The sequence below is a fragment of the Taudactylus pleione genome, unplaced genomic scaffold, assembly GCF_031769625.1.
Source record: "Taudactylus pleione unplaced genomic scaffold, aTauple2 ptg000003l, whole genome shotgun sequence".
NCBI lineage: Eukaryota > Metazoa > Chordata > Amphibia > Anura > Myobatrachidae > Taudactylus > Taudactylus pleione.
In genome coordinates this window covers 3,790,459-3,934,637 of record NW_028284406.1, presented here as the reverse complement: position 1 = coordinate 3,934,637, position 144,179 = coordinate 3,790,459, and the positions used below count along the sequence as shown (strand labels likewise).

At 46.3% G+C, this 144,179-nt stretch overlaps 3 protein-coding genes across 3 annotated transcripts in view; 2 read left to right on the top strand and 1 right to left on the bottom strand.

Annotated features, from left to right (window-relative positions):
- LOC148543451 (formin-binding protein 1 homolog) overlaps nt 1-4,399 on the bottom strand; it is a gene marked incomplete at its 3' end in the record, with an annotated part of 106,324 nt that extends 101,925 nt beyond the window's left edge. Inside the window, exon 1 of the mRNA XM_088467443.1 lies at nt 4,066-4,399. Within this exon, the coding sequence (XP_088323569.1) occupies nt 4,066-4,089 (24 nt within the window). The remainder of the gene's footprint in view (nt 1-4,065) is intronic.
- Nucleotides 4,400-29,269: 24,870 nt separating this feature from the next.
- Nucleotides 29,270-88,802, top strand: GPR107 (G protein-coupled receptor 107). The gene is made up of 18 exons (XM_088467043.1): nt 29,270-29,424; nt 31,389-31,514; nt 38,182-38,232; nt 39,887-39,966; nt 42,584-42,732; nt 44,982-45,421; nt 47,629-47,670; nt 48,427-48,528; nt 50,111-50,244; nt 51,421-51,496; nt 52,458-52,531; nt 53,267-53,384; nt 58,205-58,335; nt 59,128-59,171; nt 79,913-79,962; nt 81,527-81,610; nt 82,358-82,485; nt 86,689-88,802. Exons 1-18 carry the CDS (start codon nt 29,326-29,328, stop codon nt 86,771-86,773), a joined length of 2,013 nt encoding a protein of 670 aa, XP_088323169.1. The 5' UTR covers nt 29,270-29,325; the 3' UTR covers nt 86,774-88,802.
- A 49,147-nt stretch (nt 88,803-137,949) lies between these two features.
- NCS1 (neuronal calcium sensor 1) overlaps nt 137,950-144,179 on the top strand; it is a 109,520-nt gene continuing 103,290 nt past the window's right edge. The window contains exon 1 of the mRNA XM_088466937.1: nt 137,950-138,363. Within this exon, the coding sequence (XP_088323063.1) occupies nt 138,300-138,363 (64 nt within the window). The 5' untranslated portion in view covers nt 137,950-138,299. The remainder of the gene's footprint in view (nt 138,364-144,179) is intronic.

The following is a 144,179-nucleotide window of genomic DNA, read 5'->3' as shown; positions in this document are numbered from 1 at the left end:
TTTCAAACGATGTTCGAACGATTATCGAATGATTTTATCGTAATCGTTCAACTTTATCGTCTAGTGCAGGGGTTCCCAACCACGGTCCTCAAGGCACACTAACAGTCCAGGTTTTAAGGATAGCCATAGCTGAGCACAGGTGACTTAATTAGTACCTCAGTAATTTTGATTTAACCATCTGTGCTTAAGCATGGATATCACTAAAACCAGGACTGTTAAGGCCCCCATACATCAGAGATTGATTGCAGCAATCGTGCAATTTGAAATAGATTGTGCATAAAAATCTTTCCCTTTTTCAATCGATTGCAGATTGCAAACTTGCCACAATCGATTGAAAAAGGGAAAGATTTTTATACACAATCGATTGCAAATTGCACGATTGCTGCAATCAATCTCTGATGTATGGGGGCCTTTTGTGTGCCTTGAGGACCGAGGTTGGGAATCACTGGTCTAGTGGATACCCCCCTTTAGAAGGGTGCTTGTCCTTCTATAACCGCTAAACTGTACCAAGTCGTCCACTGAAAACTAAGTTTCAGAGCCGATTTTAATTCAGGTGTTAATGTATGTACAAAAGGAAGCCATAGACTCGCACATCTTCAATTAGTTTTATGTATTTACTGTGATTTTTTTCATTGGAACCTGGTTTTTAATGTATATATTTATTCCTCAGAAAAATTCATGCACATTGCCTAGGGGTGAGCTAGGCACACACACAACTACCAGTGCAAGGAAAGAAAGCCCCTGATTTACATTAATACATGATGGACTGAGCTAAATTATATACAGGAGATAAAAAGGAAGGGTCTTACTGATACAGACAATGAATGACTGACAGGTTTGCAGACTTGTACTGTGAAATGCACAGACAGATGGTCAGAAAGACAATAAAAGGTGTAAACTAATTACCAGGGCAGACATCTATGATTAAAGGTCAATACGGGTACATTGTCCATCCGCATATTCTTAACAGCAATGTCTGCTAAACTCACTAGTGCATTGCAAGAAATAGCATTAACCACACATTCTAAAGAACTACCAGCATATTGCTGAACTCATTACACTGAATGGGAAAATCCCCCAGTTTGAATAGAAGAGTTAGTTAGTTATTTCATTTTTCAGAGTTCATTGGTCATCTGAATAAGGTGTCATTGAAAAAGCAACAGCGAGCTGTAATGGAATACATCACAGAGAGAAGGAGATGGCTGAGGTAACGCGTAGACAGAGGAACAGCGGGGAGAGTGAGGGAGGCAGGTAATATGGGTGGCTTACCAATAAAATGATTGGGTCAGGGAATATGGTAAGCGTCTGGTGTGTGAGCAGGGCAGAGAAGCTTTATTCTGTTACTGCAATACTAGCTACTGAAATACACAGTATTGATCCCCATGAACTGTCGCTAAAATAGTAACGCAAGATACATTAAAGAGGCTGGCATTAAGCAAATCTCATGCACTGACAGGCTGGGAATAAACCCCTCCCAATGCACCGACAGGCTGCACACGCACTGACAGTTAGGGTATAAGCGTCCCAACATACATACAGAGAGGCTGGGAATAAGCGCCATACATACAGAGAGGCTGGGAATAAGCGCCGTACATCCAGAGAGGCTGGGAATAAGTGCCAAACATACAGAGAGGCTGGGAATAAGTGCCAAACATACAGAGAGGCTGGGAATAAGTGCCATACAATACAGAGAGGCTGGGAATAAGTGCCATACAATACAGAGAGGCTGGGAATAAGCGCCATACAATACAGAGAGGCTGGGAATAAGCGCCATACAATACAGAGAGGCTGGGAATAAGCGCCATACATACAGAGAGGCTGGGAATAAGCGCCATACATACAGAGAGGCTGGGAATAAGCGCCATACATACAGAGAGGCTGGGAATAAGCGCCATACATACAGAGAGGCTGGGAATAAGCGCCATACATACAGAGAGGCTGGGAATAAGCGCCATACATACAGAGAGGCTGGGAATAAGCGCCATACATACAGAGAGGCTGGGAATAAGCGCCATACATAGAGAGAGGCTGGGAATAAGCGCCATACATACAGAGATGTTGGGAATAAGCGCCATACATACAGAGATGTTGGGAATAAGCGCCATACATACAGAGATGTTGGGAATAAGCGCCATACATACAGAGATGTTGGGAATAAGCGCCATACATACAGAGATGTTGGGAATAAGCGCCATACATACAGAGATGTTGGGAATAAGCGCCATACATACAGAGATGTTGGGAATAAGCGCCATACATACAGAGATGTTGGGAATAAGCGCCATACATACAGAGATGTTGGGAATAAGCGCCATACATACAGAGATGTTGGGAATAAGCGCCATACATACAGAGATGTTGGGAATAAGCGCCATACATACAGAGAGGCTGGGAATAAGCGCCATACATACAGAGAGGCTGGGAATAAGCGCCGTACATCCAGAGAGGCTGGGAATAAGTGCCAAACATACAGAGAGGCTGGGAATAAGCGCCAAACATACAGAGAGGCTGGGAATAAGTGCCATACAATACAGAGAGGCTGGGAATAAGTGCCATACAATACAGAGAGGCTGGGAATAAGCGCCATACAATACAGAGAGGCTGGGAATAAGTGCCATACAATACAGAGAGGCTGGGAATAAGCGCCATACATACAGAGAGGCTGGGAATAAGCGCCATACATACAGAGAGGCTGGGAATAAGCGCCATACATACAGAGAGGCTGGGAATAAGCGCCATACATACAGAGAGGCTGGGAATAAGCGCCATACATACAGAGAGGCTGGGAATAAGTGCCATACATACAGAGAGGCTGGGAATAAGCGCCATACATAGAGAGGCTGGGAATAAGCGCCGTACATCCAGAGAGGCTGGGAATAAGCGCCAAACATACAGAGAGGCTGGGAATAAGCGCCAAACATACAGAGAGGCTGGGAATAAGTGCCATACAATACAGAGAGGCTGGGAATAAGTGCCATACAATACAGAGAGGCTGGGAATAAGCGCCATACAATACAGAGAGGCTGGGAATAAGTGCCATACAATACAGAGAGGCTGGGAATAAGTGCCATACAATACAGAGAGGCTGGGAATAAGCGCCATACATACAGAGAGGCTGGGAATAAGCGCCATACATACAGAGAGGCTGGGAATAAGTGCCATACATACAGAGAGGCTGGGAATAAGCGCCATACATAGAGAGGCTGGGAATAAGCGCCATACATACAGAGATGTTGGGAATAAGCGCCATACATACAGAGATGTTGGGAATAAGCGCCATACATACAGAGATGTTGGGAATAAGCGCCATACATACAGAGATGTTGGGAATAAGCGCCATACATACAGAGATGTTGGGAATAAGCGCCATACATACAGAGATGTTGGGAATAAGCGCCATACATACAGAGATGTTGGGAATAAGCGCCATACATACAGAGATGTTGGGAATAAGCGCCATACATACAGAGATGTTGGGAATAAGCGCCATACATACAGAGATGTTGGGAATAAGCGCCATACATACAGAGATGTTGGGAATAAGCGCCATACATACAGAGATGTTGGGAATAAGCGCCATACATACAGAGATGTTGGGAATAAGCGCCATACATACAGAGATGTTGGGAATAAGCGCCATACATACAGAGATGTTGGGAATAAGCGCCATACATACAGAGATGTTGGGAATAAGCGCCATACATACAGAGAGGCTGGGAATAAACACAAGGTCTACAGAGAGGCTTAATAAGTATTGTATATACAGAACTACTCAGCACAGATACTGTAGAAGATATAGACCAGGGACTGAATAGAGGAGGTAGGAATAAATGCACCAGTGAGGAGAAAAGGATCAGAATAATCCCTAATATATGTAATAGAGGGATGGGATTATATAGAGAATGATGATGAGAGGGAAAGAGACACAGACAGCTCAATAAGCACAGTATAGATAGATAGATAGATAGATAGATAGATAGATAGATAGATAGATCTGTACAGCCGGTGCTGTGTAAATGAGGAGGGGGTGCTGCTGATATCACCGTAGTGAGGAAGGGGACTCACCCAGAGCTCTATGCCCCAGCTCATGATGTCCCGAGGGGCGGCGGGGACCCTCGCCCGCTCAGCGCTGCAGAATAACGGTAGACTCCCCTCCGCCCGTACGGTAGCGGCTGGATCCCCCTCCGCCGTAGGGATCCTCTGACGCCAGTCGTGGGGCGGGGCGCAGGGCGGCCTCACTGGCGGACGGACACTAGCCGCACCCAGCAGAGATCCCCCGGTGGCTGGCGGCAGCAGCGTGACCGGGATGGACAGAAGCCGCTCCCGGCGTCTCAGTCTCCGGCCGGCGCGGCTGGCTGTAGCGTCCCCTGTGCACACAGTGTGCGCGTCTCTGGTGCGCGTCCGCGGCGGGGGGGGGGCGGGGCCTCGTTTGACAGCTCGGGGACGCGGACCTCAGAATAACGGTTATTAGGAGTTCTCTAAGGGCATCCAATCAGCTGTCGCGGGGGGCGGGGTCCGTGCTGCCTACATCAGGCTTGGAACGCAGTGGGCGTGGCGCAGAGGGAGCTATGTTTTTCGGTAGCGCTGCGCCCTCTGGTGGTTGATAGTTAAGTTTGTTGAAAGCACTTTAATTCTGCTTGATAAACAATGCACAGATATTGGGTCTGATTCATTACGTATAGCAACAGCGATTGCATACGCACACATTGCGATCACTAGCAGAACTGCGACACACCTACCATACGCAATGCTTGCGAGGCCTATGCGCAATTGAGCTTGCAAACGTAATAGAATAGCGATCGCAACCATGATTGATGGCAAGGTTAGGTCTAGACTATACAGCGCTGATGGACCTATGACGTCACACCCACGTGGCCCGGCCTGAAAGGGGGAGGGCCGGGGATGCTAACGGGGGACCAAAAGTGTCCCCTCGCGGGCTCGCTACGCTCGCCACGCTTCGGGCACAGTGGCTCGCTGCACTCGCCACAAATATTTATTCCCCCTTTATGCCCTAGTGGATGGTAACACAGGAGCGGTCCAGACTCCTGCAGCGGTCACGTGGTGGATACATCACAGAGGTCCTTTAGCCACATAGAAAATAGCAGCAACCGTGATGGCAATTGATCATAGGTCCTGTATTCAGGGGCGTATCTATAATGGGTGCAGGGTGTGCACACCCTGCACCCATATTATGTAAAACTTACATCTCCGAGGTCCCACGTCGGGTCTCTCATGGCTGCTCAAACGCCGGAAAATGGCCGCCGCGGCCATTTTTCCTGCGTCTAGAGCATGTGCTGTGAAGTAATCGCTGGGAAAATGGCGCCGCCACGCCATTTCCCTGGCGATCTGCGCTTGCGCAATAGACTCCGGGCACACTCTAGTGCCCAGAGTTTATTGATTCTGCGGTGGCCGGCCAGCCGCGTCAGTCGGCTGCTGGAGTGAGAGGAGGGGGCCCGTGACGGGGATGCACACGGGCCTCCTCCTCTCTAAAGACGCCCCTGCCTGTATTGGTAAGGATCTGAACCAGTCTTTTCACAGCAATCGATGTTAGTAATTATTGCTTCTTGTGCACACACAATTAATGCTAATCGTACCTTTGATCTGGATACTTTACTAATTTATAGTCTATTGCCCTACATGAACAGATCTTAAAGGTTCTTTTATCTCCCTATTAATCTGTTGTGTTTGCAACAACATATATATATATATATATATATATATAATCTCCAAAAAATGAGGGTGCACTCACCAGACTTCATAGAATGTTCATTAAAATATTGTTTTTATTTACGTCATCATAAAAGTACAGCCGTCGACATTTCGGTCCAGTCCAAGGACCTTTGTCAAGACGCATTTGGAGATTGCCTTTGACAGGGTATTTACCTTGTTTGGGTCAGCTACCCCAGCATTGGATTCAGTGAGAGTGGACACTTTGCGGTTTTCATATATATATATATATATATATATATGACCATCGACCCGGAGGGCACCGGAGCTATTGACCTTTTGTGGTGAGTGCCGGTCCGCACAGGAAACTATAGAGACAGAGAGAGAGCAGTGACAGGCTGGGCCGGGGGGCAGGGTGCCATGTGCCCCCCGGGCCGCAGCATCATGCGGGCCGCGGGCAGTCTGTGTCACTGTGACACAGACTGCACCGCGTGTGTAGCGCTGACCGGACGGAGTTCGGTCAGCGCTACACAAGTGACAAACACACAGCCGCCGGCTCTGGCAGCTGTGTTTGTTTTGATCAGCAGCCAATGAGAGTCTGTCAGACTCTCATTAGCTGCTGCTGCGCCCACTGCAGGAGCCGCTCCATCTTCCGGCTCCCGCAGTGGGCAATGGGAGAGGCGTCATGATGTCATATGACGTCTCTCCCATAATGCAGAGCGGCCCAGCCCGGGAGGACAGGCGGAGGAGCAGATGGCAGCGGCGGCGGGAGCGGGGATTCAGGTAAGTGTTTTTTATTATTATTTTTTTTATATTACGTGTGTCTACTTGGGGGGGGGGTCTGGCACTACAATGAGGAGACCACTACTGGGGGCACTACAAAGGGGGGGACTACTACTACTGGGGGCACTACAAGGGGAGTGGCGGACTACTACTCTGGGGGCACTACAAGGGGGGTGGGGGACTACTACTACTGGGGACACTACAAGGGGGGGGACTGCTACTGGGGGCACTACAAGGGGGGGATTACTACTACTGGGGGCACTACAAGGGGGGGACTACTACTACTGGGGGCACTACAAGGGGGGTGGGGGACTACTACTACTGGGGGCACTACAAGGGGGGGCTACTCCTGGGGGCACTACAAGGGGGGGGACTACTACTACTGGGGGCACTACAAGGGGGGGACTACTACTACTGGGGACACTACAAGGGGGGGACTACTACTACTACTGGGGGCACTACAAGGGAGGTACTACTACTACTGGGGCACTACAGGGGGGGTACTACTACTACTGGGGGCACTACAAGGGGAGGGGACTACTACTAGGGGCACTGCATAGGGGGGAGGGGACTACTACTAGGGGCACTGCATGGGGGGAGGGGACTACTACTAGGGGCACTGCATAGGGGGAGGGGACTACGACTGGGGGCACTGCATCGAGGGACCACTGCTGGGGGCTCTATATAAAGGGCAATACTGGGGGTACTGCATAGGGGGGAGACTACAACTGGGGCCACTAGTTAAAGGGCATTGCATAAGGGTTACCCCTATTGGGGGCACTGCATGGGGGGTGGACTGCTACTGGAGGTACTATATAAGGGGCACTGCATAGGGGGTACCACTAATGGGGGCACTATATAAGGGGCTTACTACTGGGGGCACAAGGGGCACTGCACAGGGGGGACCACTACTGGGGGCACTGTATAAAGGGCTTACTACTGGGGTCACAAGGGGCACTGCATAGGGGGGATCACTACTGGGGGCACTACTGGAGGCCTGCATAAGGGTGTTCTCTCCTGTGGCACACGGGGGCACTGCATATGGGCACTACGACAGGGGGCTGCCCCTAATCTTTATTTTTACCTTACATTAATCCCATATGGACCCGCCCCCTCCCTGGAAGACTTATGGGGGGCGGCGCCGTAGCACGCACGTTTTTCGGGCACCCTGGCTACACGCTGCTCCTCTGCCAGGGCCGTCTGCATGCATTTGCCCCCCAGACTAAATGTTGCCAGCCAGCCCCTGAGAGATATTTATATTTATATATATATATATATATATATATATATATATATATATATATATGAAGTCCCCAAGTGGATGAAACGCGTTGGGGTAGCTGCCTTGTCTGACTGAATGAACTTTTACAGATAAGCATCTAATTTTTTTGTAGAAAACTTCCTATATATTTTTAACAAGTTTTGACACTTTTTAAACAATACCTTTTTACTTGATTTTATCCACTGATCCCTTTGTGTAAAATGGCTTTTTTAAATATTTAAATATATAAACTCCATTCGTTTTTAAGATGTATTTAAATGTATGAATTGTATTTTTAATGTCATCTTAAATATTTATTAGCACTATTTGCACACTGTGGGAAATTCAATCTATTTATTTGTATAATTAATTTATTTGCATTATCTGTGCTTGTATGCACAGGATCTAGATATACTTTATAAATATTAAATTGTGATTTTTATTTTTACACTTTGTATGGTACATTTGTTGGTTTATGTTACACATTCCACAAATCATTGTAGAATATATACGTAAGTCGCTGATCACCTAACATATTTGCACTATTTTCACATTGAAGGGCTTATCCAAAAGTCCTCTTACGTTTGGTTCTAGCTGACACCTTTTATATTAAGGGAGTACGTATTATTACATATACTTTGTACCAATCCTCTAGAAAACTTGGCGCCGACACATTTTTGGTGTATATATAGATAGATAGATAGATAGATAGATAGATAGATAGATAGATAGATAGATAGATAGATAGATAGATAGATATACACACAGGCTTTTTTTAATAAAAATTCTATTACGACCAATCATGTTAGATAAATAGGTGATTTTTATTTTTAGCTATTTCATCTCCACCGCAACAGCAAGCACTCAATCAAAGGTTTTTGAGGCGAGCTGCAGTGGTTATCTCCCCCTCCCCTCAACCCTGAGAGAAAAATATCCATTTTTTTACAACTGACACTCTATATTCAAATGTAAAAAAAAAAAAAATGACAAACCCCTCTGAGTATTGGGTCGATTCAGCATTGCACTTGTGTGCAATGATCAATGCAGATTCACAATAATAGTGAAACTGCGCACGTGCAGGACTCATTTTTGCGACAGTGCAGAATGTGTCCTGCGTAAACTGATGCATTCCCATTGATGCCCGTATTCTGCCCGTATTTCCCTATGTGTACAGGGTCTGATTCCGCACTTCACAAGTGCACTGCTGTTCGCAGATTCACGATTACCAAGAATTTGTGAGTGCGCAGGACCCATTCTGCTAGTGTGTACAAGGGGTCCTGCTTAGATGCACGCAGACCCTTGAATGCCTCTGCCTGATTGACAGGCAGAGGCATTTAAGGGGCGGTGCAGGGGCGGGGGGGTGTGCGTTGCTGGAAACGGGGGCGTATCCACCCTGTTTTCCGGGAGTGGACAGCGCAGGATCAACGCAGTGTGCTGGGCTTGCAGGCCAGCTGACTCTTTCTCAGCTTCCCGGAGGCCCGGCACCATCCAACATTGCGACCATCGACCACCGATGGTCGCGATGGTGATCCCAGCCTGCAACCTCCGTTGCAGTGCTGGGATCACAAATGCAGCAGAGGGAGTCATACACCTCCTGCTGCATTTACATAATAGCGCGGATCGCAATTACAAAGCTGCCTGAGTGCATACATCACATATCTATCTATAGCCTGCGTGCATACATCACATATCTATAGCCTGCGTGCATACATCACATATCTATAGCCTGTGTGCATACATCACATATCTATAGCCTGCGTGCAGTTTTGCAATTGCCATCCTTGCTGAATCAGGCCCATAGTCAATAGATACTCACTTATAAACTATACTAAGCTAACTTATAATAATTATACAACACATAGTATATGCAATAAACCCAAATTTTTGTTCTTAATTTATTTATTTTAAATAAAAATAAATATTAAAGTAAACTTAATAAATGATCCACAGACCCCAAAATAGTGATAAGGGTATTTTTCATTATTATAATTTCCGCCCGAATAGCCTCATCCCTCTCACGCCTCCGACGTTCTGCATCTGAAATTATAAAAATAAACCAGTACTTTATGTACCAATGGAAACAATAAAATAAAATACAAACTTGTCAGCAAGGGGTGGTGCAAAGGCGGGGGGGGTGCGTTGCTGGAAACGGGGGCGTATCCGCCCTGTTTTCCGGGAGTGGACAGCGCAGGATCAACGCAGTGTGCTGGGCTTGCAGGCCAGCCAGCATGAGTAAGCTGACTCTTTCTCAGCTTCCCGGAGGCCCGGCACCATCCAACATTGCGACCATCGACCACCGATGGTCGCGATGGTGATTCCAGCCTGCAACCTCCGTTGCAGTGCTGGGATCACAAATGCAGCAGAGGGAGTCATACACCTCCTGCTGCATTTACATAATAGCACGGATCGCAATTACAAAGCTGCCTGAGTGCACACATCACATATCTATCTATAGCCTGCGTGCATACATCACATATCTATAGCCTGCGTGCATACATCACATATCTATAGCCTGCGTGCATACATCACATATCTATAGCCTGCGTGTATACATCACATATCTATAGCCTGCGTGCAGTTTTGCAATTGCCATCCTTGCTGAATCAGGCCCATAGTCAATAGATACTCACTTATAAACTATACTAAGCTAACTTATAATAATTATACAACACATAGTATATGCAATAAACCTGCATGCATGAAACTTGGGGCTCCATTTACAAATGAAGGGAAATACCAGTGGCAATTTTTCGTTTAGTATCACTGTGATGCAAACGAAAATTCCACTGGTATTTAGTAATACTGTCCTTACCCCTCCGGCGAGGTCCGGCGAAGTCCAGCAAAATCCTCATACTCAGCGAGGTCCTTCGCTGGGCTACTGGCAGAATAACGCTGCCAGCGACGGGGCTCCAGTGTTATGCGCATGCGCGACGGTCCGTCTGCACAAGTGCATGACACGGAGACCCACGGCAGTACCTGGAAAGCTTCGCTGAAGCCTGAAAGGCACCGCCGGGTCTCCGTTGCCGGCAATGGGGTCCGCATCGCTCTCGCCATCTGAAAGATGGCGAGAGCTTGGCTGTAAAAACAGCGGCAATCTAAGATTACCGCTGTTTACTAAATACAGAAAGATGGTATAACCCCTTTAGCGAGCGCTAAATGGAGCCCTTGGTGATTTAAATAAATGTTACATAAGCAAACAGATGAGAGCTAGTAGATTATCTGGAGTTACCATTTTCAAACCCCACAAATTTCAAAAATTCTTGTTAAGGTATGAAACTTTGTGATAAATGTGACACTTTGGGGGAGATTTAATAAAGCTTGAAGAGAGATAAAATTGGAGATAAATAGCACCAACCAATCAGCCCCTAACTGTCAATTTACAGGCTGTGTTTGAAAAATGACAGTTAGGAGCTGATTGGTTGGTGCTATTTTTCTCCAATTTTATCTCCCTCCAAGCTTTATTAAATCTCCCCCCTAAAATAAAATGATGGTTTGACTATACTGTAGACTAATGGTGCGTACACACTGGGCGATAAAGTGGACGACTGAATGATAACGATATCGTTATCGTTCAGCCGTCCACTTTATCGTCCATTTTTAACCCCAAAAAGATGAACGATAATGACGACGCGCGTTCCCGCAGGTCGTTCGTCATTATCATTCATCGGGCTGACATGCAGGCCAACCTGACGATCTCGTCAGGTTGCTGCATGTCAAGGAATGGGGGAGAGAGCCCGGCGCTGAACGATATCGACATTGAGCACAGCCTGCCGGGGACAACACTACACGATATCGCTCAGGGAGCATATCGTGTAGTGTGTACCCACCCAGGGCCGCCATCAGGGGGGGACCGCCGGGCCTCAAGTCCCGGGCCCGGAGGAAAGAGATAGAGAGGGGGGCCCAGGTTGCAGCAGTGCTACACACACTGGCAGACAGGGGATGCAAGGCGAGTTCATAGAACTACATACATTCAACGCCTGCGGCCACGAACCAGCCTGCGATCGCGGAACGGCAGCCAAACAGGAGCGGCTGCTCCTGATTGGCTGCTGGTCCGGGAGCTGTGATTGGCTCACGGCCGGCTTTTGAAATGCCGTCAGAGCTGTTTAAAAGCTCTCCTGCACTGATGCTCCTGGCTGCCGTTGCAGCACCTCTGCCACCCGGGTCCCCATCTCTGAAAAGCAGTCAGGGCTAAATGTACCTGGCTGGCTGCACCAGCGCAGCCAGCAGAAAAGTCCATGAAAAACAGGTACTCCCTCACCTTGCCATGTGCTCTCCCCTCAGTTGCAGCCAGCCTTCCCTGTCCACCCGCTGTTTCAAGACAGCCTTCTCTGCCTTGCCCCCCCTCCTCTGTTACAGCCTTTGCTGCCCTGTTCTTTCTCCCTAGACAGCCAGCCTTCCCTATACTTCCCTAGTCAGCAAGTCTTCTACCCACTAGTTAAGCCAGCCTTTCCTGTCCCACCAGTCAGACTTCCCTGTCTGCCCCCTAGTCCAGCCATCCTTCCCTGTCTCCCCCATTATCAGCCAGCCTTCCCTGCCCTGTACCTCCCCCCCCTAGTTCAGTCAGCCTTCCATGCCTCCCTAGTCAGCCAGCCTTCTCTGCCCAGTCCCCCCCAGTCCAGTCAGCCTTCTCTGCCCTGTGCCTCCCACCCTAGTCCAGCCAGCCTTCCCTGTGCCCCCTAGTCAGCCAGCCTTCCATACACTGTGCCTCCCCCCCCCCCCGTCCAGCTAGCCTTCCCTGTCCTGTGTTCTACCCTTCTAGCTTTTTCTGTAGATTCAGTGTTTTCAGTGCAATATATATATATTAGCATGTCAATCTAACACAACCACAGCGCAAAGTTTGTGAATTCTTAAAGGCACCAATTGATCCCCTCAGTGTAGCTCCGCCCACCTCTGCCCCCCTCCACCCCCGGGGGGCCCTGCCTATCTTGTCAGTACCGGGCCCCGCAATTTCTGATGGCAGCCCTGTACCCACCATTAGGTCCAGATTCAGAGATGTATCTTCATTCAAGGATACATTATAAGTAACATACATTATGGAAGACAAATTAACATACGTTATGTGCCTGTGCAGAGTGGGTCCTGCAGTTTTCCCTTGTAGACAGCCTAACCCGCAGCATGATTATCAAGCCATGGTGTAGAGACCTGGTTGGGCCCCATTCTCAAAAATGTAGGTGTGATGCCTCCACTTTCCTGGAGGGAAGCGATCTGCGTCAATGAAGGCAGATTTTTGTATGTCCAGGAATGGCGGCAGCTTGGCCAAAAGATAAACAATTGCAATACATTTTTGTGATTGTTTCAATGTTGATTACAACCTTCAACCTCAGATTAATGTGTACGGCTGCGCAAATCTGTCCATCTCCGAATCCAGGCCTTTATCTTCAAAATACATGTTACAATGTAACATGTATTTTGCATGTGTTTGAAAGTGTGCCTGCATTTTATTTACCTTGTTCAGCGTCTTCCTCCCAAATGCCGCTCTGTGGTGGGGTGGAGGAGGCGGCATAATTAGAGTCGCCAGATGAAGGGGTAGGAGGTGGGGCATGTCAAAGGGTGGCTAGGGAAAGGAGGTTGGGCAGGGGAGAGGGAGTGGCTAGGGGAAGGAGGTTGGGCAGGTGAGAGGGAGTGGCTAGGGGAAGGAGGTTGGGCAGGTGAGAGGGAGTGGCTAGGGGAAGGAGGTTGGGCAGGTAAGAGGGAGTAGCTAGGGGAAGGAGGTTGGGCAGGTGAGAGGGAGTGGCTAGGGGAAGGAGGTTGGGCAGATGAGAGAGAATGGCTAGGAGAAGGAGGTTGGGCAGGTGAGAGGCAGTGGCTAGGGGAAGGAGGTTGGGCAGGGGAGAGAGAGCGGCTAGGGGAAGGAGGTTGGGCAGATGAGAGAGAATGGCTAGGAGAAGGAGGTTGGGCAGGTGAGAGGGAGTGGCTAGGAGAAGGAGGTTGGGCAGGGGAGAGAGAGCGGCTAGGGGAAGGAGGTTGGGCAGATGAGAGAGAATGGCTAGGAGAAGGAGGTTGGGCAGGTGAGAGGGAGTGGCTAGGGGAAGGAGGTTGGGCAGGTGAGAGGGAGTAGCTAGGAGAAGGAGGTTGGGCCGGTGAGAGGGAGTGGCTAGGGGAAGGAGGTTGGGCAGATGAGAGAGAATGGCTAGGAGAAGTAGGTTGGGCAGGGGAGAGAGAGCGGCTAGGGGAAGGAGGTTGGGCAGATGAGAGAGAATGGCTAGGAGAAGGAGGTTGGGCCGGTGAGAGGGAGTGGCTAGGGGAAGGAGGTTGGGCAGGTGAGAGGGAGTAGCTAGGAGAAGGAGGTTGGGCCGGTGAGAGGGAGTGGCTAGGGGAAGGAGGTTGGGGAGATGAGAGAGAGTGGCTAGGGGAAGGAGGTTGGGCAGGTGAGAGGGAGTGGCTAGGGGAAGGAGGTTGGGCAGGTGAGAGGGAGTGGCTAGGGAAAGGAGGTTGGGCAGGGGAGAGGGAGTGGCTAGGGGAAGGAGGTTGGGCAGGTGAGAGGGAGTGGCTAGGGGAAGGAGGTTGGGCAGGTGAGAGGGAGTGGCTAGGGGAAAGAGGTGGGGCAGGTAAGAGGGAGTAGCTAGGGGAAGGAGGTTGGGCAGGTGAGAAGGAGTGGCTAGGGGAAGGAGGTTGGGCAGATGAGAGAGAATGGCTAGGAGGAGGTTGGGCAGATGAGAGAGAATGGCTAGGAGAAGGAGGTTGGGCAGGTGAGAGGGAGTGGCTAGGGGAAGGAGGTTGGGCAGATGAGAGAGAATGGCTAGGAGAAGGAGGTTGGGCAGATGAGAGAGAATGGCTAGGAGAAGGAGGTTGGGCAGGTGAGAGGGAGTGGCTAGGGGAAGGAGGTTGGGCAGATGAGAGAGAATGGCTAGGAGAAGGAGGTTGGGCCGGTGAGAGGGAGTGGCTAGGGGAAGGAGGTTGGGCAGGTTAGAGGGAGTAGCTAGGAGAAGGAGGTTGGGCCGGTGAGAGGGAGTGGCTAGGGGAAGGAGGTTGGGGAGGTGAGAGAGAGTGGCTAGGAGAAGAAGGTTGGGCCGGTGAGAGGGAGTGGCTAGGGGAAGGAGGTTGGGCAGGTGAGAGGGAGTAGCTAGGAGAAGGAGGTTGGGCCGGTGAGAGGGAGTGGCTAGGGGAAGGAGGTTGGGCAGATGAGAGGGAGTGGCTAGGGGAAAGAGGTTGGGCATTGGAGAGGGTGGCTAGGGGAAGGAGGTTGGGCATTGGAGAGGGTGGCTAGGGGAAGGAGGTTGGGCAGGTGAGAGGGAGTGGCTAGGGAAAGGAGGTTGGGCAGGTGAGAGGGAGTGGCTAGGGGAAGGAGGTTGGGCAGGTGAGAGGGAGTGGTTAGGGGAAGGAGGTTGGGCAGGTGAGGAGTGGCTAGGGGAAGGAGGTTGGGCAGGTGAGAGGGAGTGGCTAGGGGAAGGAGGTTGGGCAGGTGAGAGGGAGTGGCTAGGGGAAGGAGGTTGGGCAGGTGAGAGGGAGTGGCTAGGGGAAGGTTGGACAGGTGAGGGAGTGGCTAGGGGAAGGAGGTTGGGCAGGTGAGAGGGAGTGGCTAGGGGAGGGAGGTTGGGCAGGTGAGAGGGAGTGGCTAGGGGAAGGATGTTGGGCAGGGGATGGAGAGGGTGGAGGGAGGGGGATAATTGGACTTGTGCTCTCTGGCGTCTTTGTCTACTTGCTCGCTGTTGTTCTATTATTATTATTATCGTTTATTTATATGGCGCCATAAGTGTTCTGCAGCGCCTTACAAAGTACATAAACAAATAATTTGACAACGAACTTACAGTAAAAAATAGGACAAGGACATGGATAATATACATTGATACATAAGTGACCATAACACCTAGATATGCAACAGAGCGTAAGCAACCAAGTGTTAGGTGCCATGGTGGGGGGTAAGAAGTAGGTGAAAGTAAAGTAAGGAGAAGCACAAGAGGGTAGAGGCCCTGCTCGTAAGAGCTTACATATTAAATAAATTACACAAAATAAAAATCAAAAACAACATTGGACATGATTACAAAGTAAATATAAGTGTTTTAACATATATATGTGTATATAATATTTTATTTTGCTAGTATATATTGTGATGTCTTGGGGTTAATTAGCTCGACAGAGGGCGAATGGGCACAGTGATTAGGTGCTTAATGAGGGTCCACACACACCTTTCAGGTGAAAATAAAGAAGGTGATGCTTTACTGCCAGCATATGAAAACAGGAAACAGAAGATAACAAACAAACCTAGCCCCTGTTTGGGGCGACTAACTCACTTCTTCAACCCTCTCTATAAGGGAGCAGCTAGGTTGCCAACACAGTCTCTGAGATTGTGGTCCTCCCTGCCACATGCAGGACTGGATCGGGCCTCCTGGCCTGCAGCTTCACTGCCTCAATGTCACACAGACTGAGAGCCTCCTGCAAGATTCGGACACAGGCCTTCTGGCCACCCAATGGCTCGCTTAGCTTCACTGGGCTCTCTGGCTGCCACAGTGCCACGTGGACTGTTTCCAACAGCAGCCTGACCGGTCTGCCTTCACATCAGCCCACACCTGAGCTCTATTCACAAGGCAGCCCTTACACAACTTTCCACAATGCTTCTGTAGTCTGTGTGGGCGAATCTCCCCTGCCCCACACAGAATCTGCTGCTCACCAGTGCAACCTCTGGTGACACTGCCACAATATATATATATATATATATATATATATGCACAAATAAATTGTCAAATGTCATTCTGATCATGATTTTTTATAGAAAGACACACACACACATACACAACAAATCTTACTGCCTATTATAGCTGTCACTAATGTGATATAGCCCAAAATGCACTTGGACTACACAGTACAGCACTTCTAACAGGATCAAAATGGCCACAGAATTAAAATGGAAGCACCAAACTGACACACAGTTCCATCAGCAAACTTGGGCATTTAGTAGCATACTGCAGTCCGCACGCGAAGTGCTCACATACATTAGCAGCCACATGCATACACAACTCACACGTACAGGCATACTTATACTTATGCATACTCACTGCGCAGGATGATGGCCCATAATTGGGCTAGCAGTTCTGGCTGGCGGTGCCACAGGTCTGACCAGTGCCTCTCTAGCTGCACTATGGCACGCCTGCAGCCGAACCTGCGGAGGCGTGTCCGCACCTCAGCCTAAGCTGCTAACTTTACATGGTTACCCACATAGGGTGCCGCATGTTCCCACCTGCGATCCATGACCTGGGTCAGAACGCTCAGGGCCTGATTCAGAGCTGAACGCTCTGACCAGAGCGCTCGCTCTGAATCAGTGCCCTCCTCCATAAAAATGGAGCGGCCTCCTTGCCGCTCGCATAGCTGTGGGTGACCACCCACAGCTTATGCGAGCGTCCATGATGATGGTCGCGATGGTCAAGACCATTGCGACCATCGGGCTTGCGACGGAGACCCTGCGGTAGGGTCTCGCTGCCGCAAGCCCTGGAGTGATTTTGGCTCTATCAGAGCCAAAATCACTCCCACTGACATCACTAGTGATGTCAGTGGGGCCGGCTTCAGACAGTAGGCGTTCCCATGGGAACGCCTCTGTCTGGCAGCCACGCCCCCGGCACGCCCACCAAAGGGGGCGTGCTGTCAATCAACATTGACAGCACGCCCCCTTTGGTGAGACACCCGGAGCGACGGAGAGCCCGTCGCTATCCGGGTCTCGCGCATGCGCACGACTGAGCTCCCTCCGTCGTGCGCATGCGCAGTGGGGCAACATCGACCCGCTTGCGAGCGTCCTGCGCTCGCGAGCGGCTCTGAATGACCCCCTCAGTTCACGGCAACTGAAACATGCAGCTCTCATGATAGCAATGGTGACTATTACAGTATGCATACGTTATAAAGGCTCAGGTGCTTTCTGATTGGCTGTTTACATGAATATGGCTGACTACAAAATTCACGGGTGCTCTTTGGAATATCTACTGCGCCCTGTTTCCCATATTTCCCATCACCACTCCTGCCACATTTACAGGTGCCTTACCATCTGCCTGTCCATTCTGACGCAGTGAGTATGGACGCAAATACTTCAGCGTATGCATGTTGCTACAGGGGAGTGGGGGGTTCCTTAATTTTTCCTGCGCACGCACACCGGTTTACTGGTCTGTAATTGTTCCTTTTATGGGGGGGGGATGGAATTTTGTTTCAAAAAAAGAAAAGGCAGATTTTAAAAGTGTTTTAAAAAACAACAAAGGGATGATGCAGCTTTAATTGACCAAATATCAAAAATCATACCTGAAGATTCTATTGTCTACTGTGCTCACCCACATTGTACTGTTGTGCCCTTCCCTCCTCAATCTCAGGCATCTGGTCCTCCCCATCCCATGGCACATGTCTCCTAATAGCAATATTGTGAAACACGCCACACGGGGCAACAATCTGACCAGGGGCGCCGAGAGGGGGGGTGGCAGGTACAAATCGTGCCCCCATGGGCTGTGCGCCGGGCTGAGGGGCTCACAGTGCCCCCCTCCCAGTGAAGCGGCGCTGCTAAAATGTTTTTTTTTTCGGTGTTTTTTTCCTAAGGGGACGTGGCCACGCCTCCCGTGATTAGGCCACGCCCCCTGTCACACGGGCCAGCCACGGCTCTTGGCGGCCCTGAATCTGACTCACCGTTTCCAGCGCATACATGAGTGCGCCACCAGAACGATCCAAACACCTAAATCAGCCTTTCAAAAGGCAAAAGACAACACTCAATTATGCTTCTGGTTGTGGTATGTGCGGTATTATATTCAGATTCTGCACCTGGTGTGAGTGGTGCAAAAGGCGTAAGTATCCATAGGCGACAGGGGTAGGCACTGTCTCCTGTGGAAAAACGAAAACAGAAGAAAAATAAATAATGATTGTTCAAATGTAAGGGGGGAAATCCCAGATCCCTGATTGCCGTAACAAATATGCATCATGGGAGCACCCCGGATAATTGGCATTCAGGGAAAGAATCTGGAGGGATGGACCACAGACCACCATCACATTTAATGAATGGAAATGTTTCCTGTTCCTGTGCCATCCAGGGGCCTATCTATAATGGGTGCAGGGTGTGCGGGGACCACGGGCCCCTGGGTCCAGGGGGGCCCCGCACCGCACACCCTGCACCCATAATATCACTTACCTCTCCGGAGTCCCACGTCGGTGCGGGGGTCCGGCGCCGTAAACCGATTGGAAAATGGCCGCAGCGGCCATTTTCCCGTCGTTTGTGCATGCGCAGTACAGGGAAAATGGCCACCACGGCCATTTTCCCGGTGACCTGTGCATACACTATAGGCTCTGGGCACACTCTAGTGCCCAGAGTCTATAACTCTGTCGCTGCCCGCGCACAGCTCAGTGCGCTGCCGGCTGCCGTGCGGAGAGGAGGGGGCCCGTCAGAGACTGCACACGGGCCCACTCCTCTCTAGAAACGCCCCTGGTGCCATCCACAACCCCTATAACATGTGGGAAGCCAGCAATACTCTGAAATCGTACCTTAACCACAGCTAGGATCTCCTCATCTAAAGGCATGAAAATAATCTGGTTGAAGCGGGCCAGAACTGCTGTACATATGGGCTTCAGGATCCTGCTAAACGACGGCTGAGACATCCCAACCGCCACTCCCACTGAAAGGACCCTGAAGCGTAAAAATGTAACACAGCCGATAACTATGTCAGTGGTGGAATTGCTGTAGGAATGTTTCTTTGACCCTCTAGATCACTCTCAATTGTTTGGAGAGTATCCAGGATGACACGAGGGGGCAGGCGGAAGCGATGTCGCACCTCATCATCAGGCATTCCAAAAAGGGTGACACGGGTGCTGTAAATTCGGACCCTTGGACGCCTACGTTGCCTGAGATTGTGAGGTGGAAAGGGGGGGAGGGGCGTTGCATCATATACATGACTCTTAAGGTATTATGAATGATAAAAAAAAAACACATTACAAATACATGAAGATATGAAAACATCATTACACTAGAAAAATATATGTATTACCAGGGGCATTTGTTCCATTCTGGACTTCCTAAAGGAAAAAATGAAAAAAATAAGATAAAATAAAAAGTGCAGAAACAATGACTAAAAAGTAGTTTTACTAAGTAGGGCTGACGACAATGACTACACTTACCTGCTTGAAAAGGAGAAAGCAAACTACTTGTAAATAAGCTCCCCAAAAAGAAACGAAGACGGTTTTGCAGTCTTGCTAAACATTACGTATGTGTGTAAGGTAAAGTGGGCGTCCTTATGTAGTGTTGCGAGTGCATAGCGATCGCAATGGATTAGCATACTATCGCAGTTTAACTGCGTGCGAAATCGCAGCTTCAATCGCAATAGCGATCCGTAGTGAATCAGGCCCCCGGCTCCGAGTAGCGACACTTTCTGGAGCTTGGGTGCGATCGATATGGCAATCTTTAGATGGTGTTATCTATCCTTTGCAGGGCCGGCTCTAGGGGTGTTCGACCAGTGCGGTCGAGCAGGGGCGCCACCCATAGACGGCGCACCCCTCCCCAACATCCCGATTTCAGTGGGACAGTACTGTCCCACTGTTCCACCCGTGGGCCGAAGTGGCCCGCGGGTGGTGAAATCGGGAGGTTGGGGACCCCCACCGCCGCAGCACGTGCGCACTGGGCCTCCATCGACTCGCTTGCGCAATGCGCTTGCGAGCGGGTCTGAATCAGGCCCACAATCTCTGTGTCTCAATGAAAAATGTATATTAACCACTTACCTGATTATTTTTAAATGACATTCAAAAATTTTATATTTTATTTTAAATTACATTAATTGAAAAAAAATAAAATAAAATATATATATATATATATATTATATAATTAATTCAAAAACATGTTTATAAAAAAGTATTTACATTTTTTTCAATGGAAAAAAAATAAATATATGCCTAGGGGGTGTCTAGCATCCCCCCCCTTCAGTGTCCACGGGCCTGATACAGATCTGTACGTAGTGTACACAGCAGCAGCGTCTTTGGATGCAGCAGCTGTGTGTAAATATGCTTGTGCTGCAGGAGGCGTCCTGTGATCTGCTGCGTCCGAGGATGCAGCATTGGTTCAACTGCGAAAATATCTCCCATCTATGTAAACCTCAGATTACGCAGGATGGTCGGTGTTGTCACTCTTCCAGGGCCAGAAAATCGGCATCAAAAGATGCAGACACTGGCCTCCGCACCCCTTAAAAATGGGGCCGACACCCCCGTTTTAACGCTGGCCATCACTGCCCCTTCCCTGCCCCTAAACGGCTGCAGCATGTCAACAGCTGCAGCACAGATCCTGCACATGTGCCGATTATTAAACATGGGAGTTGTGCGTATATGTCCGCATTGTTGTAACATTGGGGAGGCTGAGGTAAGGGAAACGGCATAGGAGTATTTATAATGGGTGCAGGGAGTGCACACACCCTGCACCCATAGTATACTTACCTCGTGCCGGCAAGCGGGTCCCTCTTCGTCCGCGGCACCACCTAGCCAGTGACGCTGCTCAGTGAAAGCAAAAACTCTGGCACTGCGCCTTTACTCCTTTGTACGCGTGCGCCGTCTACATGAATAACACTGGGAAGATGGAGCCGCGGAGGAGGAGGGACCCGCGTGCCAGCACAAAGTAAGTTGCAAGGCTTATTTTTGGCTAAGGGGCTGCTCAGAGGAGGGAGCCCACTGCACACAGCTCCTCTTTGGCATTAAAACGTCCCTACGGATATCCAGGGACGCTAAGAGCCGCAACAGGCCCGGGTACTGATGGGAGCGTGGCCTAATCGCGGAAGGCGTGGCCACGCACCCTTAGGGAAAAAAAATGAATACTATTTGCAGCCCTGCTACACTGGGGAGGGGGCGCTCAGACCTCAACCCAGCACAAATCCAGGGGAGGGGGAACTCCACACAGGCAGAGGAGTGGCAACTCCCGGTGTCTCCCTGTTCTCACTGCAGCCCAGCACACAGCAGCGTGTGCCGGGCTGCTGACAGATAAGAAGGAGGGGGGGGGGGAGATGGACACAGGCCCCCATCGGGCTGCTCCAACAAGCCCAGGTAATTAGTACCCCCTCTCTGCGCCCCTGCGGATATCAGCCTCAGACCCTAATACATGACACTTCTATGGATAAGCATAAAGAAAAAAGGAAAAAGTATTCCAACAAGGTGCACTCACGGATTAATGTTATATAGAATCATCCGAAAAGAAAATTCTTCTATTACGGTGACCCAAAAAAATATATACTATATAGCCTTTTTTTCATCCTATATAATATTAAGGCCAGAGAAATATAAAGTGCAAAATTGTGTTCAGTGATACAAATGTGAAACAATGAAACTTTATTAAAAAATGCAAATATTGCGACCACTCTCGGGGCGATTCAGACCCGGACGCAAAGCAGCGCACTCTAGCTGCCGTCAGGGGCAGGGCATGCAAATTCCGCAATCGCACTGCCAGGCATAAGGACACCCCCTATGTCTTAGAGAGTGAGGGCAGAGTGAGCGCACGCCGGTGTAAAGACGCCCACTTTTCTGTTTTAGCACACGTCATCTCCAGGAAGTGTGTGATTAATCAGAACCATCGAGAGCCATCGGAGCTGCACGCAGCCCTTGAGGTAGACCCTACCCCGCCGCAAGCACTGCGATCACTGCAGGCTGAAATCTAACCAGGGGAAGTGTACAATGACGCATCCATGCTAATTATGGACGCCTAATAAACGCAGTTTTGATGCCCAAACATGCCTGCTTTCGCAGCACCACTCCCCCATTCATTAGCACCTTCCCGTTACCACCCACAAACGGCGCTGTCACTCAAAGTAGCGTCCAGTCTGTGTACTGCGAGCGCACGATTCCTGAGCACAGTGAGTGACTCGTGCATGCCCATAATGAAGCATATGCATGTGCAGACAGGCGACAATCGCACGTAGCTGCACCAGTGAAGCATGGTGGTGGTAGTGTCATGGCGTGGGCATGTATGGCTGCTAATGGAACTGGTTCCCTTGTATTTATTGATGATGTGACTGCTGACAAAAGCAGCAGAATGAATTCTGAAGTGTTTCGGGCAATATTATATGCTCATATTCAGTCAAATGCTTCAGAACTCATTGGACGGCGCTTCACAGTGCAGATGGACAATGACCCGAAACATACTGCAAAAGCAACCAAAGAGTTTTTTAAGGCTAAAAAGTGGAATGTTATCCAATGGCCAAGTCAATCCCCTGACTGAATCCTATTGAGCATGCATTTCACTTGATGAAGACAAAACTGAAGGGAAAATGCCCCAAGAACAAGCAGGAACTGAAGACATTTGCAGTAGAGGCCTGGCAGAGCATCATCAGGGATGAAACCCAGCGTCTGGTGATGTCTATGCGTTCCAGACTTCAGGCTGTAATTGCCTGCAAAGGATTTGCAACAAAGTATTAAAAAGTGAAAGTTAGATTTAGGATTGTTTAGTTTGTCCCATTACTTTTGGCCCCTTAAAAAGTGAGAGGCACATATAGAAACCGTTGTAATTCCTACACCGTTCACCTGATTTGGATGTAATTACCCTCAAATTAAATCTGAAAGTCTGCAGTTAAATCACATCTTGTTTGTTTCATTTCAAAGCCATTGTGGTGGTGAATAGAGGACAAAATATGAAAATTCTGTCAATGTCCCAATATTTATGGACCTGACTGTATATAAAAAACATGTGTCGACCATTTTTTTCCGTCGACCATTTTCATGTTGACCTCTTGACCCTGTCGACAATTTGTACCTGTCAATTAATCCTTACATGTCGACATTTACTGCGCAACCTTTTGTCCCTGTCGACCTTTTGTCCCAGTCGACCTATTGACTGTCTAACATCTGGTGTCTGTCTAGTCATTGTCTACCTTACTGTATATCTATAGACACCTCCCTAAACCTAACCATCCCGGGGTGGTGCCTTACCCTAACCTCCCCCCGGTGGTGCCTAACCTTAACCCCCCTCCCCGTAACCTAACCCTCACTGGTCGGTGCTTAACTCTAACCCACCCCAGGAGGTCCCTAAACCTAACCCACCACCCCCAGCTTAACCCTAACCGGTCGGGATCCCGGCGTCTGTATATTGATCTCTTCGAGATAGCAGCATGGGCATTCTAAAGACGGGGTCATACGGCGAGGCCACGTACAACTTCTATTCTGCTGCTCACCTGCTGCTCTGCTATGCTATGACCCTGCATATAGAGCTCTGGGACCCATCATATCCAGACGAGAAGAGGATCTCACCCCCACTGAAAAGATTTGTTCCACTAACGGGGTACCCCAGGTAAACCACCCTCCCACAGCCATATTACTGAGCAGCTAACCCCCCCCTCCAGGCAACCAACCCACAGAAAGACCACCCCTCCGCAGCCAAAAAACACCGGGCAAGCAAAGCCACCGCCGGCAGTGGCCAAACCAGAGAGTGGTGGGCCCAAATGCAAGAATAATCTTTGGGCACCCCTATGCAGTGCCCCCAGTAGTGGTCCATCAATGCAATGCCCCCAGTAGTAGTCCTAGTCCCCCCTATGCAGTGGCCCCAGTAGTAATCCCCTATGCAGTGCCCCCAGTAGTAGTCCCCACTATGCATTGCCCTTAGTAGTGCCCCCCTATACAGTGCCCTTGTAACACCCCCCTTATACAGTGCCCCCAGTAACGGTCACCCCCCTATGCAGTGCCCCCAGTAGTGGTCCCCTATGTAGTGCCCCTTTAATCAGTGCCCCCAGAAGTGGCCCTCCCTATGCATTGCCCCAGTAGCTGTCCCCACAGTAGTAGTCCCCCCTATACAGTGCCCCCAGTAGTAGTCCCCCTATGCAGTGACCCCAGTAGTAGTCCCCACTATGCATTTCCCCTAGTAGAGGCCCCACCCTGTACAGTGCCCCAGTAGTGGCCCCCCCATAGTGTCCCCAGTAGCGGCCACCCCCACCTATGCAGTGCCCCCACAGTAGAAGCCACCCAAACTATGCAGTGCCCCCACAGTGTCCCTAGTAATGGCCATCCCCCCCCTCTATGCAGTGCCCCTTAAAAAAAAAAAAACGCAACTTACCTGATCCACGCTCCTGCCGACGACCGCCGCTGTCCGCTCCTCCAGGCCCGCTCTGCACTATGGGAGAGACGTCATGACGTCTCTCCCATCACATGCTGCGGGGTGAGCCGGAAGGCGGAGCTCATGAGTGAGCTCCAGCCGGCTCACTCCGTGAACGAAAAAAAAAACCATTCCTGATTATTTGCCATTATTGGCTAAGCCATTGATAGTTGATGGCCAACCCTTGTTTATGATATCATGGCATGGCCTTCTTGCAAGATATACTTTCTCTTTATATACTACTCATCAGCCATATCCTCCGATGGTTGACTCTTTAGCAGCTGGCAATACTTTCTCTGGTGGATGGCAATGGCCATTTAGTGGCACACACACCTACATCACAGGCCAATTGCATTTCCTCTTGCTGACATAGTATGACACTGCCCAGGGGTGCCGTGCTCCCTCCAACTTAAAACGTCAATCAGTCCACATTTACTGGAAGGTTACATACATGCCAACCTTTAAAAATAATTTCCCTGAACCACTTTGCAGTTGTAGACCTGGGAGCGCAAAAAATGCCCATCTTGTAATGGAGGCAATTCAATTGAATGCATTGTTGAATAGTGTCGGGCAGGGCCAGCTCCAGCAGGTGCCTATGCATCGAGGAACCCAGACGCCAAATCTAATTACCATAGACCACGCCCCCTAAATGTCAATATTTGGGGGCGGGCCCGTATAGCACACCTCCCATTTAACATCAGGCTGGGGGTGAGCCCAGCACTATGTCAGTAGCTGGGCTGCCCCCAGCTCTCTCCCCATTCGTCTTCCGAGGGGCCAGCACCAATGCACACAGCTGTGGCAGTGGAGGTGCCCAATATCCCGACGGGTGGAACAGCGGGGCAGTGCCCGAAAAACGGGACTGTCCCCCTGAAATCGGGAATGGGTGGGAGGGGTGCACCCTCTATGGGGTGGCGCCCGTTTGACCGCACTGGTCGAACATGCCTCTAGCCGGCCCTGGTGCCGGGAATGGGTTCCCGGAGCTATTCAATTGGCCTCGCTGCAAAACCGCTACTAGAGGATTTCTGCTCGCACCCTCCTGGCATTAGGCACGGTAAACTGCATCACCCAACTTAAGTGCCAGGCGCGAAGTGGACAATGGAATAGCTTCGAACACTCATTCCTGGAGCTAAACATCGCGTTAAATTGTATTCCTCCCCTATGTTTGATTCTAATGTACAGTTTTGCATTTAATGTATTCATCTTCAGTAAATATATACCTATAAAACCTACAGAATAAGACTAGATTGTACAAATTACATTTACCCTGCAGATAAAAAAGAGAAATACTATAGTACAGTCAGTTTTATTGTATTGATCAGTAATGGAAAACCGCAGTACATAGCATTAAAGTCGGGGAACTGAGTTACAGTTGTCACCGAAGCTACTGGTCGAGCAAACAAGAGGAGTGGGTGTCAAACGCCTTTTCCCTGATGTCAGTGTCTCACTCCAGTGTCACACAAAATTCTCTTGACCTTGATAGGTCTGGTAGTGTAGTGTTGAAACCGGATAATTGGCTGAGACAGAGTTGGTTTAAAATTAGATCAGGACGACGCCATTTTGCGAATGGCAACGAGACGCCATTTTGAGACTGGCCACCCAGCGCCGTTTTAGTGAATCCACGCCATTGTAAGTACATATGGCGATGCTATTATTTAGCGCGTGTGATTCCCACGCAGTAGAAAGAAGTTAAAAGTCCTCATCATGCAAATACAGACAGTCACTAAAACATATAAAATGATTAACCCTGCAAAACACGTTCCATGGTGTACTCCACAAAACACATAGGCGCACAGCACTAACTAGCATCTTTTCCCAATTCCCCAATACTTACACACTGCACACTTACATGAAAGGTCCCCTAGCATTAAAGTGTAATATTCAAGGTTTACTCAGTAATTATTAATGTTGTGAAATAAAGATTATTTGATATCTAAGGTTTAGTACATGGTAAGCAGACCGTGTTTGGTGTTGTACTGATCCACTGTGTCTCAACAGATTTCCGGTATCATCAGTGAGAAGATCGGAACATGTGTCCGCAAACTATGGACTATAGAGAGTTAAAACATTAAAATGTACTCTGTAATGTTACCAGCTTAGGTTAGCATGCAGCGGGAAAAAGGACACAAAGGGCTGTTGGAGGCTGACTTGTGTCCATTTGAATTGACCTATTAACTATCCTGTAACAGAAGCACCATGAAGGAGAAGCAATGGAATCATGTCAATCTGTTCTATTGTATTGCCTATCCCTGTAAGAGTATATATGTGTGCTCTCTGAACCCAGTCTTGAGTTTTCTTGCTGTGCTGTTGACGGAGGTTTCTAATGCTAATGCTGGTATCTGGGTCCAGAGCACGTGCGTATGTAACAACTGTACCTTGGGTCTGTATGATTTACTTGCGCTAATTGTATTTAGATCACAGCGTGTAACCATCTGTTTTTATATTGAATAATATCTTTTTGTGCTTTGGAACCACACTCAAAGTCTGAAAGCATTTATTTCTTGTGCGAATCATTACGCTCAATAGTGACAATTTTAGAAGGTATAGGAAGGAATATTGTTAGAAGGTATAGGCAGGAATCGATTGTTAGAATGTATAGACAGGCAGGAATCGATAGTAGGGCCATATAAGGCCCCCGGAATTATTTGGTCTGGCCCTCAGAGCTTTTTTTATGCTAGCCTCAGCTGGCTAGCAGGGTGCCTAGAATGGCACCCTGCAGCCAGAATCTATGCAGCAGTGCCGCCTGCAGCATCCTTAAAACGCTTTAGACGGTTACACTGCTGCCCTTACAGCTCTCCGGAGCATCCTCAGGATGCTCCAGACATTACTGTAATCATCGGCAATTGTGGCCCGCCCCCTTGTGACATCACATGGAGGGGGCGTGGCATGCACCAGGCCCGCAAATAATGTTATATATATCAAAATGGCCCTTGGCAGAAAAAAAATTTCCCTGGTCTAGATAGACACCAGAGGTTAGGCAGTCAATAGGTCGACAGGGACAAAAGGTCGATACACTAAATGTCGACAATTTAGAAGGTCGACATATACAAATGGTCGACAGGGCCAAAAGGTCGCCACAAAAATGGTCAACACATGATTTTGTTGATGTTGTTTAGGGTTAAGGTTAGGCACTTACTGGAGGGTTAGGGTTGGGCACAAGGAGGGACGGTTAGGTTTAGGCACCAAGGGGAGGGTTAGGGTGAAGATTAGGGTTAAACAAAAAAATTCAAAAAGTAATGTGCCAACCATTTTTGTGTCTAACTTTCGTCCCTGTCGACCCTATTACATGTCGACATTTAGTGTATCAACCTTTTGTCCCAGTCATCCTATTGACTGTCTAATGGGCAGCACAGACGGTGTAATGGTTAGCGTTACTGCCTCACAGTTCGATTCCCACCACGGCCCTACCTGTGCGGAGTTTGTATATTCTCCCTGTGCTTGTGTGGGTTTCCTCTGGGTACTCCGGTTTCCTCCCACACTCCAAAAATATGGTAGGTTAATTGGCTCCCAACACAAATTAACCCTAGTGTGTGTGCATGTGATAGGGATTATAGATTGTAAACTCCACTGGGGCAGGGACTGATGTGAATGGACAAATATTCTCTGTAAAGCGTTGCGGAATATGTGTGCGCTATATAAGTAACTGGTAATAATAAAATAATGGTGCATATACACGGTTAGATCTGTCTGATGAACGATTTTACCAACGATTTGTACGATTTTACCAACGATTTCAGACAGTATTAAAATGAATGAAATTGTAAAAATATGACTGCAAACACAGACGATGTCAGATATCGTTATCTGACATGCGGGAACGCGCATCGTTCATCGTTGCAGGCCCACGTCAGATTTTCTTTCAGATATGAACGATTTTTTAAATCGTTATCGCTCATATATGACAACAAATCTGACAGTGTGCATGCACTTTAACATCTAGGGGTAAATTTACTAAAGTTAGAGTTTTTAGAAGAGAGTTTTAAAAGTGATGTTGCCCATAGCAACCAATCAGATTCTAGCTATTATCTTCTAGAAGGTGCTAGTTAAATGTTAAGTAGAATCTGGTTGCTATGGGCAACATCACTTTTAAAACTCACTTCTAAAAACTCTCTCCTTAGTAAATTTACCCCCTGGTGTCTATCACATTGTCCACCTTTTTACTGCCCGTTAATCCACACCCCTCCCTGCACTAGACAAATAATAAGTAGCAGATGATTGGTTGCCATAAGCTACTTCTCCACTTGAGGTTTGCTACATCTCTCACTTAGAGCAGCCTGTACTACAGTAACCAGCATGCAGCTTCTATAAACAGAAAAGCTGGAGACCCACAGGTTGGCTAGTGGTCTGCTGACATTGTTCATCACTATCACAAAGCCTGCTGGGTCTTGTAGTTCTACAGCCACTGGGCTAGGGTCATGTCTAATAATTGCCTTCGCGGAGAGGACCCTGACGTCATCAGCTACGTGTTCTTTTAGACAGCTCGGCTCTTGACGTCACTATGCGGGGTCACGTGACTCACGTGACGCCTCAGCGGCGTGTGAGCGCCGGGTCATGTGACAAAGGGGCGGAGCCAACTCCCGGAAGTGAGAGTGATGCTGATGCTGGAAGAATAAACATGGCGCTCCGGTGTGACGGCTGTCTGGCGCTGCTGGTCTGCAGTGTGCTTCTGGCTGTGCAGCTGTGCTCGGCCCGGGTCCACCACCTCACGCTGAAGGTAAGCTGGGGAGGGAGATGGGTGATCGGCCGCTCAGAGGGAGGGTGAGGAGCAGCCGGACATCCGGGACCGCTGGGCAGGTATATGGGACAGTTACACCTGCAGATTGGCTAGTTGGGATACGGACAGAGATGGGCCGTGCTGCAGAGCTACAGTAGCAGCTAGTAGGGAAACGTACTGACTACATGACAGGCAGGGGAGGAATGGGAGAGCTGGGTGACAAGGAGGTGGAGAGTCTGTTGGGAGGGGGAGCTGGGTGAAAGGCAGAGGAAGAACTGGAGGACAGGCTGGTGGGGAAGGGGCGAGATGACTGACAGGCAGACGGGGAAGGAGAGGGGCTGACTGACAGACGAATTTGGAACGAGAGAGATTGACATGCGAACGGGGAAGGTGAGAGGCTGACTGGCGTAGGGGGAAGGAGGGAGGCTGACTGGCGTATGGGGAAGGAGAGAGGCTGGCTGACAGGCGTAAGGGGAAGGAGAGAGGCTGGCTGACAGGCGTAAGGGGAAGGAGAGAGGCTGGCTGACAGGCGTAAGGGGAAGGAGAGAGGCTGAATGACAGGCGTAAGGGGAAGACGAGAGGCTGAATGACAGGCGTAAGGGGAAGGAGAGAGGCTGGCTGACAGGCGTAAGGGGAAGACGAGAGGCTGGCTGACAGGCGTAAGGGGAAGGCGAGAGGCTGGCTGACAGGCGTAAGGGGAAGGCGAGAGGCTGGCTGACAGGGAATAGAAGAGACTGACTGAATGACAGAGATAGAGATCACTGGCGGGCAGTTTGGGATGACAAAAGCTCAATAACACACATTGAATAGGAGAGTTGTATGATAGGCTGGTGGGGATTGGGAGAGCCGAGTGACGGGCTGGTGGGGAATGGGAGAGCCGGGTGACGGGCTGGTGGGGAATGGGAGAGCCGGGTGACGGGCTGGCGGGGAATGGGAGAGCCGGGTGACGGGCTGGCGGGGAATGGGAGAGCCGGGTGACGGGCTGGCGGGGAATGGGAGAGCCGGGTGACGGGCTGGCGGGGAATGGGAGAGCCGGGTGACGGGCTGGCGGGGATTGGGAGAGCCGGGTGACGGGCTGGCGGGGATTGGGAGAGCCGGGGTGACGGGCTGGCGGGGATTGGGAGAGCCGGGTGACGGGCTGGCAGGGATTGGGAGAGCTGGATGAAGGGCATGCAGGGCAGGGAAGAGCTGACTGACTGGCACATGATGAGGAGAGCAGACAGGGAAGGGGGACAGATGGCTGAACATGAAGGTGATGAAGGTATGGCTGCTGACCAGGCAGATGAGGAGAGTATGGGCGCTGGACAAGCAGATGAGAAGAATAGAAGCTGTGTGACAACCTGGGGGAAAAAAAAAAGATTCCTAAGAGCTGGGCGACAGCCAAAGAATAATGTGAATGAAAAGGTGGTTGTCAGACAGGTAACAGGAAATATAACTGTGTGGTGAGAAGTGTTTTCAGGGAGGGAGGATTACAACAAAGACAAAGTTACTACAATAATAGTAACTAAGTACAGTACAACTTTTCTGGATGGCTGCAAACAGCTGAGACATGCAGAGACCCAAGTACACGAATACAAGTTTCCAGTGCTTAGATTATAGCCTAGATCAGATGTGAGACTAAAAAAGTGTTCACGACAATTTTTGATTTGAATCATTGTTTGTTTTTTTTTTCTTTCGGATTAACTATTATAAGTAATATATTAAAGAGAGAAAGCAAATACAAAATGCCCAAATCATACTACTTCTGTCATGTAAGTGACCTGGCTTTCGCGTCAAATTTTCTGCTGTTAAACAGTATATTTCTATTGTCGCTTTAACCTAAGTTGGGGAAAACAACCAATTGACTCAGGAGTAGAAAGTAACTTTTGGTGCATCTAATTATGCGATGTCCATTTGTAAAATGTATATAGACAGAAAATACCCCCCCCCCCCCTTAAAAATACTGTAATTGTTTCCGTTTAAAGGATGACATACGACAGAAGGTGCATCTCAACACGTTTGGGTTCTTCACAAATGGCTCAATGAATGTGACCATTAAAGCTTTATCTGTTAAGGACCATGAAGACCTCTCTCAAGTGGGAAAATTAATGGTAGGAAACCTCTTTTGATGATTATTCCATTTTGCTTCTGCCATGTAACAGATGACAATTGTAAAGGAAATCTGACCATCTGTTTGATATACACTATGTAGACAAAAGTGATTGGACACGTGACACTCGGCAAGACAGAGTTCATGAGAGTTTAATGACGTCAGTACTTGTAGGGGTCCACCACGTGCATGTGAGTTACTGCAGACGACCACTTCTTAGGCGAAACTGTCCACAAGTTTCCCTGGGACGAACAGCTGGCTGGTATGGAATTTGGTACCGATTCCGCCTTAAGTACAGTGACCGAACTGTGACACTGAAGGTCAAGACAGCCTAGAAATCACCCGTCGCTCCAATTCGTCCCAGAGGTTCTCAGACGAATTGGAGCGACGGGTGATTTCTAGGCTGTCTTGACCTTCAGTGTCACAGTTGGTCACTGTACTTAAGGCGGAATGGCAAAACATACCGCCTGCTGTTGTCCAGGGACTTGTGGACAGTTTGCCAAGAAGGGTGTCTGCAGTAATCACTGCACGTGGTGGACCTACAAAGTACTGACGTCAATAAAATCTCATGAATCTGTTTGCTGTCAGTGTCCAATCACTTTTGTCTATATAGTGTATAACGTGTGTGTATATATGTATGTATTATAAAAAATTGTGTTCATTCCTCGTATCCCACTCATACCGACAGACATGCCATTTGAATTCAATTTCCAATCTCACTATCTTTTGCAATGACCATCAATATGGCCCAAGGTCATTCTTTGAATGTAGCAAATATCGGTCTGCAAACTCCTTGCTTTTCCCATGAGTACTATTATGTGGCATGTTCAAGAATGGGGACTTCCAACAGCCTTTTAATTCTGGCTCCTGATGGAAAAGCAAATACCATTGTTTATACCTCAGTGTTGTGATAACAATGTCTAAATACTCTACATAAATGGATAGATAGGTCCTTTTCAGGGCTAAAATCATGTTAGTAAACAGTGGGGTTCTCTTCAGGATCAATGGAATGGGGTTATAGGTGAGGACAATGAAGGTGTGCTTCAAGGTTCATTCTCCAACCCGGGCAACGTTGGGTATCCTAGCTATTGTGTGTGTATATCCAGTAATAATAACAAATACTGTGTATTAGGTCTACGAACGCTTTTTGTAGTTGATGTGGTCCTGAAGATGGTTCTTCGGCCCAGAAACGTTCGTAGACCTAATACAGAGTACTTGTTGATATTATTGGATATCTCCAAATGCCGTTCTTTCTGGATCTATCTTTATCTTTGATTGTGCACCAGAGGAAGTTGTCTGAGGAAGAGTGCTGGCAGATTGTGGAAGATTCTCTTCCCTCCTCCTCCTCCTCCTCCTCCTCCTCCTCCTCCTCCCTCCTCCTCCTCCTCCTCCTCCTCCTCCACCTCCTCCTCCTCCTCCTCCTCCTCCTCCTCCTCCACTCTCCTCCTCCTCCTCCTCCTCCTCCTCCTCCTCCTCCTCCTCCCCTCCTCCTCCTCCTCCGCCTCCTCCTCCTCCTCCTCCTCCTCCTCCTCCTCCTCCTCCTCCTCCTCCTCCTCCTCCTCCTCCTCCTCCTCACTCCTCCTCCTCCTCCCCTCCTCCTCCTCCTCCTCCTCCTCCTCCTCCTCCTCCTCCTCCTCCTCCTCCTCCTCCTCCTCCTCCTCCTCCTCCTCCTCCTCCTCCTCCTCCTCCTCCTCCTCTCCTCCTCCTCCTCTCCTCCTCCTCCTCCTCCTCCTCCTCCTCCTCCTCCTCTCCTCCTCCTCCTCCTCCTCCACCTCCTCCACCTCCTCCTCCTCCTCCTCCTCCTCCTCCTCCTCTCCTCCTCCTCCTCCTCCTCCTCCTCCTCCTCCTCCTCCTCCTTCCTCCTCCTCCTCCTCCTCCTCCTCCTCCTCCTCCTCCTCCTCCTCCTCCTCCTCCTCCTCCTCCTCCTCCTCCTCCTCCTCCTCCTCCTCTCCTCCTCCTCCTCCTCCTCCTCCCTCCTCCTCCTCCTCCCATAATGACAACGTGTAAAAAGTGTTTTTTGAGATTTTTTGCAAATTTATAAAAAAAAAAACTAAGAAATCACATGTACATAAGTATTCATAGCCTTTGCTCTATTAATACTTTGTTGATGCACATTTGGCAGCAATTACAGCCTTCAAGTCTTTTGAATATGATTTCACACGCTTGGCACACCCTATCTTTGGGCAGTTTTGCCCATTCCTCTTTGCAGCACCTCTCAAGCTCCATCAGGTTGGGTGGGAAGCGTCGGTGCACAGCCATTTTCAGATCTCTCCAGAGTTGTTAAATTGGATTCAAGTCTGGGCTCTGGCTGGGTCACTCAAGGACTTTCACAGAGTTGTCCTGAAGCCACTCCTTTCATAGCTTGCCTGTGTGCTTAGGGTCGTTGTTCTGCTGAAAGATGAACTGTCGCCCCCAGTCTGAGGTCAAGAGCGCTCTGGAGCAGGTTTTCATCCACGATGTCCCTGTACATTGCTGCATTCATCTTTCCCTCTATCCTGACTAGTCTCCCAGTTCCTTCCACTGAAAAACATCCCCACAGCATTATGCTGCCCACCACCATGCTTCCACTGTAGGGATGGTATTGGCCTGGTGATGAGCGGTGCCTGGTTTCCTCCAAACTAACGCCTGGCATTCACGCAAAAGAGTTCAATCTTTGTCCCATCAGACCATGGTCTGAGAGCCTTCAGGTGCATTTGGCAAACTCCAGGTGGCTGCTATCTGCTTTTTACTAAGGAGTTGCTTCCATCTGGCCACTCTACCATACAGGCCTGAATGGTGGATTGCTGCCGAGATGGTTGCCCTTCTGGAAGGTTCTCCTCTCTTCACAGACAATGCTCTAGCTCTGAAAGCGTGACCATCTGGGTCTTGGTTACCTCCCTGACTAGAGCCCTTCTCCCACGATCGCTCAGTTTAGACGGCTGGCCAACTCTAGGAAGAGTCCTGGTGGTTCCGACCTTCTTCCATTTACAGATGATGGAGGCACTGTGCTCATTGGGCCCTTCAAAGCAGCAGATATTTTTCTGTACCCTTCCCCAGATTTGTGCCTCGAGACAATCCTGTCTCTGAGGTCTACAGACAATTCCTTGGGACTTCATGCTTGGTTTGTGCTCTGACATGCACTGTCAAGTTTGGGACCTTATATAGACAGGTGTATGCCTTTCTAAATCATGTCCAAACAACTGAATTTACCACAGGCGGACTTCAATTAAGCTGTAGGAACATCTCAAGCATGATCAGTGGAAACCGGATGCACCTGAGCTCAATTTGAGATTCATGGCAAAGGCTGTGAATACTTATGTACATGTAATTCTTAGTTTTTTTTTTATTATTATTATTAAATTTGCAAAAATCTTAATTTTTTTACACATCATTATGGGGTATTGGTGTGTGTGTGTGTAATTTTTGAGGACAAAAATTGATTTATTCCATTTTGGAATATGGCTGTAACATAACAAAATGTGGAAAAAGTGAAGTGCTGTGAATACTTTCCGGATGCACTGTATCTATCTCACATATACACAGAGAGTGAGTGAGTCAGGGGATATTTTTAATTTTCCATTTCAGAAATGATTTTTTTTAAGACTCTTTCATACTAGAGTAGACCCGCATCATTGAGTCTTCAAGCTCCATTTAAGAACAACCCTTTTAGCTCTGGTTTCTGGCACTTAAAGGGGTTATGACATCAGTTTATTTGATGAATAAACCCTTGCGCCATAGATGGCGTAAGCGGTACAATCCAAATTGCTGGCAATGGGGACCCAACAAAGCCTTTTACTACATCGGCTGACCCTTCCAGGCTTTTGCTGAATCCTGGCCAGGTTGACACATTGGGGCATATGTATAACTGGCTGAAGCGGCATCAGCGCACGTTGTGTGCGCTGATACAGCTTCTCCCCCATGTATGATTGGGGGGGCTGGGCGGTAAATGACGGGGGCGATAGCGCCCATAGGCAGTGCTATGTATGAAGGGTCAGTTTGCCTGTGCCCTATCCCCACAGCAGGGACATTGAGGTCCCTGCTGCAGCGCCTGCCGGCAAGCTCCCGCGCATGCTCAGTGGAGCCGGCCGTGAGTGAGACGCAGCGTATCATCACTAGGCTGATGCGCTGTGGGAGTTATCACCCGCTCTGGCCGTTGAGATGATAATACATCTCATCGTTAGTGCTTCCTGCTATAATACATCCCCTCCTATGCGCTGGCGGCCGGCACACATGCGCATCAGGCAGTAACCCGTCCCTGGTTTCTAGCAACACAGCAGAGAACGCCACGGAGGAGGGAGACAACACTGTACCTTACTGGGCAGGCAAGTCATCCTAAATACCTGCGACATATTAGTATCACTGTAGGATGCAGTGATACTAAACTAAATATGCAGCTGGCAAATAGTAATGATGTTAAATGGAGCCCTCTGTATTGCTTAATTTTAATTTTTTTTTTTTCCTTGTTATTTCTTTTTTTTTTTTTATTATTGCCGGGATGTGAGAGCTGGGATGTGCCCGCTTATTCTGTCTCTGCAATGTGCATGACTTTGATGAGGCAGGGAAGGGTTTGTCTTGGGATTGTGTTTTGTGACGCACGTCCTGCAATCCCAGCAGCAGTCGCTCAATGAGGGTGCAGACGGTTATGATTGCGGAGGTGCTCACGATTGCACCCTTCAGTGGTTTCATGTTCACATAGAACTATAAATTGGCAAAATGTGACTTTATGATTTAAATTTTGCCCAGGTGCACTTTTTGTTTTTTCAATTTTGCGAAGGCTGTGGAAAAAAAAATGTCCATTAACTTTAATGGAGTCTTCGAGTAAGTCCTAGATGGCGGTCAGTGTTTTTTCTTTACAAATCACTAGGAAAAAGCATGGGAGACCAAGATTGCCTCTATTTTTCATGCCCCTAGCTGCAGCATCAGAAAATAAAATACCTTTTGGTATATTAAAATTAAGGATAAAAAATGCCCTTTTCATATGTAGCCAGAATATTGTGTAAAACAGGGACTCCCCACTTCAGTCAGTCTTTAAGGGCGACTTGACTATGGGAGTGATTCAAGTTAGACCCATCATCAAGCCAGTATGATGAAGACCAGCTGGCCACAAAGTCGGCCATAAGACATTAGTATTACAATTGTATTTCTTTTTCCCTTGCAAAATTATGCAAATATTTTTTATTTATTGAGAAAGACATTGGGGCTAATTGCTGGCCACACCCACACAGCCCTTGCCACACCCACATAGCCCTGCCCTCTGCTTCTCACAATGGGCCCTTGATCATTCTCTGCTCCAGTTGACGATAACAGTTGCTGCCAACAGCATTCTGCTTGTGATTGAATGTTGTGAACGCTCTGCTGACACTGATTACCTTATGCATTGTTCCCGCTAGGCTGTCTTAGCAGGGTGGTGCGCTCTGCCCGATTTTGAAAGGGCAAAATGCGCCCTGCCCTTTTTAGAGGCGCCCCGCTATAACAGCCTGCCCTGAGCCTTCCCCAAACGCAGGCCGCAGTGCCCTGCGGGTGGGAAAAATTGCAGTGACCGATCACCGCTGAGTGAATAGATGCGGTGTGCATGGCATCTATTCACCATGAGAGGAGAGCTTGGGGGTAAGCCCGGCAACTCCGTAAGTGCTGTGCACGCTCCCAAGGGTGAGGACACACCCCCTCCCCTGCCAGCCACACCCCCTTTTCGGGAGCACGCACGCAGAGGTTCCCTGCTGGCACCCTGTCCTGCCCGCAGTCTAGCGGGAACGCTACTTATGAATCAATGCTCTGCTCAGGGGCAACTCTGTTATAATGTGTCTCTGCATGGCACCCACCGTCTCATTACTTTGTGTAGCAATTCTTTGCCCGGTGCCTGTTTTGATTCATTCTCACTTTCTGACCTTTTGTGGAGATTTGTATAGTACTGTATATGCCTCACCTGTATAACAAATCTGTCTTCTAATACTTTTCCTAGGTCAATCAGGTCATCCATGCATCAATTAAAATAGATAATGGAAATGTTACCAGCTTTTTTCGGTCTTATCAACATACTATTCGGTGGCCTGGGCTATATTTATTTTATAGCGCTTGGCTGCCATAGATCAACTGGGGCGCTAAGCATCACTGCCATCCCTAGTATTCTGTGCTGTGCATGGGAGGTGTGTGGCCAGTACGGCACCTGATTGGACACTAGTTCTGTCAGTCAGGTGCAACATTAGTAACCTTTCTTAAGCTTGGTACACACCTGAACAATGGTGCGACTACAATGGCGCGATTTATGGTTAAATGCCGTATGTAACTGCATCACTTGTCGCATCGTAATTCATTGCTTCGTCCCATCTGCCATGCAGAGCAGCTGATGTGGGGCGATGCACGACCATCCTGAATGACTGATTGGGACCTTACACGATGTGTAAGATTCACGTCGGAACGATATATCTTGCAATACATCATCTGGGCAGGTTCAAATGACCAGCCTATGCCGTCTCCTCTTCTGAGGATCTATGGCTGGAAAATGGTAAATGCAGAGGTCAGGGAAGGTTATGCCGCTCTAAATTACTACCAAATATAGTGAGGTGGAGTGTAGAATGAAAAGCAGTTGTCCGAAAGCGCATAAACCTTTTTAATTATTTGGTGTTTCTAATTTATAAGTCTGTACAAATTTACACTCCTTGATAGTGGTTCTGTTTTTTTTTTTCTTATAGTTTGGCTTCAGCTTGGACAGGACGAAGAACGATGGCTTCTCTACTTACTTGGTAAGCTCTTCAATTTCATCTATGCTGTGATTGATGTTACTTGTAGCATAAATGTACTTTCCACTGGGACACAGAAACACAGAGTTTTATATTTATAACATGTTCTAAATGTATTTATGGATTAAATGTGTAGTTAAAGTAAAATTGTACTTACCCCTTTCCTGGGTCAAGAGAGATCTGGATCTGTAAGCTGCTGTCCCAACCCCCCCAACTAGGGAACTGGAATGTCCCACCTTTTCGTTTCCTGCATCAGAGTGGTATCAGGAGAATCAGGGAGAGCTGGCCAGCACAGCTGGCTAATTGTTTCACTGGAGCTCCAAAGAGCTCCCACTTGGTGGCCATGAGACTGTTGTCTGGGGATTTTGTCTCCCTACCTCTGGAGCCCAAATTCGGCCAGAGAAGGTTATAAGGTCCATCAGCAGATTCCTGGAAGTAAAGTCTTTCAGGGAACCATCCTGCACTCCAGACTTACCAGCACCTGGTGTGTGGTTACCTGTCCAGGTGGTCTCAGGCACTGTGTGCGTTATGGACAGTGTTAAATGTATGCATGTACAGCACATGCACTTAGCTTGATTGGTTAAGGGACCCAGGGCGGGCTTACCCCCTGTGGTATTGTATGTTACAACTGGATAAAAAGAGGGTCTTTAAGCCTTGAATGTGCGTATCCTCTCACCATTCAGAGAGCATTGTACTTCTATGACATCTGTATGCTCTAATTGTCCAAAGCACCTTTAGCCAGCGATGTCTCTTTTTAAAAACCTTTTAATCAAAAAACATCTTTCCTTATGATGCTTGTATCCTGTGACTACCAGAGTAGCTCCAGATGATACTCCGTTCTCCGGCTGTTCTGGATTGAGCCCAGTGTCTCCAAGCGGAAGCCCTTTACCAGCTACTCAGTGCAGACTGGTCCATAGTGAGGGAATTAGCCAACACTACCCAGGAAGTGTTGCAGCAGCAGCATGTCCACACATAACCAGAAGGAGACTGTTCCGGGTGCCTGGGCGTAACCAGCTGTTCCAGGTGCCGGTGTAGGAGCCTGTTGGTAGCAGTGAGTTACCTGCCAACTACACAGTGGGCGTCGGTAACAGACGGTTATAGGGAATCCTTAGGAGTGGTGAAGTAAGCCCACTCAGATTACTCAGGGACAAGTAGCCACCCTCTGTTCTTTCAATGTTTAAAATCTGTGATTGCCTGGCGGATCGAGGTCATCCAGTCCATGCTCTTCAGGAAAAAGACCAATCTGCTTCTAGCTAGCATTTATCAACTACATTCAATAAAGTACTAGCTAGAAGCTGATTGGTATCTTCTCCACTTACCCAGTCTTTACACGGCCTGATACATCTCCCATAGTATGCTTTGTGCTAAGATGTACGTCGGCTGTAGCGTAAGCTTCCAGTCTGGCTGAGCGAGCTGCACTTTCCTCTTGTAGTCTGCGGTTGTGTTGGTGAGAAGTGTTTCTCGGTGACACCAGATGTGCTCTAGATGTATTAAATAAATTTTTGTATTAAAGCCTCTTAATGATATGCAAATCTGTACTATTTTAATCATTTTTAAAGGAATAAACACTGCATATGTAGTTCATTGTTGTTCTGTTTTTTTTTTTTTTTTAATGCTTTTTTATATTTTTTATTTTATTTTTTCCTCTGTGTTTAAGGATCAAGAATTACACGAATGTGTCCTGAAGAATCATCCAAAAGACGTTGACCTGATAGAGCTCAACTTCTCTGGCAGAACGTGAGAGAAGTTTCATTTTAATCTCTTTATTTAAAGTCCTCTATCAACGAGTACGTAAAAGGGGATGTAGTTGGCATCCCGGCGGGGGGGGTGGGGGTGTTATGCTGCGGGAGTAGGGTTAGACAACTTGGACAACTTACCTCCAGTTGTCGGTATTGCAAACCTGTCTCAATTCCGGCGTCTACATTCTGACCGCCGGTCACGTGTGCGCCGGCATCCCGTACGAGAGGTGACAAGTTTGCTCTCTTCTTTAGTCTTGTAGCCATGCTTCATAAGGCTGGCATTTATTGCATTTAGCGTTCCCTGAGGCAGCCATTTTGACGGCGTCAGTATCCAAGGGAACTTGGCTTAGAAATTGACTTCACCAATATTATTTAGACTTAGGAATATTACCCCGAGCTTGCGGAGGTCACTGGTTCTTGGTGGATACGTGAGCTGCATATTCTTGTGGGCGTTAGTTTAGTCCTCCAAAATGGCTGCTTCCATGTTGTATGAGTGCTGTGTAAGCCAGTGAGACGGCTACAATGTCATCTGACGGTGGTTTTAGAGAAACCTGTGACACTGGCTTTTGTGGTCACATTTGAACATGTTATACCACAGTCAATAGTGAGCTGTTACACATCTCTCGCTATGTGAGAACTCTGCAGCCTTCTGCTTAATGGGCTCTAGATTTTGCACTACCGTGCTTATGGTGTTTACACACGTACGATTAAAATGGCCGAAATGAACGTTGATACCGTTCTCGTTCATATCGTGCATTTTTTCGGTGCCCAACGACCTGCGATGCGCGGGCATGTATGGACGATATCGATATCGTCCATCGCCCGTGCATGCTGGCCAATCGACCAGGTTACTATAGTGACCTGTGATCGTTAATCGCCATAGTCGTTGGTGGCGGGCTGGATGTTCGATAACGATCGTCCAGCACACCCGGGAGATCGTACAACGACATCGTTGTCTATCGTCCCCTGTGTACGCACCATTAGTTAGGATTACAGTCCTGCCCAATGGTAATATCAGAGTTTGTGTAATATAGTAATATCAGTCAGTCAATCTAATTATTTTATCTAGGTTGAAAATATTGTACAAGCTCATTTAAAAAGTGAACCTGCATTAGTCAAGCATCAATATATTTATATACAGACAAAAAGATAGCAAGTACAACAGTACAAGTAGACATGCAATAGACAGGCAAGTCATTAAAATATATACCAAACGCAACAACATTTAATGGGGTATTCAATCCAGTGCGGTGTGTCACTAAACGGCACCGTGATTTCCGGCTAAGCCTTCTAATGTCTCTTAAGGTATACAATTTTTCCTCTATGGGTTATGGTAATGAAGTGGGCTATGGAGTCGGTGCGCCAAATCTTTGACTCCTCCTATTTTGCTGCTGTCTTGACTCTGATTGCTCCATAAATGGTAAATGTATATTTTACATGCATTCTGTCTAGACTACAATATGAACCTTGGCGTATTTAAATCTGTGCAATACATGAATTCATTAAAGTTCAAACAGTAGTTTAGGTCATGAGATAGTAGAAGAATACATGCAAACTATGACAGCAGGATGGGCTAATTATATTGCAGTGTGATGTCTGCACGTGGTAACGCCTATTTATCGCAGTGTAGTGGATGACTGCTGCATGGAGTAATTATTGAAGTCTAGCCATTGTCGGCAGAGGCGGCATGGGGTAATTATAATGGCATAATATGTTGCTTTGCAATTCTTTTCTTTGGACAAAAATAGGTCATAAACTGTTGAGAGAAATAATGTAATTCCAGTAAAAAATTTAGCGTGTCTATTTCAGCCAGCAAGTAATTGATTGCTTACTAGTTACTGTAGAGTATATGACAGCAGGGTACTTAATACTAGGGATTTGCAGGCTCGCATAGGTTCGAATTTGCACACCGGAGTTTGGATTTTTCCCTCCAAAAATCGGGTCTCAGAAAGAGGCAAAACGTCATCTTTCATGGACAAACATCATCTTCCATGGACTTTTGTCCAGGAATGATGATGTTTGTCCATGAAAGATGTAAAATTTCTGTGCTTACTGAGTCAATAAAAATGATTGCCAAAAAAAAGTAGAGAGAGATGAATGCGCCTATTGGCAGGAGGACCACCCCCGGTGACTGTCCATGCTGCCCAAGGCAGCCATCGCTCAGGCTATGTATTTGTAAAGGAGACATAAGCGCAGATGAGGTCAAAGTGCTGTTCGGCGCCATCTTTCCGAATACATAACCAGGTAGATGGCGCTTGCTATGTGACGCCATTTTTCTGAATACATAGCAGGAAAGATGGCCGCACGCTGTAAGCTAGGATACGGGAGGGGCAACCGCACGGGCATTGGTAAATCTCTGGGAGCAGGGTGTCCGGTGTGGGCCCCCCCCCCCCCGACCCATGGAATTATGTGTGTGGGATCGGGATGAGGGGGGTCATGTCAGTATACAGGAGGGTATGTACGTGCACGGACAACAGGTTAGGGGACAGTAGGTACTCTACAGCATGTCATTGTGTTTTGTATGGTTTGGTATAGTAACATTACACAAAATGCCGTATCGTTAACCTTTTATTAAGTCGGCGTTCACTGCGATCTTTTCTTATTATCCATTATAGCGTTTGTCTCACAAAGAACACAAATGTCCCGTTACCACACATTGTGTTTTCAATTCCGGAGGAGACGGAAAAAAGTGCTACTGTTGAAAGTTCCACTGGAAAAATGGAGTCCAAGCGGTCGGTAGTAAAGCGAGAACGCAGAGAGAATGGTAAGAGAGCTGGCATTTCTGACTACTCCTGGTTCTGTGTTAGTTTGGTTTTTCCAACCTAGGGCAGTTTTAACTTTGTATTGTTTGCATATTCCATACTATTTTTCTGAGTTATTTTTGCTTCTGTTATGTTCGTTTTTTTTTTTTTTTACAGTGCTTTGTTTTTTGTTTTTTCTTTTTTTTTAAACATAGCGAGATTTCTTTTCTTTTACTTTTTATAATTGACAAAAATGGAGGGATAGCCCGTTTTATCAGTGACAATGGAACCAGATTCACAGCTTCAATATTGGGGGTTGCCGTAGACACTCATTGACGCTGTAGTGACATCACCTGGTCTTCCTCCCCGGGGGGCCATCCGTGTTAAGGCAGGAGGGACGTGATCCATGTCTCTCCTGTTCTGTAGCAATTAATCACATTTAGACGTTATTTAATGCCAGATACAAGCATGTATCACTGTAACAAAATGGTTTCTATCATTGGCGAGATTCAGGGGACATAGATCTTGCGCGGTGTGTGTCTGTCCCACATTTAAATGTGCGCTGATGCGTGAACTTCTCCCAGACCGTATGCCCTAAACCCACAAAAAAAAATTATTCTCCTGCAGATTTTTTTGCCTGTCCAACGCCAAATGAGACTTTATCAGGTTAAGTGAATAATTAAAAGGTTTGTATACTTGGTTTCAGAAATGAATGTGTCATCAGTGGGTACAAATCATCATTCTAGAGGAGCCCCACACCGGACACAGGTCCTGACACTTGACAGTCTGTCATATAGTTGCTGGCACTGGACGTCCAAGGGGATGTAGTTGGCATCCCGGCGTTTGGGATGCCAGTGCCCAAAATACCGGTGCCAGTATCCTGACCGCCGGCATCCCGGAGGTAAGTATTAGGGTTAGACACTAGGGTAGGGGTGGGCAATAAATGACCCCCACGGATGTTGTAGAACTACACATCCCAGCATGCCCTGCAACCATTTTGCTATCTGACCATGCTAAAACTGTTGCAAGGCATGCTGGGATGTGTAGTTCTGCAACAGCTGGAGGGTCACTTATTGCCCACCCCTGCACTAGGGTGAGTGTTAGGGCTAGGCTGCCGGGGGGGAGGGGGGATAGGGTTAGGCTGCCGGGGGCGAGGGATGGGCATAGGGATAGGCTGCCGGGAGGCGGGGGGGGGGATAGGGTTAGGCTGCCGGGGGTAGGGCTAGGGGCTTAGTGTTGGTATACTTACCTAGTTGGGTAGGGATTCTGACTGTCGGGATGCCACTGTCGGTATTGTGGTCGCCAGCATCCCGGCCGCTAGGATCCCCTACCCAACCCCATCCAAGGGTAAGGCTGCTAATGTGAGGCTCTCATTTATACAGCAAAATCATATAAACATTGCACAGTCAAGCAATGTGCAACCGAAACAAGGTTCCTGGCTGTTTTATACAGAACAATCATATAAACATTACACAATAGAACAATCCATGGTTCCCTAAAGCAGAGTAGGGGGTAAGGTGGATATTGTTTTTTTTTTTTTAATTCGTTCTCAACAGTGTTTTTAAGAAACCTTGTAATAGCCCTCTCCTACCTCACTGGTGTATTCAGCTTCTGTATGCAGTCTGCGGCCCTTCCTCGACCAGTCGCTTCCTGAAAACCGATTTGGTCCTTCTGTCTAATCTGCTCTTGAGGTCCTCTGCCATTCACCTATTGGTGCTGCAAAGTCTCTCCAAGGCAGGAGACCTGGGGCCCTATAAAGCTGGATGCCGAGCGCAGGAGGGGCTGATGCAGATTCCTTTTACCTTGGATTTACCCAGAGTTATGTCTGCTAAAGTTCCATATCCTCACAATTGATCCAACAGTGCACACTGGGAAATCAAAGCACTTGATTAGTGATTCACAGTTAGACTGACTGAAAGCCAATTGTTAGGGCAGTATCTTATATCTGTGTAAACTTGAGCTTCCATAGCAAAAGGGTTGAAAACCATCAACATTTTCAGTTGTCATTTTTTTTTTTTGCATACATATCATGAAATAGGAGCCTACTGGTTCACAATACATATACTGTCTGGAACAATCTGTGTAAGTGTACTTTTTAATGCATACAAATCTGTTGACTTTTTAGGGGAGGGGATTGAAGACATTTGCAAGCCATTGTTCCTTTTAAGCTTTATTTAATGTAAGGATTTAATGTACACTGCAATGTAGTTCATATTAGCAGGCAGACTTGTATATTATATTGCACTTGTGTATTTTTTTGCTTATGTCAAAGAGATGAATCGGGAGGTGCAGGCGAAGAATGGGGTGAAATCAGAGGCCGGTGACAAGCGGCAGGGGAAGGCCGGTGACAAGCCGGAGGCTCAGGGGAAGGCCGGTGACAAGCCGGAGGCTCAGGGGAAGGCCGGTGACAAGCCGGAGGCTCAGGGGAAGGCCGGTGACAAGCCGGAGGCTCAGGGGAAGGCCGGTGACAAGCCGGAGGCTCAGGGGAAGGCCGGTGACAAGCCGGAGGCTCAGGGGAAGGCCGGTGACAAGCCGGAGGCTCAGGGGAAGGCCGCTGACAAGCCGGAGGCTCAGGGGAAGGCCGCTGACAAGCCGGAGGCTCAGGGGAAGGCCGCTGACAAGCCGGAGGCTCAGGGGAAGGCCGCTGACAAGCCGGAGGCTCAGGGGAAGGCCGCTGACAAGCCGGATCAAAAGACTTCAAAGAGTGACACGGTAATTGGACTTATGTTTCTGATATTACATGTAAGACCAACGCAAATTATAGTCGTTGATGGACTTTTATTTAGCCTTTTTTGTTCTGTTTCTTCATTTTGTGTCGAATAACTTCACCCGGCAATCTATGTACAAGTTCATTGTGATTTGCTGACATTGGTCATATTTATTTATTTACTTATTTATTTTTGGACTACTACAACACCTTACCTGTCTTACCTATTTATTAGAAAGAAAATGGGGTTTAGTGGTCAAATATTGTTTAAAAGGAATGTTGCACCCACCTCTTTAGTAGGGATGATCAGCAACGTGCTCTTTATATACAGCCAAAACCAGTCTCCATCTTAGACATAAATTCAAATAGGCACTTGAAATACTGCACCAATTCCAGTGGTGGCCGTTTTGGGACAGGGTTACATTGCATCAACAGTTCTCAATGGGATTAAGGTCTGGGGAGTTTCCTGGCCATGGACTCAAAATTTTAAAGCGTCCTGAGACCATTCATGTGTGGGGTTGCTACTCAGCCAAGGGAGTGGGATCACTCACAATTTTCCCTAAGAACACAGCCATGAATAAAGCATGGTACCAAAACGTCCTCCAAGATCATCTTCTCCCAACCATCCAAGAACAGTTTGGTGATGAACAATGCCTTTCCCAGCATGATGGAGCACATTGCCATTAGGAAAAAGTGATAACTAAGTGGCTCTGGGAACAAAACATCGAAATTTTGGGTCCATGGCCAGGAAACTCCCCAGACCTTAATCCCATTGAGAACTTGTGGTCAATCCTCAAGAGGCGGGTGGACAAACAAACACCCACAAATTCTGACAAACTCCAAGCATTGATTAGGCAAGAATGGGCGGCCGTCAGTCAGTATGTGGCCCAGAAGTTGAGTGGCAGCATGCCAGGGCGAATTGCAGAGGTCTTGAAAAAGAAGGGTCAACACTGCAAATATTGACTCTTTGCATAAACTTAAGGCAATTGTCAATAAAAGCCTTTGGCACTTATGAAATGCCTGTAAAGTTACTTCAGTATACCATAGTAACATCTGACAAATAGGTCTAAAAACACTGAAGCAGCAAACTTTGTGAAAACCAATACTTGTGTCATTCTCAAAACTTCTAGCCACGGCTGTATATCCGAGCGGGGGCAGGTGGAGCCAGCCAAAGGCCCGTATTCAATTAGAAGCGAAAAGCCGAGATCCGCAAAAAGTATCGCCGTATTCAATTCCATCTGCTTTTCGTGTACGCGGAAATGCAATGTAATAGGGCGAAAGATTCGCCTCTGAATAGGTGGAAAAAAGAAGTGCAAAATTTTTGTTTGGGGGTGCAAAGGTGGGGAAACTCTTGGGACAGCCCCTCCAGTGGACAACTGAGTAAAAAAAAAATCCTAAAAAAAGCTTAAGTACACCCCAAAAAAGTACTTTGAATTTGGAGGCGAAAAAGTGCAAAGTGGGGGGACAAGTTCGCAAACTAGCGAAATAAGGTTCTGGGGGGGCTATAAGAAGGGGGTCAAGTGTTTTGGGGATGGAATTTCACATTATTTAAAAGTTCACTTTAGAGACATTCAAACACTCTTGCACCCATTTTCAGGTACCCCAAATTTGCCAGGACTACTTATTTTAACCATTCTTTGCCATTCTTCACCACTTGTGCAAAGACCCCAATTAGTGGCAATTGTGCGAACTTAAGTACCCCAAACAGTTTTATTAGGGCTAATCGGGCACTACTACGTTGATCCTCAATGTTTCTGCAGCTTATTGGGGGGTTCAGGCTGATTTCCCCGATTCTGACACCACTTTTCGCCTGTTCTGACTTCGCGTGTCTCCGAAAAGTGGCATCGTTTTGGAATTGAATATGGCGAAAAGTCCGGCATGCAAAATTTTATCACTAATTGAATACGGGCCAAAGTGGTAAATTAGTTCAATCTGTTCTCCTGATCTATTTCGAGGGCAGCACCAAGCTGGGTATGTGATGAAACGTTATTCCTATTACCTGTTTGTAAGGCATAATAAAAAATAAAAAAAACATATGCTCCAAAGAGAAACAAAATGAAATGAATATAATGTGTGATGGAGGAGACAGATAATATTTAATACAACACATCGGATGGTTTCAGCTTCGCTTTGTCTTCCTTTCCCTCCTCCGGCCAGTATCTTTATTCCTAATGAGCGATTTAGTGTTACCTCTGTTCTCCCTTTGTTACAGTGTTATCCAATGCGAGTCGAAAAGGGTGTTGCGTCCTTTCAGGTACGTTTTTTCATTGTCCGCTTTCTTCAAAACTTGCATATTATGCAGCTTAAATGTTACGGCCGATACACACGTAGCTATGGGGACGACCATGCAACCTGATTTTCCATTTTGCTGGATCATTAAAAACCAATCGGACTGTTTACAGCACAGGTTCTCAAACTCTGTCCTCAGAACTCCAAGCAGTGCATGTTTTCCAGTTCTCCTCACAGAATCACAAGTGAAATAATTGGCTACTCCTGCAGATCTTTTAAAATGTGTCACCAGTACGCCTGCTGGCTGACCTGGTAAATGTGACCTGCGTGGGGTCCTGAGGACCGAGTATGAGAACCACTGGTTTAATGCTATTCTTTATTAAGGTTGCCTTCATTTGTAACATTGTTAAAGCCATTTATATTACTGTTGATATTGGCTATTGCCCTAACATTGCATTTGTGGCACAAATAATGAACATGGCTCATTTTTGGACGTGCCAAAAACAACCAAGATCTGCCTGTGTGCACGGTCTTCTGACGCTTCTAGTAAGCTGCTCGGAGTTCCAGGAGTGATCAGACTTCCCACTCTAAACTCTGATTGGCCCATTCTCGCCCACATTGGACAGCCGTCTTGCAGCCTTCTTAAGACTGAATAGCATTTTGAATGGAGCCACCAATTGTGCACAGGCCAGTTAATGTTTGTTTTTTTTTGTTTTTTTTTTAATTCACCTTACTGTGTATGGTTGGCTTTAAATCCATTTCTTTTTGTTTGATTTTCTAGTTTTTATTTAATGTGAGCTCGGCAGATCTGGAGGGACTGTACAGCTTATACTTCCACAGCTGTGTTAAAGACAGCAAAGAGCAGAGTCCATTCAGCCTGGATGTGAGTACACCATATGTGGATGTATTTTATTCTGTTGCATGGTAAATAAAAACATAATGTAATGTACAGCACTGCAGCTTCTATCTCGTCGCTTCTAATGATGGCGAACACTGTGTATTGTATTGATGTAAAAGGGCTCAGAGATATGGGGGGGGAGGTTTAAGAGCTGATGTCGCTGGAGCGCTTAGGGAAGTTGTGAGAGTTGTGACTGCAGAAGAGAGATGAGGGAGGTATGAGAACTGAGACTACAAAGGGAGTGGTGGCTACAGAAGGGGTGAGAGCTGAGACTACAGAATGGGTGAGGGAGGTATGAGAGCGGAGACTACAGAAGGGGGCAAGGGAGAGTATAGAAAGGGTGAGGGTGGTAGGAGAGCTGAGAGGATAGAAGGGGTGAGGGAGGTATGGGAGCTGAGTATAGAAGGGGTGAGGGACGTAGGAGAGCTGAGAGGATAGAAGGGGTGAGGGAGGTAGGAGAGCTGAGAGGATAGAAGGGGTGAGGGAGGTAGGAGAGCTGAGAGGATAGAAGGGGTGAGGGAGGTAGGAGAGCTGAGTGTAAAGGGATGAGGGAGGTATGAGAGCTCAGAGTCCAGAGGGAGCGGGGGCTGTATGAGAGCTGAGAGTCCAGAGGGAGCGGGGGCTGTATGAGAGCTGAGAGTACAGAAGGGGTGAGGGAATTATGAGAGCTGAGAGTACAGAGGGAGCGGGGGCTGTATGAGAGCTGAGAGTACAGAGGGAGCGGGGGCTGTATGAGAGCTGAGAGTACAGAAGGGGTGAGGGAGGTATGCGAGCTGAGAGTGCAGGAGGGGTGAGGGAGGTATGAGAGCTGAGACTACAGAAGGGGGCAAGGGAGAGTATAGAAAAGTTGAGGGAGGTATGAGAGCTGAGAGGATAGAAGGGGTGAGGGTGGTAGGAGAGCTGAGAGGATAGAAGGGGTGAGGGAGGTATGGGAGCTGAGTATAGAAGGGGAGAGGGAGGTAGGAGAGCTGAGAGGATAGAAGGGGTGAGGGAGGTAGGAGAGCTGAGAGGATAGAAGGGGTGAGGGAGGTAGGAGAGCTGAGAGGATAGAAGGGGTGAGGGAGGTAGGAGAGCTGAGTGTAAAGGGATGAGGGAGGTATGAGAGCTGAGAGTCCAGAGGGAGCGGGGGCTGTATGAGAGCTGAGAGTCCAGAGGGAGCGGGGGCTGTATGAGAGCTGAGTACAGAAGGGGTGAGGGAATTATGAGAGCTGAGAGTACAGAGGGAGCGGGGGCTGTATGAGAGCTGAGAGTACAGAGGGAGCGGGGGCTGTATGAGAGCTGAGAGTACAGAAGGGGTGAGGGAGGTATGAGAGCTGAGAGTACAGAGGGAGTGGGGGCTGTATGAGAGCTGAGACTACAGAAGGGGTGAGGGAGTTATGATAACTGAGTCTTGGAGATGAGAGCTGAGTTATTCCTTTTTGAGGGTTTTTTTTTTTGGGGGGGGGTGGGGGAGGGTTCTTCTATGAAAGTGTTCAGTGAGAACTGAAATGTTTAATACGATGCAAGAGACAATCACTACTGTTTTTTCCTAATTTTCTTTCTTTTACTCTATACATATGTCTTGCAGATTCTTATCACAGAGAGGAACCTTGAGAATTACCTCTCAGCAGACGAAATCCCTCTTCCCAAGCTGTACATCTCAATGGCGTTGTTCTTCTTCCTCTCCGGTTTAGTCTGGGTTCATATCCTCAGGAAGCGCAGGTGTAGAATTAGCTACTCATTTACATTGTTAAACTTTATATGTTCAGATTTGGGATTAAAGGGAAAATACCTAAGTAGGAACTAGCTGAAGCTTGCAAGTACCTTTTTGTTGCAATACTGCGCCTAGTTTTAAAGGTTCGACGTGGAATATGTAGTATTCTGCGTTATGCAAAGCTAATGGGCAAACTGTAGGTTTTACCTTTTTTTTTTTTTTATGCACCTAGGGTGAATTAAAAGTCATTGTGTATTTGATTGGGATGAGCTGCACCCATAGAGATCTATGGCAAACCCTCCAAAAAGTTTGGTGCCAAAATAAAAGACCTAAATATAATTCTAATCAGATTCAAATTAAAGTATTCCCCTCTTTAAAGCTGCATTTTCACCCACGAGGAAGAAGGTTATAATAACTGGAGAGACTGTGCTACTCTTCGGCAGGTTGCAGTGTTAGGGGCTTCCCTAACTACGCAGGCGGCACTTGAGTGACAGCTGGACAGACCGGTGTGTGGATTTGGTTGATACATGCACAGGGACGAGTCTCAATGTGTGGGAGGAGTTTCCGATGTCCGTAAAACGTTACTTTTTATAAGTGCTGCAGTGAGGTGTCGGGGTAACGCTGATCAACGTGTTCTGTCTTCATGCTTCTGGTCTAAAAATGTAAACTCAGGTTTAGCGGTCTAATTAAAGTGGACCGATCGCAATGTTTTGTTAATTTTAAAAGGCTTTAAGATCCCCAGTGCCGCAGACCTGCTTTTTCCCCTTTTGCTGGGCTCTATTTCTCTCCCTCATTGGCGCAGATCACATCACTTGTTCTTCTAAGTAAGAGGAAGGTGTATCGGTGTGTTACAGAAGCCGGAGATTGGTTGGTAGTCTAGATGGAGAATCGAATGAATTGTGTACAGATCACTGTTTGATGCAGTATCTGCTTAGTGCTTCAATATGAACTAAACTAGGTAGGAGTGACTGATTTTCCACTTTAGAGAAAATAACACTAGATTGTCCTGCAAAGTACAGTCTCCCAGTCTGATCCCTGTGATTTTCCCTTTGCATTGTGTCTGGGATTGCACCTTGGTGGACAGTGTAAGGTTTCCCCCGACTCCCGGTGCACCACTAGTAAATGTATCGGAATGATCTCTAGTTGCTTGAGAGAGGGAATAATCGCTGTCTTCTCTGCTCTAGGAGCGACATATTTAAGATCCATTGGCTGATGGCCGCACTGCCCTTCACAAAGTCCCTGTCTTTGGTCTTCCATGCGGTAGGTATCGGTTTTTCTAACGCTACAACCTAAGGAGTGAAACATTAAAAGTCTTTTCTGAAACTGCAAAAATGCCGACACTCAGATTATTTCATACTGCGCAAATGTTCCTGTTTATCAGCCTCCCGTGTACATATGCGCGCACTGATTCCACTTTTGGAACTGCCAAAGTAAAGTTACTCAGGTCTGACTGGAAATGGGCACAGACCTATTTGTGGCCTAAATGAATCCATAAGAGGGAGGGGAATATGTGACTATTTATTACAGGTGTCCCTTACACATATCTCACATCAATGTGCATGAAACGCGCCTGAACCCACTTCCGGAGCAGTATTTTTGCAGCAAGAGAGTGGATCGGTGACACAATTGTGATGTACAGATCCATGCACTCTATGTTAAAAGGGGGTGCATTTGCAGAAACATAGGCAACGAATATTACACAGTAACATGGCTGTGTGGTGCATTGTTACATATTTGTGTGTGACCAGTGGTCAGTGTCCCGATTTGTAGGGCTGGAGAGAACAGAACCTATACAGCAGCGTAGCTTGGGAGACAAGTCCAACAACTTTGTAAGTCCTCTACTTGGCAGGTGAGCCGCTGGAGAATACTGTGCAATGTAGCAATAAAAAACATTTGCATTATGTGTCATTTGTGAAAGACGCATTCTTCTAAAATTCTGAGGTTTTGAAGGGACTGGTACGATTAGTCGCCTGTTAAAATGTCAACAATTACTATGGACAGCACAATGCTGATGACATGACATATGCGGTATAATGCAAATTCAAGCATTTTAATAGTGTGACAAAGCATGGTATATACGGTTAGAATTCTTTAATGAGCAATAGTATCTCAGCGGCATTACGCTGTCCACATAATAATTGTAACTGTGGACAATCTAACCTCTTCCCATTTTGGATACTGAAGCTGTGTACACCACTAATTTCATCCCCTCTGCTTTCAGATTGATTATCATTACATCGCGACCCAGGGTTACCCGATCGAGGGGTGGGCTGTGGTCTATTACATCACTCACTTGTAAGTATGACATTGGCATTAGGGCCGCTCCTTTACGGCTTCTAAAGTCTGATCATGCCTACGCTTTGGACATACCTGAACACTTTAGTGAGTCACGTAGATCAAACTACCATCAGAGGAGTACGGCCTATTGGTGTATGGGGCTCGGGCAAGCCACCCGACAAAGAGGCCCGAGCGTTCCAGGGGCGCAGCCACGCCTCCTTGATGACATGGCCACACCCCCTGCAGCATATAAAGAGTTACCTATATTTGCAACAGGTCCCTGACAGATCTCCTGATGCCCCTGGATACCAACGCAAAGTTTGTTTGCGAATGACTTTTTAGCAAAGAGCAGAGTGGTTTTTTGTTTGTTTGTTTTTTTTTTGTTTGTTTTATTATTATTATTTATTATTATTATTGTTGTCCACTATTTATTTTTGAATCCTTTAGGAAATAAACTGAAATAATACCCAGAGAGGCGCTTTGTGCAGATTGTGAAACGAAGTGTAATAATGTACAGTAGCTCCTGCATTACTTCTTACAATACTCCATTCTCCTTAATGAACACTGAAGTTACCGCATTAGAGATCGACCTTTATACATGCATCATTTACAGGAATCTTAGCAGATATACACATCACTTTGTAGAAGGTTTATACTGACATGTTATTGGACCTCTGTAATGTTTGTGGCTTTTTGCTTTCACCACACAGACCATTGGTTTTGCAGCTCTAAGACTTGTGTCTTCTTTGCCAGGCTGAAAGGCGCTCTGCTGTTCATCACCATCGCTCTTATAGGAACAGGCTGGGCTTTCGTGAAACACATCCTCTCCGACAAGGATAAAAAGATCTTCATGATTGTCATCCCCCTGCAGGTGAGGACAGCACTCCGCCAGGCTCTGCACTAGTGCACATTCCATCGGCAGCCTCTAGAAATAAGAATTCTCTGCCTTGGCTGACTCCTATAGAAAAGATGAGCTATGATCAGTCAGCGGCAACAGCTCTGATTTACGTTGGGTAGGAGGACTGGTTACAGTTAGTACACCATGTTTTAATAGTCAGTGCATCATGTCTACAGTGGGTAGTAGGACTGGGTAGAGTCAGTGCAACGTGTTTACAGTGAATAGTAGGACTGGTTAGTGTCAGTACATTGTGTTTACAGTGCATAGTAGGACTGGTTAGTCGGTACTGAGTGTTTACAGTGCATAGTAGGACTGGTTAGTCGGTACTGAGTGTTTACTGTGCGTAGTAGGATTGGTTAGTCAGTACACTATGTTTACAGTGGGTAGTAGGAACGGTTAGTCAGTACACTGTGTTTAGCTTGGGTAGAATGACTGGTTAGAGCCCGTGTACCGTGTTTAGCTTGGGTAGAATGACTGGTTAGAGTCAGTGCATTGTTTACAGTGCGTTGTAGGACTGGTTAGAGTTCATGTTTACAGTGGGTAGTAGGACTGGTGAAAGTAGGTGCACTGTTTACATTTGGAAGTTGGACTGGTTACAGTGCATAGTAGGACTGGTTAGAGTCCATGTGTAAAAGTGGGTAGTAGGACTGGTGAGAGTCGGTACACTCTCTGTTTACAGTGGGTAGTAGGACTAGTTAGTCAGTGCGCACCGTGTTTACCTTGGGTAGAAGGCTTGGTTAGTCATTACACCATGTTTTCCCCTGGGTAGTAGGACTAGTTAGTCAGTATACCGTGTTTGCAGTGGGCAGGGGCTGGATCTAGTCAGTACACCATGTTTTCCCCTGGGTAGTAGGACTAGTTAGTCAGTATACCGTGTTTGCAGTGGGCAGGGGCTGGATCTAGTCAGTACACCATGTTTTCCCCTGGGTAGTAGGACTAGTTAGTCAGTATGCCGTGTTTGCAGTGGGCAGGAGCTGGATCTAGTCAGTACACCATGTTTCCCCTGGGTAGTAGGACTAGTTAGTCAGTATACCGTGTTTGCAGTGGGTAGTAGGAATAGTTAGTCAGTGCGCACCGTGTTTACCTTGGGTTGAAGGCTTGGTTAGTCAGTACACCATGTTTTCCCTTGGGTAGTAGGACTAGTTAGTCAGTATACCGTGTTTGCAGTGGGCAGGGGCTGGATCTAGTCAGTACACCATGTTTTCCCTTGGGTAGTAGGACTAGTTAGTCAGTATACCGTGTTTGCAGTGGGCAGGGGCTGGATCTAGTCAGTACACCATGTTTTCCCTTGGGTAGTAGGACTAGTTAGTCAGTATACCGTGTTTGCAGTGGGCAGGAGCTGGATCTAGTCAGTACACCATGTTTTCCCCTGGGTAGTAGGACTAGTTAGTCAGTATACCGTGTTTGCAGTGGGTAGTAGGACTAGTTAGTCAGTGCGCACCGTGTTTACCTTGGGTTGAAGGCTTGGTTAGTCAGTACACCATGTTTTCCCCTGGGTAGTAGGACTAGTTAGTCAGTATGCCGTGTTTGCAGTGGGCAGGGGCTGGATCTAGTCAGTACACCATGTTTTCCCCTGGGTAGTAGGACTAGTTAGTCAGTATACCGTGTTTGCAGTGGGTAGTAGGAATAGTTAGTCAGTGCGCACCGTGTTTACCTTGGGTTGAAGGCTTGGTTAGTCAGTACACCATGTTTTCCCTTGGGTAGTAGGACTAGTTAGTCAGTATACCGTGTTTGCAGTGGGCAGGGGCTGGATCTAGTCAGTACACCATGTTTTCCCCTGGGTAGTAGGACTAGTTAGTCAGTATGCCGTGTTTGCAGTGGGCAGGAGCTGGATCTAGTCAGTACACCATGTTTTCCCCTGGGTAGTAGGACTAGTTAGTCAGTATACCGTGTTTGCAGTGGGTAGTAGGAATAGTTAGTCAGTGCGCACCGTGTTTACCTTGGGTTGAAGGCTTGGTTAGTCAGTACACCATGTTTTCCCTTGGGTAGTAGGACTAGTTAGTCAGTATACCGTGTTTGCAGTGGGCAGGGGCTGGATCTAGTCAGTACACCATGTTTTCCCTTGGGTAGTAGGACTAGTTAGTCAGTATACCGTGTTTGCAGTGGGCAGGGGCTGAATCTAGTCAGTACACCATGTTTTCCCTTGGGTAGTAGGACTAGTTAGTCAGTATACTGTGTTTGCAGTGGGCAGGAGCTGGATCTAGTCAGTACACCATGTTTTCCCCTGGGTAGTAGGACTAGTTAGTCAGTATACCGTGTTTGCAGTGGGTAGTAGGAATAGTTAGTCAGTGCGCACCGTGTTTACCTTGGGTTGAAGGCTTGGTTAGTCAGTACACCATGTTTTCCCTTGGGTAGTAGGACTAGTTAGTCAGTATACCGTGTTTGCAGTGGGCAGGGGCTGGATCTAGTCAGTACACCATGTTTTCCCTTGGGTAGTAGGACTAGTTAGTCAGTATACCGTGTTTGCAGTGGGCAGGGGCTGGATCTAGTCAGTACACCATGTTTTCCCTTGGGTAGTAGGACTAGTTAGTCAGTATACCGTGTTTGCAGTGGGCAGGAGCTGGATCTAGTCAGTACACCATGTTTTCCCCTGGGTAGTAGGACTAGTTAGTCAGTATACCGTGTTTGCAGTGGGTAGTAGGAATAGTTAGTCAGTGCGCACCGTGTTTACCTTGGGTTGAAGGCTTGGTTAGTCAGTACACCATGTTTTCCCCTGGGTAGTAGGACTAGTTAGTCAGTATACCGTGTTTGCAGTGGGCAGGGGCTGGATCTAGTCAGTACACCATGTTTTCCCCTGGGTAGTAGGACTAGTTAGTCAGTATGCCGTGTTTGCAGTGGGCAGGAGCTGGATCTAGTCAGTACACCATGTTTTCCCCTGGGTAGTAGGACTAGTTAGTCAGTATACCGTGTTTGCAGTGGGTAGTAGGAATAGTTAGTCAGTGCGCACCGTGTTTACCTTGGGTTGAAGGCTTGGTTAGTCAGTACACCATGTTTTCCCTTGGGTAGTAGGACTAGTTAGTCAGTATACCGTGTTTGCAGTGGGCAGGGGCTGGATCTAGTCAGTACACCATGTTTTCCCTTGGGTAGTAGGACTAGTTAGTCAGTATACCGTGTTTGCAGTGGGCAGGGGCTGGATCTAGTCAGTACACCATGTTTTCCCTTGGGTAGTAGGACTAGTTAGTCAGTATACTGTGTTTGCAGTGGGCAGGAGCTGGATCTAGTCAGTACACCATGTTTTCCCCTGGGTAGTAGGACTAGTTAGTCAGTATACCGTGTTTGCAGTGGGTAGTAGGAATAGTTAGTCAGTGCGCACCGTGTTTACCTTGGGTTGAAGGCTTGGTTAGTCAGTACACCATGTTTTCCCTTGGGTAGTAGGACTAGTTAGTCAGTATACCGTGTTTGCAGTGGGCAGGGGCTGGATCTAGTCAGTACACCATGTTTTCCCTTGGGTAGTAGGACTAGTTAGTCAGTATACCGTGTTTGCAGTGGGCAGGAGCTGGATCTAGTCAGTACACCATGTTTTCCCCTGGGTAGTAGGACTAGTTAGTCAGTATACCGTGTTTGCAGTGGGTAGTAGGAATAGTTAGTCAGTGCGCACCGTGTTTACCTTGGGTTGAAGGCTTGGTTAGTCAGTACACCATGTTTTCCCCTGGGTAGTAGGACTAGTTAGTCAGTATACCGTGTTTGCAGTGGGCAGGGGCTGGATCTAGTCAGTACACCATGTTTTCGGTCCATTGGAAAATCGGATTTTTGAGCGACTCAACAATATTAGTTTATTTAGCTACATTCCAGGCTTACTGACCAGTAAGACGGTGTAATGCTTAGCGTTACTGCCTCACAGCACTGAGGTCGTGGGTTCGATTCCCTCCACGTCCCTACCTGTGTGGAGTTTGTATATTCTCCCTGTGCTTGCGTGGGTTTCCTCCGGGTGCTCCGGTTTCCTGCCACATTCCAAAAATATACTGGTAGGTTAATTGGCTCCAAATATAAATTAACCCTAGTGTGTATGTGTGTGAGCATAGAGAATATAGATTGTAAGCTCCACTGGGGCAGGGACTGACGTGAATGGTCAACTCTTCTCTGTAAAGCGCTGCGGAATAGGTGTGCGCTATATAAATAAATAAATAAAAATAAATATGTCTATACATTTCTCCTAATCCCCCTGTCTACCACTCCAGAGACCTCCCATATAAATTTCCATCCCTGATACATCTTTGTATCACTGTACCTTGCAAAGGTCTCATCTCAACCAAATATAACAGATACCAATGATTAATGCATATAAATGATGATATAGATGGAATATGGTCTCCGCTTAGATGCATGCCTTCTCTCGTGTGTTAGCGGCAAGGTGCGCAGTCTCTCTCTCCGCACCTAAACCTAACCCTCCTGGGGGGTGCCTAGCCCTATCCTCCCCCCTTCTCCTAACCTCCCCCTAGTGCCTAACCCCAACCTCCCCCCAGGGGTGCGTAAACCTAACCCCCTCTCTCCGCACACTAAACCTTACCCTCCCGGGGGTGCGCCTAACCCCAAGTCCCCCCGGGAACACCTAAACCTAACCGCCTGGTGCGGCCTCTAATATTACTATTTTATAGTCCTTTTGAACACAGGTGAACTATTCTCCCTCACCTGCTAATATGATACTTGTTCCTGAATGTGCTTTTTTTTTCAAACCTTGAGTAAAGAGCTTTAGTGTAAAAGGAAAGGAAGTGTCTCCTATATTTCAGTGTTCTGTTTCCTGATCCATTTGTGTTACCCAGTGGGGACTATAATGACTTTGCTCCACTTACCAGGTACTGGCCAACGCGGCGTACATCATCATAGAATCCACGGAACAGGGCATGTCACAATACGGGCTGTGGAAGGAGATCCTGTTCTTGGTAGATCTGCTGTGTTGCGGAGCAATCCTGTTACCAGTTATATGGTAAGACATCGTAACCGTCCTGGCGTGCTGCACTCTCTGTAATATTTCTCTGTCTCGGTCAGAATTACTTTTGTATTTTTGGTACACATTTGTAAAACTATAGCACGGGATGAGGTATTCCTATAGACATGCCCTGTTGCCTTTATATCCAATATTGTGGGGAAACCAGAGCCTGAATTATGCACTATTTTGATATAGCTTGTAGAGCAGAGAGGACTGTCCTGTCTTTTTTGTTTATTGGTGTTCATTCTAGCACCCTGCACCTGTCACAACACGTGCAGTTCCTCCTTCCTGCCTGGGGTGTCGCTCTCTGCTCTGGTACTCCTAGCACACTCTGCTGATGCAAGTGCAGAGACACAACCTGTGCAGAGAGCGACACCCCAGGCAGGAAAGAGGAACTGCACATGTTATGACAGGTGCAGGGTGCTAGAATGCGCACTAACTATCAGAACAGCTCTGGTTAATTATAAAATCATAAACCATACAGCACCATTCTCATTCTTGTGGCTTCTCTCTTGTTTTGGTTACGGTATCCATACTGAACAGCTGATCATGGTAGAATCAGATTTATTGCAAAAAAAAACAGCATAAAAAGGAACAACAAAAAAGCAGAGCTAAAATAATTCGGTATAAGCAAAAGGAAAAAAAAAAATGTTACAAAAGCACTCGCATGATTAGTGCATGGCACAATTCTCCAATACGGTACATTATCTGTACAGGGGAAGACACTGTAAAGAGAGTCTTATGTATTTACTATCGCACAAAGGGTTTTTATTCTGTCTGTCTAAACAGGTCCATCCGGCATCTGCAGGAGGCTTCCGCCACGGATGGGAAGGGTAAGTCTCATCAAATGAAGTCTAATTAGTAATGTTGATAAACCATAATATCATGCTGCAAATAAGGAAACTACAACCCTCTGACCATATCTGTAAGAGGCGTTACCTAGCGACAGGATGTAACCTTGATTACAGAGATAACTCTGCGGAACAAGTAATCGTTTATTGCACACAGAAATTTGTTTTTATTGCGATCACAATGATATCTTTAGTCATTGGTTGTAGTTTGTCACTCTTACTGTGCTCCATAACTGCATGTATAATGGTCATCAGGAACTGAGGCCTCTATACCAACACGATCAGCGGCTTCTCCGTTACCGTAAACAACATACTCGCACTTTCACCATAACAAGAGGTGCCTTACAAGGCTGGAGAGGATACAGGCTGGAGCTACATGTGTTTTGAAACTCAAAGCTTCTCAGATGTGTGCGGAATGGACTGCTTACACCTCATGCTAGCTGTGTGAGTCCCCGTACCCCTGCAGTCCTGCTGCCCTCAAACCTGTTATGTTCTCAGCCTTGTAAGTGGCGTGGCTGGCATCACGTTTCAGATGCGACAGAGTAGGGAACCCAGTATAATGGACAGCAAGGATGCACGGCGGTAAGCATTGCTGTCTCATAGTGCTGGGGCCATGAGTTTGCTTACCAACCAGCTGTTGAGTCTTTGGAGTTTCTATGTTCTTGGGTGTTGCGGTTTCGTCCTATGTACCAAAAGTATGTGTGTGTGTGTGTGTGTGTGTTAGGGAGTTTATACTGTAAACCCCATTAGTGCAGAGACTGATGTGAATGACAAATATTCTCTGTACTGCACTGTGTAATTGGTGGCACTGTATAAATAAATCTAGATGATGATGATACTTATAATTGGGGGCCAAGATCTGAAGTAAGTACTTCCAGAGTAAACAGCTGCTTTAAAATTCTATTCCTAAGCTCAGTAACATTAGGTAATAAAAAATACACTTTGTCTTTTTAATATAGGAAACACCGAAAGGGAAGTTATGTTTAAAATTGTACTACAGTATTCTTTTGGCTTGCAATGTAATTGTGTGGCTAAGGAGTGCTTCTCCACCAGGTGGCGATAATGAGTCATGTAAAACCTCTGTGTGCCGTGCATTAAAGGTCCCTCATCATGTGAATGGAATACAATTGCTTATTTGTCTTCCTGTGTTGAACTGTCCTTTTCTGTTTGCATATAAAATTGTATATTCAGTATTCGGGGGCCAAAAATTGCATCAGCGCCACCGGGTCTGTGTCTGGGACATAGGCACCTCTCGCTTGTACTGTTTAGCTTTGTGTGTAAATAATGGAATGAGTTGTGTCTGCATGGCTGTCTCCTGTGCGCTATAGGCTGCTGCTGTCTGCTTGGGTCTGTCCTTGTGTTCCAGAGCTTCTATCATGAGACCTCTACCTGTACGACACAGGGGCAGATGTATCAAGGCGTGGAGAGAGCAAGAAAGTACCAACCAATCAGCTCCTAACTGTCATTTTTCATACACCGCCTGTAAAGTGATAGGAGCTGTTTGGTTGGTACTTTATCTCTCCCCAAGTCTTAGTACATCTCGCTCAAAATGCCAATTGTATAAGGAAAGTATGAGTATGGAACTCATGCTTGCTTCTTTGGTCGTCTTAATTAAACCCTACCTTGGCAGATAATGATTCTATATCCTCCTATGCTCATTTAATGCTTGGGGCCTCCTCTCCCTGATGTATAGGTGTAACTGGTAAACATTGGTCCTTATTCTGAGTTGCAATTTCAGAGTTGAGCGATTGTTTGCTATTGCGTGTGCTAGAAAACTTGTGCCGCGCATGCGTTCCGCTGTGTGTACGAACAGTCGCGGCTGTGATTGAGACGCACGCCGTGTGAAATCTAATAGACGTTCCTGGGCGGTGGCGGTTCAGATGCCCGGAGATGCGCCGCCTCATTCGCGTATTACGGGAGCGTCGCGGGCGTGTCGCTGAACTGGTTGCGATGTCAGGCGCTTAATCCCTCACATTGGCGGCCAATACTGTGATGGTGATTCTGCCACTAGCGTGGGGCTGCTGCAGGTTTCCATGGTGTTCCCCTCCCCCCCCCCCTGATTGTTCAGCCTAAAGACACGCCAAGCAGGATTTCCGCATCTGAAGACACTGAAAGTGGGCGTCCCAGGCCTAGCACACTTGTACACCAGGAGATGGCTGATACTGGCATTAGTGTAATGTTGTAAGCGCAACTACAGGAAGGGACGCTAAAGAGATCGCAGCAGCGAGCGAACCAGAATGGGCTCCATAGTGTCTTGTTTTAAGAGACCCTCATTGCGGATCTAGTTCCCCCACAGTACTCGGATAAGTGTCACACTCTTTGGAGTCAGAGATTTGTCACGTCCTTCGCATTGGGTTAATCATTATACACAGCTCAGAGCAGGTCAGGTTCCTCTGCTAATGGCTAACTCTCCTTTTTTATGTCCACAAGGGCTCATTTATCATACACTGATCTGGTGTCTGACCCGTCTCTGGATAGGGACCCCTCCTCTAATGCACATTGCAATGCTTTGGCTAAACTCCTCCATGATTGATCCTTGCTGAGACCTCCGCTTGATGTATTTGACTCTCTGTTGAGAACTTTATTTTTCTTTCCCATGTTTGTAATATGTATATACACACATTGATTTGTTCTATTAACATTTTATATATCATCACTATTCTCCTGCATCACTTTTATAATGGGAAGTTGTCTCAGTAATAGAACCATACTGGTTATTAACAAGCCATCTGTAGTCCAATAGGAATTTAGTAAAGTGTCAGGGGTATATTTACTAAAGTGCTGGTTTTTAAGAAGAGGGGTTGTTGCCCATAGCAACTAATCGGTTTCTACTTAACATTTATCTAGCACCTAGAAGATAATAGCTATAATCTGATTGGTTGCTATGGGCAACATCTCCACTTCTGTAAACCTGCACTTTAGTAAATATACCCCTTACAGTTTACATAGTACAGTGGGAAACTTCACTTAGTATGCGACTCTCCGCTATGTTGTATTGGTCTGAGAGTCTTTTTGGTGGTGGGTTTCCATAAACTTTTTAACCTTTAGGAGTTAAAAATAACCACTGCCCATTCCAGCCATTTAGGTTTTAATACCTCAAACAGGGTTGGAGGGCAAAATCATCAGCGCTATGCCGCACCTTCAAACCTGACTGAAACACAGGCATTCGATAAATATGCCCCCTAATAAAATGACTGTCTACCTCTCCCTCCATTTTCCCTAGAAATTCTCAAGGCCCAGCTTTTGGGTGGTTCCGGGCTATAGATAGTCAACAGTTTGACATGGACTAAGGGTCGACATGTAAGAAGGTCGACAGGTACAAATGGTCAAAAGGTTCAACACAAAAATGGTCACCACACGAATTATTTATTTATTTTTTTAAAGGGTTAGGCACTTACCGGAGGGTTATGGTTAGGCACTTACCCCGACGGTTAGGTTTATCCACCAGGAGGGAGGGTTAGGGTGAAGATTAGGCCTAGAAATAAAATATTAAGCATGTTGACCTTTTGACCCTGTCAACCATTTTTACATGTCGACCTTTAGTGTGTTGACCTTTTGTCCCAGTCGACCTATTGACTGTCTAACATCTAGTGTCTATCTAGACATTGTCAACCTATTTACTGTCTAACTCTTAATCCACACCTACTTTTGGCATCATAACCTATTTCGGTAAGGGTCCCTCATTGTGTCAGAGCTATAGACCCATCAATCTGCTCACTTCAACATAAAGACATTTGCTAAAACACTACCAGTAGAAAATATTCCTTTCCTTCCACCAACTCAGGAATGTAGAGGTAGATTCTAGTAGCCACAGACAGATGGCTGAGAACCCCAGGGGACCTGCTTATCTGATTGTGTCCCCTTTTACCATTTAGATGCTAAGACCTCGGGCAGGCTCCATATGTCCTGTAGTAAAACTGCTCTACTGGAGTGACAGCTCTTCGGTCACATCTTGGCTTACATTCTATCATTATACTCCATTTCTTCTCTTTTGCCCAAAATAGTGTCTTCGTGGCAATCAGATGCGACAAGCAGCTTCACAAGACTCTGCTAGCGCCGGGCGACTGTCACTTAAAAATGCCACGTACTCGCAATCGGATGCGACAAGCAGCTTCGCGAGACGGCACTGATGCATTTGATATGCGACACTTGCGTCTCTGTGTGCGACTGAGTTTGTATACGAAGTGCTGCGATACAAAGGCCGCGGCAATTTTCCACGCCAAGTTCTGTTTCGTTTACAGACTCAGACGCACTCTGATATACAAGTGTCGCGCATCCGATTAATCCGTGCAGTCTCGTGAAGCTGCTCGTCCCATCCGATCGCAAGTAAGGGGCACTTTTAAGCGAAAGACGTTCGGCGCAAGCAGAGCCGCAGGGACCCGGCGGCACCCTCACACCGGGCAGCTCGCACCACATGGCATGTTGAGGCTAGGGGTATAAGGACCCACCTGTATGTAGGATGTCAATAGTAAGTTATATGGTAGCCTCGTGCCTTGGCCTGTCTGCAGTGCAGTCCTTCTGCAAGTGTTTATATCGGGGAGGTCGCTGACTGGGAAATTGTGACCCTATATAGCCCCTGCCTCCATTCTGTACAAGCCTCTATTCTCCTCTTTTGCACTTGCATCTCTCCATCACAGTGTGGTCTGTTTGTGCTCCATTTGTAATTAATAATCGTCGTTTAGGTAGGAGATCTGTCTGCCCACATACCTCCTTCCCTGGGCTGTCTATATAAGGGCCGGGGGGGAATGCTGCTGGCTGTTTCACTCCATGACGTTGTGACCTCAGGAACACAGCATGTTTACGCATGTAAACAAAATCCTCCATTACTTACATTAGCCCGATTCGTTCGGCAGGTCTGCTGGGCTTTAATTACCAACCTGTCAACTCCAAACCTTTCTGGAACTGGATAATTCCACAGTCTATTCCAAGCTCTGTCAGAGCTGGAAGCACCATTCGATGTACATCGGCATAATGTCATGGAATATCAACCAAGTGGATGAGGTGTTATTGTATACAGTATACAGAATTTTCAAGAATTGTCATAGAACGAATGTATTATTTCACTAAAACACAGTTTTTATTCAGCAAATGGCGATGAGAAAATAAGCCGCATATTTCAGAAAAGGACAAGCAGTGGAAACTTTTCGTCTTAACAGGAAATGTAAAAAAAAAAAAATAAATAAAACTTAATGTGAATTATACAAACGAGCTTTTAATAGAGTTAGGAATTGTGTATAATGTTCTGAACCGATTGCTCCAGTTTCTGAGACCCACCATGTTTAGGCGCAGTTTACTCAATTACTAATTACCCAATAGGCCAGCGGTTCTCAAACTCTGTCCTCAGGACCCCAAACAGGTCATATTTTCCAGGTCACCTAGCAGGAGCCCAGGTGTAGTCATTACTCACTGACACATTAAATAAAAAAAAACACAGGTGGAACTAATTATTTCACTTGCATTTTGTGAGGAGACCTGGAAAACATGCACTGTGTGGGGTCCTGAGAACCGAGTTTGAGAACCTGTGCAATAGGTTGATCTGGCTGCAGCATAAGGCACTGGGACTGGAGCGAGTCAGGCTGTCTGGCCCTGCAGCATGAGGTCCCCCCAAATTCTACCCTATTGGTGCGCAGACCGAGCTTTGCATTGGCGGGCAATCCATCACGGTTTTGTGATGTGCCCAGCTACCCTGCATCATTAACAGTCGTGGTTGACGACTAATGATGCTACAAACTTGTCAGCGTGTAGTAGAGGAACTAACCAGACTACAACTACAAAGAAGCTGTAGAGGGAATAGGATGGAGCTTTAATACTCCTTGATCTTTTTTTTTTTTGCATACACTTATTGTTTGTGGATTGCTCTCTGTATTGTATGTGTTTCCGAAATGCTGTCTGTATTGTATATTGGTGTGTGGAATGCTCTCTAGATTATATATTGATCTGTGGAATGGTCTCTATTTTGAATGTTCTGTGCAATGCGCTCTGTATTGTATATCATTCTCTGGAACACTCTGCATTGCATATCAGTCTCTGGAATGCTGTCTGTATTGTATATCAGTCTCTGGAATGCTCTCTATTATATGGTGGTCTCTGGAAAGCACGCTGTATTGTATTTGGGTCTCTGGAATGCTCTCTGTATTGTATGGCGGTCTGTAGAATGCTCTCTGTTGTATGACAGTCTCTGGATTGCTGACTATTGTGTGGTGGTCTCTAGAGTGCTCTCTGTTGTATTGTGGTCTCTTAGATGCTCTCTATATTGTACATAGACCTTTGAGATGCTCCCTATATTCTATAGTCCCTGAAATTCCTGCTATTGTTGTGACTCTGAAAGTAAATATTGGAAGATGGGGTGCGCTATGAGTTTATTAGCCCAGGGCCAATGGAACCCTTAATCAGGCTCAGAATTGACTGACAAAAACAAACCTGGCTTAAATGTTTTTGCAGTCCAATATTAAGTTGTATCTTCCTATACGCGTCGTCTTGTCTGTAATCCCTAGAAGGGCACTATGCCAAGCATGTTTTGGGGTTTATTTACTAAAACGCCTAACAAATACAGGTGTTGCAACCAATCAGTCTATCATTTATACAGTGCACTATAGAAAATGATAGCTAAATGCTAATTGGTTGCTATTGACAACACAGTCACATTTCCTTTTTTGAAGTTTTAAGATATCTGCGCCTTTGCTTTTTGGTTGCAGAAAGTGGCAACAAATGTAAATATAATGTCAAGACTCTCTAATCTTGAGCATTAAAATATTTGTGTTAGCAGTGCTTATATATAAATATATATGTGTGTGTATATATATATATATATTTGTGTGTATGTATGTGTATGTATATATATGTATGTATATATATATGTATGTATATATATATATATATATATATATGTGTGTATATATATATATATATATGTATATATATATATATATATGTGTGTGTGTATATATATATATATATATATATATATATATATACATATACATATATATATATATATATATATATATATATATATATATATATATATATATATATATATATATATATATATATAGAATAGATTGGTTCGGCACTCAATGTTCCTCTGCATAAAAAAATCCTGGGTGCTCGCACAATAAGTGATGTAGAAATCCAAAGTGTGCTGTCGCAGTGTACGACAGACCACAGCGCATCACTCCAGGGTGTATAAGTTATGCCAATTTATTCAACGTTTCAAGGCCCTTGCGGCCCCGTCGTTCCTCTTTCCTGCCTGGGCTGTTGCTCTCTGGTCTGTATCTTGGCAGATTGTTGTATCAGCTGAGTGTGCTAGAAGCACCAGAGCAGAGCGTGAGACCCCAGACAGGAAAGCGGAACTGCACGGGTTGTGTGACAGGTGCAGGGTGCTAGAACGAACACTATTTATTTATTTTAAACAAAGTTTTATTGAAGCGTCAAGTGTCACATTTACAGACATCACAATGAACAATAATATAAATGTCCATATAATTAGGAAAAAAAGAGAGCAATGGTCACAATAGTTGTACAATAGTGCAAATGGTGTGTGATATTATACGAACAGCAAAGAGAAGGACCAATAGGTTCTATTTACATATGGAATAATTGCCATACATAAGAAAATTAGAATAGTACAACAAATCATTGTAAGGACATAGTAGAAAAATTAAATAAATAATCTAGATAGCTCACCGCCCCCACACATTCCACCGAATGTACCTATAAAGAGTTATTGAAAAGAAAAATCGATGTTGCAATCTTATCGGAGGGTCATGAACACTATTTATAAATACATATTTGTGTTATTAGCAGAACTTTTATATGTACACCTTTATATATACATTTTGTGTTGGCAGTACTGTTTTATATATATTTATATATACATATTTGTGCTATTAGCATTCCTTGTACATATACACATTTATATACATATTTGTGCTATTAGCATTCCTTGTACATATACACATTTATATACATATGTGTTGGCAGTACCTATATATTTATATATACATATCTGTGCTATCAGCAGTGTGTATGTATGTGTGTATGTATGTGTGTGTATATATATATATAGTTATAGTGTGTGTGTATGTGTGTGTATGTGTGTGTATGTATATATATATATATATATATATATATATATATATATGTGTATATATATATATATATATATTATACACAAAATTGTGTGTGTTATTAGCAGTAATTATATATATACATGTGTTATCAGCAGTACTTATATATATATATTATTGTAGGATTATGGGAGAGCACTCACCAGACTTCATAACATTCCATCAGAGTTGTATCAGCAAAAATCAATTTAATCCATAGACATAGTCGACGTTTCGGCTCCCACAGAGCCTTTGTCAAGACTGGACAGACAAAGAATCCACCTTCATACAAGCAGTATAACAGCATGTGCATCCTTGGGTGCCATTTATACCTGAGTAAATTACAATCGGGATCACCAGTGTGACGCTACCGGAAGTGATGTCACTTTAATCAAATAGCTAGCATAATATTATTATTCATACTACAGCCCACAGCGACGAGATCTATTATCCCAATCTCTACATACCCACAATATCCATGTATCGGCTCCATGTGCAGGTCCCCGCTGCTTACAGGGAGCCACCTCCGACTTCCTACTAGAAGTCGCGATACCGGAAGTGCCAGAACGGCATTCCCCAGCGTGCTGGAACGCACGACCAGTGAGCAGCAAGCTCTATCACTAGAGCCCGATCTGCACCTCTAGTGATGGACACACAGTAATCAACCACAGGTCCCATCAGAGTAACTAGATCCACATCACCTAAATTCTACCTAATCACATTTGTCAATATTAGGATATTCATAGCATCTCAGGTACAAAGACCCCCAATAGTGCACATACATATACATTAATAACACATATACAAGACAAAACAGACAGACAGACATTCACTAAATATAAACTGCACCTCAGTGTATTATCCTATTATTAGCATACAGTATATAATAGATTCAGCACTCGCTTTTTAAGTGCCGAGTCATAACACCATGAGAGCCCGAATCCTAGTCTCAACTTCTAAATAAACATAGATAAGGGATTGGTTTTGTTTAGCCCCTTAGGGGCAACCGTTTCAAGGCGATGAATCCATCTGGCCTCACATTTCAACAAAATTAATCCACGATTTCCACCTCTCTCCAAGGGTGGAATCCAGTCAATTATCATACACTTTAAAGTGGGAATAGGGTGTCCATTCTTCAGAAAATGAATCGCCACCGGCTTATCAGAAGCTCCAGTAGAATATGCCAATCGAATAGAAGACCAATGTTGGTTCATCCGTTCACGGAATGTCCTCACCGTCTTGCCAACATAAAATAATCCACATGGGCACGTGAGGAAATATACCAAATGGTCAAGTTGACACGTCAGATGCTTATGGAGGAAGATTTTCTTACCACTATGTGGTTGACTAAAGTATGTTCCAGTTAGCATTGATCTACATGTAGTGCATCCAAGGCACTTGAAACATCCTTTCTTATTTGATAGCCAGTTGTCCATAGGTCTATCACTCTGATGCATATTCGGACGAAGTAACAGATCCTTCAAATTTGGACCTTTTTTTATGCTCAGAAGTGGTGGTGCTCTCCCCAATTTCCTAAAAGCCTGATCAGTGGTCAACATAGGCCAATTTCTCTTGATCGATCTCTGTACCACCGAGAGGTTAGTGTCACACCTACTATTCAAAATAAGTCTTGATTCATTTTGTAAAGTTCTTTTAGGCAAAGCTTGCCCCTCAGCGAATCGTTTTCTTGCCTTTATAAGGCTATTTCTGATTGTCTGTTCCTTATAGTCACTCAAAGACGATGTAAATCTTATAGGACTTGAGAGACTATTAAGGCTCGAGATCATGGCGTTAAAAGACTCCTCATTACCTAACCAAATCAAAAAACGTCATCTATGAATCTCCTATAATAAAAAATTTGCTCTCCAAATAAACGTCGACTATGTCTATGGATTAAATTGATTTTTGCTGATACAACTCTGATGGAATGTTATGAAGTCTGGTGAGTGCTCTCCCATAATCCTACAATATATGTGGGGGTCCTAATGGATGGACTTCCTGAGATTTGGCACCCCAGCAGTTGCTGAAGCTTGAGGCCCGGGGGTGCGGTTTTCTCCGGTCGACTATAACTATATATATATATAATATATATATATATATATATATTTATTTATTTTTTTTATAGTACTTTTATATAAAGTTACATAGTATTTTGGGTGTAGCAGTCTTTTAAGACTTTTTCTTAAGTCACAAAATAGACTATTTCTGCTAAACCTTTATAACCAAAAAGGGTAAACTTGTCTGGAAACTTAAGAGCCAGATGATAATGTTAACAATAAAGATCAGTTAATAAAACACTATACATTTCATTTAGTGGAGGGGATGGGGGGTGTATGACTGACTGACTGAATTTCTAAACATTATTTATATTATTTAATATGTATACTGTGTCCTGATCATGTGCTGTTTCTTTTTCTCGTGAACTTTTCATTTAAGTCTTTGCATATTTATCTCTTCCAGTGGTGGCAGTGAGTCGGCATACAGCAGTATGATATGCCGACACTTCTGAGAGTTCTCAGCGTTGTTTACTCTTAACTCACCACTTGGCGATCAATTACAACTAAATGGGTCTCCATTGCTATAGCCATAGTAGAGGGGGTCACTTAGATGGGTCTCATTTTGGTCTCTGGAAGTATGGCCGCTGCTTATATAGCTCAGTCAGTGATAGAAACGCACAGTAAGGTGGAATTTAGTGGACCTGAAACTATCGGTCAAAACTTTTATTTAGCAACTTCCCCTCAACAGAGTGAACAAGCCTGAAGTTCTACTAATAATCCACAGGCTCATTGCTACTGATAGAGCCATGCTCCTCCTACTGGTTGATATTCTCATGGCCCAATGTTATAGCCCGCCATTTGCGGGAGCCGGTGAGATAGTCACTAGATTTAAAGTGGCAACTAGTTTTGCCTTTAAACCAATTGTCCCTTTTAAATCTAGTGACGATCTCGTTTGACTTGTACCGGCTCCTGCAAATCGCTGATTATGACAATTGGCCCCCAGTCTCTGTTCTGTGTGTCCCATGTGTGGTAATATATGCTTTTTAATACAATTTAGTCAAATACAAAGCCACAAATACTATTTGCATATTTTATTTTCTTAGATCGTGTTACAATGCGTCTAAAATTATGGCTAAAGTCAATTTAAACCTATAAAAATCTCCAAAGCTTTGGGGGCTAGGTGGCGCCTGGGCACTTCTAAATTCCCACTTTGGACCACTGATGAACACAATGGATTTTTGGATGCAAAAGTGTTAGCGTCAGCTGTGCATATTTTAGGAACGGATGATACCTCCTGAAACATGATAATATGGTAAATTAATGAGCGTTTCTAATACTGTAAACGCAGGAAGAGAGGATATCCCGTCCTGAGGATGTTACCAGCTGCACAGATCTGTCTCTGATATTTATTAGAAGCATAGAGCCCCCCCACTCACTTAATTTTGCAGCTAAAAGTCCCATGTACTGTGGAAGTATCTCTCAGAAGAAGTGACAGGTGCTTGTTAGGAATTTGGCATTTGAAACTATTTCTAGCCTTCCCGGGAATTACTCTTCCTTCCTCTCGCCCCGCTAACAACCGCTGTCAGGCTCCTTGCTGCCCATTCTGCCTGCAGTAATTAATTACCCTTGCAGGAGGGTCTATAATTGCTACTGAGTGGAGTTGTCTGTACGTCGTGTATTTTAGTCACTAGAGAGGGGGCTCTGATTGCCTGCTGTACAGTATTGGAGGGATGTAGTTTAACATTATTGTATGAGAAGTATCTGTTGGTACCTGGTCACCGGTCGTATTTGGCGTTGACGCATCCTCTCTGCGGGTAACGTTGTGACATGTACCACACGTGGCGCTTCTGTCCCATGTCAGGAACTCAGATGTATGATTTCATTCTGAAAAAAAAAAGATAGGCTCTTGCTGCGGATGGTTATAGAGATTATAGTAACATGATTGATTAGTACAATACATATGAAATAATTGTATACTGTATATATTTGTATTGCTATCTGCATCGTGTCATAAATACAAAGAGGCTTTTGCTTTCTATTTTTTAAAATTATTCATACTGTCCGCAACAAAAGATTAGTTACTACAAGTATATGCTAAAGAAAAAAAATAAATACTAATTGTATCTCTCTCAGAAGTAATTTACAGAGGCCACATAATATTATTTTAGATAAATAGTACAGCCATAGTATTATAAATTTGTATAAACTACAATACTTAACAGGTTTTATCTGGAGTTTCCAATTGGGCGTAGTTACTCTACTAGGCACCAGCATACAGTATTGGACAGTGTCCACCGACTTCTGTAAAAATTGTTCATTGTGGGGGTGGGGGGAGTTTCCTCTTATGGTGCGTACACACGATCAGATATTTCAGGACGATAAGAACGATATCAATCATATCGTAATCGTTCATATCGTCCTGTTTTTGGGCCCTTCCAACCCCCAAACGATGGTCGACGCGCGGGCCTTGGATGGTTGATATAGACCATCACCCGTGCATGCCTGGTTACTATAGGGACCTGTGATCGTCGATCATGGGTCGTTACAGTTTTTTGGGGTCGGTTCATGTGCGGAATGTTCGATATCAAACTTCCAGCACGTGCAGGACGATTAGACAACGATATCTGATCGTTGTCTGATCGCTCCGTGTGTACGGAGCTTTACAGTGATCAAACATGTTTAATTTGATCAACTAGTTGGAACAGCCGTGTTGTTTTTTTTTTTTTCTCAGCACGCTGGAATAAACTGATTACCATTCGCTTTACACACACACGATTATCGTCCCAACCAGCAAACTAGTTGGGCGGGTGACTACCACCATTGCTTCTCTTACTACAGTTCTTCTTTCATCATTGGTGGCATTAACATTCACCAAGCAGCCATGCCTTCCGCATGTGTGCCTATAATATTATGGATCGTGCCGTTTTATATTGCATAGCTCTCGGAGAACTTGTATACAGGGCAGAGTGGTAGTCCTTTTATGATACAATAGTAATGACATCATTGACCAGATTATATATGTCATAACGCCCCCGACTACCGTACATTTTACAGCACCCACAATAGTCGTCGTCCCGGAGAGTTTTGAGACAGGGCTGCAAGCAGGGCATTTTCCGCAGCCCACAAAAATTGGGTAAAACTTTTTTAAAACCTGTATTCATTTACAGTAGTGTCCATTCATTCTTACAATACACAGGTTTTTCAAATCGGCACAGTGATTCCATTAGTTATGATTCAGAGAATGGGGGAATGTTCCTAATGGGAAGAAATATCTGTTACTTGTGTAATAAGCCTATATGGCATTTTCTACTTCAGGGTCCATAGGGTATCCACAGGATACCTTGGGGTATAGGTGTGACGTCAGTCGCAGGGCACCAAAGAGTTAAGCTTTCAGCCTCCCAGGATGCACTAGGTCCCCCTCTTATACACCGCCCCCGGGCCAAGGCACCTCAGTTTAGTTTGGTGCCCGGCCGGCGTCGGGTGCACCTGTCGGAGTGGGGGCTAGAAGAGCCCCTGAAGCTTTCTTCAGTGCAGCTGTGGCTGCACATCTGGATGTACAGCATGGACAGTCAGTCCTGACGTCCATGCTGTCTTCCCTACACCCCCGCCGGTACCAGAACGCCGGTACCGATCCGGGGATGCTGGTGAGCATCTGGGGTCACAGCTAGCGGTGACCCCAGATGTTCCGGACCATGGCCGGATCCAAGGGGGACAAAGGTAAGCAGCGGGGTCCCGCGGTGGGTCCCCGCTGGTCACATGGTCCTGAGTCCCCAGGCAGGGGGCTCCCTGGGGACTGGCTGCAGCGTGGAGCCAGGTACTGAACCTGCGCTTTCCACTACCCCCTGGGACAGCGGACCGCAGCAGAGCGGTAGCGCTGCGGCGTCCCAGGGGTTAAATGCATGCCAGGGGAGCGCGCCTTCCCTGTCTCACAGCCGGCGCCTCCCCCGCTGCACACAGCCCTCTCTGCACTGTGCTGACTGGTCCTGTGTCAGCGCTCCTCCCCCAGGCCAGCTTCTCTCTGCTCCTCGGCGGCCATCTTCTCTGCAACGCATGGTGAACGCTGCTGGAAGTCTGGAAGGAAGCATCGTGGTCTGGGTCCCCCCGCATACCTCTCCTCCGCTGTGGCTCAGGTCTGTGTATGCAGCGCTGTGTCCTACCAGGCCCTGTGTCTGTGTAGTTGAGTGATCAGCGCTGTTAGTGCAGGAATTGTTATTTCTCTGCATTGTATGTGACTGTGCTAGCGCTGCCTGTAACTTTTCTTCTCTAAACTGTCAGCTTTATTACTGTCCCTGTTCTTTCTGCTAAAGCCCGTGCGGTGCTGCAGGGTGGTCTCTCGCCTATTTAATACTTAATTGGTGAGAGAGGTCACATACGTGGTGCCATCATGTCTGAAAGTGATTTTCCCCTCCGGCTACAGTGTACCACGTGCAAAGTACCATTAGCGGAGGGGGAGGGTAGCGCGGAGGGCCTTTGCCGGCAGTGTTTGTCCATGGTGCGGCCTATTACGGTTACAGCACCGGTACAGGAGCCGCCCTGGGCTTGTTTCGCTCAGGCGTTAACAGCTTTAGTGGGCCAGTTAGCTCCGCAGCCCGCGTTTACTCCGATGGGTTTGTCCCAGCAGTCTGTGGTGTCGTCACCCATGCAGGGGTTCCCACGACAATTGGTGGTACCCCACAGTCTCCCTATTTCCCCGCTCCCGGGTTCTCAGGAGCCAGCGTGGGTTAACTCCCTGACGAGTTCTGTACAGCACTTGTCGGATGTGTTGCAAGGGGAGTCTGTGATGCGGCCTCATAAAAGGCCGGTGGCGTCTCTGTCCGCTCCTTATGAGGATGACGAAGGGACGTCTGATGATGGGGAGATTCTGGATCCTTACGATCAGGAACCTCTCCATACTAAGGACGCTGATGCTAAGTCCAAAGTATATATTCCTGGACTTATTCGGGCGGTCCGCACAGCCTTGGTGATTGAGGACGAAGTTCCCCCAGCGGCTAAATCTAAGCATGCCTTTTTCAAAGATGTGAAGGGCGATGCCACAGTCTTTCCTCTTTCGGGTCAGTTGGTGGACCATTTAGAGGAGGCGTGGAAACAACCTGGCAAAAGATACCAGCCGCAGAGACGCCTGGCGGTGGCTTATCCGTTCGCGGATAATTATTTTGCTAAGTGGGAATCCCCTCCACAGGTGGATTCTCACGTGACCCGTCTTGTCCATAGTGCCACATTGCCGATGCCATCCATGTCCTCCCTTAAGGATGCTACGGACCGCAAGGTAGAAATCTGCCTGAAGTCCGCTTATTCCCTTGCAGGGGGGCCAGCACGGCCGGCTATAGCCATTTGCTGGGTTGCCAGAGCGATGGAGCGCTGGGCGGATTCATTAGAGGCTTCTTTTGAATCCGACTGTCCGGCCGAACAGGCGGAGTTGATTGGCAATCTCCGTGATTCGGCCACCTACATCAACGAGGCGGCTCTAGACATTAGTACTCTGGTGTCTAGAATTTCTTCAGCAGCGGTAGCTGCTCGTCGCACCTTGTGGCTGCGATCCTGGAAGGCGGACGCACATTCCAAGAAAGGTCTGGAAGCGTTACCGTTTACCGGAGAAGTTCTCTTCGGTCCGGATAAGATTGTGGCCACGCTGGCGGCAGCCAAATCTGCTTGTCTCCCGTCGGCCGCTGCTCCTTCTGGTTCTGGACCATCGTCCTTTCGGTCATCTAGGGCCCAGGGCAGGCCCAAACCACAGTCGTTTCCTCGACAGGCTGGCCCTAAGAAATCGGTCAAGCCCCGGAAACAGGCATGGAGTACCAGACGTCCGGCCCCCAAGCCAGATGACAAGCCTGCGGCCTGACGGTCCGGGTCTCCCCTTGGGGGATCCCAGGGTGGGAGGCCGCCTGCTGCAGTTCTCCCGGTGTTGGTCGTTCACTACGACAGACACTTGGGTTCTGGAGGTGGTCTCCCACGGGTACGCCCTCTCCTTCCGGCACAGACCCCCGGCTCGATTCTTCACCACGGGTCTACCATCAGACCGGAACAAGGCTACGGAGCTGCGGAAGGTATTGCACACTATGCTCCAGGCTGGAGTTATAGTGCCTGTTCCATTCTCCCAGAGGGGCCAGGGTTTCTATTCAAATCTATTTTTGGTACAGAAACCCAATGGGTCATATCGTCCGATTCTCAACCTCAAAGCACTCAACAAGTCTTTGCAGGTCCCGAAGTTTCGGATGGAGACCCTACGGTCCATCATTCTGGCGCTGGAACCTGGGGACTACATGGTGTCATTGGACATACAGGACGCTTACCTGCAGGTCCCTATTCTTTTGCGCCATCAACAGTTCCTCAGGTTTGCAATCCGCAGCGACCACTTCCAGTTTCGGGCGTTACCTTTTGGCCTGGCGACAGCACCACGTGTTTTCACCAAGGTGATGGCGGTCATGGCGGCTTCTCTGCGGCTGCAAGGAGTCCGCATGTTGCCGTACTTGGACGACCTGTTATTGGTGGCAGGATCTCCAGAGCTCCTGTTACACCACTTGGACCTGACCATTGCACTGCTGCAACGGCACGGCTGGCTAATCAACTGGCAGAAATCCACTCTAATCCCGTCTCGGAGGATTCTGCATCTTGGAGCCTTATTGGACTCGGGACAGCAAAGGATCTTCGTGACGGAGGACAAGATCTCTGCTTTACAGTCAAGGGTGCGCAGTTGTCTGCACAGCCGCCGGGTGTCCTTACACTCGGCGATGAGGTTACTGGGCTCCATGGTGTCGGTGTTCGACATGGTGGAATACGCCCAGTTTCACTCCAGACCTCTGCAGCACCTGATCCTGTCCAAGTGGAACGGGCTGCCTCAGTCTCTGAAGTTCCAGACGATTGTGCTCACCCCGGAGGTTCGCCTGTCCCTTGCGTGGTGGTTAAAGACGACCCACCTCAACAAGGGACGTCCGTTCTGGGTTCCAAATTGGGTCCTGTTGACAACGGACGCCAGTCTTCGGGGCTGGGGAGCAGTTTCGGGTCCACACTTGTTCCAGGGCAGGTGGACGCCGACAGAAGCGGAGCTTCCAATAAATATCTTGGAACTCCGTGCGGTCTTCAATGCTCTCCTGCAGGCACAGCGGTTTCTCCAGGGTCACCCGGTGCAGGTCCAGTCGGACAATGCTACCACCGTGGCCTACATAAACAGGCAAGGAGGAACTCGCAGTCGGGCAGCTCTCGTAGAGGTCTCTCGGATCCTGGTTTGGGCGGAGCGCAATCTTCCGGCCATATCAGCGGTCTTCATCCCGGGAGTGCTAAATTGGGAGGCGGACTTTCTAAGTCGCCAGGACGTTCATCCAGGGGAATGGTCCCTGCACCCGGACGTTTTTCAACTACTGGTGGACAGGTGGGGTCTTCCAGAAATCGACCTCATGGCGTCCCGGCACAACAACAAGTTGCCGGTGTACGGGTCTCGCACAAGAGACGAAGGGGCGTCTCTGGTGGATGCTCTGTCCGTCCGGTGGACGTTCCGGTTCGCATACCTGTTCCCTCCGGTCTCCCTTCTTCCACGGGTAATCCGGAAATTCAAACTGGAAGGAGGGACGCTCCTGTTGATAGCTCCCGCGTGGCCCAGACGGCACTGGTTCTCAGACCTTCAGGGTCTGTCCGTGGACAGTCCTCTGCGGTTGCCGCTACGACCGGACCTTCTGTCTCAGGGTCCTTGTCTTCACCCGGACCTGACTTGGCTGTCTTTGACGGCGTGGCTGTTGAGACGGCCATGCTGAGATCCCGGGGGTTTTCCAGCTCTGTGGTGCGTACCATGTTACGAGCTCGGAAACCGTCTTCCGCGAGGATATACCATCGCGTGTGGCATACGTTCTTCCAGTGGTGTCGACCGAGAGGTTATGCACCGCGGGAGTTTCGTCTGTCTCGGATTCTCGCCTTCCTGCAAGCGGGACTAGATCATGGGCTTCGCCTTGCTTCTTTGAAGGTACAGGTTTCGGCCCAATCCCGGATGTGCGCACCTTTATGCAAGGTGTTCTCCGTATTCAGCCGCCCTTTGTTCCACCTGTGGCGCCTTGGGATTTGGCTGTGGTCCTGAGGGCTCTCCAAGGACCGCCGTTTGAACCACTGGGCTCAGTGGATATTAAATGGCTAACAGCTAAGACTGTTTTCCTTCTGGCCTTTGCTTCGGCCAGACGTGTTTCTGAGTTAGGGGCTCTTTCTTGTAGACCCCCTTTCTTGGTTTTTCATGGGAACAGGGCAGTGCTCCGCACTCGGCCCGAGTTTCTTCCCAAAGTTGTTTCCCAGTTTCATGTTAACGAGGAAATAGTTGTTCCGGCCTTTAGCTCACCGGGTCTTTCCGTGGGTGAGGCCTCTTTGGATGTTGTGCGGGCCTTAAGGACTTATGTTGACCGCACTTCTTCGTTTAGGAAGTCGGACGCTTTGTTTGTCCTCTATGGCTTCCGTAAAAAGGGTTGGCCTGCTTCAAAGCAAACTTTGGCAGCCTGGATCCGTATGGCTATTTCTGAAGCTTATCTTCATGAAGGCCTACCGGTCCCTCCTTCTCTGAAGGCTCATTCCACTAGGTCTGTGGGTCCTTCGTGGGCAGCTCGACGTGGTGCCTCGGCAGTTCAGATCTGCAAGGCTGCTACGTGGTCTTCTGTCCATACCTTCGTGAGGTATTACAGGTTTGACACCTTCGCCTCTCAGGATGCTCCTTTCTGCACAGGAGCGTCCCCACCCTTAAAGGATACTGCTTTGGGACATCCCCAAGGTATCCTGTGGATACCCTATGGACCCTGAAGTAGAAAATATGAGATATGGTAAGAACTTACCCTTATCTCTATTTCTACGAAGTCCATAGGGTTCCACAGGACTCCCGCCCTGTCGCACCTGTGCTGCAGATGGGCTTTGCTCTGGTCACCGGTTTTCCGTCTCCCTCTGGTGAGAATGTGATTCTTGTATGTGTCCAGATCTTTGTTCTCTCTCTTCCTTCTCCTCCTCCGGCCTATGGCTTGGTAACTAACTGAGGTGCCTTGGCCCGGGGGCGGGGTATAGGAGGGGGACCTAGTGCATCCTGGGAGGCTGAAAGCTTAACTCTTTGGTGCCCTGCGACTGACGTCACACCTATACCCCAAGGTATCCTGTGGAACCCTATGGACTTCGTAGAAATAGAGATAACAAGGGTAAGTTCTTACCATATCTCATATTATCACATTGTCCCTAACCAAAATGAAGCTCGCAGTGCCTGCAATAGTGGTTGGTAAGATTATGGATTAAAGACCAGGGGTAGATTTGCTAAGCAAGCCACGCTTCTTGGGGTGTTTAACCCCCGAAACTTGACATGGCAATGATGATAAAAGGCATTTTTTGCTTTTTTAATAGCATTGCTGGCTTACATTTCGGGGTTAAGCGCACAGAGAATTCACGCCTCTGCTTAGTAAATGTAGCCCGGAGTCTCCTTGCCGTTAATCCTATGTTAGAGCACAGCATTCTGCCTGATAGTCTTCCATCACAAGAACAGAAGCAGCAGACGGTGACCACGTGGCCTTACACCTTATAGCAGGGGTTTTCAAACTTGGCCCTCCAGATGCTGTGGAACTACACATCCCAGCATGCACTGCACATAGTTTTAGCATGCTGTTATATCAAAAAGGTGGCAGTGCATGCTGGGATGTGTAGTTCCACAGCAGCTGGAGGGCCAAGTTTGAAGACCCCTGCCTAACAGAGTCCAGGAAGCTCCCAGCTCCCCATCCTCCGCTCAGTCTTTTCCTAAAGACCTACTTGGCCACATTAATACTTCGCTGTCCTGTTATGGGTAAGGCTAGAGTAATCCGACAAGCACGTATCTCCTCAAGTCACTGACTAAAATGCAATGTGGCTCAACTTCAAGAACCTTTGATCATGAACACACATGTTTAGTAGATTTAAGCTGGGTACACACTAGACAATTTTTTTAAAAACTATTTGTCGTTTTCTGACGGATCGGAACGACAAATCCTTCAAGTCGTCCAGCGTATAAGCGCTATGCACGCTCCCGCGGCGTCTGCTGCGTGCTCATATCTTATGTACATGCTGCTCAATCTGAGGATGTGACTGATGACCCCATGTGTGTCAATTCCGCGGGGGAATGACCTATCGTGTAAGGACCGCACAATATGTCGCTTGTCACATCTGCTGTCAGCTGGGTGCACAGGTCGTCTATTGTGTTCCCAGCTTAAGACTTACGGTTCCTCAGGTTGTAGAGGAGCTGCCTCTATGTAGTAGGAAGCAGCCACTGGAAAAGTCTAGCTCTATAATTGTGCGATTACCCTGTTTTGTTTGGTAGGCCAATGCTTACAGGGAAATCCAGGCCTTAAATTGCTACTCCAATTTTAGATAATTAGGACATTTATCGTCTTGACCATATCCTCCTGCGATGCTTTCTTAAAAAAAAAAAAAAAAAAAAGCATTTTCCTTTTTGGCTTTTCATGTATAAAATCGTATCATTTAGGCAGATTTGGCCTTGGATACGTCTTGGCTCTGCTCTGCATTGGAGACAGCATAAAAATACATGTCTAATTGTTTGTATCCAAAAAGATTGTGAGACAACGTTGTACATTTCCCTGATCGTATGGGTGACGTTTGTGTGTTTTTTGTTTTCTTTTGTCCTCAGCTGCGATCAACTTGGCCAAACTGAAGCTCTTCAGACACTTCTACGTGATGGTGAGTTGGCGCGCGAGTGAGGAGGTGAAGGGCACAGCCTAAGAGGAGGACTCGCCTTCCCCTGAGCTCCTCAGCACTGCACGTTCCATCTAGTATAGCAGCATAAAATGTCCTTGCTGTGTGGTAAAATGGCTTCATATTCTAGTGTTATTCAGTCCTACAGGCTAGTCCAGTACACAGGGCACTCTGGGACAGAGAATACCTGTAATATGGACTCGATATTTTTATTTCTTACTTCACATTCCAACTGTGCTTGATCTTGTGGTTCTTATCCTGGTCCTACTTGAGCAGGATCCCCCAGCAGTACAGAGTGTATCAGGAGAGGACAGGACTGCTTGTGACAGGGCAGTGAAACTCCATGCAGAAACCCCTCCGCTCTGTAGTGCAGCAGACTCTCACATTGTGCCAGAGTCTACTGCACCTGCGCAGGTCTCCGGTAACATGGCGCCCTTTGCCTGTGATTTGCTCTGCTTCTGTAGTGCCAGTGCGGGACTCCAGAGAGGTGAGTATTAAATATGGGTGCAGGGTGCACAGTGCCGGCCCCCGTGTGCACCACACACTATGCACCCATTATAGATACGACAATGGACGTGAGCAAGGGGATGGAGGAGTTGCAGGAAGCCACAGACCTGAGCGTCACATAGCGGAAGAATAGGTCTCCCCCCGACAGGACAGTTATGTGAGGGTCTGATCCAACTGATTCTGGAAGATTGTGGTGACCAGCACATCTGTATATGAAACCAAGTTTGTATATTAGACTTTTATTTTAGTCCAGTCCTTTACCCTATACATTATTTACATTAGAGATTATTTTTGGTATGTTTTTATTTTTTTTGTCTCATGCAATATATTTATGTATAAAATTAAAAGGTCATATTGTGGAGCTATAATAAATTTTTTTACCTATAGCCATTAATGCTAGAGCGCCACCTAGTGCCTAAATGATCACGAAACAAGGTGATGGCGGCAAGCTTACATGACGTAACTAAACTGCTGTACGGAAGCATCTCTCATTTTTGAGATTGCATTGGACATACTGCGCTAACAGAGCCACATATACTGTATGTCAGTTTCAAAACCAATCATTTTAAATGATTGCGGCTTTCTACCTTATGCTGTAGCAGTTGGTACGACGTGCAGGCCTATCCCCTAGTCAGCCGTCTTTGTCCTGCCGAGCCTTGAACCCATTCTCCTCTTAATTTTGGTGTTGACACCATACAGATTCTTTAATTGTAGGAACTCTTGAGGCTTTCCCGGCCCAGCCGCTAAATGAGAATGGAAGACTAGATGGATAGTTGGCTCCTGCAGTAATTGCATTATAGTAATCTATCTTCGAAATGGCTGTGGGTGCTTGAGATGCAGACATAATAACCTGCACCACACAGAGCAATCTATTAAGTGGGTATCATAAATTCCTCTCAGCGAGATTAATCCCAGATCAGCAGCCTGACATGTGCTTTGCAGAGACGAGCTGCTGCCAGGCGGCCGCCCGGGGAGGGAACAGTGGCTCCACCTGTAGGTGGTAGGGTAATATCTCACCTGTCCCCACTTCTTTGTGCCACAGATCATCTGTTTCATTTACTTTACCCGGATCATTTCAATCCTCGTCAAAGTTGCGGTCCCATTCAAATGGAAATGGATGTACCAGGTGAGTGAGCTCCACGCTGCATGCCACGCCATTTTGTGTAAGGGGATGTATTTAGTCGTTTGAAAGCATGTAACCCATTTTCATGCACCGATACCGGGCTATGAATATAAAGCAGAGTACAGACATCAGACCTTGGGCTTATGTAAAAGAATGCAAGCTGCTGCAAATTTTATTTTTAAAGCGGCAATCATTTTAAAGGCAAAGCCAGCTTGGTTTTGTCTTTAAAATGATTGCTGCTTTAAAAATATTGGGAAGACTCGCAGGAGTTCCCCGCAGCGGCACCAGATCGCACCCTATTACATAAGCCCCTGTATGTTCTATGGGTTTTATTTTGTCAAAGGGGGACCAATAATCTTAATAAAAAGATGTTCAGTCCTAATATACAAGTTACCCTGTATTAAAAGGCTACTGATTAGAAAATCACAGACATATACGTACCCAGAACATTCGGTGTACAGCTAAGTGCAAGCCATGGTTCACGGTTATCGTCCACTGTCAGATTTACCAATAAAAAGCCGTACTGTAGTGCACATTAATGGCGTTACGAGCAGGAAGTCTGGTGTGCATCGCAAAACTCCTCCCCCGTGAATCACAACTTTCCCAGATCTTTTTGCACTGAAACTTCATGAAACTTTTTCATGTATAGTTGTGAATATTAAAAGTTGCTGTACTTTCTAAGGCAACTTGTGTTGTAAGTGTGGGAGACCTTTTCTAATTATTAACATATACTTTCAATTTTGCTTGCAGCTCCTGGATGAACTAGCCACCTTTGTCTTCTTCGTGCTAACTGGGTACAAGTTCCGACCAGCATCGGACAACCCGTATCTTCAGCTCCCTCATGATGACGACATGGATGACCTGGAAATGGAGGCAGTGTAAGTAGGTTTTAATCAAAGTTCAGATGCAGACTACTGTCCTACCTCCCAACTGTCCCGATTTGCAGACCTCAGAGGGGGTGGGGCTTATATAAAAAGTGGGAGGTATTGAACAGAATTGTAACGTGTTGGGGGGCATGGTTTGGGTAGATAGAGGCGGGGCTTATTTTGCCTAGATTTGACATGTTTAAATGTTGATAGGTATGACTATTGTTAAAGCTACTCATATCACTAAGCTTTCAAGTGGGTCAGCACAAACAAGTGTAGCTAAAAAAAAAATCTGGTACTGATAAATACATCACATGCAAAATCGGGAATTAAATAAGCCCTGTCCTTGAACTGGTCGGATGCGCTCCCTACTGAGGATGGGGGAGGGGATTGCATTTCTATCGCGTTCTTCAATTCAGGACTGTGCTGATAAAATGGGGGCTGTGGGGAGATCTGCAATTCCACTGCTCTGGCCCGTTTCCCCAGCCTATTTTCTGCCTACACCCAGTGAAGGCAGCCATTGTGTAACCATTTTTAATGGTGAAGCCTGTTAATGTCCATGAAACTCGTAGCCTTCCCTGAGGCTCGAGTCCGCTTGTAACGAACGGTTGTCACTACTTTCTATTGACGTAACAGACGTGACTTGAATTTTTTTATTCAAAACCCAAAAAAAATAGCTGCGCCTACGGTGCAAGTTTTAAGGATAAGCATGCTTGTGCACAGGTGACTTCATTAGTACCTCAGACTTTTGATTTAACCATCTGTGCTGAACCATGAATATCCTTAAACCTGGACCGGTATGGTGCCTTGAGGACCAAGATTGGGAGCCTCTGGACTAGTACCATGAACAATCTACTATGACGCCATAATAATGGCATCGGTGAGGGGGGGGCAGTAAATTGTATGACATCATTGTTTACAAAGCCCATATTTTCGCTTACTCACTGGTTTCTCATCTGTGATGCAGCTGAATAAATTGACAATGTGTTTCTCATAGCTTGTAAGGCATTCACAGAAATAAATACATTCGGTTTGTGTATTTAAAAAAAATATACATTTAGTCAATACCTCATTCAGCAAAATGGCCACTTCCACCTCTAGCTGGGAAACCTGTAAATGACGTCTTGAGGGTCCTTACCTTCTTTTTAAGGACACAAGCTTTTAGACTCTCCCCAGTGTGTGTATGTGTCTGTTTTGTGTCCAACTGGTCAGATGTCCTAGTTTAGTCAGCCCAGTCATGTTTTTCCCCAACATCAAAGCATGATGTGTGCCTGGCGTTCTGTGAGATGGGCTGTTTGTATATATACCGTGGCTACCACCCAATTCTCCTCCCAGCAATGTTCTTCATATTTTCCCCTCAATGCACTGAATGTGCCTCACCACCTGCAGACGTTTCCTGTGCACACGCTGAGCCAGACATTTGTGTGTATGTATGTGTATATAAATGTGTGTGTGTGTGTGTGTATGTATATATATATATATATATATATATATATATATATATATATATAGAAGCATGTAGACAGGCACTCATTGAATGAACAACATGCCGTGGTGCCAGCTATAGTATTATATAAGCCATGTCTCCTGCTCTGAGTAGCAGGAATAAGCGGCACTCATCCGGACTTAGCAATGAAGTAAAGATGTTTTATTCCAGCGTGAACCAACGTTTCAAGGCCTAAACGGCCTTTTTCTCAAGGTGTGCATAACAAAACAAAACAACAGTGCTTACCTTTATACAAGAAGATCACAAGTGAAAAAACGTCTGTCCAACAGCGCGCCTCCGTGCGGCGGGAGTCGCCCCCTGATGACGTCATCAGACGGTGTCATGTTGTGGAGAGAGAGAGAGCTGTCTCCATGGAAACAGATCACAACAGTGTGTGAAAAATTGGCGGAGCCTAGCACACACGGAGAGCAGTGCTGTGGGAGACGTGAATAAGCAAAAACAACCAAATGACATGTAGGAAAAAGAATTAACATATCGCAGATTAAAGAAGTGCAGTGTAGCTGCACATGATAATAGCATGAAAAATAATAACATGAAAAATAATAAATGATACATGGATAAGCCAAGAACACAAATATATACATACAAACATTCACATACTAGCAAAAATACATAATCAGTGAAAACTCATGAGTACTAATCATTATCCTCTCAATATCAAAAATGCATGTAATACTGAGATTTAAAAAAAATGTCTAGGGATAAATACAAGCAATAAGGATAAATCTGTGAAACGAATTAAACCATTTATATGCACCAATTAAATACATGGATTAAATACATGATGCCCAGGAGATCTTCTCGTTAAGACCGCGTGGATGAACCGTATCCAACGAAATAATCCATTTGGTTTCCAAACGTGCCAAAATTTTGGCACGATCTCCCCCTAGCTTTAATGGAGCCACATGATCGATAATCTTGTATCGTAAGCTTGTTAGAGGATGGCCAGCAGATTTAAAATGGTTGCCCGCCATTTTAAATCTGCTGAGTGCCGCTTATTCCTGCTACTCAGAGCAGGAGACATGGCTTATATATATATATATATTCATACAAACTCGGCACTCACATGCTTTTCAAACTGCAACTCCTTTGAACATAGGGAATGTTGGTTCCAAAATATTGCAATAATTTCTTAAGCTGGCCACCGCTTCACGGTCATTCCCATCTAGCCAGTCCCTACACTGATTCTCACATAAATGAACTTGATCTTCCATCTTGGGCTCAAGCTTGCATACATTTTAAACATGAAACTGGGTCTTGCCTTAAAGAGACAGGACCGCACCCAGGGCTATCAGTTAATAAGCACCTGGAAAAAGAAAAAAGTTTCTTACATTTGAAAAACAGGGTGCCCTAGCAAGGGTGATCACAGAATTTAGATGGTCGAGTGCTGTGGATTGAGCCTGTCGTGTTTGTATGTGTATGTATGTGTGTGTATGTATATTTATATATATATATATATATATATATATATCATATACTGCAGTCTCTGTGCGTACATTCTATTATCCATCGGTTTTATTGCACTTTATCACTTCCCAGAGCTTAGTACATCTGCCCCATTGTGCGGTAAAGTAAACGTGGAATTACATGTGTGTTGGTTTCACTGAATTTTGTGTCTCCTTTTACACTGCCGTCTGTTATGAAAATTGGGACAATTTATGTTCCCATATCTATTTTATATGGAAGTATGATCCCTGTCCCCATTTCCAGCCATTTTCCCAAATAAGTTTTATACTTGTAGCCTACACCTTTGGGTGGCAGTACAGATGGGTTCTCATAAACCTATGGTATCCTTTGGCGCCAAATTGCGAAAGTTAGCGCTTCCTGGACTTTCGTACTTGTCTGTGTTAGCTCCGTACCTGCATCCAAAGTAGCTTGGTGTCCTGGGCCCTTAGGGTTAGTATTTTTTTGTTGCATTGCAGTTGGTAATAAACCTTAGATTTAGCACAGCAACGTGTCTGGTGCAAGGCATGGCTCGGCTCATTCCTAGCGGTCTTCAGTCTTTTACCTTTTTACCTAGGCCTGAGTCACACACAGCAGCGCATGCAATACCAGCGTCATTATCCAGGGTACATGTACATTGTACTTTTGTCACATTAGTGACACAAATTTGCTACGAAACTTTCGCGGGTCGCAGTTGCATTGCCCATGGTGCACCTAAAGGGGCTGTGTGCCGCAATTTGATGTTAGATGCGAGGACATGTCTGTACCATGTATTTCTGAGAGCTTGGTATCTGTGATGTCTCTGGTTCCTATTGAATTTATAGGCCCTACAGTACTCACCTGACTATTCATTTAGCCCACAGTGGCTGCCTGCGGTTGTGCAGGTTTTAAAGATTAAATGGACACATTTTGAATTACCAGCGTTACACGTAATGACTGGCATTACCTTACAGGATTATACAACTTTTTTATAACCATTTTAACTTATTTTGGCTCCAGTTTGAAGACGTCTCCTCCCCTGGTACCCTCTCTCCAGGGCCACAGCCTAGAGATTTCATTACATTAGATCTGTGCACCCATGTGGTGACATTTGGCAGTCCCAGTATGATTTAGGATAGTTACAGGTATTTAATTGGTAATTAGAAATGAGGTACACTTACCATTTATTGGGCAATAGATAAAAGCTCTCTCTTATATATAAACAATAATATTATGCCCTAAAGCCTTCCATCTGGACTAATGACACTACTTTATCCCTATTTCAGAGTGACAACCACAGGAGCCACAGAGGGTGTAAAGAAAATGAAAAAAGTGATCAATGGGTCTTCGGAATGGCAGAACTCCGCGTGAATGGACAAACTGACCAATTGGCTTTTTAATTTATTACCTCTTCCTATATTACATGTAAAACAAGCGGGTCAGAGTTACACTCCACCTACTTCCTTATCACATGCAGCATCTCTCCCCCCCATCCCCCCCCCCCCCACAGAGACATGAAATAAGCCAGCCAGCACCGGTCAATGGTGTATGTCCAGGGACAGTCCACAAGGTGCTGTAATCTCCAGTTCCTCAGATCCATCTTGCAAGGTAACATCAACTTCTGCTGGACACCCGTGTTCCCGTGGTCATTTGAAGATGAACAAAAAAAAAAACAACTTTTAAATATCTTTAAAATTCCTTGTTTTTGAAACAGGGACTAAAATAATCCAGGAATTATGTTGTTGGTATATAATATCTCAATCAGGTTTGTACCATTTTTTTTATTTTTATTTTTTCAAATAATCCATAGGCCAGCAAGTGTGTGGCGTAAATTATTTAACCTGAGTATATGGTGACTGTGCAGTCGTAGCCATGTAGCAAGCCACTGAAAAAAAAATGCCACTTAAATTTGCGGAACCCTCCTCCCTATATATATATTTTTTTTTTTTCTTTTTTTTGTGATATTTTTTATTTTCTTTTTTTCCTTTCGATAACAACTAGAAGTCCACTGTAAATCTATACCTAACCAGCTTCAAACATATGGGGGAGAAGAAACAAAAATATAAAGTGTAAATATTTTTTATTTTGTAGGAAAAGTTACAATGGGGTTTATAGAACGTGCTAAGGGAAACTATATCTATTGAAAATGAATTCTAAAAGCTTGATGTATAGTGCTTATAAGTACCATACTTAGTCTTTAAGCACTCTGTTGTCGGTGGCACATTAAATGGTTCTTACCATTTGCGTGCATGACCTACTAACAGCCTACGCTCCAATTAAGTGACTGCCTAAGTGAAATGTAACAGAACAGGATCCCAGTGTTACAGGTTTGCTGTAGTTTAGGAGCCAAATATATTTGGTTAGATACCGGTCTGTGCCCATCTTATATCCTTTATTGGGGGGAGGGGGCATGAGAGCGAATATGGTGCGCCCCATTCCCTTGCTCCTACGCTGGCTGCCTGCGGTCTGTATCCCAGAGTGTGTTGTGACTCCCAGGCTGTGGAGTTACTGTGTGTGTTTGTTGCTATTCAATTTCATGTTAATCATGATAAGAGTTGGGTAATCAGGATTTGTTATTTGTTTTTGGTGTGGTGACGGCTATACAATCTCCTGTGTCAGTGCTCAGGAAGGCACATTAATATTCATGAGTCCGTATCAAGGCTTCAGGCACAGGAAGTGATGTAAATGTTTGACCCCCTGCGTTGCCAATCTAAAGCAGCCAGTCACTTAAATGGTTACTTAACTTGCAAGAGTTGTAGTCAGAAGTTTGTTCTCAGAGGTCACAGTTATGGTCAGTGACTACTCACACACACTCATCCAAGATAGTAAAGTCCTATCTCAGCTGCTGCAGAACCCACTGAGTAGAAAGACCGTCATTTATCCAGACACGACAGGTAGAAGCAAGATGGCACCTGGGGGCTCTCCTGCCCAGCAGCGGTCACTGGACCAAATCATTGAAGTGTCAGTAGACGCACGGCTGGTGGAGGGAGAATGCAGAAATCACCAGTGGCCTGTACGGCTTGTTTTATTTTTATTTTTTTTTTCTTTGCAAACACAGTTTTGTGGTCGACCTCCAACGTGGCCTGTGACATTTGTCAGTGCTGAAAGGCTTTAAAGTAGCCGGTCTATAAGGTACTGCTAAAGTATGAATAGGTTTTAATGGACACAATTGTTTCTTTTGTGAATAAAAAAAAAAAATGTTGCTTTATTATCCAATGTTCCCTGTAGTAAATCTAGTTCTACATCGGACTAACTTTCAGCCATTGCAGACATGATGGAAGAAGACTGGTTGGAAGAGGGGCTATTGTGCCTTTTTGGTTTTGTTTTTGTTCTGGTTGAGTAGACAAAGAAAACCTAAAGTTTTATGCTGTTTGAAACCATTAAAATACAGTTACAGTAATTATGCAGTCATGAGTAAATGGGACTGTCCTGTAAATTGGGACTACTGGGAGGTGGTATATTGCATGTGACCTTATATTATCACAAGGAAATTGTAACTATGCAGCTTTTAATATTCCTTCTATGTGTCTGTTACGGAGCAGGTACGTTATGCATGTCAGTCTATGAGGATTTGTATTTAATGGTACATTTCTATATTCAGGTGGGATGTGATAAAGTTCGGGGGCCGTCAACCTAGGCAATGATTAAAGTGTGATTCTTAATATCCTGTCCTTTGAGAGAAAGAGGAAAAAAAATCTATATATAATCCATGTCACTCATTTGAAATAATCAATCCTGTACACTCAGTAACTCCAGTGGGTCCCCTATTACAATACATGCAACAGGTGATACTTGGGTTTAAAATAAACAGCGCAGTTGGCAGGTACTTGGCACGGTGCAGGCGCACGGCAGAGGCTAGTATTGCAGCGATGAGAGCTCCCTTTGTGGAACAAGATTACGAAGTTAAGAGAGTGGGAAAAAAAAGTTCTCTTTTACTGGGCTCACATGGTGTATTGGGGGAACCCATGGCCGTTCCCATTTTCCTCTGTGTAAAAGGGTATTTTGCACAAGTAAGGACTAGTGGTGTTCAGCATCACATCCTGTACGTTAGTGGAACCTAGCATGTGCCTTCAATGAAGAGGCTAATTTGTTTAGGCGCACGCCATTCAACTTCATAAAATGCTTCACATACATAAAAGTAGCACATGGGGTAATATGGATGGAGAGGGTGGTGTTTTGTAGTGGGCAAACCTTGTGTTTTCTCTTCATAAAAGAAACTGAGAGCTGGTGCAAAATCCAGTCTTGAGGCCCCATCCTCAACTTTAATGGCACAGTATTAGCACCCCCAAGGGCATGTAGTTATGAGAATCCCGACACTACAATCCCAGCAGGGGGCTGAACATAGGCATCGGTATTTTGACGCCTATGTTAATCCCGACAGGACGCCGGACCGATCGTCCAGCGCCGGAGGTAAGTAGCGATGTAGCTGGGGATTGGGTGGTTAGGTTTAGGGACCACCCCGGGGGGACTTAGGGTTAGGTTTAGGCACTAGGGGGGAGGAGATTAGGGTGTGGGGAGGGGGGCTTAGGTTTAGGCACTAACGGGGGGAAGTTAGGATTAGGCACAAGGAGGGTTGGGGGGGAGGGGAGGGTTAGATTACTTACCTCTGCTGTCGAGATTTCCTCCGCGTCGGGCTAGCGCTGTCGGGATTTGAACCGGCGGCTACACAGCTGCTGGCATTTCAATCCCATTCCCCTCCAGGTTGTACTTCTCAGCAAATTGCATTTCTGGTTGCATGTAATATAAGTTTCCTCACAGTTCTAGTTAATTTGAACACAAATGAGAGTTGACCATTTCTGATACCACTTTCAGACAGAAAATGACACAAAAAAAAACAGCTTTTACCAGCCATTTTCCGTGCCAGGTTTTTTTTTTTGCCATTTTCTGTCTCCTATCCCTTTCACACAGGAAAATTAAAATCCTGGGTAATTCACTTTTACCTGGTAATTTGCTAAACAACCTGGGTTTTTTCCCTGTGTGACAGGGTCAACCCGGGACTTAATTCCCAGGTCTACAACCCTGCAAAAAAAAAAACAGGATCGGAGACCTGGGAATTTAGTCCCGGGATGACCCTTTCACACAGGGAAAAAACCCAGGACGTTCAGCAAATTACTAGGTAAAAGTGAATTACCATGGATTTTCATTTTCAGAGTGAAAGGGGTATTATTGGTAATATTGTGCAGATCACATTCCCTTCAAAGTAATTCCTCTTGCCTGAACAAAGTGGAGGTGGGCATTTTGTGTGCTAAACCAATATTCTCACTATAGCATGACCGCATGGCTACCCAGTGAATTTAAATGTCTGCATTCTTATTAATATTCATTTAAACCACACACCTACTTTCCAGTGTACACAACAGTTTAATAGCAGATGTCCAGAAAACACATGTGGTTTCTGAGCTTGTCCTGGCTTTTAAGAACGACTGAGTCTTTGGTACCTGTCGAGGATCATTTTGGGCAGAGAAATGTGCTGCAAGATCTCTATAGAGCACAGGTTCTCAAACTCAGTCCTCAGGACCCCCCCCCCCCCCCCCCTGCCCCCCCAAACAGTGCATGTTTTCCATGTCTCCACACTGAATCAAGTGAATAATTAGCTCCACCTGTGGACCTTTTAAAATGTGTCATTGAGTAATGATTACACCTGTGCATCTGCTGGGTGACTTGCAAAATGTGAACTGTGTGGGGTCCTGAGGACCGAGTTTGAGAACCACTGCTATAGAGGATCACAAAATGTGCATAGTATTTGGGGGAAAAAAACAGTGCTGCTCCGGATGGAGTAGGGACACAGCCTTCATAGAAACTAACCATCGCCCACAATCTGGATGTATTTCAAGCCTGTGCTCCTTGAATATGTGCAAGTCTTAAAGGGACAGCAGTTATGCCTTTTTTTTTTTTTTTAGATATAATAATAAACTTTCACCAGTTCATTCTTCATGCATCTCTGATTACTATAGAGGGGATTTCAGCTAGTCTGGGCTAACTACATGCTTGGTTAATATTTGCAAAGTAGTCAGTCCTTACAGTGTTCTCAGAAAAAATGTCCCTACACAGGCAGGTTAAGTGGACTCTTTTACTGGGGCACTCTTGAATAGTAGTTTGAAATGATATGATGAATAATTGATAAAATAACAATTTTAATTCACTCGTTAAAATATTGGTGCTAACAGCACTGGAAATACTGAATACCAAGACAAGACAAAAAGACGAACATAAACATATAACATATAATATAATAAATCCTGCCTGAAGTATCCAATCAATATTCTTATCGCAGGGAAAAAAGATTAGGGCGAAAATATAGCCTATCTCTTTGAAGAGATGGTGAAGGCTGGCAGCCGCAGACAAGGTAAGTGTGGAAAAACAATAAACACAAAGCAGGTAACCCTTACCAATGGTGACCACACATATCCTTGTTGTTTAACAATAAGCTTAGGTAGAAATGTAATCACATAATAAATCCACTTCTTTCTAAATGATGGATAATAGTGCCTCTGTGTCTAAATATCATAAACCACAGTCATATTTATCAAGCTACTAATTGAGGCCTAGCATGCAGTCTGCAATCAGTGTAAAATGATTCTAGGCTTGGCACAAATGGATAACAGCTTTAAAGATCATCATTTGCTAGGTTTGTAAAGTACACATATTATACAAGTCTCAACCATTAACATTGAGATCACATCTATGCATGTCATCAGTGTAAATAATAAACACAAAGCAGGTATCTCTTACCCCTCTGTGTCTAATTGTCACAAAACACAGTTTAGGTGTTAGACAGGCTCCCTGTTAAAGCCTAGCATGCAATCTACAGTCAGTGTAAGAATGGTGCAGGGCTTGGCACAAATAGACAACAGTGTTGAAAATCATCAATTGCTTGTTCTGTGAGACACATATAATACACAAGTCTCAACCTTTTATATTGAAATCACATTTGTGTATAACATCAAAAAAAAAAATATATATATATATAAGTAGCTGAAAGAAGGAAAGTAGGCACATAGAATAACTTCCCACTTCTGCTTTCACTCAGAATAAGTGCAGGCCGAGTGATGAGAGAGTGGAGAGTTTAGTGTCCATGGAAACAACAGGGTAGTGGTGTGTGTTAAGGACCTGTAGGGTGTTAGGTGGGCTCTGTTACATAAGCATTGCAGAACCTCAAATGCGCCCCAGATCAGTCACACTGCCACCAGAGGGGATAGAAATGTACCTGTACAGTATAATGTAGTCTGCATCAGCAAAAATAGTGAGCGCTACCCTGCCTTCAGCCGTCTGATCAACTGCCTTGTTCCAGGCTGCAACAAGCTAGTGTATACTGTGCAGCGTCTGAGGTGTGTTGCACAGTGGCAGTCACGTGACTCCGGTCAGCTGATCAGGCAATGCTTATGTAACAGAGCCCACCTAACACCCTACAGGTCCTTAACACACACCACTACCCTGTTGTTTCCATGGACACTAAACTCTCCACTCTCTCATCACTCGGCCTGCACTTATTCTGAGTGAAAGCAGAAGTGGGAAGTTATTCTATGTGCCTACTTTCCTTCTTTCAGCTACTTATATATATATATATATATATATATATATATATATATTTTTTTTTATGTTATACACAAATGTGATTTCAATATAAAAGGTTGAGACTTGTGTATTATATGTGTCTCACAGAACAAGCAATTGATGATTTTCAACACTGTTGTCTATTTGTGCCAAGCCCTGCACCATTCTTACACTGACTGTAGATTGCATGCTAGGCTTTAACAGGGAGCCTGTCTAACACCTAAACTGTGTTTTGTGACAATTAGACACAGAGGAGTAAGAGATACCTGCTTTGTGTTTATTATTTACACTGATGACATGCATAAATGTGATCTCAATGTTAATGGTTGAGACTTGTATAATATGTGTACTTTACAAACCTAGCAAATGATGATCTTTAAAGCTGTTATCCATTTGTGCCAAGCCTAGAATCATTTTACACTGATTGCAGACTGCATGCTAGGCCTCAATTAGTAGCTTGATAAATATCTGACTGTGGTTTATGATATTTAGACACAGAGGCACTATTATCCATCATTTAGAAATAAGTGGATTTATTATGTGATTACATTTCTACCTAAGCTTATTGTTAAACAACAGGGATATGTGTGGTCACCATTGGTAAGGGTTACCTGCTTTGTGTTTATTGTTTTTCCACACTTACCTTGTCTGCGGCTGCCAGCCTTCACCATCTCTTCAAAGAGATAGGCTATATTTTCGCCCTAATCTTTTTTCCCTGCGATAAGAATATTGATTGGATACTTCAGGCAGGATTTATTATATTATATGTTTATGTTCGTCTTTTTGTCTTGTCTTGGTATTCAGTATTTCCAGTGCTGTTAGCACCAATATTTTAACGAGTGAATTAAAATTGTTATTTTATCAATTATTCATCATATTTCAAACTACTATTCAAGAGTGCCCCAGTAAAAGAGTCCACTTAACCTGCCTGTGTAGGGACATTTTTTCTGTTTATAATAATTGACTTTTGGGAGCACCACCAACAATCTCAATTCAACAGGAGGTTTTTCTCCAGTAATTTGTATCTATAGTTGGTTATCTATATTTCTATTCTACTTTTTCTCTTGTGCAGAATCCTTTTTCCCAAATTTCCCTTTTTCCCCCCCATTCTAGAAACTTACAGTGTTCTCCCCAGGCTCTTTTTTGCGGGTGCACCACCTGGCACTTTGGGAGCCTGCAAGTGGGGACGGTATCTGGGAGCTGTATGAAAAGGACCAGATCCTACAGACTTTGCAGCTTTTTCATAATCTGACGACTGGGCCTCTAATAAGAAGAGGAGCATTAATATATAATATGTTATTTGAAGTTTAAATCATTATAAGGTCAGGATTTATAAAATTTTATGATTGTGAAGGCCCCCACCTGGCTACTTCTTGATGCCACCTGGCTGGACAAATTTTTTGGGGAGAACACTGCCTTAGTTCAGAGGTTCCCAATACTCCCAAGGCACCCTAATGCTCCAGGTTTTAAGCATATCCATGGTTGAGCACAGATGGTTAAATCAAATTGACCGAGCTACTAATTAAGACACCTGTGCCCAAGCATGGTTATCCTTAAAACCTTGAGGACTGAGTTTGGAAACCTCTTTCTTATACCTCTTTTCCACCAAAAACCCAGGTCCGACCTGGGTTTTTGGACATGGTTCCAACCCTGGTCAGACCCATTTACACTGCACCTTTGATCTGGGTTACTCCCAGGTCAGCCCTGTTCACACTGAACTCAGGTCTGCCCTGCTAAACCTGTGAGGTCATAAAAAGTGGGAGGTGAATGCTCCACAACCACCAATCCGCTCATTTTAGGCATGATCCAGGTCAGATAACCCGGGTTGCACCGTTTACACTGCACCATTTCCTGGGTCCAACCCTGGTAGCTACCTGGGTTGGATTGCAGGGTCACTTGACCCAGGTTATTTTTCAGGGACCCTTTTACACTGAGCTGCGACCCAGGTAGACCCAGCAAAAACCCAGGTTTTTGCTCTGGTGTAAAAGGGGTATAAAGCTGCATACACACGTAAAGATTTTCTGTCCAACCATCCAACTAGTTGATTGGTTGGAATGAAAATCTGGTAAGGTATGAAAGCAAATGACAATCAGCAATTTGCTCCCAAACGCCGGAAAATGGACAAAAACTGTTTGAACAAATTGTTTAGATCAAACATTTAACAAACTTGTCTGACGACCATTTTCATCTGTTTTCTGGCATTTAGGAGCAAATTGGTGATTGTCATTTACTCCCATTCCTTACCAGATTTTCATTCCAACCAATCAACTAGTTGGATGGTTGGATAGAAAATCTTTACGTGTGTACCCAGCCTTAAGGCCCCCATACATCAGCAATTGATTGCAGCAATCGTGCAATTTGCAATCGATTTGAAAAAGGGAAAGATTTTTATACACAATCGATTGCAAATTGCACGATTGCTGCAATCAATTGCTGATGTATGCCGGCCTGTAGTTTCCTTCCTTCCACCCTGAGTGGCCATGGGGCAGGTGTTCTGGTTAAGGCTTCTGAGCCCCTGCATATTGTAAACCCTATAGTCCAGCCCTGGCCAACCTGTGGCTCTCCAGCTGTTGTGAAGCTAAAAGTCCCAGCATGCCCTGCCACAGTTTTAACATTTCCTAATAGCAAAACCGTGGCAGGGCATGCTAGGACTGGTAGTTTCACAACAGCTGGAGAGCCTCAGGTTGGACAGGCCGGGATAGTGGCATCGCCGCCGTAGATTACCAGTCACCTACACCCAGTGGAGTCATCCTCTACATTTTGAATCGGTGACGTCAGAGACACTGAGCTAGAGATGACCGTTGGAAACTGATGGTGGGCAACCATCGATGTATCCCATGCTGATGGATACTCCATACGGTTCTGGTAATTCGATGTCTGTGTACCGATGGCTGCTGAGATCACTCCTACTGCGTACACCAGCAGGAAGGAACTCTGTGTTTGTGGCAGAGCTCTTTCACGCCTGTGCAAAACTACAGCTGTCTGTTGCACTTGAACACTAGCATACCATCGTTGGCTAATCCACTGAATGGCTAACAGGCGATGGCGCCCTTCTTTTGGCCATCCCCTTGCCTAGTGCCTCTGTATGTGCAGCTGGTATGCCATCACGTGGCTGCCCTCTCATGAATATTGGTGCAGATAAGGAACAGCTACACATTAATTGAAATATAAGCAGGTAGCACCTATGTCAGGTCAGGTCTAAACGTCCATTTACATAGTAAGAATGGGCTTGTTTTATTTGCCTCTCACTGCTGTATCTAATAATACATAGAAATCATTAAGGTCTGGGTGGCATCCTTCATAAGCAGCCGTTCTGTATATTATATGTTTAACGCTTTGCCCTGCTGGCAGTGGTGTTAAGTCGACTGACTTATTTCCATTATAATAAATATCTGCCACTTGTCCATCGATGCCAACAGAAAAAAAAAAAGAAAATTGCTGGGTTTTTCTAACAAGTCCTTTTGGCCATTTGAATTGTTTTGGGATTTGATTTGCATGGTGGTATTACTGGTGTACACTATGTACATAGCATGTTTAGGTAAGGCCATCTCATTGTTCTGTAGTAAGCAATCCTCTCTGGCACTGAAGGGGTTAAAGCCGTCTCCTCAGAGCCCTGACTGTACGGGGAGCGAGAGTGACAGGGAAGACGCCTGGCTGTATTGTGTGTGTGTCTTTGTAGGCTGTGTCACATCTCGGCATGAAGTGTGGCTGAGTCAGGTTGCTGCATTGCAGTACTGTGTCTCTTGTATGCTGATCTCTATGGGTGCAGTCAGTGCATTCCACACAGGGAGGTGCTGTAGCAGGGATATCAGTCCCTGGTGGCTGGGGAGACACTGCCTTCAGGAGAGAGGGGGTGGGGGGCTTTTGCAGAGACATGAGAATAATTATACCTATCAGCAGACAATGTGTGTCCTTTGCTTCCAGCTATCGCTCCTGTCCCAGAGGATAGCCTCAGACCCACACCGCCAAGGAACGCTTAGCCAGTGTGCTACCTCCCAGACTGCAGTGTTACTGGTTCTGGTTAGTTATCCATATCCGTTACTAGACATAGACTACGACAGTGTTGGCTAACCTTGACAGTCCAGCTGTTATGGAACTACATAACCCAGCATGCACTGCTACAGTTTTGCTATTAGGGCATGCTAAAACTATGGCAGGGCATGCTGGGATATATAGTTCCACAACAGCTGGAGTGTCAAGGTTAGCCAACACTGGACTACGATATCATGAAACAGAAGGTTAACACTGATCCTGACCAGTTGAGCTTACAATCGACGAGGTGTAAGGGACGTTTGTTATTTATTAACACTGGCTTATATATTGCCAGCACATTACTTGGCGTTTTTGGAATTTGGAACAAAACAGTGATAAAGTAAAGACTGGGTTATATGTAGACAAACAAGGACGTATTTGATTCATAAAGTAGTGGAATTACTATTGTAGATGGTGGGGGAAAGTCGTTGTAGTTGGAATCTTAACGTCATGTACCGTAGGTAATGGTTTCTCTGAAGCTGTAGTGGAACTACAAGATCCAGCATTCCTGGCAGGCAGTTGTATTTAAAACATACAGGTTTGAATACATAAGCTATGCGTGAGGTGGGGGCTGGCTGTAATGCTCCAGCTGCTGTGGAAACACAAGTCCCAGCAGGCACACACGTAGCAGAACCTTCTGTTTTCAAGCAGTGCCAATAGGCAATCTCATTGGGGGTCATTAAGCCTCAAAAATGGCATTAGTGCCTCGTAAATTGATTTTGTACATTCCCATGCTTATTGCTCGGCCAATGGATTTGGGTAGGGCTCACTTTAAGAGACACTCAATTGATTATTATTTTGAAAATCGCTGTGAAATATGTTGAGGCTTTATAATTAAATGCTAATAAAGAAATTCATCAAGAACCTAAATTGGACTAATCAGTTGAATGAAAATAAATGGAGATTGCTGCAATTAGGATGATTTTCAAATACTGTGACCAGCCCCCCACCACACACCCACTCACACCCACACACACACACACACCCCACACCCAAACCCAGGAAGACTGCTTATTATTGCTAAGTAACAGTATTGTTATGGTGCACGACAAATGTTTGATGGGATTCGACCCCACCCACAGTGAACAAGCACTGCCAGGGCCAGTCTTGTTTGGGCAGAGGGACCATGGTGGCCCCTTGGCTGAGGTCTATTCAGACGCACCTGGTGACCAGGTAATATCTGTCCTGGGCTCGGCTCCTCTTTTCATAGAGGCGTCTGCACTCACTGTTTGTTTCAGCCAAGGATCCTGGGATTACGTAATAATTGTAATTACTGACACGTCTTGTAAACACCACATCTACACTGCTCTGAGAGCAAAGAGTCCATTATTGTAAATGAGAACATTAGAAATGAATAAAAGCCTATTACTGAATGTATCTATGATTGTGCCTCATTTAGTCATTAGTCCATAGCTGATTTTTGTTTATCACATTTTGCACCAAAACAAAACATTTCTGCTGTCTTATTGTGGAGGCAGCAGCTGTTGGAGGGGAGGGGTCTTATTTTGAGGGTTCGTACTGACGGGCGTTTTATACTTCTCGGAAGTACAGCCTGAGCCGCTGTCAGTAGGGATTAAGTGGCCGTGAAAAAAGAGAGCGTTGATCTCTATAGTAAATGCAGTGGGACTGAAATCTTATCTTTGTCCTGCATTGTATTGTACTGTAAAGCTGGGTACACGCTGACAGATATATTGGTCGATCAATTGATCGGCCGATATATCGGGTGCCTGTTGGCCAGTGTGTACCAGCGATATATCTGTGAACGACGTTATTCACGGACATATCGCGTCGGCTCTGCTGGATAGCTGATGCCCAATATATCTGCATATATATCTGTCCATTGGGCAGTGTGTCGGCAGACCGCTTGTAGTCGAGGCCACGGGGAGGGGACTGATGATGGTCGTTCAGTGTGTATGAACGACCATCATCTGCAGATATATCTGTTCAGTGTGTACCCAGCTTAAGTTTCTTATTCACATATATATGTACTCTGTAAGGCGCTGTGTAACACTTGGTGCGCCATATAAATAAAGGATAATAATAATTCTGAGGTTAGCAGCAAAGAAAAACAAGTAACTGTGCTCAGTGGCGTCCCTTCCTGCGGTGTCACCCGGTGCGGGGAGGGATGCTGTGTGCGCGGCGAAGCCGTGTGCTGCTGAATAGGGGGCGTGGCCTCGCGGCCGAACCCCCATGGTCCCGTTATTACTAGGGGGCGGGGGGGGGGTTGCCGGAGGTGCAGACTGCCCTGTGTGCAGTGCCGGCTGGCGCCCTCACAGGAGCCGAGTGCTGCACTTATTACACGGTGCAGCACACGGCTTCTGTCACTGAGGGGGAGTCTGCACCTTAGTGTCAGCCCGCACCCCCCTTGTGACGCCACTGACTGTGCTCCTGGAACAAACCATGTGACACTTCACGGGGTGCAAATACATTTATTATTTGCATGCAGGGTAAATACTGGCTGCTTTTGCCTTTAGCCTAAAAATGCTGGCTAGCCTTATTTTTCCACTGTAAGTTAGAATTGAATTTGGACATGCCCCAACCAAATCTAAGGGGTCTATGTACTAAGCAGTGTTAGGAGACAGAGTGAAAAGTGATAAGAAAGTGATAAGGTGCCAGCCAATCAGCTCCCAACTGTCATTTTTCAAACACAGCCTGTGAGATGACAGTTGGGAGCTGATTGGCTGGCACCTTATCACTTTTCACCTTGTCTCTTCTCACTGCTTAGTACATAAACCCCTAAATCTCTTTGTACTTTTCATCTCTGCCCTAACTGCAGTGCAGCATGGTCTTGCCCAGGCAGAAAGTTCTTTTGCTTTTTCTTTTATTTAATTTGCTTTTGCTGCCAACTCAGAAACAGCCCCATGGATTGTACTCAATGACAATGTCCTGGACACTTTGCAGACCATACATGCAACATTGATGGCCTGAGAAGAAGAAGGTAAGTCTAAAGCTAGGTACAACGATTATCTGTCCAATCTGGCTGGTTGGAACGAAAATCTGGTAATGTATGGGAGCAAATGACATTGTTCCCAAACACTGGAAAACAGAGCAAAATGGTCGTTCAGGCCGCCTTTGTCATTTGCTCCCATACATTACCAGATTTTTCGCTCCAACCAGCCAGGTTGGACAGATAATCTTATAGTGGGGACCTAGCTTAGTGTGTGGTGACATCCCATTCTCTGTAGAGCTTAATGTTCTCTATTCTCACAGCTATTCTAGCTGTTGTAGCCGTTCAGGCTGAATGTATCATGGGCACCTAGCCAGTTTCTTCACTGACTCAGTGGCTGGTACTTAGGGGTAAATTTACTAAAGTGAGAGTTTTTAGAAGTGGAGATGTTGCCCATAGCAACCAATCAGATTCTAGCTATTATCTTCTAGAAGGTGCTAGTTAAATAGGGATCGGTATCGGGGTTCGAATCCCGACGCTGGACCACCGGTAGTGAAGATCCCGACTGGTAAGTATTCTCTCTATTTGCTAACCTACCCCCCCCCCCTAATCCTCCCTCAGGGGTGCCTAACCCTAACCTCCCACCTGTAAGTGCCTAAACCTAACCCCCCCCTTTCCCTGCAGCTTAAACCTAAGTCTCCTGCGTGGGTGCCTACCCCCCCCCTTCCCCTAGCCTAACCCTCTCGGAGGATGCCTAGCCCTAAGCCCCCCCGGGAGCCCCTAACCTAACCCCCCACCCCGCGGCTGTCTGTACCGGCCTCCTGGATTTCCTTTGATCGGTATGCCGAGCATCGGGCTCCCGGTGTAGGCAAAATGACAGGCATCAGGATCTTGACGCCTGTCATTAGACCCCTGCCGGGATTAGAATGGCGGGAAGCCGGCGGTCGGCATTTCGACCATCGGCTTCCTGACTGCATCCCGTTAAATGTTAAGTAGAATCTGATTGGTTGCTATGGGCAACATCTCCACTTCTGAAAAACTCTCACTTTAGTAAATATACCCCTTAGTACCACCAACCTGAGCCGACCACTGCTGCAGCGAATCTGATAATAATCTGGTCTACGTTGATCGAGCCATTAGGTAAATGTGATCGGCAGATGACCTCTATCAGCCTGTGAGTGGTCCTCTTCCAGCCGTACTAACAGGAAGCAATGTTGCTGTAAGTGATCTGACTGAGGGCCTGATTCAGAGCCGGACGCTCTGACCAGAGCGCTCGCTCTGAATCAGGGCCCTCCTACCTGAAAATGGAGCGGCCTCTCGGACGCTCGCATAATTGTGGGTGGCCACCAACAGCTTATGCGAGCGTCCATGATGATGGTCAAGACCAGCGCGACCATCGGGCTTGCAACGAGACCCTGCGGTAGGGTCTCGCTGCTGCAAGCCCAGGAGTGATTTTGGCTCTATCAGAGCCAAAATCACTCCCACTGACATCACTAGTGATGTCAGTGGGGCCGGACCCAGATGGTAGGCGCTCCCATGGGAACGCCTCTGTCTGGCAACCACGCCCCCGGCACGCCCACTAAAGGGGGTGTGCTGTCAGTCACCATCGACAGCACGCCCCCTTTAGTGCGAGACCCATATTCGGGTCTCACCCATGCGCACGACGGAGCTCCCTCCGTCATGCGCATTTGGGTACCATCGACCCGCTTGCGAGCGTCCTGCGCTCGCGAGTGGGTCTGAATGAGACCCTGAGCCCTATGGCCTGAGCGAATGGATCTTGTCCAATTTGGAATCTGATCCTGATCGTTATGTGATCTATATCAGTGACTGATACCCTTGTCTATAGGCTTGGGTGCTCCATAACCCGGCTACATGAGTGATTGGGGGAAGAGACAAAGCGAGAACTTTCTGTGGTCTTTAGGAATTCTTATTGCCGTAAAAGCGGCACCAATGTACATCACCCGTACACGCGCTCCGATGAGAGTCCGTCACGACGATCAGTAAGCACTCTGGCTGGACAACTAATTAGGCTGCAGATATGCAATGTGAAAATCTTGCGATTGGTATCACAAATGGCTTCTGCCTGCTGGAGAGGGATCATAAGATCCCCCTCCGGCAGGGCTGCTCCATTGGAGATAATGGGCTGACAGCATATGAAGATGGTATTAGCCCCTGCATGCAAGAAAGCTACACTTGCAGATCTTGTTACATCATATCCCCACAGAAAACAAGTCTTGCTCAGGGCCTTGCACCTCCCCCCACCAAATATTATTAGAATATGGCCTTTTCTGACCTAAGATGCAACAAAACCTCTTATAATAATAATAATGTGCACTATAGTTAATAGAATACGACTTAAAACAAGTCTCCCAGTAATCTGGTGATTGTGCAGTTGTTAAGTGTCTTGAATTTATAAGATCACACTTCTCAGTATTTGCAATGGTCGAAGCGGGAAGCAATATTTGTTAAAATTAAAACCAATGATAACATAAATAGCATCTACAATGTTTTCCCCCAATGTGACATTATCAGAGGAAAATTAGTCTACCAGTGTGTATCAGGAAACCAAGAGACTTGTGGATTTGGTTACTGGTTCACTGCGGCAGGTACAAAATATATCCTACTAAGGGGGAGATGTACCCCCCCCCCCGTGGCTCTAAGCTAAGACACCCGGCTTACCTTCAATCCGGGCGTCTGGATTTGATAGCCTGTCTTTAGTCCCATGTCAGACTTTCAGTGTCGGGATCCTGTCCACCAGTAACCTGACTACATATAGCTGGGTACACACTTAGACACGTCGATATAGCGATGGGCCGATACATTGCAACGATAGATTGTGTCCGTGTACACAATCCACAGTATGATGACACAATACATGGTGTTTGGGGAATGTTACTGCATTGCATCTTTCCATCTGACCTGCAGCATATCACATGGGACAACACAATGAACAATGTGGGTAAATGACAGGAGTACAGAGTGATTGCAGGTACCATGATTGCACGGATCAGTATGAATTACCACCGGACGCAAGTCCCGACAGCGGCTGGCCGACATGGCTGAAAATCCAGATCGTCCCAAGGTAAGTATTAACCAACCTAACCCCCCCTCTAACCCTAACTCTAACCTTCCCCCCAGTTTCTAACGCTAATCCCCTCTCTAAGTGCCTAAACCTAACCCCCCCTTCCCTGCCGCCTAAACCTAAGTCCCCCCCGGGAGTGCCTAACCCTAAACCTCCCTCCCCCTAGCCTAACTCTAACCTCCCAGGGGGGTGCGTAACTCTAAGTCCTCCCGGGGAGCCCTAAACCTATACCCGTGGCTGTCCTCCGCAGCGCCCGGCATCACTTCGATTAGGATGCCGGGTGCCGGTCTCCAGGCGACGGTAAAATGACAGGCGTCTAGATTTAGACGCCTGTCACTTAACCCTCGCCAGGATAAAGCAGTCGGGAAGCCGGCTGTCGGGATTACGTCCGCCGGCTTCCCGACTGCATACCGATTGCACAACATATTGTGTAGTGTGTACCCAGCTTTTTACCATAAAGATCTGTTGCGATCTGTAGTACAGAGAGTATCATAAATTGGGAGGAAAGAGGTGACTAAGAGGTGGCTAGACGTGCACGCAAAATTATCCATCTCATGGGTGTGTTATGGGAGCGCCGCAGGAACACAGCCGCAGCCACAGGAGGCCAGTGTCGGACGTAGAAGCCGCACCTGCCATGGTGCATCAATGGTGGCGTCTAAAAAAGACACAGGCGGTATTACAGCGTGCAGCTGCGATAAAGGCGGGCTTCTCGGCCCTTGCACATTCAGACGCAAGCTACTACACCGGGGGGACGGGCTGACCATGGCATTTGCATATACTCACAGCCGGCGACTCTGGCAAGAGTGAGCGCAGCTGCGTCCTTCTCTAAATCAGGCCTGTACAGTAGTTAGGGCCATCTCTTCCATTGGGCTTGTTGGGCAATTGCCCAAGGGCCCAAAGCTTGTAGGGGCCCACCAACCCGCCCCCCTGCAGCTGCGGGCCAGTTGGTAAATTTTTTATATTTTTATAAGTCTGCTGCCGGTGCACTGTATTCTGATCTAACCTCCTGCCCCATCCCCCTACCCCCCCAGTGACGAGGACTCACCTCAGTCCCAGTATCACTTCATCCGCTGCTTCAGACCAGTCAGACAGAGGGCCTGATTCAGAGCCGCTCGCTCTGACAGACCGCTCGCTCTGAATCAGGGCCTGGCTTTTTTTTTTTTTGGAGCGGCCACCCACAGCTATAGCGAGCGGCCAGGATGATGGTCGCGATGGTCAAGATCATTTCAACCATCGGGCTTGCGACGAGACCCTTGTGGTAGGGTCTTGTGGCCGCAAGCCCCGGAGAGCTTTCGGCTCTAACAGAGCTGGAAGCTCTCCACTGACATCACTTGTGATGTCAGTGGGGCCGCCCCCAAACGGCAGGCATTCTCATGGGAACGCCTCCGTTTGGGCAGCCACCCCCCCGGCCTGCCCACCAACCGGGGCGAGCTGTCACTCAACATCGACAGCTCGCCCCCTTTGGTGCGAGCCCCGGAGCGACGGATTGCCCGTCACTAGCCGGGTCTCGCGCATGCGCACGACCGGGGGGGCCCCCATTGACCCGGTTGCGAGCGCTCAGCGCTTGCGACCGAGTCTGAATCAGGCCCAGAGTCTCTCTGCATGTGTGGGAGGTATAATGAGCATGCAGGAGGTTTTAATTTTATTGACTGTTTACATTTTTTTCCTGTGAATGGGTGGGTAGGGGCCCCAGTGCATTGCTTTGCCCAGGGCCCACACTGCTGTTAAGACAACCCTGCCTGTAGTTACTTTTGTGCAATTGTTGGTGCACATAAAAATGCACATGGTGGAAAGAGTTTAAATATCGCTTTACAGTCCAACCGACAATCACTATAGGTCTGCATCTGAATTCAGTTTTATTATTGGACTTTACTGTGTGATAATTCAATCTCTCTAAATAAAGTTATACTTTGATATGACTGTCGATGCTCCTGTGTGCTCTCATACAAACATCTCTATCCCTGCTTGTGATCAGCAGATATACACATTAAGCCGCTGCTGCCTGTAGGCAAACCTAAATAGTTGCCTAGGGCTGCAATGGTTGGGGGGCATCGAGAACACTGACATAATGTCACTCATCCAGTGTCTTTTATGCTCCCCACCCCCCACGCAGCCCTCACACATGGTGCACAGGCCAAGGACATGCAGGGGAACAGCCAGCAGCTCTACATACACAATTGTATTAGCAGTTTGCTCACCCTGCTATGCTGATAAGCCAGCGATGCCATGTGACCTTCGCCCTCAATATTTACAAATGTCATATTTTACTATAAAGGTCATAGGGTCTGACATCGAGATTTACGCTGATTGCAACAGCGACTTCTTGCGGATCGCAGTTGCTAAAATATGCTAACGCCGTCCAAAGCTACATAAACAGCGTAAACATCGGTAACATCAATGTAGATCGGGCGGTCACGCGGCATGTAAGTCAGGTCTGACCTGCCTCAAACACTGCGACTCTCCTGACACTCCGAGAGGTCTCCTGCATAAACCACATGATCAGGCCCAAAGTCTTTGATGACGTAGCTTGCTAACAGAGAGGAGTAACATGGCTAAATAGCTGTTGCCTAAACGTTTGCAGGGAGGCGGCTGCTTAGTTATAAAACACCTGTAAATATACAATTTCATTCCAGTAACCCCAGAGCACTGGGTCATAAATATCGTTTTCTTAACCCATACAAGGTCGAGTTTAATGATGGGGGAAAAAAAAGGCAATGCAATAACTCATCAAGGTTTAATTATGATATCTTTTAAAATAAAAATATTTATTTTATTATTAAACCTTTAATTATAAGGCGCCATGGCGCTCCACACCGCGTGTGACGCACCGTGACGCAAGAGCATACACTGTAGGCAAGTAGGAGTGAAGAGAGGGTAGGGAGGTCCCTGCTCATGAGAGTTTTAGGGGTCTATTTACTAAGCAGTGTTAGGAGACAGAGTGAAAAGTGATAAGGTACCAGCCAATCAGCTCCCAACTGTCATCTCACAGGCTGTGTTTGAAAAATGACAGTTGGGAGCTGATTGGCTGGCACCTTATCACTTTCTTATCACTTTTCACTCTGTCTCTTAACACTGCTTAGTAAATAGACCCCTTAATCTGCGGATTTGGGCAGTAATGGCTGATTGAGCTACGTTACTAGGAAAACAGGGATCATTATATTTTGTATGATTTGTTTCACCCTGATGTCTGATCAATTATAGAGCGGCTCCATTTCCCCCAACCATGGCCCTAATAATATATTTGGATTTTCATTTTCCACTGTCATATTCCTCTGTCTACGCTGAGACCTCTCCGTCTGTTAACTCTTGTCGTGGACATATTTAACGAACGTGTAAGATTGGAGGTAGTGATCCAGCACAGTGCAGCGAGACGGTCAGAGCAGACAGCACAGTGTGATAATAAACAGACTACACCCCCCACCCACTCCTCTTTATGTACCAGAAATCATTGCATGTAATGTACCCCTGCTGTATCTGACACCCGCGGGCACAATTACTAGTACATCCATCGCTGCACTGTTAGGTCTAATGTGGTTTTCTCTGCAAAGGGTCCAATTTTACTCCCAGCCCCCCTTTTCCCCAGCACCCTGCTCTCCTTCCTCAACTCCTCTCCGTCTTCGTTTCTGATGGCACATTAGACAGAGAGCAGATGAATAGATGGATCCTTGGGCTAATAGTTGGATAATTATGAACCTGAGCCGGTGTGAGTGGATGAGTCCCACAGTGTCAGTTTTTGGACAATGCACGCTGACTTTTAACGCGTTCTAAAATCGCACGGAAATATCTGCTGTTACATGTGTATGGGGGGAGATGTATCAAACCTTGGTGAAAGATAAAGTACCAACCAATCAGCTCTGTAATTTTTCAAGCACAGTCTGTAAAATTACATTTAGAAGCTAATTGGTTGGTACTTTATCTCTGTCCAAGGTTGGATAGGGGGAGGTATATCTATTTGATTACTTGATTTTGTTTTGCTTTGTTTTGATAGTAGGGTGGGTACATTTGTATTTTATGGGATGTTGTCGGGAAGCCGGCAGTCGGCATTTAAAGAAGGTAGGTAAGCCGGGCGTCGGGAGCTCATAGTCGTTAGGGTTAGGCTAGGGGAAGGGAGGGTTAGGGTTAGGAACCCCCCCCCCCGGGAGGATTAGGGTGCGGGGAAGGGGGTTTAGGGTTAGGCAGCCCTAAGTTATGGTTAGGTGGGGGGGAGGGGTAAATAATCACCTCAGTCGGGATCTTCATCTGCCAGCCTTCCGGCATTGGTAATTCATCCGCCGGGCTTAGGTTCAGCAGTGATACATACTGGTTCCGAATTTTATATATTTCATTTGTTGTATTATATTTTTGGCCCCCTATCAGCCGTGGGTCCAGACGGGGTAACCCGAGGTAGCAAGCAGACAGTTTTAGGGCAACAGCAAAATAATGGGAACTAAAAAAATGCTAAAATGTCTTGAAATCAGTTTTCATTAAAGGCGATACCTTGTTGCTGGGTATAATGATGCTTAACATGACATTAATTGTTTTTTAAACACAATCATGGCCAGTTGCAAAGGCTGCATTTCTCTCACCGTCATTAAGGGCCTGATTCGGAATTAGGGTCAATAAAAAAATGGAGCAATTTGCACCTTGGTTGCATTGCAGGTGGAGCAGACATAAAATGTGCAGAGGGAGTTAGAGTTGGGTAGGGAAGTGTCCTCACTTAAGTCTAAATTTCAGTGTAAAAACAAAGCTGCCTGGTATTTGTTCGCTACATGCAAAAGCAGACAATATTTTCCCTACATGCAAAATAAATCTATGCACTTGTCCCCCTTACATTGCAAAATGGACTGTACAGGGGCAAATTGCTCCTTTTTTTACCCCCTTTTGTTTTATTTGCTCCTACTTTTTTTTTTTGTAGAATAACCCCCTCTTACACAGAGGTTCCCAAACTCTGTCCTCAAGCACCCTAACGGTCCAGGTTTTAAGAATGTCCATGCTTGACCACAGGTGACTTAATTAGTACCTCAGTAAATTTCATATAACCACATGCGCTCAACCATGGATATCTCTAAAACCTGAACTGTTAAGGTGCCTTAAGGGCCGTGATTGGGAACCTCTGCTTTAACATAAAGGGTGTAATGACTTACTAGGATGCCAGGGTCTGAGATAGAAGCTCTTTGAGTGTCTCGTGTCGGCTTCTCTACTAGCAAGACGACTACATACTTGCCATCTCTCCCTGAATACCCGGGAGACTCCCTGAAATTGTGGTTATCTCCCTCAATCCCTAGGCTAGCAATTTCCCTGAGACCGGCCCAGCTGCGCACAACACAGTGATGACATCATCAGTCCCTGCCCACCATGAATGAGATGGCTGAGATGAATATGGAGGATGTGTGCTACAAGAAAATGGCCACCACTCTCCAGCACACTGATGGCTACTTGGGGGGGTGGAAGGGGGACAGACAGACATGAATAAGTGCTGAAGTATACTGTGGAGCCCATTTCCAACTCCACATAAGTCAATTTTATGACACGTCTCTCAGAAGGAGCCGTACACGCCATCTTCAGCGCCTCGCGTGTAGATGTTGCTGTCACAATCACCCTGCAATTCTTTTTCAAAGGCAGGTAAATATGCTGCAAACCTGGAGCAATGGCCCTTGGTGGACCTTTGTCCCCTTTATAAAACCGTCCCTGAAAACAAACCATTGGGATTGAGACATTCAAAAGGCAAATTATAATCAGGTTACTGTCAGAAATTTGTAAGAAATCATAAAAAAATTAAAGATCCCCAGTGCAGCCATCACTTCATGAATGTAACAGGAGTTTATGGAATCAAATCATTATAAACAGGATGATGGCAGCGTGTTCAATCGCCGCAAAACGTTGAGAATTGCGATGATTTGATATATTACATTCATTAAATGTGGATTACATTTATGATGTCTGGAAGGCAGTGAGGATCTCTTATTTATAAGCAAAACAAGAACCAAACAGTCGCGGTAGAAAGTGAAGACAGGATAGGCAGATGTTGGGACGTACTTTGGAACTACAAGAGGGAGATGTACCAAGCCTTGGAGTGAGATAAGGTGGAGAAGTTGCCCACAGCAACCGATCAGCTTTTGTCATTTATACAGCACAGTCTTTGAAATGACAGTTAGAAGCTGGTCAGGAGCAGTTGCTTTGGGCAACTGCTCAACTTAATGGGGTCAATCCTATTAGGTGCGAATTGCGAGGTGCGAGTTGCTACTTTCACTTCGAATTTGCATAGCGAATTCATTATGCAATCCAATTAGCAACTCGCACTGAGGGGTCTATTTACTAAGCAGTGTTAGGAGACAGAGTGAAAAGTGATAAGAAAGTGATAAGGTGCCAGCCAATCAGCTGTCAACTGGAATTTTTCAAACACAGCTTGTGAGATGACAGTTGGGAGCTGATTGGCTGGCACTTTATCACTTTCTTATCACTTTTCACCCTGTCTCCTAACACTGCTTAGTTAATAGACCCCTAAATCAGTCAGACCGAACTCGCAACTTTCCACTCGCACCTCCCTGAGAGATGGAAAGGAAAATCTTTATTTTAAGGTTAAAATGTTGGGACACTTTGCTTTACCCCCTCCTAGTGACTAATCATGCATTTGGACGTTTCCAATTAGCTTAATTAGTCTAATAATTACATGTAATTTTTGGGGCTGAAAAACAATTGACCTCAAATTAGCCCAAAATCAACTTTTTTGTTAGTTTTTTTCAAGGTGCCCTCAAAGTACCCCAAAATCACCCTTTTTTCCTAGTTTTATTTTTTTTTTTTATTTTTTTTTTCATTAAATTTGGTTGAGATTAAACGGAAATTTATTTATTTATTTTTTTTATCATTTTCTTGCATTTAAAAAAAAAAAAAAAAAAAAACAGCCATTTGACAACATTTAAAAACCTACAGTAACTTCCTAATGCCCACAAACAGCCTTCTATACGGTCCTGCAAACAAAATCATCAATTTTGGGGGGTCCAGGATGTTCACCCCACATTTTCATGCATTTCTCGCAAATCCCATTTGGCAGTCAATTCACACCCCTCCACTGCGAGTAGTGCGAATTGGCATTTTTTATTGGATTGGAGAATTATCAGGAGCGCGCTTCGCTGCGAAGTGTGCGAGTTTCAAGAAACAAACTCGGTACTTGCCATTCGCACCTAATTGGATTGAGCCCCATCTCTCTCCAAGGCTTGATACATCTCCCCCCAAATCTCAGCAACTATAGCAGCATTGGAAAAGCGAAGACCTGCCTAGCTCTGTACTAGAAATTTAAGTTAAAAAACAACATGACAAGCAGCATACTTTAGTTGGGGAAGAAAATAATTTTATAATGTGCTGTAGGTGGACCGTAAGAAATCCCATCCCCTGTATGAATATTTCACATATAGAAAAAGGTCATCAACTTGCTAAATATGTAGTGAGCAGAGAGGCTTTGGAAAGCCCATCTGAGCTCTAACTGCTCTGTAAAAGCCTCCCCCCATAAGCCGCCTTCATATGACACGCTGAGAGTCAGAGTGTGTGACAGGTAGCCACACTTATCTGCCCTCAAGAAACATTTTGTGAAGGAAATAATGAAATGTATTAGGAAAACTACAAAAAGTGACTAGTAAACACATGCTTAAAAAGATATGTACAGAATTTCAACCAAAAAGTAAATACATTTTCAGTTAATTACTGTAGGGCTTTACAGATCAAAAGCGAAATCATGATTTCCAGTGAACCAAAATGACATAACATATCACTGGCCATTAAAGTGTTTTTGCCTTCGCAAGTGTACTGTATATGAACACAGGCTGAGGGCGGGCTAAAGTGGACCTGTCACTATGAATTAGCTGGCTTTGGTTAAATAGTCCCTTATAATGGTACAATTATTATGTCATTTGCCCAAGAAAGTTCACTTTTTAGCTGTTTATTTTCTGCTTAGTGTCGAACCCATCTTTATATGCAAAAGCTGGAAACAGATCAAATTTCAGTAGCTACAAAATATAGTTTCACCTCTGTATAAGGGTAGCTTTTGGGAGATAGAGCTGGTTGCAAGAATTCATTTTTGGAGTTAATTTTCAAAGGGGTCGGATCACCACTGGCAGATTAAATTTTTTATTGCTGTTCGACCAACCACTTAAAGGGCTCCCTTCCCCCTGTCCATACCCTCAACAGCCCTGGTTTTTGCTGAACAGTCCCAATTAAAAGTGGGCTTAAGGCATGACCTAGTAGATTGGGCGGAATAAATGAGTGACAGGCGGATTCAGGTTTTTTAGAAGAATCTCATTTAGCAGAACCACTGCACATCCAGGGGGAATACAGGACATCAATCTAAAAAGTCATGATCCATACTTGTCAACGCTCCCTCATTGTCAGGGAGACTCCCTGAAATAACAGAAATCTCCCCGTCTCCCTGAAGAGTCCAGCAATTTCCCTGATTGCATCAAACTCCCATTATGAAGCTGTTATATTTAAAAAAATAAAAACAGAGATTATACATTCAAATGGGATCATTAGTATCATTTCCCTGCATTGGTTATAAGGCACAATGGGAAGGAATCGGGAAGCCGACTGCCTAAATACCGGCAGCCGGCTTCCCGACTGTCTTATCCCGGCATGGGTGAAATGCCGGGCGTCTAGATGTAGACGCCCGCATTTCCCAGACGCCGGGAGACCGGCGCCCGGCATCACGATCGTAGTGATACCGGGCGCCGCGAGCGGACAGCCGCGGGGGGGAGGGTTAGGTTTTGGGCTCCCGGGGGGGGACTTAGGGTTAGGCACCCCCCCGGGAGGGTTAGGCTAGGGGGAGGGAGGGTTAGGGTTAGGCACCCCCGAGGGGCACTTAGGGTTACGCGCCCCCCCGGGGGACTTAGGTTTAGGCATCGGGGTAGGGGGTGGTTAGCGTTAGGCACTTAGAGGGGGGATTAGGGTTAGGCACTTGGGGGGGAAGTTAGGGTTAGGCACCCCTAAGGAGGGTTAGGGTTAGGGGGGTTAGGTTAGGTTAGCAGATACTTACCTAGCCACGATCGGGATTTGCAGCGCTGTCGGGCTTCCGCTGCTTCGCACTCTGCTCCTGTCGGGCTGCCGCTGACGGGAATCATACCCGTTCCGGCACAATGATCCCTATGGCTAAATGCATTTTTCCTGAAAAGTATCTGTGTGTTTTCATCAACTAGTAGATCTTACTAACTGCTTTGGGGCTGATTTACATTTGGATGTAAGTCAGTTTTATGACACACCTCTCAGATGTAGCAGTACACGCCCACTTTACCGCCGCGCTCATAGGTGGTGCTTTCACAATCTCCTTGCAATGATTTTTTAAAAATAGGCAAGTATGTCATGATCCCGCACTGACTCCTGTCTCTGATCCATCTCTGACTTTTTACAAGCCCCAGTGACACAGGAAGAAATTAGTCAGGGCTGGATTGCAGATATGTATCTTATAATTGATGAATATTATGGCTGGGCCCCCACACCCCACCTGTGTTTCCGGCATGCTTAAATGTCATTTGTACAGTTGATGTTACAGCGCCTTGTGAAGCTACACAATCATATGTAAATGTTTATGCTTCCACGTCTGGCATTTCTGTTCACGGAAAACAGAGCGAGATACAGGGCAGCCTATTCCCTGCAGACCAGGAATGACTATCAACGGGTTAATGATCAATGGTAGATAGTTTGTAACCATCGACATGGGGGGTTGGGGACAATTGAGGGTTAAAGCATCGATGGTTCGGGTCTACTCATGCACAAAGAAATGGAGACTACAGCCGTGCATACACAGTACTTACAAATGACGGGATTTTGCCATCGGACTATTTACTATCAGGAAGAAGCCAGCAATGGCCATTCCTACAGTGCCCATTGGCTATGGAGGGACGAGTAATAAGGCCCCCTGGATTTAGATGAGCATGTTTCAGGATTTCCCAACTGTCATCCTTTTGATACCAAGAGCATACACTCACGCAGGGGGGGATTATGAGTACCCAGAACACCCCCCCTCCCCTGCCCGCCGATCAGTAAGTGTAGTGCAGTCCGCACTACACAGAAACAAGCACGCCGGCGACTGGTTGAACAGTCGTGCTACCCGGCGGCGGTGTGTTTGTTTTAGCAGCCAATGAGAGTCAGACAGACTCTCATTGGCTGTTGCACCCACTGCCGGACCCGGCCTGGAGCTCACTCATGAGCTCCACCTTCCGTCTCCCGCAGTGGGTGATGGGAGAGATGTCATGACGTCTCTCCTATAGTGCAGAGTGGGCCGGGAGGACGGAGGAGCGGACAGCGGCAGGCTCAGGGATTCAGGTAAGTGTTTGTTTTTTTATTTGTCCTATATATGTAAGGGGCACTGCATAGGGGGGACCACTACTGGGGGCACTACTGAGGGCACTGCATAGGGGGGACCACTACTGGGGGTACTACTGGTGGCACTGCATAGGGGGGCCACAATTGGGGGCACTGCATAGGGGGGGCCCACTACTGAGGGCACTGTGTAAGGGGCACTACTGGGAGAACTACTAAGGGCACTGGCACTACTGAGAGCACTGTATAATGGACACTACTAGGGGGAGGGAGTCTTAATAAATCAGTGTGTGTGTGTGTCTCTCTGTCTGTCTGTCTGTCTGTCTGTCTGTCTGTCTGTCTGTGTCCGTGTCCCGTCAAAGGCTGAGTGGTATACTCTTGTGTAAATATCCACATACATTTAAAGTTTAAAACAGTAACATGTTTCGTCACTCCATGAATTCATCAGGATCCTGTTGATGTGTGGCTTGTGATGTGGACGCTGTGACGAGATCTGCCTGTGTCCAGAGCCGGCGTTGCTCGTGGAAGAGATCTCATTCCTGGAGCTGCTGCTATCTGCCAGGGACTGGGTGACCGTTGAAATTTCATGCTTGCTGTTTAAGTAAAGAGTGTGTTTTACCTTATTACTAAGTGCTGAGTCCTGTATCCATTTATTTCAGAATCTTTCTACTCTGGTGGCAAGGAGTTTCTGGTTTGAGCTGCACTATATGATTGGCAAAGTCCTGATGATAGATAAACAAAGATTCCAAACTGTTCATAATTGACTATATATATATATATATATACATATATATATATATATATATATATATACTAACTAGTCCACACTCAAGTCATAATTCATAATGTACTGGGGAAGCTACCCAAAGAGGACAAAAATCCTTACAGAAATATAAATCAATTCCAGGGGTGCACTCATCAGGCTTCATATATATATATATATATATATATATATATATATTTATATATATATTTGTGGCTAGAGTAAGTAGGTTTACTTACTAAATGGTTGCTTTCAAAGATGCAGATTATCAGCATTTTGTGCCCGCAGAATTTATAGCAGCAATACTACTAAGTACGAAGCAGACCTGGTTTTGGTCTAATACTGGGCATACACTATGCAATTATCTGTCAGATATCTGTCCAATCTGGCTGGTTGGAATGAAAATCTGGCAATGTATGGGAGCAAATAACAATAGAAATTTGCTCCCAAACACTAGGAAACGGACCAAATTTTCCTTCCCACCAGACAGATTTGACAGATATCTGACAGATAATTGCAGAGTGTATGCCCAGCATTAGTGGTATTGCTGTTTTAAATTCAGCGGGCAAAGACACAGATAATCGGCTGATTTGAAAAGCTGCTGTTTCGTAAATAACCCCCCAAATCCCAGCATTTCCAAATGGTCACTCTTTCTGTTTTCGATCTATGATATTATCCTTCAATGGAGCTTTTGATTCAGAACATTCTAAAAAGTATTCTACTCTCCTAAATGTGTTTTATTAGTCACTGTATGCTGAGTCTCGTAGTCCTAAACCTGCTGGATGGAATATTAGCTCTGAAAGACGGACCCCAAGCTGCGATTACTGCTGCTTTCTTCTTGCCACAAACAAGGTTTTCAATAACACAGTCACACATACAGGAAAAGCACAGGATGCTGTTTTCTTATTGCTTTTCCTTATCTCACAGAAAAAATAAATTTACGCCACCCAGAGAAAATTAATTTTGTTTTCGCTCTGAGATGTCTATCTCTGAGCAAGCGTCAGTGTGTTCTTAGTGGTGGCTAGTGGTAATCGGCTGTCGCTGCGAATCCAGGACATAGTGGCCCAGTCAGACTGTTCTGCACCCACAGAGCAATGTAGCTTCATCACAAACACAGGCGCTGTCTTAATCAGAAATAAAACATGTTTTTGTTCTATTTTAGTACCCGTATAAAGGGCCAGAGATTCCCACAAGTAGCAGGATGTTGCTTTGGTAGTAGTAGAATAGCAAAGTATATAGAATTCACCTTAAAAATAAAATAAATGTTTATGGCATGATATATACATGTGCACCTCCATGTAAGACTGAAAGGTTGTTGCTGTTTGGGCACTATGCAGTAATGTTAATAAGCAAGTAATTATTTTGATCCAAGTCGGTGACAAGAAATGTGGGACAGACTTTGTCAGCGATATGGAAGTGGCAGTGACGAACTTGTGAATAATTTTTTTTTATTTAGAACTAACACCCAAGGAAAAGCATGAGCATGTTAATCATTTTCTTCTGCTATATATAGAGTATGTAAATGTTTTTTTTTTTATGCTATAGCCAGGGCCGAAACTAGGATATCTGTCACCTGGTGCAAGGCAGCAATTTTGCTCCCCCTCCCTTCCTGTACCTGAAGTTTGTCCTTGCTCCTCCATAAGGCAGTGCACTACTGAGACGTCCTTGGTATAGTGACTTACATTATTCCACACACCATAATGCCCATTACACATTATGCCACACACTGCAATGCCTATTACAAAAGTGCCACTTACATATTTGCCCGACACTATTTTATACCCCACAGTAAGGCTTCTAATTACTTTAAAATTACCTGCTCATTGTCAGGGGTTACATGCTCATTGCCATGGGGTTACATGCTTGTTGCCATGGAGTTACATGCTCGTTGCCAGGGGTTACATGCTCGTTGCCATGAGGTTTGTGCTTCTTGCCATGGGCATTTATGCTCGTTGCCAGGGGGTTTATGCTCATTGCCAGGGGTTACATGCTCGTTGGCAGGGGTTACGCTCGTTGCTATGAAGTTTATGCTTCTTGCCAAGGGGGTTACATGCTCGTTGCCAGGGGTTACATGCTCGTTGCCATGGGGTTACGCTCGTTGCCATGAGGTTTATGCTTCTTGCCATGGGGGTTACATGCTCATTGCCATGGGGTTTATGCTTCTTGCCATGGGGGTTTATGCTCGTTGCCAGGGGATTTCATGGGAGAAGATGCATTTTCTCCCGGCAGCGCCATTGTGCTGGCCTAACAGACACTAGAGGTCAGGTAGGACCTCTAGCATCTGTCTCCTCTTAGGCGGCGTCCATTTTTGGATGGCCGTTTTCAGCAAAGTCCATGCGGACGGCAAGTCTGGATGGAATTTGCTGAAAACGGTCATCCAAAAATGGCCGCCACCAAGGAGGAGACAGACACTAGAGGGCCAGTAAGGACCTCTAGCATGTCTCCTCTTTGGCGGTGGCCATTTTTGGATGGCCGTTTTCTGAGTCTGCAGCCCCCAAGCCACCTCGAGTCAGCTTTTTTCACCCCCTGCAATCTGGCACCCGGTGCACGTGCACCTCTAGCCCCCCCCTAGTTGCGGCCCTGCTATAGCATAAGGTGAGCTACACAATTTTAAATGATATTGAATTCAGTGACGTGCTGGGGAGGCGCACATGTAACTCTCCCCTCACTACACTAAGCTGCAGCGTCCAATGATTCTCATACCTGCATTACTGTGTCTTCTCTTGCTGATGCTGTTTGAGCTCTGATCTCTAAACACTGCAGTGCACTTCCTGGTCACATGACACATCCAAGGTGTCCGTCAGTGCTCAAGGAACGCCCCCCTCCCATACTCAGAGGCATGCCTCATTTAGGCCTCTTTCTGTGCAGCTTACTGCCCATGGTGTGGCCCCACCCCCAGCTCTTCAAGCAGTGTCTGACTTTACAGAAGTGAGACTGAGCTGATGCTGCCTCATCTTTGTCTCCCTGCAGTCCCAGACGAGCTCCACAAAGCTAGTGAGTGTTAACTATAAAAAATGATTACAATAAGCAAGGAAGATGTTTATAGAAGTTATAAATATGCTAACCATTACACCATCTGTGCTGCCCTATAGTAATAGTAAAGTTAGGCACATTTTAAGGCTGAATACTGAAGCACTATAATAAGTGTTGCTAAGCAGCTAAAGAACCCTTTAATTTGCCCCAACTGGACACTATGGGGCCTATTCATCATCGAAGGCCGTACGGGGGCATGTCCATAAGACGCATCCCATTTTCGTCACTCTTGGAGGCGTGCCAGGCACTTACAGACACGCCGGGCAGCCCCCAAGCATTTCCCCACCCGCGGGACACTGCAACCCGCTGGTGAAGACGGCACCTGCAGGCTGTGAGGGCAGGGCGCCCTCCTTCTGAGTTTGCTGAATACCGGGGGGTCAGATTGTCGTTTGATGAATAGGCCCCTATGGCTGATAGACTATCACAGGTCACAGACAACTATCTTTTTTTTTTTTTTTTTTTACAATTGCAAAATGTATATGTTCATTTCTACATTTGTCACATATATGAAAAACAAGGCAGAGGTTTTCCTTTATTTATCTCCATTCCTAAAAGTGTGGGCGTTTGTCTTCAGTTTATGGAATAAACCAATGTAAATGTGCAGTCATTATAGAGTCTTCTGTATTTCCATACATTGTTGTTGCCAAAGCAGAGAGAGTATAGTCAGATGTTAGGGGCTCAGTGTACAGACACAGATGTAGGAGCTCATTCCTGGGATAGCTGTAGAATGTATCACAGTATAAAGCATAGGAAGCTCATTACTGACCCCGCTTGTAGCGTAATTCTGGAGACAATCTTAGAATTGCAGCCAATGTGTTGTCCTGAAGCATTTATTTGTTAGTAAATATATGAAATAATCAGGGTACTCAAAATCAATAAGTAAAGTGACTACTTGGGGTAAATTTACTAAGGTGAGAGTTTTTAGAGGTGGAGATGTTGCCCATAGCAACCAATCAATAGCTTGCACCCCTCGATGGCCACCGCTGCTGGGAGCCACTGAGCAAAATAGAGTCAGGACTTAGCGCCCACTAGGGGTGGGGCTAAGCTCTGTCCCGTCAAGGAAAACAATTAACCATCGGCTCACACTACCATCTTTTGCGGAGAACCATTGGCTATATGCCCTCGATGGCAAAACCATCAGGCATTGACAGTTAAACATCGATGACTGCTAACTATCGATGGTCGATGACCATCTCAACTTATCAGTATAAGTCACATTTTTAGCTCCAGACCCGTGTGACTTTTTATCCAGCGCTAAGGAGATCAGAGCCCATCAGGTTTGGGTTCGTTCAGTGGCTTAACAAGAAAATAAAATAATTACTAGGTTAGCTTATTATTATATTATTGCTGTGGCCCCCAGGGATTGCAGACTCAGGGCCTGATTCAGACCCACTCGCGAGCGCATAGCGCTTGCAAGCGGGTCGATGGTCAGCCAGTGCGCACTCGCGGCATGTGCAATGCACGTGCGCGAGCCCCGGGGCGAGAGAGAACTTCATTCGCTCCGGGGCTCGCTACAAAATGGGGCCACTGTTGATGTTGATCGACCGCTCACCCCGTTTTGTAGGCGGGGAGGGGGGGTGGCTGGACAAATGGAGGCGTTCCCGAAGGAACGCCTGCCGTTTGTGGGCGGCCCTACTGACATCATTCGTGATGTCAGTAGTGAACTTACTGCTCTATTAGAGCAGGAAGCTCACTTGGGCTTGCAGGAACAGAGACCCTATCACAAGGGTCTCGTCGCAAGCACGATGGTCGCGATAATTGCGACCATCACCAGGCCGCTCGCAAAAGCTGTGGGTGGTCACCCACAGCTATGCGAGCGGCCTGGAGGCGGATTTTTTTTTTAAATCCGCCCTGATTCAGAGCAAGCGCTCGCAAATAGCGAGCGCCTCTGAATCAGGCCCTCACTCTCTTGTGTATACCTTGACCTACCCCATATACTTAGTCCACATGAAGATGACACATGACAGGCGCTGACCCTAAACATGACAATGTCACCATTGATTGAGCCTATTCTGCAGGTTTTTGAATGCAGGAGGGTTGTGCTGGCCTCCTGTCCTGATTCTCCTGAGTGCTGTGGTCACAGTTCATGACGTAGGAGCTGGAACACCATGTAGCAGGCTCCCTATTAACCTGTGTCTTCTTCACTGAGCAAACAACGGCTGCATATGTCAATCTTGTACCTGTGTTTGCTAAAACACATTCCACTGCAATGTTTTCCCCTTTCAGCCGGCCACTCCAAGCAGAATGCACTATTATGACAAAAGCATGATATACCTTCCTTTACATATCAGCCAGACTGTATATATAAATAGTGTTGTGACCACCCACAGAGAATGTAAGGAAACAGAAGAAAAAAACAAAACAAAATAAAACATCCACTTGTTACCTCCGTACATTATACTGGGCGTCATAAGCGTCTATGAACGTGAGAAATTAGGTAACTGAACTCCAGCCAATGGTAATGCAAATATTTGCAGAAAACGGAGAGTAGCTCAATTTTATATTAACCTCTGCAACACCAGTTGGGAACCATGTGACATAAGGGGCACATTGCGGTTTGGCAGGTGCATTTAAGCACGTTACACAGGTCAGGATGGTCATATTATATAATAATTTTAAATAATAAAAAAAATAACTTGTGGTTGAATATTTGTCTACATATTTGTGAATGTTTTTGATAATGTATGTCCTTGAATAAAAGAATATATCCAAAAATAATTCAAGGCACATATATGTGTGTGTGTGTGTATATATATATATATATATATATATACACACACATATGCTAACAGTGGCCCAAGTAAGGGCCGCAGTCTGTTCGTGAAATACCTACCTACTGGTTGGCCAGGATGGCATTCGTCAAGGGTGCTATCGAGTTCGTGTGGGAGAAGGAGGGGTCTCCTCCCAGTGCCTGAATGTGCCGCTGCTATACAGATGTGACCACAGAGGTGGTGGGCAGAGAGGAGAAGTGTCCCCCGCTGGAGCCGCCCCCTCTCCTCGCCCAGTAGTTTTTTCCAGTTTTTTAAGGGGGAAGGGTGTGTGACTACATGTCTCCGGGATTGGCCACTGCCCTCCACGTACCAGGGCCCGTTGGAGGTCTTGACGGCCCTGCTGATACCTACCTGCACCTATATTTTTTATTGTAGCATGTAAAACAAAAAAAACAACTATACAAAAATGAGAAATAATCACCATACGGCCCCTGATGATTAAGTATCCACCTCACTGCGGAGGCCTTATCACCGGTACAATTCATCATTGCTTCGGCACGGGGACAGCTGCTCCAAAAAGCAGTTGTCCTCGCAATTAGTAGTTACCCACCCCCGTCGCCGGCTTCTGCGCATGTGTGACCTGCCGGGGAGGCAGTGAGAAGGTGGCGGAGGGATTCTCTCTTAGCATCTCCAAAATCCCTTCCCATAGGAAAGAGCGGGGCTCCGAGTACAAGCGACATCTGAAGATGGCGTTTATTCTTGCAGGAAAACTCAGATACTTCAAGTTTTCGGAGTTTACTGAATATCAGGTGGTCCTATCGGACTCCTGGTAATGAATGGCCCGTTACCTTAAAAATATGTGTAAACGGCTTCCGGTTCCGGCTCTGACATATGCGGTCGCTGATCAGAGCGGCTCCGTTACCTTCCCGACTAACCTCTCTTACAAGGCTAATTACTAGCCTCTTTGCAGCGGCGTCCCGACGCCTAAGTCCCTGGAGCTGTGCTGGATGTGCATGGAGAGAATCCACTGACCGCCGCACGCTGGATTCCTATATGGCGCCGGTCGCCACTGGTACTGCTCCTGCTCCCCCGGACTCTAATGCTACCCTAGGTGAGGGTCCCAGACAAGCAGGTAACACAGAGAATGCCCCTTACAGCCGGTATCCTGCCAGGAAGACCCCTCAGAACCCGCTACTTCTCATCGCACTAGCGCTGCAGACCATGCTGCTGATGACACGGCTGTCCCATACAGTGCCCTAGTCCAGGCTGTGAGAGAGGCAATGGGCCCATTATTACAGGCTCAGACTGCTGATATTAAGGAGCAAATCTCCCAATTATCTCATAGAGTTCTCCATACTGAACAGAGACTGGTTGAGATATTCCATGATGTAGCAAACTAAAGATTAAAAAATCTGTGGAAGAAATGGAAAAGTCGCGCCACCGCCTCTGGAATAAATTGGACGATCTTGAGAACAGGTCGAGGCGGAACAACCTCCATATAGTTGGTCTCCCTGAATCAGCCTGGGCTATATGATTTCATCTGTAACACTCTTCCTGCATTACTAAATACTCAGGACGCGTGTTATGGATTAATAATAGAGCGTGTACATAGGATTGTCCCTCAACGCTCAGACGAGGTGGCCCGCCCGTGTGTGGTCATAGTCAGATGCCTCAACTACCTTCACAAGGAGGCCCTGTGGTCGGCATCCCGAAAGCAAAAAAACCTGGCTTGGGAATCCCACAAGTTATTTATTTTCCAGGACTATTCCGCAGATTTATCGAGAGCTTGGAATAACTTCTCTGCCTTATGTTCCAAACTAGCCAAAGATGGGAAGAAATTTTCCCTGGTTTATCCTGCTCGTCTGAGCCTGTTCGATGGGATGTTGTTTATGGACTTCACAACGGTGGTCGATGCCGAAGCCTTTCTGCAGGAGAAAAGAGCTTCTACCCAGGATTATGGAGAGTGACTTTCACCACAAATTTACCCTTGATTTTTCATAAATTGACTACGGGAGATTTCAGTTCATGATACTAACCTCAGATGCCCTGCGACAGGTCGTATAGGTCTCATAATTGTATTTTGCATGTAATCTAAATTGAAGTATAGCAACCAAGCGGCCATGTTTTCTGTTAGATGTCTGCAGTGCTGTGGGTGAGGCAGTGCATGATTTATGGGTTAAAGCTAGTTACTTGTCCACACAAGTTTTTCCGTTCTGAAAAAGTTTTATCTCTGGAGGCCTCTGCTTATTTACTTGCTTATGAAACTTATATTTGCAAAATATGTGAAATCTAATCATTTTCTGTAATGATTGCCCATATTATTTATATTTTTCTCTTTTGCTCTTGTTCTGATATTCAAAGATGTAATGTTGCTTTCACTGCAAAATGTTTGGAATTCTATTCAACATTTTTAATGTATTTTTCCATGTAAGAATGATGTCTCCCCTGTCTGCGACCTTCGCTCTCCTCTGGTTTTCCCCTATTCTTTATGTTTCTTTTTTGTGGTGTTGAAGAATTATCGATATGTTTCCCTTTTTTTATTAATCTATGGGAAGGGAGTGTAGGATAGGCTCCTGGAATGTTGAAGGCTTTAACTTCCCCCAGAAGAGGAAAAAAGTACTTTTATATTTAAATAAATTGAAAGTTGATGTGATTTTTATACAAGAATCTCATCTGACTCCTTCGGAAATAGAAAGTTAAATACATTGAAATGGAAAGTTTTGGCATCCGCACCCTACACATCCAAAGTTAGAGGGGTCCTTATCCTTGTTGAGCAACATTTGCAGATTCAATTGGTAGCCACAAAAAGTGACCCAGGAGGTAGATACCTTTTGTGTGAAGTTCTAATGGCTACTTAAACTGATTTATTTTGATCGACAATCTGCAATGCCAGATATTGAACATGGGATAATCTCATTCTATAAGAAATGGGGTCCTTATATAGACACCCTGGAGGATATTACACAATCACATATCTTCAAGGTGTTTGAGTCTACTGACTGGTTTCTCCATAAAAAAAACTACTAGAGACAGCCTAGAAGAAATTTATAATTTAACAGAATGGATTCTTTAATGAAACTTCAAATATTAAAACGCTAGACAAATAATTACATATGTAAGAGATTAACATGTTCTGCTGAAGCCGATGAGGATTTCTTTCTTTTGTTCCTAATAAGGGGCCCCCTTATTATCTTAGATGCTATTATAATTTTGACATCGCAATGTTAATTGTTCTAAATATCTATGCCAATGCAATTACTATGATGTCTGTTCTAGAGTTGCTATAAGATGGATTTGTTCCAAACAATTGCGATGATTGTACTGTATTATAATGTATTGTGTTTACTGACAAAAATGTTTTTTTGTTATATTTTCAACATTTTTGCAAAATTTAATAAAAATGTATTTAAAAAAAAAAAAAATAAAAAAATGGCAGCAGGCCTCCCTCCCTGATTCATCCTCTTCGGCTTCCTAATGGGTCTCTCACCTCCAGTGGGGCTGAAGTTGTAGAGCTGGTGAGATCATTCTATGAGAAATTATACTCTGATAACACGGATCTCAGCCCTCCTTTAAATTCCACAAAATTTTGGGAAGATTTGCCTCTTCCGCAGGTCTCCTCGTCTTCCTCTTGACTTCCCCTATCACTGAACTGGAGGTGGAGAAAACTATTCAAAACATGAAAAGGGGCAAAGCCCCAAGCCCAGATGGCCTCTCGGCAGAGTACTACCACATTCTAACTACAAAGGTATGCCCGTCGCTTACAATGGCGTTAAACCATATGTTGAAATTTGATTCTATGCCCATTCATTGTAACTCAGCAATTCTCAAAGTTTTACCAAAGCCTGATCGGGATCTTATCGTTCTATATCGCTTCTAAATTTGGATTACAAAATCCTGACAAAGATAATTGCAAAGCGTTTAAATCAGGTGTTGCCCTCTGTGATTCACGAGGACCAAACTGGGTTTATAGCTGGTAGACACTCAGTGGTCAATATCCGCAGGGTTCTATCGACTATTGTAGCCGCTAATGACTCAAGGGACTTGTTGGACAAAGCCATATTATCTCTGGACGCCGAGAAGGCTTTTGATATGGTACCATGGCCACATCTATATGAGACATTGACAAGATTTGGATTCGGGGAAAGATTTATAGGAATACTGAGTACTCTATACTAATCCTAATACTCAAATTGTATGCAACGGGCATGTATCGAACCCATTTCAGATTAGAAAGGGGACCCGGCAAGGTTGCCCACTATCGCCCCTCTTGTTCGCAGTTGCTCTTGAACCTCTCGCGATTACACTACGTTGCTCCCCTATGTTTAGAGGTATCTTGGTGGGTAATATTGATTTGAGGGTAGCCCTCTTTGCAGACGAGCTGTCTTTGTCATCTCCGTCCGTAACTATCCCCATAATTATGTCCATCATCACAGAATTTGGTGAATTTTCAACGTATAAAATTAATATAACCAAATTAGAAATACTGGTGATTTCAGGTGATCTACAGGCTCTATCACAAGATGTCTCGCTTGAAAATGTCAAAATATTGTCGTCTCAAATTAAATATTTGGGAGTTCAAATCCCCGCCCAGCTCTCCAGGTTATACTCCCTCAATTTTTCCCCACTAATCCAAGCAATAGGTAACATGCTAGATAGATGGATGCTCTTACCCCTGTCGCTCCTTGGAAGGGTAGCATTAATAACATCTGTCATCTTTCCAAAACTTTCATATATTATACAGATGCTCCCAATCAGGTTAACCAGGGCAGACATTACTCTTATCTCAAAATTGTTTAGCAAATTTATATGGTCCAGTAAGAAACCTAGAATTGCGTACCATAAATTGAGATCCCTGAAAAACCAAGGAGGTCTTAATTTCCCTGATTTATCCCATTTCACTAATGCTGTCCATTTTAGGTATATATTAGATTGGCTGCTTAACCACGATATTTATACATGCTACCCCCTGGACTGTGCCCTGATGGCCCCATTCTCTTCGGGAGCCTTATTACATTCTCCCAAAGCAGATATACCTTCAAATATTTAACAAAATATAATGTTTCACGACACCTACTTAGCCTGGTGGTCCATAAATAAAGCATTCAAAATAAACCCTAGACATTCAAAATGTATCCCTTTCTGGGGAAACCCACAGTTTATTCCAGCTATGGAAAATGCAACCTTCCTAAGATTAAGGAGTAAAGGTATACGCTCGTCTGCTGACGTATTTGACCCTGGGGGCAACTTATTTTCATTCTCAGATTTGAGAAATAAGGTCGACATCTCTCATTCATACTTTTTTTCAGTTATCTCCAGATCAGACACTTCGTACAATCGATTCCCGCCCCTTGGGATGGACCGGAAAGACCAGACTTTCTGATGTCATTAATTGGGTCTTCAACTAAGATTGCCTATAAGACTAGAATTCTCTACTACCGAGAATTGATTAACCCTGCATTTCCTAAGATATGGAGTAAAACAGTTAAAGCATGGAATTCGAACCTTGCCGCTATTGAATCTGAAAATGTTTTCCTACATAATTTTGACAATATATTACGTATTTTACCCTCCTCTTCACCTCAAGAGGCCCTCATTAAAGTAATCAATTGGGCATATATTGCTCCTCATCAACGTGCCTTTATGGTTCCCTCGGAAACTGGATTCTGTAGAAAGTGTGCTCACTCCTGAGCGTCATTTATACATTGTTTTTGGGAATGTGGGGTGATAAAGAAATTCTGGAATAAATCAATTATATATATTAATAAGCAGTTTGTCTTGAAACTTTACCCAGACCCAATAGCATTGTTGTTCGCTAATTTTATGTCCTGGAATTCTGGAACGCCTATTACACATTTAATTCCATTTTTAACCATTACAGTAACCGTGGCAAAAAAAGTAATCTTGCAGCATTGGACATCTCGATCCAAACCCTCTATTTCCGAAGTTAAACAAGCCTTGTTACAATTAATGTTTTTTGATCGTTACTCTACTGCCCCAGAAATAGAAACTGGTATTCTTCGCTTTTACCGTAAATGGGGAGTTTTTATTGACACACTGGATTTAGAACTACAGTCTAACATATTTAAAATTTTCGAGAACACAGAATGGTTCCTCCTCCGACAATAGGGCTCAGCTACGTAGATAACCTTATACTCTAGGATGCACGACGGTCCCATCTAGATATCCTTCTTCTATCAATATTTTATTTATTATTTTTCTTCCCCTTACCCTCCTTTTTTCCCTTGTCGACTGTCCCCCCTGTGTTGTCTATTTTGTGTATATATTCATGGTTAAAATCTACATGTAATCTAAATATATCATTGTAGTCTGTCATGACCAATGGATATATGTAAAAATTGTACCAATATTCATCATTTTGTATAACCTTTGCAATAAATATACGTTGCAAAAAAAAATAAAAAATGCGGAAACTAGTGTTCCTGCATAGGCCCTTTAAGGTGTTGAGAGCACTGAAATCCAAAACATAAAAACTAGCTAGATATTTGAGGTTTTATCAAGACTGAGGTCCTGGAAACCGGCCCCTGTTAATACCATATATTTTTCTGTGTCATTCGAGTTCTTAAGCCTTTTTTAAAGTCCAGATATTGAGATAGGGAGATTCAAATCCAATATAAAGAATACAAAGAAATGAATCATATTAGAGTGAAACCGTCCAGGGACAACGCTCTAAAACCTGCATCTAGGTCTAGAAATTCAAAAAATTAGGGGCTGCCAGAAGCTTTGCAGCAGCAGAGGATTCAAGAGTCTTAAATGTTTTTAGAGGAATACAAATAATTTGTGCAAATCTCGAAAGTCCCTTAGTATTACTAATGAGTTTAAATCTAATTCCATTCAAAGTCAATGGGATGTGCGATCAAGCGGGAGCGTTATCATGAATGAAAGTGGCTCATCGCTGGTGTACAATAACTCTTGGCAGTTAAATAAAGATATACGCTTATTAAAGGGCTGTATTCTGATAAGCTGTCCGGGTCACCTGGGAACAGAATGACTGGTCTCCTTATCAAAGTATAAAACATGTTTTATTCATAAATGTAAATGCAGAACTGAAAGTTAGACTAGAGGTTTTTTTATTTCAACACTGACAGATGTGTGGTCTAGCCCAGAGGTTCCCAAACTTGGTCTTTAAGGTACTCTAGTGGTCCATGTTTTAAGGATATCCATGGTTGAACATAGATGATTAAATCAAAAGACTAAGGGCCTGATTCAGCACAGAACGCAAGTCTGCATACACACGCACCCGGCCACTGCGAAAATATGCTAATGAACCCAATCGCAATGACACCGCAGCACAAGAACCAGACGCCCAACACTACATAATGCCGCCCACTTCCCTCTACTCACATCCGCAATATCTCGCTAGACAGCGAAAACATCGGTAACATCGAGAACCATCCAACTCATTAGCATAATAGTGGTTGACCTGACCTCACTCAGGATTTGGGCCGCTTCCTGTGTGCATCTAGAGCTCCAGCTGGGTCTTCCATCGCAGGGGCTTTATGCACGCCCCTGTAAATGGTCACTGGCACGCCTGAATTTCACTGACCCCCCCGTCCCCCGTCCCCGTCACAACCCCCAAACGGTCAGTTATTGTCAATGTGTGCTGAGACTGCGTGCTCCCTGCGATGGCTTCCCGATTGCTGCGGCCAGTTCGCGCACAAGCAACTATGATGCATACATATGCGCAGAACGCAAACATCGTCCGGGTGTGCGCAAATTTGTGTCTGCGTTCCTTGCTGAATCAGGCCCTAATGTCATAATTAAGTCACCTGGATACCCTTAAAATCTGGACCGTAAGGGTGCTTTGAGGATAGAGGGCCTGATTCAGAGCCGCTCGTAAGCAGCCGCTCATTCGCTCTGAGCGATGTTCGCACAACTGCACATGCGTATGGGTCGTAATGCGCATGCGCAAACCAGTCATTGCGATCAGAAATCGAGCGCTCGCAAAACAGCGAGGGGCTGCTAATTTGATTGAAAGAATGTACCGTTTGTCGGTGGTAACAGGGGAAGGTGCTTGAAAATGGGGGAGTGGAGATCCGAACGCAGGCGTGCCTAACGGTAAAAAGGGCGTTTAATGGGAGTGCATAATTAGTAAAGGAGCGTCATCGACCACGTCACTTGGTTGTCTTTTAGCATGAACTGCTCGCAGTGATAGCGGTAAGAAAAACCTACCACAAGCACTCCGCGCAGTTCAGATGCCTTTCGATGTACCCGATTAATCAAATAAATACCGGAGATGACGTGTGATGCGAACGGCAAAGGGGTGTATTTACAAAATAGCGAGCGCATTTTTAGTTCGCTCGCACAGACATAGAGGCGTCAACAAACCGCAATGAGCGAGCGCACAATTTAAATAGCCGGCCCCTTGTTTGGAATGACCGTCCGCATATAGCGTCCGGGTCTGAATCAGGCCCAGAGTTTGGGAACCTCTGGTCTAGCCTATATTACATACACAGTTCTCCCACAGGTACATTCACTCACATTTACATAATTTGAAGTACATTCTATCAGGACTTTCACCCCTTTCTCTCTGCGAGTTGCTGCTATCTATCGCCCACCTGGGCCACCCCAACAATTTCTGGAACATTTTTCTGCCTGGCTCCCTCACTTCCTATCCTCTGACATCTCCACCATCATTATGGGTGATTTCAATATCCCCATTGACAATCCACAATCTCCTCATACCTCCAAACTTCTCTCTCTAACCTCCTCTCTTGGCCTCTCCTAATGGACTGACTCCTCTACTCATCAGGGTGGCCACTGCTTTTATCTTGTATTCACCAGACTATGCTCCATTTCTGATTTCACTAATGCTCCTTTCCCTCTCTCAGATCACAACCTTATCTTCTGCTCACTCTCCTCCATTACATCAACATCAATGTCATTGAAATCAACCAAACCCCCTAAAACTTGCAGAAATATTAATGGTATTAATTTTCAACAATTATTGACCTCTCCACAACAACGACTCCCACCAATTTCTACATTCACTTCTCCTGAGACTGCTGCATCACACCTAAACCAGATTCTAGAAATAGCCCTTGATGAAGTAGCTCCAGCTACCCATCACACTCCATGTAGACTAAGACATCAACCATGGCATTCTAAATTATCAAGACATCTACAAAAACTCTCACGTAATGTAGAACGTCAGTGGCGTAAGTCTTGTACTCCAAGTGACTTCCTCACATATAAGACTATCTACAACTCCTATCGTACTGCTATTAGGGGTGAGTTTCCAATCTGTAATCTCTGCTCAAGCCTCTAATCCCAAGCAACTTTTTAATACAAATAAACTGCTTCTTACCCCTCCCTCACCCACCCCACCTACTACTATCTGTGCACAAGATCTTGCTTCCTATTTCAAGGACAAGATTGATAAGATCCAAAATGAAATGGTATGCTCTTCCTCAGCTAGTGCCCTGCTCAATTCCCTACCTGAACCCTCTGGCACATTCTCTTCATTTGACACCACAAATGAAGATGAAGTATCTACACTTTTCTCACCCTCCTACTCTATTACCTCTGCTCTTGATCCCATACCTTCACAAATCAGTAAAGCTCTGTCTTCTGTGCTCATCCCAACCCTAACTAAAATCTGTAAAGCTCTCTCTCTCTACTGGCATCTTTCCATCACTGTTCAAGCATGCAGTGATTATTCCCATTCGGAAAAAAACACAATCCTGACCCTAACACTCTCTCAAATTACTGTCCCATCTCCCATGCCCCTCCAAGCTACTTGAGAGACTTGTCTACACCTGCCTCACACACTTTCTTAAATCACACAACTTATTGGACCCACTTCAGTCTGGTTTAAGGGGCTGATTCAGAGCCGCTCGTAAGCGGCAGTACGCTCGTTCCGAGCGATGTTCGCACATCTGCGCATGCGTACGGTTTTTAGTACGCATGCGCGAACCAGTCAGTGCGGCAAAAAATCGTTTGTTCGCTATATAGCGAAGGCCTGCTATTTTGAGTGACAGAATGAGGCGTATGTGGGTGGTAACAGGGGAAGGTGCTTGAAAACGGGGAGTGGAGATCAGAACGCAGGCGTGCTTAAAGGTCAAAGCGGGCGTTTTATGGGTGTGCATAATTAAAACAGCAGCGTCATTGACCACGTCACTTGGTTGTTTTATAGTCAGAACTGCTCGCAATATAGTGGTAGGAAAAACCAACCACAAGAATAGCGAGCAGTTCATACGCTGTTCAATGTACTCGATTATTCTAATAAATAGCGGACATGACGTATGATGTGAGCGGCAAGGGGGCGTATTTTTCAAAATTACGACCGCAAGTTTTGCTCGCTCGTTCAGACTTAGAGGCGTGAACAGACAGCAATGAGCGAACGGTTCATTTGAATAGCCACCCCTTGTTTTTGAACGAACGACCGCAAATAGCGAGCGGCTCTGAATGAGGTCCTAAGTTCCCAACACTCCACAGAGACAGCACTGACTAAGGTAGTGAATGATCTAGTCACTGCCAAGGCTAAAGGACATTACTCACTTCTAATTCTTCTAGATCTCTCTGCTGCTTTTGACACTGTTGACCACTCTCTTCTCATACAAACACTACAAGCCCTAGGTCTTAAGGACAGCACTTTCTTGGTTCTCATCCTACCTATCTAATCGCTCTTTCACTGTTCACTTTTCTGATTCTGCCTCCTCCTCGCTACCAGTTGGAGTACCGCAAGGCTCTGTTTTAGGTCCTCTGCTATTCTTAATCTATACCACCTCTCTTGGCAAACTAATCCGCTCTTTTGGATTTCAGTACCATCTGTATGTGGATGATACTCAAATCTACCTATCCTCCCCAGATTTATCACCATCTGTATTGGTCCGTGTCATTGAATGTCTTTCTGCCATTTATTCTTGGATGTCATCTCGCCACCTCAAATTAATTAATTAATTAATTAAAGAATTAATTATATTTCCATCGGCCAATAACACTTACCAACCTGATCTCTCCATCACTGTTGATAACACGACAATCCACCCTGCCCCACAAGCTGGCTGCCTAGGTGTCATCCTTGACTCTGAACTGTCCTTTGTTCCCCACATTCAATCTGTCTCAAAATCATGTTACATAAATCTAAAAAACATATCCAAAATTCAACCATATTATACACAAGACATTGCAAAAACTCTAGCCATGCACTCATCATTTCCCGCATTGACTATTGCAATAGTCTCCTTACTGGTCTTCCCAAAAAACAGGCTCTCGCCATTACAATCCATTATGAATGCAGCTGCGAGGCTGATCTTGCTTGCCAAACATTCATAGTCTGCTGCTACGCTCTGTCTGTCCATCCATTGGTTGCCGGTTTTCTACCGTATTCAATACAAAATACTTTTACTTACACATAAGGCTATTATCCAGACCACACCCTCATACATCTCTTCACTCATCTCCAAATATCTCCCAACCGGAGTCGGTATGAAATACCCGGCAGCGTCTGGCCGACAACAGCAGAGTTCCTGGAAGCGGAAGCCCGACAGCGCTGGAAATCCCGATCGTGGATAGGTAAGTACTAACTAACCTAACCCTCCTTAGGGGTGCCTAACCATAACCTCCCCCCCAAGTGCCTAACCATAATCCCCCCTCTAAGTGCCTAACCCTAACCACCCCCTTCCCCACTGCCTAAACCTAAGTTCCCCGGGGGGGTGCCTAACCCTAAGTCCCCCCCCGGGGTGCCTAACCCTAACCCTCCCCCTAGCCTAACCCTAACCCTCCCAGGGGGGTGCTTAACCCTAAGTCCCCCCCAGGAGCCCTAAACCTAACCCTCCCCCCCGCGGCTGTCTGCTCGTGGCGCCCGGCATCACTTCGATTGGGATGCCGGGTGCTGGTCTCCCGGCATCGGGGAAATGTCAGGTGCCTACATCTAGACGCCAGGGAGTTCATCCCTCACCAGTATATGACAGTCGGGAAGCCGGCTGCCGGTATTAAGGCAGCCGGCTTCCCGATTGTATACCCTCCCAACCCGACCTTTCCGCTCAGCAAGATCTGCATCTCTCATCCCCACGCATTACTTGTTCCCATTCACGGTTACAGGACTTTTTTCAGGCCCCACTCTATGGAATACCTTACCACTCACAATAAGACTTCCTCTAGTCTCCAATCCTTCAAGCGTTCCCTGAAAACTCACCTCTTCAGACAAGCTTATCAGATTCTAGAACCGCTCACATGGTATGCAGTCGGGAAGCCGGCGGACCTAATCCCGACAGCCGGCGACTGTCATATCCCGGCAAGGGTCTTAAGACAGGCGTTGATATGCCGACGCCTGTCATTAGACATACGCCGGAGCCCGACGCCCGGCTTCCCGATCGAAGGGACACTGGGTGCCAAGCGCGGATAGCCACGGGGGGGGGGGGGCGAGGTTTAGGGTTCCCGGGGGGGACTTAGGGTTAGGCTAGGGGAAGGGGGGGTTAGCGTTAGGCACTGGGTGGGAAGGTTACAGTTAGGCACCCCTAAGGGAGGGTTAGGGGGTAGAAATAGGTTAGTATATACTTACCTTTGACGATCGGGATTTCCTCCACTGCCGGGATGCCGCTCTAGGGATTCCAACCGCAGGGAATGGGTCCGGCGGTAAATCATACCGATTCCACTCACATAACCTTCATAGCTTCCATATCTAATTACATCCCCTTTCACAGTCCACACACAACCTCACACATTGTCTTTCTCTCACATCCTCCTGACATTTGGCTGACATTCCTGTGTGACTGGATCATGCTGCCCACCAAGAAACTCTGCATTCTGGCTGGACCAAAATGCAATATATAGCACCTATCCTTGTGTACAAATGCCTATTTCCCTATAGATTGTAAGCTTGCGAGCAGGGCCTTCCTACCTATATATCCTTCTGTTATTACCCAGTTTTGTTCTTTTAATGTTTCCAATTGTAAAGCGCAACGGAATATGCTGCGCTATATAAGAAACTGTAAATAAAGAAATAAATATATGATTTTTAAGCACCATTACACTGCAGTACTCGCTTCCCATATACAGAGGTAACCTCTAGAGAGGGCATGGCAGTGACAGCGGAAGCCCGGCAGAGGTGAAGATCCTGACTGCTAATTTAGGTAAGTACCACTAACCTAATTCCCTACCCGAACTCTCCTTTAGGGGTGCCTAACCCTAACCATGCTCTAAGTTCCTAAACCTAACCCCCCCTTCCCCGCAACCTAAACCTAAGTCTCCCGGGAGGGTGCCTAACCCTAACCTCCCCTGGGGGTGCCTAACCCTAACCCCCCCTTCCCCTAGCCTAACCCTCCCGGGTGCTGCCTAACCCTAAGTCCCCCCCTGGAGCCCCTAACCTAGCCCTCCCCCCCCGTGGCTGTCAACACCCGGCTTACCTTTGATCGAGATGCCAGGGGTCGGGCTCCCAGCATAGGAAAAATGTTGGGATTTCAACGCCTGTCATTAGACCCTTGCTGGGATTAGACAGTTGAGATGCCGACGGTCGGCATTTAGACCGTCGGCATCCCATCTGCTTACCATTTATACTGGGTGCCCGAGTCCAGTGGGACCCACACTATACACCCTGCACCATTTAGTAGGTATATATTACATGATTACATCTCCAGAGTTCTGCACCTTTGCTGCACAAATCACCTGGAAAATGGTGCAGGTGCCATTTTTCCAGAGATCAGTGCAGAAATCATGAGGAACATCAGGGCCTGGATTATAGGCAGGGCAACAGGGCCGGTCGTCCCGGGGCCCCCACACCTAGGGGCCCGCTGCAGTGTTCCTCAGCAGGCAGTCAGCCGGGCAGCGCTGAGCACTTGGGCTCAGAGCGCGGCTCTGCTCCGGCCGGTGGCAGGCAGGCTTTGTGGTGCCGGTGGTGTGCTGTACGGCAGTGCGGGCGTTACATCAGAGGTCACGCTGCCCAGGCCCACTCAAGCCCACCCGGCCTCAAACGTGTCTGAACGAACCCAGCCTGAAGCCCACATAGGTGAGCAGACAGGAGGGTGAAAAGTAGGGTGAGTGAAATAATGTTTATTTTGTTATTATTTAAGTGTGGTGCTGCTGGGCTGGTTGTGGGGGGCACACTATTAAATATATATAAAAATACTGTGTATATATATATATATAATATATATATACATGCACACACAGTATATCTGTGCATATATATATATAATATGTATAGATATATAAATCTTTGATCACTGATAGGGGCCCCCACAAATTTGTTGTACAGGTTTCCCCACAGACTTTAATCCGGCCCTGAGGAACATACCTGTTGAGTAATGTACGCCCACGTTACTTCCAATGTGGCATTGACGCCTTTGGCAGTGTAACGAACAGCTTTACAAGCAAAGAAGAGGGAAACATTAAAAACACACTGAGTAGTGCTTCAGGGACAAAACCGAAAGGTCAGAGTTGGTGTAAGAGGTTGTACTGAAGCTATAAGAGAGTCGATGTTTACAGTTTTAGCTCTAGCTTTTTACACCTCTCCGTAAACGTTTCTGCCCTTGGTTGCAGTGGAATCTTCTGAGCAGGGGTTTAGAGAGGGGTGAAGCAGGTACTATTTACCTAGGCCCGAGGCTTGTCTGAGTGGCCCGGCAGGGGCACAGGCCACCTACGGAGGAAAAGGAATGATCCCCCTCTGCAGCATGCATGGTATTTTTCTTTCTTTCTTAATTGTTCAGAGAAGGGATGGCCATTAACCATCGTTGGTTAATGACCGATGGACAATGGTTTTGGCTTTGATGGCAGAGATCCAGTAGTCCCCCACCCTCAATGGCACAGAGCCTCGCAATGGTAATTTTGTTTAGTTTTTTTATCCCTGGCGCCGGGACACTGGGCCTGATTCAGAGCCGGACGCTCTGACAGAGCACTCGCTCTGAATCAGGGCCGGCCTTCTGTTTTTTTAGAGCGTCCTTCTGGCCACTCGCATAGCTGTGGGTGACCACCCACAGCTATAGCGAGCGGCCAGGAAGATGGTTGTGATGGTCAAGACCATCGCGACCATCGGGCTTGCGACGAGACCCTTGTGGTAGGGTCTCGTTGCCGCAAGCCCTAGAGTGCTTTCGGCTCTAACAGAGCCGAAAGCACTCCCACTGACATCACTTGTGATGTCAGTGGGGCCGGCCCCAGACGGTAGGCGTTCACATGGGAACGCCTCCGTCTGGGCAGCCACGCCCCGACCCGTCCACCAAAGGGGGTGTGCTGTCACTCAACATCGGCAGCACGCCCCCTTTGGTACGAGACCCGGAGCGACGGATTGCCCGTCGCTATCCGGTTCTCGTGCATGCGCACGACGGAGCCGGCTCCGTCGTGTGCATGCGCACTGGGCCACCATCGACCCGCTTGCGAGCGCATAGCGCTCACGAGCGGGCCTGAATCAGGCCCACTGTTTGCTGTATTGTGAGAAAGAGAGCAGGGACATTGGTGGCCCAATCCATCAATGGTCCCCCATCGATGGTTTAATACCATTGAGGTTAACAACCAGTGGTACCATTGATGGTGATCATCAATGGTTAATCTACCGATGGCTATCCCTAGCTTAGACTAGAGTAGATGAGGCCACTTCTCCTGGATTTGGCCTCACCACCTGGGTCACCCAGGCTCATCATGTGACTCAATGGTTCTGCTTCTGAGAGCATAGAGTAGGCATGATCTCAAAGCATTGTGTAGTGCTCAAACGAGGCCCTAACAATGTGGTTCTACCCCTGACGCCTCCTCACAGCTAAGGAAGTTGCCGCTTCAGATATGTTTCCTATGTAACTGAAAGGCAAAAGCATAATTTTGCCGTAAACATTCCCTTCTTTTGAACCAATCTTGTGGTGGACGACCAAAATATGAGGCTCCCATACAGGTATTAGAACAATTCCATTTCGGAATGTCTGCATGACCCTCCGGCAAGATCCAGTAGTGTAATTGGTGACTGCCAATTGGTTAAATGCCTTTACATACATACTGGAGCTCATTCAGACCCGCTCGCAAGATGCGATCGCTCACTGCCAAAAAGGGGCCGGATATTTAAATGAAGCGCTCGCACTGCGTCGCGTAAGGACGCCCACTGTGTGTTAGCGAGCTACTGCAAAGTGCGCTCGCAAGTGTCTGAAGACACCCCCTTGCCACTCGCAACACACGTCATCTCCGGGAAATGTATGCTTAATCGGGACCATCGTGAGCCATCAGAGCTGCTCGCAGCCCTTGGGGTTGCCTTTCCCCGCTGCAAGCACTGCGATCATTGCGGGCTGAAATACATGCAGGTGACGTGTTCAATGACGCTATTTTGCTAATTATACACGCCCTTTAAATGGCGTTTTGGTGGACTGACACGCCTGCTTTCCCAACACCACTCCCCCGTTCACAAGCACCTTCCCCTGTTACCACCCACAAACGGCGCCATCTGTCACTCAAAGCAGCGACCTGATAGTGGCTTATAAGCAACCAAAATCAGAGCGCAACGAATGGCTTGCGCACGGGCACTGCAAATTATACGCATGAGCAGATGGGTGAAAATCGCTCACAGCGAGCGATCGCGCCTTAGCGAGCGGGTCTGAATCAGGTCCACTGTGTAAAACCTTGATTTTGTCTATGATCTATACGTCCCCTAATATGACTTTACACTGCAAAAATCAATACAAATCCTCTAATAAAAAGCAAAATCAACAGCATCACAACGTTACTTCAAGGTAAAACTCTTCAAAAAGTCCCCATGGAAACTGCATGAACAATCATGATTATATACAGTAAATTACATACTAGCAAACATATCATTTAATACTGGCAACCTTTTGCCCAAATTAAGCAGGGAAAGAAATGGTTTGTAGAACGGCAAAATATCTAAAAAATATTCAAAACTATTTAACAAGGCAAGAGAGAAACCTTCACTCGGGGTTAGGGGGGGGCAACAGAGACAGTCAGAGGTGTCATTCGTGTGCATCTAGTTTGGTATTATATAATATAACTGCAAGCCCATCCTGATGTAGTCAAATGGTCATCAATGGTTACATGCATAATAATTCATAATAGTGTCAACAATTGTGATGTAAAATGCAGACAAGACACTGTGTCGACACACTCAGAATGTCGACATTAAGGTTAGGCTGTGAGGGGAGGTTAGGGTTAGGCTGCGGGGGGGAGGTTAGGCTGTCAGGGAAGGTTAGGGTTAGGCTGCAGAGGGAGTTTAGGGCTAGGCTGCAGGAGGAGGTTAGAGTTAGGCTGTAGGGGGGCGTTAGGCTGCCAGGGAAGGTTAGGGTTAGGCTGCAGGGGAAGTTTAGGGCTAGGCTGCGGGGGGAGGTTAGAGTTAGGCTGTGCGGGGAGGTTAGGCTGCCAGGGAAGGTTAGGGTTAGGCTGCAGGGGAAGTTTAGGGCTAGGCTGCGGGGGGAGGTTAGAGTTAGGCTGCTGGGGGAGGTTAGAGTTAGGCTGCAGACGGAGGTTAAGTCTGCGGGAAGGGGGTTTAGGGATAGGCTGAGGGGGGAGCAGTGGCGTCCCTCCCTGAGGTGACACCCAGTGTGAGTAGGGATGCAAAAAAAGTCGTGACCTGGCAGGACAGGGGGCGTGGCTTCACGGGTAGGGGATTGGACCGATATAGCAGCTATATCGTTCCGTGTGTAGGCACAATATCGTTCATTGAGCCCTCCCGTGGGGTCGTCCAACGCTCCTCCAGATCTTTCTGCATGCACAAGAGATCTGGAGAAGCAGCGAACGATCACATGCGGTTCTATGCTGGGGGGGGGGGATTGCCCCGTGTGTGGGGACTGCCCGATGTGTCGGCCGTCGGTCGCAGCGGCGGACCCTATACCCTGCTTTAGAATTACCAGTCCCAGCTATTGCAGCATTTTGTGTTATTACCACTGCAAAATAGCAGCACTCTCTGCACAACCCCTGGTAGAGGCTGCATTACAGGACAGAAAAACTCCAGCGCTTCCCCACATGAATCTTTGCCTATGTAAGCTGTTGTCTCCCATTTTGGTGCAAGGCAATCTAGCAGAGGTTAATGGAGTGGCAGAAAGTGACTAACATGAGATAGCTGGGGATGATGTGCACATGAAAGAAAAGCAATTGTGAGTGGGGAGTCAGAGAGAGAGAGAGAGAAAAGGAGAGAGCATAAGAGAGAGGCGTTATCTGCAAAGGAGGAGGATGGAGGGAGTATGTCATGACGAGAGGGGGAGGCAGAGAGCAGCAGACTGAGCCACACAGGCAGCAGCCAGTGAATGAGAGACACAGGAGGGGAGAGGAGGTATAGAGCATGTGTAAAAGTGTTCAGTAACCAGGGACAACCATAGAAGCACAGCAGCAGCGGCTCCCAGGGAGGCAGATCCTGCACTGAGGGGAGAAGGAGGCCTGTGTCAGCCTCCACCCCAACAGCAAGCAGCCTCCTCCAGCCTCTCCACTGTCAGGGGCACAGAGCAGTGATATCTGAGCAGTAGCAAAGGCACAAAGACGGTCTTCCCAGCCAGGAAGCACACCCAGACACAGAGCAACCTTCCCCCTCCCTGAGGAGGCTGGGAAAGGGCCTCGACTCGGGAAGGTCTGGGAACTGGAGGCTGCAATTCATGAATTGACAATCAGATCTCACCATGGGGAAATCTAACAGCAAACTGAAGCCTGAGGTGGTGGAGGAGCTGACCAGGAAAACCTACTGTAAGTTGTCTTAATTGCTACATGTGGTTCTTTTGGGTACATAGATTAGGAGTAGGACTGTCATCTACTTCTATAATATAATATATATATATTTGGATCTGGTAACCATGGGTTACCACACCTGAGTGTGTGCAGACAGGAGGGGACATGCTGGTCAGTGGCAGCATCAGGTGATATCAGGCTACATGGATGCAGAAGGTACAGAATTATGTGTATATAGCCAGATACAGTTACTTGTATCCACAGCACAGGATGTGTCATCTGTTCCTGTATATGGGACCTGGTAGCCATGGGCTACCCCCACTTGGGTGTGTGCAGACAGGGGAGGGTGCTTGCTGGTCAGTGGCAGCATCAGACATGGGCAGGCTGGAGGAGATCTAATGTACAAGCTAGAATCAGTTACTTGTATCCACAGCACAGGGGAAGGCAGGACAGTCTCTATACACGTTACAGTGTATCCACCATGAGTGTGCCTGTGCCTAAAGTACATGACGCCGGCTCTCCACTGGCATGCAGAGTCATTTCTGCGGTGATGGAATAATAGGTTCCAAATGGGCTTCAGGAGGAGCATGGTGGTCATTATGTTCTGCAAGCACTTACAGAGAAACACCAGCCCACGCATAGATTGTAAGCTCTTCAGGACACAGAAATTCTTATTAGTTCTCTTATGTACATTGCTCAGTCATGCTGGGCACATGCAGCAGATATTTGCCCATGGCATGCTGGTTACATGGCTGCAGGTCACAGCTTTGTTTGACAAGGCACAAACTAAAATTTCGCACAATTCCGCAAACAGAGGCGCCCCTGTCCAGGGACACACACATGGGTGCTTTCTGCTGCAGCTGTCCTGTAATCCACACGCGTGAGGCCTGAGAAAGGAGCTTTGTGTAAGGGTGTAGGAATTTCTTGTGTAAGGGGACAGTATGGATGAATGTGCACGGGTTCTGTAAACGAATAACGCTGTATGGTGAGTGTCAATTGTGTTTGTAGAATATGATTTATTTAATGACACTGACAGAGGGGGATCGGTATGAAGACTGGCAGTGAAGATCCCAATAGGTAAGTATTTAAAGTATTTACTAACCTATTCCCCCCACCCCCAACCATAACCCTGGTTAGGCCTGGGGGTGCCTAACCTCCCCCTTCCCTGCAGCCTAAACCTAAGTCTCCTGGGGGGGTGCCTATCCTTAACCTCCCCCCAGGGGCACCCCCACCTTCCCTTAGCCTAACCCTCCCGGGGGGTGCCTAACCCTAAGTCCCCCCCGCGAGCCCCTAACCCCCCCTCGTGCGGCTGTCCGCGCCCGCTGCCCGGCTTACCTTCGATCGGTATGCCGGGTGTCGGGCTCCCAGTATACGTAAAATGACAGGCTTCGGGATTTCGACGCCTGTCATTAGACCCCTGCCGGGATTAGACAGTCGGGAAGCCGGCGGTCGGCATTTCGACCGTCTGCTTCCTGACTGCATCCCGACAGGGGGGCCCATAGTCAGCCACTCTTTGTAAGGTACTGCAAATCTGCGTGTATCCCTTGCAGGGAATTGGGGTCCGCTGACCATGTTGGTAAGCTTTAAATGTTTTGATCAAAATGTGAACAAAATCCCCATGCTTTTATTTTCTAGATACACACAGATTTGCAGTATATTATTGTTAGCGCCGGTACAAAGTCTTTCTGTTTTGTATACATTATTACTGCCGCACAGCTGGTACAATATGGGTAAAACCAAGCGCGGGCATATTTCTTTTCTGTTTTATATCTCACTTTGCCATTCTTCCCTTTTTATATGATGTAGTCTGAGGATATAATAGTTACTGGGCTCTGTAAATATTACTCTCTGTGAGGTTGAATGCAGTTGTCGATTCTCTGCATCGCAATGTATTTGAGTTTATTTCTTTTTTTCTTTTCTTATTAGCATTTATTTATACGGCACCAGACATTTCTGCAGCTTCCTACATAGTAAAGGTCCAGAATAGGATAAAACAAGGCCGTAAAGTAACATATTTACATGACTACATGTGTTTTATGAGAAGGACAGCCTTAAATTGTAGGCTGATGGTGATACTCATGGTACCAAAGCCTATCCATTCACTGAGCAAGTGGCACGGGCATATTAAGAGAGGAGGGGCCTCGTGTTTGGTCTCCCTCCAGGGCCCCTCCTCTCTCCCTGGTGGCCGGTAGCGCAGTGAGCACAGTACACTCTGAAGCCATCTTCCCGGCAATTTCCGTACTGCGCGTGCGCAAAATGCTGGGAAAATGGCTGCCACACCATTTTGCAAGTGATTTCTACAGTGCTGCTGCCGCCGACGCGGGACTCCAGAGCTGTAAGGATTGACTAAATGGGTGCAGGGTGTGCGGTGTGGGGCCCCCTTGGACCCAGAGGCCCGTGTGCACTGCGCTGCATTATGGATACGACCCTGGCCAGTAGCATCTCTGCATCTTGGGGCAAAGAATGGAAGCTAGGGACAGTGAGCATCTGTGCCATAAAAATAAATAATACATTTCTATTTCTAGCTCTGAATAATACAAGCGTCATGGGATCTGAGTTTGAGATCTAAACTACTTAAGATATCTATCTATCTATCTATCTATCTATCTATCTATCTATCTATCTATCTATCTATCTATCTATCTCTATATCATCATATATGGTTTGCAGTCTGCAAGTCGACATTGGGTTGGGTATCTTGACAAAATTTTGTAAGTACCCTAACCCTCCCACTAGTGCCTAAAGCTTACCGTAATACTTACCCTTGGGATTCTGACTGCCGGCATCCCGACCACCTGGTTGCCGACAATAACTGTCGAAAAATGGCAGCGTTTCACATGGCAACACCAGCACCATGTTTGTACACTTAAAATGTTGACCTATGACATGTTTACTTAGTCATATTGTCAACAACTTGTCAACAATATGAGGATTAGGATTAATGTTAAAAATAGGTGTTGACATTGTGAACAGGTTGACTTTAGGTCAATTTTGACATGATGCAAGTCGCATTGTACATGTTGACATAATGAAACATGTACTAGGTTGACATAGAGTAGCTGTCAACCTTGTGGATTCGACAGTATGGTTGTCGACATTTTCCATATAGCCTGTTTCGGCAGGTTACCGTACAACATATGTAGATTCAACGAGCTGTCAGTGACGATTTATAGAACAACTTGTAGTCTGGGTTTTGTGGTTCTTTACATGATGTGCGGAGGTTCAGCTAGACGTGAGGCAGAAAACCTAAAGTCTTCAGATGAGGAAATTACTTTTGTATGTTAGCACAGAAAGGTTACAAATAATAAACCAGGACTGACCTGATACGCAGGTCATTACAAGAAAAATATTGCTTTTCATTTGTGTGCTCTTTGCATATGATCAGTGGGCCTGATTCAGAGCCGGACTGAACGAGCGCCCGCTCTGAATCAGGGCGTTTTTTTTATTTTTTTGGTGCGTCCTCCTGGACGCTCGCATAGCTGTGGGTGACCACCCACAGCTTATGCGAGCGTCCATGATGATGGTCGCGAAGGTCAAGACCATCGTGACCATCGGGCTTGCGATGAGACCCTGCGGTAGGGTCTCGCTGCCGCAAGCCCTGGAGTGATTTTGGCCCTATCAGAGCCAAAATCACTCCCACTGACATTACTAGTGATGTCAGTGGGGCCGGACCCAGACGGTAGTCGTTCCCATGGGAACGCCTCCGTCTGTGTATCCACGCCCCGGCACGCCCACCAAAGGGGGCGAGCTGTCACTCACCATCGACAGCACGCCCCCTTTGGTGCGAGAGCCCGAGCGACAGCTTCCCCGTCGCTCGCCGGGTCTCGCGCATGCGCACGACGGAGCAGCCTCCGTCGTGCGCATGCGCATTTGGGTACCATCGACCTGCTTGCGAGCGTCCTGCGCTCGCGAGCGGGTCTGAATGAGACCCAGTGTTTCTTATACTGGGTACACACTTGTCGATCTATCGTTTGTTCGATCGATGAACGATATATTGCGAGTGCATCGGTGGCTGTGTACACTCGATATATCTGTGAATGACATCGTTCACAGACATATCGGGTCGGTCTTGCAGCAGAGTCTTTGCCGATATACCTGAAATGCATATGCTTGTGTTTACGGATGACCGCCAGTACACTGGCTGCAGAGACCAACGGCACTGACACCACAACTTAGCGGGCAAATTTAAATGCCTATCCAGTTGTGATGTCAGGCCAGACACATCAAGTGTGTATAACTCACCAATCGGCTGCTTGGTCTGCTGACTGATCCATCGTCCTAGTGTGTGCCCAGCTTAAGATCCTGTCATTAAAATAACATGACAGGTCCCATGTAAGTAATAATAATAGGTCAGTCAAAATTTTTGATACATCTAATTGTAAAACATTCAGTGTCATTATCCGGCCCACACTGTGTAGTTACACTGCAAACAGCTCACATGCCTGCAAAGTAGAACCTGCATGTGAGTTACTCACTAGAATCCATGTGTCTTACATATTTTATGTATCTGATCGAGTCTCCTTTTCTAAACCTATAATATAATTTATCTAATTTAGAAAAATGTATAGCATTCCCAAGTGTCTGTGTAGAAGTTACCATACCTTGATAGAGGTTGAGGTGTTTGACCATACCGCCGGACGCATGTCCAGCTGTTCAAATACCGACGCTGGAAGACCGGCAGTGAAGATGCCAACAGGTAAGTATTTTAACTATTTACTAACCTAACCCCCTTTAGGGGTGCCTAACCCTAACCTCCCCCCCCCCCCCAAGTGCCTAACCCGCCGCTAAGTGCCTAAACCTAATCCCCCCCCCCCTTCCCCGGAGCTTAAACCTAACTCTCCAGGGGGGTGCCTGACCCTAACCTCCCCCGGGGGTGCCTAACCCTAAGTCCCCCCCGGGAGCCCCTAACCTAACCCTCCCCACCCGCGGCTGTCCGCGCCCGCCGCCCGGCTTACCTTCGATCGGTATGCCAGGCGTCGGGCTCTCGGCATAGGTAAAATGACAGGCGTCGGGATTTCGATGTCTGTCATTAGACCCCTGCCGGGATTAGACAGTCGGGAAGCCGGTGGTCGGCATTTTGACAGTCTGCTTCCTGACAGCATCTGAATGAGGGCCGCCCTCCATAAAAATGGAGCGTCCTCCTGGATGCTCGTATAGCTGTGGGTCACCACCCACAGCCTATACGAGCGTGCATTTTGATGGCCGCGATGGTCGTGACCATCGCGACCATCGAAACTGCGAGCCGGAGCCTGCGGTTGAGGTTTTCAACCGCAAGCTCCGGAGTGATTTTGGCTCTATCAGAGCCAAAATCACTCCCACTGACATCACTAGTGATGTCAGTGGGCCGGCTTCTGACGGGAGGCGTTCCCGTGGGAACGCCCCCGTCAGGGAGGCACGCCCCTGGCACGCCCACCAAAGGGGGCGTGCTGTCAATCAACATCGACAGCACGCCCCCTTTGATCAGACACAACGAGCGAAGGACTTTCCTTCGCTCATCGCGTCTGGCTCAGTGCGCATGCTCAGTGCAGAACATCGACCCACTTGCGAGCGGACAGCCGCTCGCGAGTGGGTCTGAATCAGGGCCTATATACGTACAGAGAACATCTGAGGTGTGTTTTATGGCCTGGATTAATATTTATGAGGTCATAACCTATCGTTTCACTAGGAAGCAGTACCTAACGTATATAAGAGGTCTCATGAATATTAATCAGACAGGGGGCGTGGCCTGGACAAGCTAGGAGAAGGAGGCTGACTTTACAGCTCCTGGGCCCAAGTATCCGGTAATAGCATCCTGTACCTTCTGACCGGACTCCCAGTGTGGCACATAGCTGGAT

What these genes read in the sequence shown, in the direction of transcription:
- GPR107 (XM_088467043.1), top strand. Translation starts at nt 29,326, where the DNA reads ATGGCGCTCCGGTGTGACGGCTGTCTGGCGCTGCTGGTCTGCAGTGTG. An exon ending in ATGGCTTCTCTACTTACTTG is followed by an intron (nt 38,233 to 39,886) that starts GTAAGCTCTTCA and finishes TCTGTGTTTAAG; the next exon opens with GATCAAGAATTACACGAATG. An exon ending in AGACTTCAAAGAGTGACACG is followed by an intron (nt 45,422 to 47,628) that starts GTAATTGGACTT and finishes CCTTTGTTACAG; the next exon opens with TGTTATCCAATGCGAGTCGA.